At 39.9% G+C, this 144,179-nt stretch overlaps 4 protein-coding genes across 4 annotated transcripts; 1 reads left to right on the top strand and 3 right to left on the bottom strand.

Moving 5' to 3' along the window:
* Positions 1–58,225: 58,225 nt before the first annotated feature.
* crispld2 (cysteine-rich secretory protein LCCL domain containing 2) lies at positions 58,226–73,249 on the bottom strand. Its single transcript, XM_080501723.1, has 15 exons — positions 73,130–73,249; positions 70,276–70,632; positions 68,982–69,100; positions 67,300–67,432; positions 66,075–66,190; positions 65,543–65,643; positions 65,213–65,410; positions 65,062–65,122; positions 64,882–64,948; positions 64,656–64,786; positions 64,485–64,528; positions 64,316–64,388; positions 63,940–64,015; positions 62,910–63,040; positions 58,226–59,907 (listed from the first exon to the last, which is right to left on the bottom strand). Exons 2-15 carry the CDS (start codon positions 70,543–70,545, stop codon positions 59,856–59,858), a joined length of 1,572 nt encoding a protein of 523 aa, XP_080357849.1. The 5' UTR covers positions 70,546–70,632; positions 73,130–73,249; the 3' UTR covers positions 58,226–59,855.
* A 6,265-nt stretch (positions 73,250–79,514) lies between these two features.
* On the bottom strand, positions 79,515–98,563 carry usp10 (ubiquitin specific peptidase 10). The gene is made up of 15 exons (XM_080501712.1): positions 98,363–98,563; positions 92,663–92,731; positions 92,392–92,437; positions 91,935–91,994; positions 89,150–90,370; positions 87,141–87,232; positions 86,848–86,957; positions 86,705–86,763; positions 86,517–86,620; positions 86,108–86,207; positions 85,415–85,595; positions 84,043–84,208; positions 83,327–83,471; positions 82,251–82,316; positions 79,515–81,370 (listed from the first exon to the last, which is right to left on the bottom strand). Exons 1-15 carry the CDS (start codon positions 98,381–98,383, stop codon positions 81,183–81,185), a joined length of 2,628 nt encoding a protein of 875 aa, XP_080357838.1. The 5' UTR covers positions 98,384–98,563; the 3' UTR covers positions 79,515–81,182.
* Positions 98,564–100,075: 1,512 nt separating this feature from the next.
* marveld3 (MARVEL domain containing 3) lies at positions 100,076–103,198 on the top strand. The gene is made up of 4 exons (XM_080501735.1): positions 100,076–100,124; positions 100,361–100,623; positions 100,784–100,878; positions 101,594–103,198. Exons 2-4 carry the CDS (start codon positions 100,367–100,369, stop codon positions 102,205–102,207), a joined length of 966 nt encoding a protein of 321 aa, XP_080357861.1. The 5' UTR covers positions 100,076–100,124; positions 100,361–100,366; the 3' UTR covers positions 102,208–103,198.
* A 5,580-nt stretch (positions 103,199–108,778) lies between these two features.
* Positions 108,779–140,127, bottom strand: phlpp2 (PH domain and leucine rich repeat protein phosphatase 2; the record flags this gene model as incomplete). Its single annotated transcript, XM_080499676.1, has 19 exons — positions 108,779–110,065; positions 110,230–110,461; positions 110,598–110,792; positions 111,332–111,445; positions 111,596–111,726; positions 111,871–112,033; positions 112,897–113,097; positions 114,528–114,683; positions 115,314–115,409; positions 116,321–116,381; positions 116,539–116,741; positions 117,953–118,183; positions 118,495–118,641; positions 119,655–119,809; positions 122,112–122,237; positions 124,388–124,578; positions 132,593–132,726; positions 137,374–137,657; positions 139,927–140,127. The coding sequence occupies 19 exons, from the start codon at positions 140,125–140,127 to the stop codon at positions 108,779–108,781; spliced, it is 4,308 nt and encodes a 1,435-aa protein (XP_080355802.1).
* Positions 140,128–144,179: the final 4,052 nt, after the last annotated feature.

Raw genomic sequence — 144,179 nt, 5'->3', positions numbered from 1 at the left:
CAGGAAGGGGTGGAGGGACTGGGTAACTGGGAGTCAGTAGGGGGGGAAGGAGGGGGGGAGTGGTTCTTGACAATCTTTCTCCTCACCCCCCCCATCCCCCCCGCATCCACCCATCCCTACCTCTCCTGCTCATGTAATCTACAACCCCACAAACGTACACACATGCATGTTGGTTGGTGCGCTTCTTCCGTTTTGCAACGAATAACAAAGCACGTCAAGTTTATTTGTATAGCCCCAGTGTCACCATGCAATTCCCAATCGCCCTTGCCAAAAAGAAAAATGACACTACTTTGCTTCTATTATACAAGTTGGTATTTTGCATCTTTTCCTCTCCTCTACTCTCCTCTCCACCTTAATTAAGAAAACCCCTCACATGCATGACATTTAAATTAAAATTAAAGCTGATAATGTCATAACAAGAGCTGAATATCATTATGGGGCTCAAATAATTTCTTTCCTTTGAGATAATGTAAAATGGGATTGGAGGGTGATGATCCTGCACATGCACTAAGAGCAGTGAAGGGGGAAGGCACACAGGAAATCCACCAGCACACCATTTCCCGTTTTCCAGCGACTCCTCCAGATAACAGGCATTGTAGAGGGAGAGATAAAGGAACATGTGAGAGAAAGAGAAAGAAAAAGTCATTTCTCTGATTTATTTATGATGCAATGAAGGTATGCTGAACGCATCAGAACATGCAGCAGTGGTCATACTGTCAGGGAAGATGAAGTGTCTTCATAGTCGACTGAGCGAAGAGCAAGAAAAAGAAAGAGGGAGAGAGAGAAAATTAGAGAGAGAGAGAAAGGAGGGTGGCTATACTGCAGAAGGGTGTTAACCATCTCATCTCTACCGCACCACCGCACTCGCCACAAAATGGCTACTTTGTTCCTTCTGACGGCCGGCACCAGGAGGGGGGCCATCTGAACCACAGCTATCTCATCTCCCACCTCCGTAGCCTATTCTTCAACCTCAACTATTTCTCATATTTATGGACTGTTTTCGTACAACACTCTGCTGCGTGGCTTCTTACCTGCACAATTTTAAACTAAATGGAATTTTTTAAAACCATCTTTTTTTTTTCTTCTTTTTATTAAAGTCCCGTTTAATGGTCTGGTAAATTACAAAATTACGTTCCGTTTTAGATGCTCATTTGTGTGCGTGCGTGTGCACAGAGCAAAATGTCACGTAGAGCGTATGTAATACAGAGCACCAAGAGCAATAAAGTGAACATAATCAGAACCAGGAAATCATGGACTAAGGTGTGTTGTTAGATTTTTGCAGGTAAATAATGAGTAGTTTAGAGTAAAAACAGTAAGGAAACACAGAAATGTGCTGGTTATGTTGACATGCTCCACACTTGTATGCAAACCCAAGGACAGGCAGAGCAGGCAGTGCAGGTAGTGATTGTAGCGCTGCCTAAAACACAGCTCATGTCCAGGACAACATCCCCCTCTGCAGGCAAAAGGAACACAATCACACGACACAAAATCTGTTTTATGAACTAAGATGGAACCTTGGAGGCCATTTCAGTTATTACTTTACATGTATTTTGTGTTATTCTGTGCCCATCCGTGGATCCCTTTAGGCAGTCCACTATAAAACAAAAGAAAGCTTGTTTGGAACACACAAAAGAGAACCAATTATTAATTCAGTGAAGTGGTAGAGATCACTGTGTATTACAAGAAGACACACAGCAAGCCTCAGCCAGGTGAGATTAGAGGTATACCCATTTAAAATTGTATACAAATATTAAAAAGAAATAAAGTCGACGTATTTTCTTCATTTCCAGTATTAGTTGATCCTATGGAAACAAAGCTGCATTCATAAGGTATGACAGATTAAAATCTCAAAGGTACATATCCTGAAATTTAGATTTGAGGGCAAGGGCAATATTTTTAAAGAAAAATAAAAGTAAAAAGGGTTCATTATTTCTTTTTCTTTTTTTTTTTTTTAAAGCTAACCTTTCTGGTCGATGTGAAGATCCAGAAACTTCCCATAAATGCAATTCAGAATATTCCACTTTGGCTCCGACTCCTCACTTAGTAGATGATAAAAATTGAATGTCTTGAGCTTCAATTAAAACATGCTTGACAAATGTAGCACGTTCATCTAAAGAATTCAAAAAGGTTATAAAAGAAGACCTGAGTAAGAGTGGAGCTGGGTATCAAGATGATCGAAATCAGTCTCACACTGCAGCGTTTATGAAGGTCATGAGGTAAATATCCAACTGTAAGACAGCGGATGCTGGCCTATGCTTTCATACTGATGTATTTTGAAATAATTCTGTTCAAATGAGAGTTAAATGTCTTGGTTGACTTCACTTTTGTCAAAAGCTTGGTCTTTCAAGTCTGAAATGTGGAATGCCACATACAGCAATGTACTTCCAAAGCAATCTTTTTAAGCAGAAAATGTATATGATAAACAATTACATCATAATCATAATTTTATCAACTGCTTTTTCAAAGAACAAAAACATTTTGATCAACCAAATAATATTTATCATGAATTTGAATGCTTCACTTTTGTGGAGTTCAGTTTCTTCAACAAATGCATTTAAAATCTTGAAATAACGTTTTAAAACCAAATGAAATGATCAGTGCCTATTGGACCGTTATTCTAGTGAGACAATTAAAAAATAATTATAACTGATAAAAGAGAAAATATCTCCTGTGCTCATCCACTACCGTTTTTTTCTATAACTTATCCAGCGATTGACCTGGCACTTTTCCCTCTGTGTTATGGACGACTTTGCTGCTGAGCCTTTGAATCAACTGATGCCTTAGCACAAGCCTTCAACTCTGAGGTTATTTCTCCAGGATTTCCTTTAAGTTCTTTAAAGAAGAGCCAGCATTTGGAATACATATTATACATAAAAACTCAGTCAAATAAACTAACAAAAGTTAGGAGATCAGGAGCATCAAAGCATTCCTGTGCTGGCTCAAACCACATGATGAGCCTTGTGTCTTTGTGAGCAGAAGCTCGTAGATGTTCAGCATATTTCAGAGCCTGGCTTTAGGTTTTTTTTTTTTTTTTGCAAGATTATCTTCGGCCTTTGAAGCCCAGAACCCACCTGCTTCAATCCTAACAGCGTTACTCCTCTGGTTTCCAGACTGTGGCTCCATTGGTCAACATAAACAGCACCTATGAGCCTTACCCTCGGGGGAATTAGTATTTATTACTGACCAAAGTCTGTGCTGAAGCCCTGTAGAAATCTTCAAAAAAAAAAATCACTGGCAAATCCCCACCCCCACTATGAAATATGAATCATTGGGGAGAATTGCTGGAAATCTGAGAAAATTCTGCACTTACAGATAAGTCAACATGCATCCTCAAACTTTATTATAACTTAAAAAGAATCCAGCCTTGGCCATTATGATTTAAAGTCAAACAACAAGTATCAAGCAAGATGAAACTCTGAATACACTTCTTTTTTTTTTTTTTTTATTACTTAGATTTCTGGTAAATGCAGATCAGGATACTGAATGTTTAAATGGAATTAAGCCTACAGCTGGTGTCAGGTATTGAACAAATTAAAACCACATGCTTTACAGAGAGGACACAATAATAAATAAAATAATGTATAAAATGCTTCAATAATGTTTAGAAATGCATCACTATTTGCTTTTTACAACACAGAAATAAAGCTATTTTATTGGGCCCTGTGGGGCTCAGCTGACAAGCGTCGTGCAGAAACATAAAAGAGCTTGATCTACATATATTAAAATTGAAGAGAGAGACACTGTCAAAGGACCAGTATATAGAAGTCTTAAATCAAAAACAGAAGTAAATACAACTAAACCATTCTCTCACAACAACTGAACAGGAGCAAAATGTCAGCAGACCCACACTGAATCACAACTTAGGAGAACAGGAGTTAGCAGGCAGAGACCTGAATGAAAATGGGTCGTCTTGCATGCTACCTTCAATGTAGAATGAATAATAAATGGGCTCGCAATGGACACAGGGAGGTGCTATCAATATTTTAATACTTTCACCTCTAATTTCAGACTTGCACTTCCAGATTGCCACCACTGCCCCGACTCATATTCTTAACCTTTACTTAGCAATAAGCTGCTTGCACACGCGCAAAATTACAATCGTCATATTTAGGGAAAACGGGAGACACCGAATTTTCCTGTCTTGGGGGTTGAATGAAGAAATACAGTAGAGGTATTTTGAGATGAATCATTGCAATGAATTACAATGAGTCAATGTGGGAAGGGAACTTTCAACTATAAAATTACTTGGAAGTTTAAAATAAATAAATAAATATATAAATATGTGTAAACGTGGACTTTATAATGCTCACAGGTCAAAATAAAAGCTGTACCAACATTTACATCATATAGAATTAAAAAAAATATATATAATTAGGCTGGATTTTATAAACTCCAACTTAATTCCCTTTAAAGAGTTGCTTCAGATGAGTTATACCACTCCGTCAACCTTCGTGTGTAAAGCCTTTATTGCCCTCTCTCATAAAGTGTTGCTGTCCTGATTACCCTGCAGTGCAGTCGAGAAGCAAATGGATGAGCAGCAACGAGTGGGAGTGGGGTGGAGGTATGCGAATGAGATGCTCACTGACCCTGCCACCATCACAATCCACCAGTCTGATCTAATATCCTGACTGGCTGAATGAATAGGAAGTGGGGGGGCTTGGTACACATCAGGCCAGTTCTGCCCAGCTGCAGCTCTTGCTGAAGCATCAGCCACTCTTTATAAACCCCAATCGCTGGCCATCCACCACAAAATCACAATGACTACAGAAGCTGTAAAAGGTTGACAACCCAGCCCTGACCACATCTGAGAACAATAAAATAAGTTATTTCCAACTTTGTCCACTGTCTAAATATTCACCTGCATGTAAATTCATTCAGTTCTCCAATTTAAATTGGATGTCACCACTGTGATGGTTAATAAATCAATTTTGTAGATGCTTTTACTTTATTAACGTGAGAACCAGTTGGATAGTCTCTGTGCATGCAACCAGAGGCAGTTCTGAAGAAACAGGTCATTAAGTATTGTGGAGACCATAAAGCAGAGAAAGTATCTCTAATTATTTGTCAGTGCTGCAGTCACCGCAAATATCATAAAGCTCTTCTCCATATCAAGGCCTGTCGTACAGATTTGTGTCCATCGACCAGCGTCTAAACCAAGCTAAGGGCTGCGTTTCAATCCCCCCACAACTGAGATGAACTTAATTTTTTAATTCACCACACTTCTGGAAAGTTAGTTTCAAGCCCACTCCGTCCTCTCAACTCCACATGTCAAGACAGAGTTGTGTATGAACTGAGTAATGGATTTGTTCATTCGAGTCGCATAGATTCCTGCAGCAGAGCACACAGACAGCTCTATGCGCTGCCGCTTGCAAATCAGCAAAAGGGACAGTCGCACCAGGGACCGAGTGCATCCCACGTCTGTTCACATTAAATGAGAGGCTCACGATGTTAATTAGGCAGAGTAAATTTACATCAACAAATTATGTAAGTAGCTACAAGAGTAACAAACCGTGATACCAGTTAAGTCACAGTTTGGCAAGCACTGCGCTGCCACTTCATGCTGATGTGGCCATGGTCGATCAAGCAGAGAAGCCACAAATACCAATTAGACATGAGTGGGTAATTGTGTCGGGGGGGCTGGTGGCACAAGGGAGTTTGTTACAATGTCCTGAGGCACTCGGCGTTTCAATCCGTACCCGACATAGGAAGTGACACATCTGAGTTCAGTGATAGGGATGAGACGTACGCACACACGCACAAAGCTTGGAAAGGAGAACAATTAGTAGCAACATTTACCCAAAACAATTGTCTAAGCACTTATGAAGCTGCAGAGACAACCTTTAAAAAATAAACTATATAGTGTAATTGGGGGTACACCGTATTTCACTTGAAGCCATGTGTTCTCAAAGTGTGTAAGGTTGATTGCCACCTCACATGGGGTTTAAAACCCATTGGACTTTTTTTCCCCCCTCACTATGTATTTAGGATTCAGAACCAGATTTCCCAATATTTTCTCATAATAAGATTTAATGGTCAATACCCATTAATCCTTGTGACAAATATATGATAGCTCTTTATTTACAGACTTATTGTTTTAAAGTAATAGAAATGTGTGCTTTTCTCAACATGTTGCATGTTTTCATTCTTTGTGAGCACACAAGAAAACTTGCCCAGTTTGAGGCAGAAGGTGTCAAAGTCACTCTGGTTCAGGGGCACTCAAACACACTCCTATTTAATTTAAATTGGGCCAGACGAGTCAAATGAGCTTATAAAGACCAATAAAGGACAACCAATCCAAAAACTTCTGAGATAAACTATCAACGTGCAGATGGCAGCAGACAGCTACCAAAGAAGGAATTCAACATTTACAGTACGACAGGTTGCTCATGCTAATCACAAGCTCAGCGGGTACAGGCCAATGTTACTCGCACTACAATATAGCACCATCAGATGAATCAATTTATCAGTCAAGTATTGGATCAATTAATCAGTTGACAAAAGTCCATGACACATCCCAGGAAGGGCCCAAACCATACTTTGAGAATCACTGCTTAAGGTAATACTCCCATTCCTTTTTTTTTTGTCTCTTGTAGGGTTTAAAGGTGACTCAAAAGGAAGCTCCATTCCTCTTAGACCACGGCGGCTGTGGTCATCTTGAAGTAATAAGATGATGAATGTTTCATAGTGTTTTAACGGTCGAAACATCTGAGAACTTTCCAGCTGCAGAGCAAACTCTCCCCTTTTTATCCATAAGTGACGTTCCCAAGGCTCATTGCTTTGCCAGATTGTGCTTGAATGCACATCATCTGTGTCAGTCTTCACACACAATCCTGCTGCTACTCGCCAAATGAATTGGATTGTGTGCAATATGGTTTCAATCAGTGAAGAAGTGACTGATTGAGTGACATAAATAAGTCCTATTCAGCACAAAGCACAAGAAATTCAAGTCATTGTGCTACCTGTCAAATGAAAGGGCAAGTATGAGTAAAAATACACATGCAAGCAAATCCACTTCTATCGGATTGAAAGCTGTACATTATCCGCAAAGAACGGAGGGTCATTTACAAGAATAAGTGGTTGGTAGTTCAACTGCCTGCATTGTACGTCTTAACCACATATGCTCGGTCCTCAGACCAACACATCAGTGTTGTAATTGCAAGAGTGACACAAGGGGGAAATCAGTTTCTGTACAATTTGTCTACAAAATGCCTGTAATTAGATGGTCATTTAGCCATATTTCTTTTTGCCTGCTGTGAAATCTTGTGAATATCGGAAGCCATTGTTACTGCTGCGAAGTCATGCTGATCACAATCATTATTTCAGGGAAAAACAACATTTTACGGCTAACTCTGCAATATTGGATAGAGCTCACACGCACCAAGGAAAATAAATGAGGGGTAGAAGATCACATCGAGTGTTATGACGATTTTTTTCATTATGCATAAATTAAATGCCAACTTTAAAAATACTCAACTATAGTAAGGTAATGAAATACACCTCTGTTAATAGTTAGTTTGTGAAGTTGAATGAAGGTGAGCGAAACTGTATATCACCATTAAAACTAATTGTGATATGCAAATCTCTTAATTTGTACACCTCCTGAGCTTGGTTTAAAGGGCATCAATCTCCAAAATGTAATATATTATTTGCATCAATGACAAAAAAGATGCTTTATCGTAGTAAAGTTGGTAATTACTCATGGCTTTTTCCCCTCAGCTAAAAGCAAAAGTCAGTGTCTTCCCTCTCTTCACTGAGGCACTACTTTATTCATGGACTCCTGGCTGTGAAGTCCTCTCTTCCTCTCACTAGCCCTCGCAGCAGGACTTGGTAGCCCAGGACGCCCACCCACATCTCTGCTTTCTAGGCTGCTCTTGATTCTAATTGGCTCAGACTAGTCTTATGCCTCTGTAATGCCTGCATGTTAAAACTCCTGTAGTAACATTCTCACACCTAATGGCCACGCGGTGAGAGGCATTTTAAACCACATTACCTCTTATTGAGTTATGGAGTCCCATCGTTCCAAATAAGACAAATTTAATTGATCCAGTCTATAAAAATCTCAGTGCCACTGTGAAGGACCCGTTTCCTGGGTTTATTTATTTATTTATTCACTCTGTTTTCCCACCTTGAAGAGTGAAACCCTGCATGAGGTACAAGGAAATTAGTTTTATTCACCCCCCCTACAAAAAAAAGTTGGAGGGATGAAGGAGAGAAATTCAAAGGGTTCAAAATTAGATCAATGGCCTCAACAATCAATCAAAGGCAGGGCTCCTCAGGTGTCAGCCTTGGTTGCAAGTTCAAAATGAACCTTTTAAACAGCAGGCGGAGAGTCCACTCTTAAGTGAACCATGCAGGGGGGGACCCGAGCTGTGGAAGGAGCTAATGAAAAAAAAAATCTGAGTGCAGAATAACAGGTTCAGGAAAGATGCTCTATTACATTCATGTTTTTGTGTTTTCTCTGGTACATCACGTCCATTTTCAGTGAAATATTCACTGTATTTTAATGGAGGGGGGAAGACGTTCCATTTTCAAAGATGTATTTGGTATATGTCTGACAGAGTTGGTGAAATTGAAAGACTACAGCCATCAGTCAAGGGTGTTTTAAAGTAAAAACTTCCTTTGGAAACTTTTAATGCACTATATATAAAAAGTATGTTTATGCCCTGACTTTCACCCATCAAGCACATAATCCTGTTACTAACTACTAAAGTTCTGAGCTCAGCACGGTGCTCTAGTGATTAACCAAAATAAATATTATATCCAGTGTAAATGCGGGGATCGACGAGAGCTGAACATTAAAACACTGGCCTTAAACTTGCCTGTTGAGAAAAAAAAGTGATAATAAGGAGTAAAACGGTGGGTAAATTCTGAGGTAATCCTACCAACAGAGTGCTCCCCCGTGAAGGATTTGACTATTCCCAGCAACTAGATAAACCCGACATTATATTGCAGGGCAGAATATGTGTTGGTGTATGCGTGTATGCAGTTTTTAGTCAGGTAAGATGTGTGCTGGAACAGGCGGACCTTCTGACTGCTGTTGGAAATGCTGTGATGAACGTGAGGAGGTCTGTAATTCGCCGAGAAGGATTTGGGGCCTTACCATATTTTGAAAGCAGCTGAATTAACTGTCTGTTCATTAAATCCTGTTCCAGGACACATAATTCCTTTTTTTTCCCCCACTTCTCTTTCTCAAGCTTTGAGGAAAAACTTCTATCAATCTAATTTTCCGGATGATTATGGTTTTAATGAGTGATGGTCAGTGTTACCGCTGGGGTTAATCTCAGCTTTCTCTTCTTAAATGCTGGCTAACTGGGTTAAATACAGCAGATGAAGCCGCTGACTGAGAAAAGACCTCAAATGAAGTCATTCTGTTTCCATTAACACTTTTGCTAATATATCAAATGAATAGGGAAACTCAAACAGCAACAGTCTGATTTATATAAAGCTCATATCAAATCACCCTGATGGATTTAAAGACCAAACGAATTAACCTCAAAATACATTTCTTGGGTTGAATTCAACGTTTCATATATATATATATATATATATATATATATATATATATATATATATATATATATAACTTTTATCATTAGTGATATCATGATTATGGACATCTGTTGTGTTTGCCTGAAAAAGAAAGCCTCATTTAGTTGCGATGCTCCTCTTCTTCAGCACATCAGTTATTCTATGTGGATTTTTGCCCTTTACGACCAGATAAGTTATAACTGGCTTTAAGGTCTATTGAAACATTGTGGAGAGAATATTGCTCAGGAATGTGATCAGAAGTATTTAAGCTGAGCTTTTACAATGTGGAGACTTTGACATTTGTCTCATGGCTCTAGAAACCTCATCAGTTTATCTTTGAGGTCAAATGAACATGTGTGTCATATTTTATTATATTATGATAAGATTGGTAGGATTCATTGATATTCATTTTTTATTAGTCATTCAAAATCACAAAGTTTCGAGTGCACCAAGAAGCTTATTTTACAAATGTGTGATTTTTGTCCTTTTGGGGACAAATAGCAGATAGAAGTCCTGGAGAGACCTGAAGGTCTTTATGGCCAAATACTGGCCATAAAGACCAGTATTTGGGTTGATGTGCAGATTGTTTGCTTTCTGGAAGTTTTTTTGGTTTTTCCATTTCTAGATATCATAAACAGAGTTACAATTAATAGAAAAACTTTAAACTTTAAAATGTTAAAGTCATGTCAGTGGCAACAGGGAAGGGTCATAATGAATGAGGAAATTCCTGTTATAAGATGGTGTGTTGTTGTGTTGTCCCAGTGCTTGCAAAAAAGCAACATATAATTAACCATGTCTTTCAAACATGGCTAATTCTGCAGGTTTCAAAAGAAGTGGGTGAAAAAAAGCCTTCACAGCATTGTGCATCACACATTCTTACCACCAATCTTGTTTTGTCAGGTCAAGGCAGCCTGTCTCCTGAGATCATATTGTCTTTCTGTGTTTCTATGCGATATGTAACCTATGTGCTCTCTGGAATACAGTAGCAGCAAGACACTTTTTTACATACATGATTTGTGAATTAATTCACTCAACCTTTTACATATCTCAGCATGTACTGTAGCACGTTTTTAACTAACTTTTGTTAATAAACCAAGTTATTTGTGTTGGAGCTAACAAACAAACCAGTAAACATAAGTTAAAAGAAGAAATTCCAAGTAAAGTAAAGAATCATATCCTTGCAGTTAAGATTCAAATGTGCATGCATGATGAATACTAATGAACTTTTAAGAAGGGATTGCTGGAAGAAATTGAGAATAGGGCAATTAAATAATGCCTGAAGCAACTTAACAGAGGACAAAGCATCCAGTCTTTCTAATTAAATCCTGTGGCAGATACCTGGCCTTTCAACCCCTTTTTCATTTCTCAATGCTCCCAAGTGGCAGTCATGAAGAGGGGTGTCTCACAATCATACTGCTCTTTTTCATTGAGGCTGTGAGAAATGCCCACCTTATTCATGTGCAATCGCTCCCAACAGATCTAATCAGTGGTGTTGGACTGAGGTCATCATGTCCTAAGACATCGCACTTACTATTAACCACAGATCCTGGACTCCACAGATTATCTCAGCACTATATGCTTGACAGAAGAGTCAGCAGCTAGTCACAATTCAAAAAGGGACTTATTTATGTTACTAAAGAATTTCTCAGAGCCGGTGATGAAAAACCTACAGGGGTTGGATGTTGGATGGTCACTTGCATCAGTGTGAATGTCACGATGGTTCATGCGAGACCCCTCACATGAGCAATACACAGCGAGCACTCTTGGTATGGGGCTGGAGAGGGTTGAGGCAGAGTGCTTGGCGATTAAAGGGAACATAGAGTACAGGATAAGTGAGGTTTCACAACCTTGATCCTGCACGGATCTCTTAGAAGTACAAGACAGTGAGAAGGAACAACTGTCAAAGGGAAGCTCTGTGGTAATGGTACGGAAGTTAATAAAATGAAGGCAGGTAATGGAAATTGGTTTTAAACCACTGGCCACATTCCTCCTGAGATAGAGATGGCTTGGGCTAATGAAGCCTGACAGCCTATTCCACAGCAGTTCTTCACTTACAGCACATTCACCTCCAACACCGTCTCCTCCCACCACCAGGACAAACCAAGGTAGAGAGGATGAAGTTACAACTTCACTCCGATTAACAACTCCCAGTTATCTAGTTATTTAACACCCAATCAAACCAGGATGTGTGCAGCGGCAGCATGCTCCCTTTGGCATCAACTCCTTTGAAAATGGCTTCATTCTGCGCAATTAGGTACATTTTTGCTCAACCCCCAAAAAAAAGGATTTTCTTAGAATTAAATGCAGTACGATGAATCATACAAAGCTCAGAGTTAACTTTTTTGGGGCCTTATTGCGCAACACGGTTGTGACTCAGTTGGTGAAGAAGGAAGATCCAATAGTAAGGTCAGCAGCTTGATCCCATACATTATCCTGTGCCTAAGTGTCTTTGGTCAACACGATAAACCCAGAGTACCTGCCAATGATGTGCGAGTCGGTTACATACCAGCGAGACAGACATTTCAGGACGATATCAGAATTTCCTCACAATGCTCATTAGTGACTGGTTCAGACCTTAGGTGATCGATTTAACATGGAGATAACTATTTTTAGACAATTAACACTTGGGGCTTACCTAATTTTTTAATGAACATTCTTAGGGTTAATTGCGTTGGTGCTGTTGTGTGATAGAATAAGGGCAACCATGTCGAAAAGGAGGAAAAGTCCTGAAGTGAATGAGATTATTTTTTTTACATTACTTTACTAAGCCGTAGTAGTTGAACATGAATAGTAGTTCATCACCGTCCTCAACAATACTATAACATGTGGAATTGTGTGTTGGAATTGAAGGCATGTCATGGACAAAGGCCTACAGGTTGTTTCACAAAACATATGAAAATATGTCAGATTTTGGAGTTGTATTTTTTTTAAGTGGACACAGAGCTTGTAGGAATATGAAATGGTAAGCTCAAGAAAGCAGGGAGGGATAGATGAGGTGCAGTTAATCAACATCATATGGCAAAAGAGGGCCGAAAACTTTAGCAGACAGAGAAAAACTGAGGTGTGGAGGAGGGGGGGGGGGAACTTGAGCAGACTCTGAAATGTCACTGCCCACTAATGCTCCACAGCCTGCCTCCTGCAGTGGACTTCCTCTAACCTCTCCTCTTCTGTTTCTGTTCCAAGTCAATGTGGAACTAATATGTTGTTTATTTCCCCCCAAAGATAGGTGTTCTGCTCACGCAACCAGCCTATATTTGTCGACACCTGGGTCCAAGAGTGATATGAGAAATGGCTGTATGAGGCAGGTCCCATGACAACACTTCCAAGTCTTTACTTTTTTTCTTTTTAAAGCTGAACAACTTTTTTCTTACCGGGTGCTGTTATAACTTGTAATATGTATATCCAAAAGCATAATCACAGGTTTCTCAACCGTCTTAAAAATGACTGGGCCCCACAGTGTATCAGTTAGTAGTCTCACATCATAGCACAAGCAACTTCTGCTCAAGTCTGGTTCCTTCTCACAGTCCAAAACATGTTTTGAGGTGTAATTGTTGCCGTCAAACTGGCAAGTGTAAATTCAAGTGTGTGCAACTGTCTTTATCTCTGTGTTAACTCCTGTGCTGGAGTGGAAATATGTGCAGGATGGAGCCTCCAATCAACTATTTTCACTCAGAGCTTATCACAACAATATAGAAATCTGTTGAAAGCTGTTGTCAAACAAAAAAAGAGCATTGTGTTGGATAATTAAACATATATCAATACACATTTTAACAAAAAAAAAATCATCAACCTCATATTGTTTCTTGTGGCACCTTTGTCTTAGTTGGTGGTGAAGAAAAGATGAATGTTTTTCAAATAGGCTCAGCCAGTTGCTGTAAGTACAGACAGGTTTTGAGGAAAGGACATAATGCATGCTCTTTCATGATTCTCTTCTTTAGAAAACATAATCTAAGATTCCCCGCACTGATAAAGGTCCTCCTGCACACCCTAGTGGAAACACAGGGGCAATGTTTGAAGTGAAGACACACCAGTCCCCAGTTCCTCAGAGCATCAGAGACGGAGAGAAATATAATCTAGTCCCGACTACCCTGAACTTCATAAATATAATATCAAGTAAGTGAGACCCTGAGACAATCACCACCATGCCACAGTGGCAGGAGAAGCAGGCATGGCTGATCACGAGGACGGTAGCCAGGGGAAAGTTTAACTCCCAGCGGTGTCTGATGCTTGTATTTAATGAAATGGAATCAGGGGTAGATTTGCTGGGTCCCTGGGTCCCAGGTTGGCCCACACTCAACCAGACCCTGCCTTCAGAGAAAGGTGCTCTGTCTAATCTGGCTTCATTTTATGCCTCTTTAACCATGACCAATGTATTTAAATGGCTGTTTCTTTGACAGATGCTCAGTTCAAATTATTCCTAACTGGAAATTTGTAGGAGTGATATTAAATATCCTTCAGGCCAGGGTGCCTAAAGAGAACATAGGAACATCAAAAGGCCAAACACTTCAAAAACTAAAACTAATGATCCTAGCCCACCTTCAGGGGAAAGGAGGGCTTCAATTTTGTCCAACACCCCCCTGGCCCCAAAAAAACATCACTCCTTTAAATGGAGATTTGACCATTCGTCCAACCCAACCACTGCTGCATTTAAAAATTATTACACATGAAATACATTTTGTATGTCTGCTTATCCCCAAATCCTCAAGAAAGCCATTGAGGTGAATGAGATCAATCTTATCTCGCCCTCACTTTGCAAATAAAATCAACTAGTAACAGCGAGCAGGGGACACAACAGAATGGTTTCCCTTTTATCGATACTGTAAACTACTGCACTTTTTTTTTATGGTTTGCGGGGGTATACAAAACAGTGCGCACTCACCAAAGAGGGAGCTCCACCGCCACCACAAGGCCGCTGTATGCTGAGCGAGAGAAGGGATAGAAAAGGACGCGTGAGAAACAATGACAGCAGGAAAGCAGGTGGTAACACTCATTTTAAACCTAATAGGATCTGATGGCAGCGATTAAGTAATAATAAACTACCCAATCTGTGGTTGTGAGCACGGGGACTGAACACACACACACCTGGTCAGGCAGCGCAGAGGCATCGGGGATGAGAGGAGTCAAACGGTTGGGAAGCAGGGAGTGTGAAGCTGACACACGAACAAGGGTAAAACATGCACAAGTGTTTATTTAAGGTAAAACAGGTGACGCTTAAGTACCGTAAATACTTGATCACTTTAATTCTTGAAAATCATGTATCTTGCCAGCAGTGTAAGTGAAATCAGAAGAAGAAATCAGTGGAGTAGCTCAGCCAGATTGGCTGCTATTAGAAATGTGTTGCTTGTTTTTATCAAAGACATAACCATAACACTGTGTTTGCAACTCAACAGTTGTAATGCATTTGCAAAAAAGTATTGAAAAAATGTGCAGGGAAAAAAACCATCCTGCAAATAAAAAAAAGTATGTATTTTAATGCAGCAAAATATGAAACATCAATCTTAGCAAATATTCAGCTTAATATCAGCTAAATTGGGCCAGGCGCCCGAAAAACAAAACCTTTACTCTCTAGCCCTGAAACGCCCACTGCTTTACGAGTCACAACCAATACCTACACAAATTATAGCAAATAATTTATGACACAACTATTTTAAACACTACTGACATGTTTCCACTGCAAAAGCACCACCAGTCAGTGTCTGACAGTAAAATTTGAAGCAAACATTTTGAATAAACAGAGTACAGTTGTTTCATTGAAAGCTGTTGAAGGAAGAACCACACTCATGACGGCCAGCCAGTGTGCTAATATTTAGTTAAGGGATGTCAAATGGAGACAGACTTAACACAATGAATTCCACAGGGTAAATCCCAGCCCTTTATGCTTTCAAAGGCCTCAAAATATGTCCCATTTTAAGATGGTAAGGGCTATATTTATCTATAGAAAAAGATCTGTTGAATTGCTATTGAATTTATAATTTATTACACATTTCTGTCTGAAACATTGAGGTACATCTGTCAAAGACAGAGTGCTTCCATACAAGCTATTGTAGATTCTAAACACATTATTTTGTATCTAAGCCACAAAAAGGCAGTATGTATGCATTATGCAACAGCAGTTTTACACGCAATGTATCTGCCTCATAGGTTTACTCTAAAATGTTACTTTGAGTACTGCTATATGGGTTGTCTTGGCATTTTGTTGTCTGGGTTTTTGGTGTAGGACTGAAATAAACATACTTACTGCTGCAGTTATGCATCCCTGTAAACTTTGCAAGCACCAGCTGAGGACACACACACAAAGCCACAAGTGAGCATCAAGTTCTTTCTGCCAATCATCTATAATTCAGGTCTTTTCAGCAATTTAAAGCAGAACCAGTTGGCACTCATGGAGCAAAATCTTTCAGGGCTATGCCTGAAAGAATTTGAGTTCTCTGGAGCCATGAGACTTGAAGAGTTTAGTTTCATCCAACCATTTAAAGTCAATCAATTCAACAGCCAATTGTTGCAAACTCCTGAAGAAACTTGATATGTGCACTGCTGCAAACAACAGTAGCGGGGTATATATGCATGCACCAAGACTGAAGTCAGTTTCCCCTGAAGGAAATCCATTAAAAAAAAAAAAAAATCTTAGCAATGGTTGGCTGGATGTAAACCTGTAAGTATTAACCCGGAACAGCTGTCCTCTAGCCCTCAAGAACTCTGGGCTCCACCATCAGAAGAATAAGCCCACAGTCCTGTTAGCCACATGCCGCGTGTATTTAATTTTCAACATCTGCTGCCTTCATGCTTCTATGCTTTCCATTCCCACTGCACATTCTTCACAAATTCAGTAGCTTCCTTCTTCTGCATTTGTAAATGTTGTTGATTGTGGAACCCATCCATGTTTACTTTGAATCCCAGGCCATTTCTGGGCCAGCACTAATTAGCTGCAGCTGTTCACTTTGCTGCTTTCGGCAATGGCCAATGACTATATTCTTTAAGCACAAGGTTAGTACTTTCGTTGTAAATGATATATTCCTAAATAAGTCCATTTAATAGGTTTGGGGGAAAGAAACATGGTTTGATCACACGAGTTGTGTATTAATTTGTAGCAATTATCACATTTTAAAATATGGCAATTGATTAGCTCTGCCATTTGTTCGCACAGGTGCGTAGAAACTCAGTTGACTTAATGCGAAGTCAAAACTTTGTACATATAATACTTTCTATGTCTGAAACATACTCTGCACATGCAGAAAAGTGCTGTTTATACAAATCACTACCCTGGAGACATAAACTGCACGAAATTTTGTTTTTTGTTTTTTTTAGTTTATCGTCATTTATTTGAAGCGTCATTTATTTACCTTCTCATTCCTCTAATGTCTGAAAGTGAATAGGGAAGAATGAATAGCAGAGAAAGAAAGAGGGAAACATGAGAAAGGATGGGAGGAGGGTGAGACAGAATCTCTTCAGGAGCAGTCAGTCTTGCCTGGGGGACCTCGTCTGCTCTCACCTGCTCTGTTTGGCAGCAGTGTAACAACAAATTTTACACCGTCTGGGACACAAATTGGCATTCTGAACTCTGGCGATTCCTTCACTATAATCTAATTAAAAGACACTGCCAGTGGGTTAGAAATCAGTATTATATAGTTTGATAGACAGACAGACATAAAAGCGTTTGCAATTTCACAACATACTGGGCACAGACGTAAAACTTCAGAGCGCTGGCTACAAGAGGTATAGAGTCACTGAATTAGTCCAACGACATGCTCTGTGGCAACGATGAGGACAATATCCGGTGTTGAAATAAGATTTTACATATTTTCAGCTTTGAAGTCCATCCAAAGATTATGGGACTGACCATCAATGTCTTGCTGCGAGAGGATGAGTGGAGCGGTTGCACTATGTGGCCACCAAACGTGCTCTCAGATTCTGTAAAAGCATAACTAAGTGCCAGGGTTCTTGGTCACATTCCAGCTTTGAAATTTCAGAGCACAGGACAGCACTACATGGGGATTTTATGTCAAACATCCGCAGAAATATTCAGAATCAGCAGGAAAGATTTTCAAGATTTTCAAAATGTACTGCAAGTACTGCACTGTGATGCAAAGCTAACGGACCGCGCACGACACTTCAATCATCTGTTTCAAAAGTCCAAAAATTGTTATTATGCACAGCCAAGCTAGATATTATGATTTGATCTGTGACTCAAAACTATGATCTGATTAAAACTATGAATGTAATTATTTAGTACACTCCCTGTAAACCATCGTAGTCAGCTAAGTATTACATGTATTTGGCCATGTCAAAAAGTTCCTCATCATTTATGTTTGACCTGACAGCCATCCGCATTCGACAAACAAAGCCTTACCACTGAATGATTAAAAACTAGTGTAGCATAAATCATTTTAGAATTTGAAAGAACAGAATAAATAAACTATCAGATACCATAGCATCAGAACAAATCTGCAAACCCAAAAAAATAAATAAATCTGTGAAATATTTATGTGTCGACTTTAATTGCTGTCAGATCCTCAAACACAAAAACCTCAGTATTGTGCAAACATCTCCAGAAACAAAAAAAAGCTTCTGGCTCATAATCTCTCAGGAAAGCTCAGTTATAGACTGATCAGTGTTGAAGGAGACGCCTAATATTAACCACAAATCAAGCTGACAAACTTTCTGATTTTTGTCTCTTTAAACATGTAAAGCAAAAGCAAAATCGGTCCAAAAACAAGTACTAAAAAAAACCCAACGCTAAGCAATGATACATTTTACAATATACAAAACTCAGGACATAGTCTTTTAATATTCATTAATAAGACTATGAGAAATGTAGGTTTTATTTTATACAAACGTCTCACATATATGCATTTTCATTTAAAAGAGACATTAGCTTCCTCAAAACATGATTCACTTTTACATTTATTGATATTTTGCAGCACACGTAGGTTTGCACCGTTGTAGAAATGGTTGGGATTTTTTTGTTAAAAAGGCACACAATTTACTGAACCAAATAAGAAGAAAATGTCCATTTGCTTATCACATATTAGGACCACCAAGCCACAGGAAAGAGCACATTTAAAGACAGTCGTTTAATCTATAATATTATAATAAAGGCATTTTGCCTTGAAACTCATCTTGAAATGAAAGCATGAGATACAAACTCGCAGAGTAAAAACACAGACCTGCAAGTACGACAATATATTATAGCGATGACCCACAGCACAATGTGGATCCTCTTAAGAAACTATAAATAATCATAAGGTTCTCCAAAATGTCAAGGACGGCTGTGTGAAATGTTAAAGGCAGTCGTGAAACAAGGCAAGTAGGCCAAAGACATTTTCTTCAGTGAATAAAACACACAACTTCACAGGGCAGGATACAGTAAATCCTACTTATCAGGAAGCATGAGACAAACGCTGTCAATGTTAAGACAAAACAACCATCTTGCATTTTGAGGCAGGAGACAGATGTGTCTCCTGCACCAGTCCACCGGCACCATGTCATGACGACACACTGATGCTGTAATAACTGACTGGCACGCCATTTCCTTAATCCCTGGTTAAATGCCAAGTTCTACTTTATTAATGATATATGAAGCAGGACAAAACCATTGAAAAGACTAAAAAAATATCATGACTGTATCTTCACTTATTTCAGTATCTAAATTAGCGTAAGAGACATGGCAGCACAGGGAAGCCAAGCTAAACACCAAGAGAGTCACGCAGAAAGGGTTTGTCATAGATATATAAACACCAAAAGACATTTTCACGGGGCGACCATGAAACACGGGGCGACCGTGGCTCAGGTGGTAGAGTGGTCGTCTTTCGGAGTGAGAGGTCGGAGGTTCGATCCCAGTCTACACTTGTCTATGTGTCAAAGTGTCCTTGGGCAAGACACTGAACCCTAAATTGCTCCCAGTGGTCGACTAGCGCCTTGCATGGCAGCTCTGTCCCATTGGTGTGTGAATGTGAGCGTGAATGGGTGAATGACTGATATGTGAAGCGCTTTGGGACTGCACTCAGTGTGGTTAGAAGGCGCTATATAAATCTAGACCATTTACCAATTACCATTTACCAGCAGTGACATGGATCAACTTCCTGTGATTCACAATAAAAGAGGTAAATTAAAACTGGAGATGAAACTGAGTGCTCAAGGCAACTTCATAAGGGTTAGTCAGAGGAGGCTTGTCAGAAGTCAACTTAAGTTAGTAACCTTTTTTTTCATTTGAAATTAATCTGACATTATTGCATAATGCACCAACAGGTTGCATATCTCAAATGTTTAAGATTTAATTTTCACATCTTACTTTTATATTCAGGTACATTTCAGGGCCTGTGCTGAGATTTGAATCAGTATTTCTACTTTCACCAGACCACTTGCACTTTAACTTATGAAAACAGTGGTTTTCACAAGTAAATAACTGTAATGACACATTATCTTCAAAAGCTCATTCAAAAATGTGGTTTTAATTTTCAGTCATTCTTTTTGGTCATGCTTTACAATCCTAGATATTAAACAAAAAAAAGTTAAAGTAGGGATTCAAAGCAGCAACTGAGCTTGTTTACCTTGGTGGTCGGTCCACCACTACCTCAACTAAGCTGCACACACGCAACCTGCCCCTGCCCTGTGTACTGTGTCAAGAAGTAAAAAGGGTTCTTTTTTTCTCTGCAGCAACTCCGTACCTTTCAATTCTCTGTACACTATGCACGAAAAGTAAATTTGACCAAAAAAAAAAAAAAAATGAAAGTATTAGTGTCTCCATTTAATATCCATCAATATCTTGCAGACATTGTATTCCCCTTTCTTCTTTTCATAATTGTACATGGTAAATTTCCTGAGACCCTAATGAGAAAGAATGAAAGAAAAGCGAAGCATGAAATGGCTACTGGGTTTTGTCTCCTTCCCATTTTCCTCATTCTCTGCAAGCAAGGGGATTTTTTTTTTTTTTTTATTAATTTTATTTAATTATCTCACAAAGCCCTTTTTTCTTTTAACTGGTCCATTTCTGTCTGTGTCCTACTCCCACTGTGTGAGTTTGTAATTTAATAAAGCTTCATTTAAAAGAGAAGTTGATTAAAAAATTAAGCTCCAGTGATCACCACAGCCTCAGCCCTCCCCATTTTATGAAAAGATCTGATATTTCATATTATGAACATGTCGGCCAGAAATTATCACCGCAGGACAAGTTAATGCTTTCCATGCAATCATATGACAATGACGGCAAGCCACACTACAGAGAAACGTCCCACTAAAATGTAGAAAATGACAGGAGTTAAAACAATTTCACTCTTTTACTGTAGGTCAGGCATTTTTTTCCCACCATTTCCTTGTTCCTGCTGCCTGCCTATCATCTCAGTGTTAATTTTTTTATTCATAATTTATATTTCATACTTCTCCTGACAGCAGGTGACTGCCAAAACTTGTCTCTCACAGCGGTAAAGGAGATTTCTTATATTTCTACCTCTTAAGAGTGAATGATGACACTGCACTGCAATGCTGGATTGAGGAGAAATTTCAGCCCGCTGCCCACTGCTTGGTTTCTCTGTAGAAAATTGCACCAACAGCCTAATTGCTTCGACTCATATGGACTGAAATACAATCTCCTTACGTTGCCCCATCTGCGCAGCAAAGTGTACACGTGTATGTGCATAAACCTATTGATACAGAAAATGTGCAAGCTGTCAATTCATATTGTGGAAAAAAAAAAAAGAAAAAAAGAATGATAAATGCAATATCTACACTGCAGCTTAAAGCTAAATACCTTCTCGCTGCTGGAGAAACATAATCCACGCAATTAATGCCTGAAAATTACAGCCCGAATCTCGCAGCAGTTTTGAACCATAAGTTATTGATTTGGAAATGAAAACCTGTACTCTTCAAGGTTAAATCCAGTCCACCCTCATTACTGCTCCGTCCTTGAAAGGCCCGCGCCAGGGTTGCTGCGAGGAGCAGAGAGGACTGCTTTAATGAAGGTGAATTTAATGGGATTTAATGTAGCTGGGGGCAATGGAGCAGCAGAGATATGGTTTTAACAAAGAGCAGGGGACCAAGGGTACAGCCAAGAGAGCAGCCATTTTCCTTTCTTTTTATTTATTTCACATTTGGCTGAGCAGAGTAAAAAGCGCACCATATTTTCATCCGACTCAGCCCCAAGAGTCAGTGGTTACAATTCTGCAGTCAGGACAATAGAGGCCTCTAGCTTTCCATTGCAACAATCAAACATATTATACAGCATGATGCTGTATCATTTCAACAGATCAGAAAATATCGGACATAAGGTTGGAAGCTATTGTTTTCATCCACTAGTTTTTTATATTCTACTTGTGTATTAAAAAGTATGTTTCTGCCGCAGCCAGCAAATCACACATGAGATCCACAGAATTGTTTTCAGCAACACAACACTTGGGCTTCTGCGTTTCACCCTTCAGGAAAGAAGAAGTGTCCTGCTATTGACTACAGTGTGCTGAAGGTAATGTGAATCGAGATACTGTGATGACGCATGCAGTATTCCACATTCACAATCAGCCATAAAAATGTGTGTAGGAAGCCCAGCAGAGTTTAGAGAATATGTTTTAACATTGGCATCTGTGCATTTCTGAAGCTCCTTACGACAAAGCTGTATTACAAGTCGTGTCTTTACATCACTTTTATTTTTGTACTTTTCGAACCTGGTTCTTTCATTAATTGCGTGCCACTCTCACAAACACTGAATCCCATTTGCAGATTTGGCCCTTCACCTGCGAGGTCACCACCACATAGCTGCACCTTCAGCTTTTGTGAGCTTGATGTGAACAATGTGTGCTTTCTGCAAATAACATTAAATAGCCCGCTCCTACAGTAATACCCCATAAATATGCCAAAATCCTGAAAAGCAAAAAAAATTACTTTCATACCTGTTTTTGAAACCCTTGCACAGTCATTTCTCTTACTTTTTTCTCTCCCCTCCTCCTCCAGAAGTCTGCTGGAGAGCTGACAAGGTGCTAATTCACAAACAGAGAGAGAGAGGAAGGCAGAGATGTGATTGCAAATGCCAGCACTGTGATATAATTCATTGTGTGTGTGTGTGTGTGTGTGTGTGTGTGTGTGTGTGTGTGTGTGTGTGTGTGTGTGTGTGTGTGTGTGTGTGTGTGTGTGTGTGTGTGTGTGTGTGTGTGTGTGTGTGTGTGTGTGTGTGTGTGTGTGTGTGTGTGTGTGTGTGTGTGTGTGTGTGTGTGTGTGTGTGTGTGTGTGTGTGTGTGTGTGTGTGTGTAACAATTCTTAATAATCACAGCAGGCCAACGGCCAAACTCATTACTGATCACTGCTTTCCTTTCCTCCAGGTCTTGGATGCGGCATAGAAATGAAACCTCTCTCCCATCTTTCACTTTTTGTGCAGTCACTCATCTAGACGCCGGCAAAACAATTCTCTTTCATCTAGAATTATACTCTTCAGTGCATTTTGAGCGCTGAATCACACTGCTGATTCACCACTGCAGGTGTTGGATGGAATAGAAACTTCTCAGTCGGATCAAATACGGGGCGCATTCGCACATAAAGACACACCCACCGTCTAATTAAAACAGGCGTTTCAAAAGATACTAAACCCTCTGTCTGGTTCACCATGTATGGATGTGATATTTAAGCAAAGGGCACAAGAAATGAGAAAAGGGTAGAGGCCATTAGGTTTGCCATTTTTTGTCTTTATTCTGTGCTTCCTTTCGGGGGTCCCGAGATATTTGAGAAGATCTGCGGAAGAAGCTCTGTGAGCTTTGAGTGACAGGAAAACAAACCCGTATCAAAGGTCAGAATTCACAATGCATAAAGGTAAGGTAAAGAATATTAAACCTGACGACAGGGCTATCATTATTTCTGTTTGTAAGCCATATGAAAGTTATTAACTTGCCAGATGAGAAAATCAAAGTGCTGCTTAGTTGGCTGTGTGATCATAATGACTCTTTATATGAAGTGTCATCTAGTGTATATTTTGTTTTGAGCCGATGATCACAAAAGAAGATCGTGCCACCTTCCATTAAAATAACGCCGACACAAAATTACGTATGAAACGGATTAGCCCTGAGCCAGCTGCTTGAGGATTTATAGGGTAGCCCTGATAATGTGATCGAGAAGGAGATGATGTTTTCTGAGAAACCTTCCAAAAGTTCCCCTGCTGACCAACCAAATCAATCTCTTCCAGATTTTCTCAGAAGGCTTTAGGGTTTATTTGTCAGTGGACTTTGTGAACCTTGTCAATGCCACTTAATTTTTCAAAAGCACTCAGGAAAAAAAACTTTAAAAAAAACAACTGTGATGACTGTGTGACCGCACTTTTCACACATCTGCATTTTCCATTTAATCTTTGACTTTCATTGGTACAGTCTGTAATCCCTCGAATGTGACTAATGGGAAACATTAAGTACAGGTTTAGGGAACATGTGGCTTTAATTAAAAGGCTGGTTCACAGAGGACTTTTGGAAAAAAAGGGAGTTTTTAAATCATTGTTCCCTGTAATGACTAAGACTTTCTTTTATTTGGAGTTGTGGATACAGTAAACCCTAAAACAAACTGCAAGCGGAAAAAAAAAACAATGTATAAACTGTTTACTTACATTTCATCTCGTGAAATCTAGAAAGCATAAACCCGCTACGATTCAACCTCAAACGCTTTATAACCTTGACATACAAAGCCTTAGCACTTTCTTTTTAGGATGTTGGTTTTCCTTTTGTTTTTTTTACAAAACAGATGGGCGGCATATGAAACCACCTTTAAAAGGCCACACCAAAACCTACTTTATTAAATCTGACAAGAAAACAAGGCAGAGGGGGTTCTCCACTTAAGTCATTCTTGAAATGCAGTAGTCCGTTATGCCCACATCTTGGCTTACTTGATCAACAGCATTTCAAGACACTGGAAATCTCAAGGTCACTGTGACACGGCGACCTTTACAGAAGATCATGTAAGGGCGTAATCACCATCACAGCTCTGACTTTAAGAGGCAGCAGACCAAATCACAGCTTTGATGTCAGCAGCGCGTTTCAGAGGCAAGAGGAATCTTACGACACTTATATTCATTCTAAGGCTCATAGTCATTTACATAAAGTACAAATTTGAGGCTACAGGACAAGAAATATGCAATTTTAGAGATGTGCCAAAACTGTAAAATACATTTTTAGAAATTGTGTTAAATGGCTATTCTTTACTTTGTTGGCTCTCTTTCTAAATGTCAGGGAAGAAGATGGATGTTATTGTCATTCACGTAAGAAGTTCAAGTTGAGTCCTCTTTGCAGGTTGTTCTACGTGAGGTGTTTTTTTCGCGCTGTTGACTCTGTTAATGCACAAAGTGAGCAAAACAATCTGAAATGTCTTTCATGGCAGGATGCCAAGACAGTGACTTCATTAGGAAATTACAATTAATTATGAATTCAATTAATTATAATTGATTACAGCCTGCTTTTTCCATTATTAACATTTGCTCTTTCCCACTTTCCTAATTAAACATAAGTTGTTTGCATGACTGGATTTAATTTATTCTGAGTTGAACAAAAATAAAAATCATAAATCAGCTAAACTTTTAGGCGGCATCTCCAAGACGCCATGGTTGTGAAAAGGAGATATGAAAGAATTTTGTAATAGAAGCTGCATTAATTTCTCCACGCTAACAAACAATGCAGCCTTTAAGTCAGAAGAATTTAATGGGGTTTTGTTAACAAGTTATCAAGAAAACATCTGGTTATCAATCAAATTGCAAGATTAACAATTTCACTGTATTAGTGAACCGTTTATAAAACACCAAATGGATATCTCCTGGTTACCGAAGATAGTAGTATGTTTATTTGGTATGTGAATTAATGAATGTTTTATTTCAGTTACAGTTACAGTGCAAAAGTAGAATTTTGTGCATTCAGTTTATAGTGCCCTTTTTTCTTTTCTTTTTACAGTATCTGCAGCCAAAACGGGAACAGGCTGACAGCGAGGCTTGTTTTTGCCCATTCCTTAAGAACCCATAAAGTTAACCAGTACACCAGTGATACAAGAGAAGGAAAAACCAAACAAGCATGTATTGTATTTTACCAACTTTTCACAAAAACTATTTGTGGAAAATTTTCAGGAAATTTTCAGGGATGATTTGTCGTCATCCATTGACCAATCGAATAGATTTTGAAAGCAACTGGGTCGAAAGTCAAGGTCGAGGTGACAAAAAGTTCCAAAACGTTTTTGTTTTTTTTCCAATTCCCTATCTATCCTCTGACATGCCACATGATGCAGTGATGTCATTACCCTGGTTAGCATTTGGAAAAAATTATAAAATGCGTGTACATCAGTGTCAAACAGTGAGAACATGAAGCAATTCAAATGAGCATGACAAATGATGGGAGGAGTGGTGTGCTGGACCAAACAACCTTGTAATCCATAGGTATCCATTGGTTTCCATGGTGACAAACGTGGCGTTGGCATGTGCTCTACCAAGTGCCCGTTCTAATCATTGCCACTTTTAGCTACACGTTTGAAAAATGACTGAATTGTAAAACAGGTTTTCATTGTTTCAGTTGCTTTGGGGTGAGCATGAATTAAAAAGGTGATACACATGAATAGAGGGTAAAGCGGACATGATTGGACTCTAAAAAATGACTTAACAGACAAGAACTTACAAGAAGCTGAAGTTTACCAGCTGCCTTCTTTTATTCTCAAATGTTAAGTCTTTTAACATTTCTATCCGTGTGACTGCACTTTGGAGGTGATCTTTAAGATGTTGCTCTTATATATATATAGTATACATTTTTTTAATTTATATGATGTAAAGCTTTTAACTTTGCTGCTCGTTGCAAATCTCTAGTCATGCGCCCTCTTATATTTTACTCGCTTTTAATTTCAGCTTTTAAAATTCCTCTCAGATTCTTATTGGGCTTTTGACACTGCTGAACTGCACTTTGTATTATTATTATTGTCATCAAATCTTCCCTTAACAAATTGTCAGGATGATTTAATTTGATGAATGAAAGCCTACGCCTGCAGAGTGGTTTCACCAACTTTCATCAGGACGGACCTCAGACTGAGCTGCTTTCGCCACCTTTGTCATTGTAAGAGACTTCCAGTGCATTTGTGATGCTTTCATTGTTGGCTCAGTTTACTTATCGATTTCACAGCAGCTATTCAATGTTTGAGATGCTGCACTTGTAAACAGAATTAACCAACATAAAACAACTAATTCACACCAGTGAGTGGCTGATGATTTTATATATTTAACAGTTGCAGATTTAATTCATCAAATGTCTTCGGGCAGTGTAGTCATGTAAACACATGACCTGGTAGAGTCGGTGTTATCCTGCCTTGATAGCCAACAAATCAGCATTGTTGGTTAGCTTACACTTTGTATTTGCTCTTTGTGAGGCATACTAGTGATTTGAAAGCAAAAAATAAATAAATCCCTAGTTTACCTCACTGGAGACTAATTTTATTCTCAAATACAGTATCTTCCATGCCTTTGAATCATCTGAAGAGTAAAATGTCACACCACTATATATAATCTGTCCAGGACTAGAAAAAAAAGCCATCAAAACAGAGATGAACTTTCCATTTCTCCCAAGTATGTATGTTGGTGTTTTCTTTTAGTTTTTTTAATAATATTGGAATGTTATCTGTCTGCATCAGTCCTTTCAATGCATCCAGGAGTATTATAGTATGTATTGTTCAGGATGTCCCAGATAAACTTGGTTTCTGCACAAAATGTTCTACCTTGTACATAACAGAGTGCATCAGCTTACCAGGAGTACAGGAACCAAAAAGTGTAATGAATTTATAAAAAAAAGTTGAAGTAAAGAATAAGAAATAGTCAAAATGTACTGTGGCTCCCAGAGTAAGACGCCTCTGCATCATAAAAATAGGACTGGTCACTGTGGGGGAAAAAAAATATTTCCCCGAGGGGATTAATAAAGTATGATTAGTTAGTTTAGTTTGCAGTCGACAAGATCCATCCCTCAACATTGTTTTGACAACGGAGTTGCAGAGCGGCAAACACGAAGGACTCATTGTCTCTCTGAGGTCTGCAAGTGTCCATCTGGAAAAGACATTGGAAGAAACCGGTTTTAGGGCAACTGGAGGCTCTTTCTTCCTCTCAAAATGCCTCCCAGACCTGGTGGTGTCTGTGACAGGCTCGCTCTCCTGGTGAGCTGGGCTCCATGATAAATGGCTACCTTTCCACTCTTTATCGCCCCACTAAATCATGCGCTTACCATGCTTTTATGACCAATTTTTGCTGCTTTGTTTTACTTTCCCTCTAGTTTTTGAATGAAAGTCAGAAGGCTGTGCGTTTCATTTTTTTTGTACTTCACTCTGGATTATTCTTCAACAATTTATCAATGCATTAGTATTCAGATGGAGATTTCCAATCAAGCAATATTAATCAAATTCACCGAGACAAACGTGTCAGACCTTGTGTGGACTGTGGAAATGTTCCACAGACAATGTTCTGATATAAGAAGTCTAGTTTTTTTTCACAATGTTATATTCCGTTCATTTAGTGTTTTCCAACCTGTATCTGTTATGCAGCACTTCTGCATTTTATTTATTCTGTAATTCTGAGAAAATATAAATTATTGAGGGTTAAACCTGGAATTGGTCAGGGCTCAGAGTTTGACAGACAGACCGATGGTGTCGGGTGGGAGGAGGAGGGCCTGAGAAGAGATTGAACTCTTTTTAGTTGAGTTGTGTGATAAATTGCTTGACGATGGTGTTTGCTCTGTTTAGAGCTCTGCTTGTCTTCATGAGGATGCTTCAGTCTTTTAAAACTGCGAAGAATTCCCATGACAGTGAATGGTGCAACTCAGCTGTTTACACACAATGTAGGCTATAATATTTGAAAACATAAACAAAATGAAAATGTGATGTTATTTCAGCTGGTAGAGGTGCCGGTGTAAAACTACATCAAACCCAGAGATAGCTAGTGAGATATTCAGCATCTCTCTCTATGCATACATCTTATTTGGTATTCCTCTTTGATTCTTCGAACCCAAGCTGTTTCAGAGTTAGGTTTGTTAGTAAGGCAAGCAACACTTTATTACTTTTACCTTTGTCATATCCATATATAAACATGTTTTTTTCTGTAGCTGCTACATTTTAATAAACGTATTGAAGAAAGTAAGGGAGGTGTTGAGACTGCAACGGATACAAATTTGCACAATTCTTGGTGAGTTTGTTATATTAGAAAAGACTAATTGCACTTCACACTTTCAGTCCCATTCACACAACTGTTGTAGCTGCTATGGAAGGTAGTCAACCTCTGCTTGGAGCATCTTGGGGTTCAGTGTCATGCTCAAGGACATTTCAACATGTGGACTTGAGCAAAATCAGGGATCAAACAAACAACACTGCGGGTGGAGGAAATCCCAAAAGTACACAACACAAGAGCTGTAGTTTAGGAGGAAATATTGTTTCCTTTAGAAAGGAGAATGTCCTTCAATCAAAACATCACTATTACATTTGATCAGCCCAACAATGCAGAAACCAAAGGCCAAAACACCTCACTCACTACCATTAATAATCTAAACTACTGACACATTTTGATCTTGCTTTATCAAAATGATTTTGATATTTTGAAATGTATATTAGGAATAGACCGACAATATTTTGCAGGCATACATGTTTCTATACTTACTTATATTTTAGTAAGCTTTCATTCCTTAAGCTGAAGCGAATTTGACCACATGTTGTGGACTCTGTCTCCCCCTCGTGGACGAAGACCACTTTCATTTGTCAGCAGTCAAGACCGATCATGTCTGTTGAATTGCCATAATATTGTATTATAGTGTACATTTCAAACACATTGGCACCCACGACAATGTAATTTAACAGTTTTTGTTGGAATTCATATTTAGTCAAAACAGGTTTGAGAAATATATTTTAAAATAAATGCAGTTTCAACCTATACCTCAAACGTAATGTTCTTTTATGACTGGCAGGGGTCAAACCCATTTCAAATAATCCACTCTGATCTCGAGTGGGCTGGACAAGTAAAAAAAAAGGCTGCATAATAATTCCTAAATACAAAGTTTTAGGCAACTCCAAATGTTCCACTTGGATTGGTGCAAAGAGGCCAGTAGTACCTTGTGAAGAAATCAGCATTTTCACATCATCTTTTACAACATAGTCAATTTTTGTGACACTCCCTGATGCAAAATACAGCTAAATCTTCAAATGAACATGAGCCTCACATGGCATGAATGCTGAAACACTTCAGCATGGATGTTTTTACAAATTCCCCATAAAGGTTTGTCTTTTTGATGCTCCTGCTAATTCTCCAGCAATAAGGTCGCTTTCAACGGCTGCATCCTAGATATGTCAGCTCACCGTGTCATGTTCACAACAAATTACTACAACAGCTCAATTTCCACTGAATAAATCTGAAGCAGTTACTTTAGTTGAAAAACTAAAGGATTTATTTTGTAATTTTGCACACTCATACTCATGCAGAGCAGTACAGTGTCCCATACTTTATTTCAATGGTTTTGGTGATGTACAAACAAGACTATCAATATTCATGTGCCTGTTCCCAACCCTTAGATGATGGCATCTTACAGACCAGTGAAAGCCATTCTGCAGTCCTCGTACAACTTGGAGGTTTATGATCTATCAATCACCTAAACAAAGCTTGAAGCGTGTGAGCCACTGCCAGGGGAGGTCTGACCTGCGGCCTCGTATGACATTGAAGGAAGGAGTGCTACTCACCCAGGAAATCCCATTACACCAAAGTATGATGGATATCCATAGTGGGGAAGCTCATATGCAGGCTGACATATAATTTGTTATAATTTGTAAAAGATTGTGAGACCATGTTCACCTTTATCCCTGTCTTTCACTTATTCAGGACTTCATTCCTGCCCAGTCTGGCTTATGTGTCTTAAAAAAGATCATATTTACCCGTTTGTATAAGATATTTTGAACACAGTACCAATGCAGTGATATGAATGATAGAAGTGAGGTCATGCAAAGCATACTGGCTTGTTAGAAAGTGGAAAACCAGCATATAATATTTTCTGATTCATGCAATCTACTTAAAACTCTCAAATTCTAATCAATATTTCCACAATGGGCAGACATCCTGCTTTAGAAGAGACCTGTAATCAATAACAAGCAAAATGTTTATCTGAGTCCCAATGATGTTCCTGACATTTTAGAAGCCCAACAATTGCAAACTTGTTTTATGTGAATCAAAAGAGGCCAAATTAGCTTTAAATGCAACAGGACTCCAGTGCTGATCAATAACACCACGGATAAGATGGCATGATTATGTTCAAAGATGAACAAAAGCGGGAAGTCTGTCTCCATCATGCAACTAAAACACTTTTTTTTTTTTTTATCAACGCCAAGGAGACAAAAGCAGACACAGCGATCCACTTCAAACAAATGTCACCCGTGCCCCCCGCGATGAGGCGTGCTATTGTATCGCTTACTTCACAACTAAAACAAAAGGTTAATCAGACACCAGACACACTCTTCTCAACAGTCTCCCACTCTGTTTGTTTGTGCGACATCACTCCTCTGTGCCATATCGATTGTCAAGGATAAGAGAATACACGGAAAATTTTGCCACTAAAATTCAATAAAGAGCATCCCTGCATGAAACCTTTGGACTTTTTATTATGACTTTATTGACATTTTTGATCACGTTTATCTTCCTAATAGTATAAAATAAAAGAGTCATGTTGCAGCAGTTTACAGGTGAATCTTTGTCGCGGGTCTAATGTATTTATGAGGTTCTGTTTCTAAGCTCTTTTCCTTTCTGCGATTCATCGATAAGGAAAGAGTAAACAATGGGCCTTCATTTCTGTAGCATCACATAACATGTGTGAAAAACATGGAAAAATCGGAATTTAAGGAATTCACTTATATGGCACACTAAGGGGGGCACGAAGGCTCTTGCTCACGGACCCGGTGCAGGTTTTTAAAAATATGACAAGAAACCAGAGGAAACCCACGCACACACCGGGAGAACCTGCAAACTCCACAAACTGGAGCTGTCAAGAACTTTGGGAAGAAATTAATTGGATCCAAACATGATCGACTCGTGATGAAGAGGAGTTGATCTGAAAGTTGCGGTTGATGTTGACGGAGCTTCACTCATCCACCAGTCCGGAAACCCTTCTGTTGGTACAGCCAGAACAAGGCTCACTGGGACCGTCCTTAATCTGGATCATCGCAGAACAGACACTAAACATGTGAGCCATTTAATGCTCACATGTTTTCATTCACAAGTATGATGGAGATAAATTAGCTGAAATCACTTTGATTTCTGAAGATTATCACCTTTTGTGAAAATGAACTGAAACTATTGGGGATTTTTTCTTTTCTTTTCGGTATATCACAAAGAAAATCATGTTTCAACTCAATCTATTTCAGGAAGATATAATTATTATTTCTATTATCGAATAATCTTGTAGGCTTCAAGTAACCATTATTCTTTCTTTGTGGATTGATTGACTCCACTGATTTTTTTTTTTTTTTTTTAACGATTTAATTTACTGATTATTTTCCATTTTATCCTCGATAATGTCACCCGTCAATACCTGGGAGAAAAAAAGATATGACAATTGGGAATCTGAATGCAAGTAATTTCTGGCATTCCTAGCTTATAATCAAAACAAATGTACCTTTTCTGTAGCTAAGCTGATTTCAAGTCAACAACAGTTTACATTCTGACAATTACAGGATTTTTAGCTGAATGTCAAGTCCTTGTTCGTCCTGATGAGCTATCAAAGTTTTGACACCGGCTGCTCCTGAACATCATTAGAAATCCAGCTCCTTTACAACAAAGTCCAATAGTAATTCGGAGTAAGAGAGAAGACATTTTAATATTACAGTTGGAAAGCTGGAAACAAGCAATGACCGAAAACCCTGCATAAAAGTATAAAATACGGGTATCAATAATGACTATAAATCTCTCAAGGTAGGATAATTTAGGTCAACATCAGTTTACATCTTGGCAAAATCTCATCTTCATCTATCCTTGTGTAAGCAGTCTAATTAGGACTGTATTGAGCTGAACGTTAAGCCCTTTTTCACCAGTTGAAATGCAGAAGCTATACCACCAGGCTGCTTTTAATTCCAGATAACTGCAAGGCAAATGTATTCCAATCTCTTAATTCAATCTAACTGATCTTTGACCACAGAAAGTGATTTCCCTGTTAAATCGTAATCCCCAGCCGCTTCATTTGCCTACAATAAGTTTGCAATTTACAGATATTATAGCCTGAGGCCTGTACAGCATTCGCAAACCCTGCAGTGTGCGGGAACACCATTACGATTTTTAACAAGAGACAAACCTGCAGCCAAGAATTCATGCACTTCAAAACAATATGGAATGAGCCTGGTATCCAATGTGTTTTCTAGTGATCTCAAACTGCTTCAAGCAAATAGTGAGTGATAAATCTGTTCCTTGTGTGCAAATGTAAACATCCTCTTTTTTTTTCCCCCACAAGTGAAAACTAGAAGGGACCTTTCAATATCCATGAGATTCACATGGAGAACTCGTATCTCCCCTTCTTTTACCATCACAACTCCTGACCATTCTTTGACATCACCATACTGAAGATCGCAAATAATACATATTTCTGCTAGATTTTGTCCATCGCACAAATTATTTCCATTTTCAGAGGTGGAAGTTATGGCAAACTGGTCATTGGTGCCTGTTATATTCACTGAGCATGCTCTAAACAAATTTGTGGTTCTCTGTGTTTTGTATTTGACACGTATACGATTTAACCCAGATTTATTATTCACCAGTCAGACAAATAAAGAAGTCACAGAGCGTTACACACAATGCTGATATACATCTATTCACATTTGAATGCCTGCATATATAATGAATATCGCACTTCTTCGGACCTTCTGAATTATTTTCTAATTGGCACATTTACTGACAAAGCTTGGACTATCGGTTTCTGATGATGACTGATGTTTCTGAAACTGAAGGTCAAAGATGTAACGAGTTCGGGCATTAAAAGACAGAGCAGCACCGACTTTGGCCGCCTTAAATCAGAGTTGCATGGTGGTTGGTTGCATACTTCCTTTGTAAAACCAGACGAGGTTTCTCCTGACGAGGCTCTGCACAAAGCTTGATAACGAGCCACGAGTTGCTGTCAGCTGTGTTGACGTGAGGACACATGGAAACCGTGCAGAACTGCGGCCCTGCTTTACAGACACATGTCTGTCAAGAGAATATTTGCATTAAAAAGCATAACTAATACCTAATGGTATTGTTGCAATTACTAAACACATATTTTCCGTGTTAATGATAATATTAACAAAACAAAACGTTTTGAGCACCAGACTGTGCGTTCAGATCTTTAAAAAAAAAACTTTGGCGGCTCCAGAGGGAAATCAGAAAAGTCCAAATAAATTGTCTGACTGAGAAAGAAGCTTACCAGGCCTCAGTGGATTCACTGCTCCTTCTGCTCCTTCTGCTTCAGCCTGACCTCTTCCATGAACCGAACCACTGCGAACAGCGGTATAGTAGTGTGACCGAGTTGAATTCTGGGTAATGTAGGCACCAGATTGGCGAAAGAAAAAATGTCCAGAATACATTTATAAAATAAATGAATTTATGTAATGTAATGTGAACACAAGTTAAATCATGCATTCATGTACATGGGAACTTCAAAACTCCGGATGAGAAATTTTTCCTTCCCACCTGAAACCGATGAGACAACAAGTAAACCTCACAATTTCCCAAAAATATGGCTGGAATTGCAGTAGCAACCTCAATACTGACAGACATTGCTTCAAGAATAATGTCTAACTATTGTACAATTAAAAAAATATGGTTGCTTTTTATAATTTGCTATTTGGACCTATTTCTTTACCTGATATTTCACTGTGGAATCGTCTGAAATCACCAGGCTGGACTATGTCAGTGAGTCTTTCACCCTGCAGAAGAACCCTTCTGCTCTATCTGTCCCCCAGATTGATGAATGTGCTGCCAATTGGTCACTGAGAGGGAAACCCTGCTCATTGATTACTTCCACACTTGATCCTGTTGATTTTGCGGAGCCACATAGGACACAGACCCCTGTGTTGTGATCATTATTTAGATAGATCATCAAACTGTGACAACACCTCCTGAACTCTGCCTAACAGAAGCTGCCCCTCCAAGCATTCAAGAACTCTCATCTGCAATCTCATGCAAAAAAAACAGTAGATTGTCATCCAGCAAAAAGTAAAGCAAAACATTACTTTGTCTGACATTGTTTTAATGTGCATACGTTTTAGGGTGCATCAAATATATTGCATGAATTAAACAAAATGTGCTGAAATGTCTGCCCTTGTAAACAACACTACAAACCAGCAGTGTGTATATATATATATATATATATATATATATATATATATATACAAATGCACAAAAAATAAACGCAACACTTTTTCTTTCTGCTCCCATCTTTCAGGAGCTGAACTCATAAAAAATGGGCCCTCGGCCCTCAGTGAATAGTTTTGAAACCCCTGGACAGGAACATTTGTTGCAAAGGGACATCATCTTACTTTGTCTATTTATCACACATTTTATTTTCAACAGTCAAATATTGCATTTATTATGTAAAAAAATAATAGGAGTGAATGTTGCAGGGCTTTTGCAGCTGAAGCTTTTCCAACGAGGTCATCATGCAGTCTCCATACAGCATTGTTTACAACTGATCAAATAAAACATGTGAAAAACGAAAAAAACAAATGTCTAACCTGCTCCATCTTGCTTTAACTATCACAGCTCTCCCAGTGTGAAAGCACTCACACACCTAGTAGCATCGTCACCTTCCTCATACCCCATTTATCTCACTTGCCGCATACACCTTCACATAACTTATCTATGGTTCATTTCCACGTTGCCGTATCACCTCAGCTCACTGTGAACTCACATTATAGTTTGATACTTTCAGTTCCCAGAGCGGCTCTCACCCAGTCATGACATCAAAACCAAGAAAGACACTGTGGGGAGGCTTGTGGTTGCATGAAGCTGCAACTCCTCCTGCTGGTGGAAAGGGACAAACGCATGCTGGGGTTTACAATCTCCTGATACAAGTGACTGGTGTAGGAACAGAGAATGACTAACAGAAAAGCGCAACTCTTTAGTGCTCTTTGGTGGAATGAGTATGTTGCTGAAGGAGCTCCTGATACTGACCAGGACATCATGGCGGGTGAGGGTCATTGCTAAGGATGGACCTCAGTTGGAATCAGATCTTCACCACCTGCACAGAATCCAAGACACTCAAAGACACTTAACAGTCATCTCATGAAATGAGCAGGCATCAAAATATAGAAACATCATTATAATTCTTAGTGGCATAAGTGGGATCAAACATGACCCCAAGGGTTGTTATTCTTCAAGCTCATTGAAATAATAAGTTTCTGTATTTTTATTTTCCAGGTATTCCTCATGAAACACATTTGTAACATGAGGCCATTTGCATTTTTTTGTATTCCTCACATTTTAAGAAATTGCAGTTTTTGTATCACAAGAGGAGTCAAAAATGGCCCCAAGCATTTCCTATTGAATATTAAGGATTTGCTCTTGGAACTTTTGGTTATCATCAACAGTCAGTAAACATTTACTGTCCCTTTAACACATCTGATCCCAGCAGTCACACCACCCAGGAGGTCAATTTGACACACCAACATACATAGTCTTTATTTATGACAACCACCACTATAATCACCACAACCCAATAACATTAAATGGACTTCATATCTACAGTACAATTACATTTCATATCTACAGTACATTTACATTTTAGTACTTCCGCAGTCCCAAAAGTAAGAACGAACAAAAGAGTGATATGGAACCCTCCGAACGACAGAAAGACACTGTACAATTGTAATATTTTATCTTGTTTATTAACTTGGTTCAGAGGAGCTTATAACAAGAAATCAACAGCGGAGAGTCTGAATGTTTGGGCAGTGACATAATTGCCTGATCCAGATGTAGAACAGACACAATTTGTTATATTGTCTTTTTTATTTTAATATCCATAAAGGAGCGGAGGAATCTATTTCAAGTCCTGTCTGTGTTTACAACATTTAAGTTGAATCATCTTGCATTCTTATGACACATTTATTTTTACTGATCACAGGGGTACATTATATATGGAATGTGCAATGGTGAAGCTGTCCTGAGTCGCTTTCAGAGTTCAATAAGAGCTGGTCAAACTTGTAAGAGAGCTGAACATCACATAAAGAGTTTGTTTGTCTTCTTTGAGTGAGGTCAATGTAGCCCTATTCTAAGTTGCACTCGTCTAAAAACTATTATTTGGATGTTTAAGTTTTTCAGTGTGTATTAAACATGTATCCGCAGTAGTTTTGTCTTAGCCACTTTGCTTTAGTGTATTCGGGGGAGATTTTCTAATGATATCAGGATGAGATTGAATTGCCAGCAGTCAGGCAGAGGTGGCTGCCTGCTGAACTTAATGGCCCATTTACCTCAGATCATTGCACAGTGGTTGGAGTAGAGGACGGATTGACCTGAAGACTGAATGGGAAAATGATTGACCTCTGTTAAAGTAAGATAACAAGACCATCACAGAACTTTTATCCAGACATATTTTTGAACACATTTTCAACCAAAAGAAATACGAAGAAGATGAAGGAGTTGGCATGTCAATAAGTAATATAAGATATTGTTAGTGCTTCTTGTTTATAAATTCTTCATAATTTATGAAAACCTAAAATACATTCATTCACCTTGCTACTCTTACATGCGCGCTTCCTCAATTTTATGTTCTTTCCATTTGTCCTTTTTCTACCGACCCTTTGGTAGTGGAAAATTTTCAAGTGGTTCAACATTTGTGTTTTTGGTGTCATCTGCTGGAGAAAGGAAGCCGTGAGCACAAGGCAGATTTGATATGCTCCAGGTGATACTGCCTCCCTGCACAATGTGGCCTGGCCTATCATGGAGGCTCTCCACTTTTCACCAGGGCTAGATTAGACCTTCTCCTCGTCCGGGGGTAATGAACTGAACCAGAATATAGACTGGGTGCAGCCAGGTTATACTGTCACACTGGACAGTTTAAAAAAGAAAAATCAATTAAATTCATATATAGTGAGTAAAACCAGAACTGGATATTGTTAGACCACCTTCTGTGTCATAGTCAAGTTTGTGTGTCGTACTTGTTTTCATCTTTCCCTGTTTTATTGTGCATCTCACATGTCTTGTCTTTGTTTCGGGTCACTTGGGTCACTTTCCATCAATATGCTTGGATAACAGCACTCTGTGAACACCCAGTTTCTTTAGGAAAACACATTTGGGGCTTACCCTCCATGTGGAGGGTGTCAATAATGATCTTCTAGACAAGTGTTAAGCCAGTAGTCTTCCCCATGATTGAGTACCCTCTTGAATGAGACTGAGAGACTCTTTAAAGACTCAGGAAACAATACGGCTTTTCAGGTGTTTTGAGTGAATGCGCTGGTTAGAGTGTGACACCACAAGTCTACAACATTTGCCTTTTTCACAGTTTTCAACATTTCTGAGACACTGTCAGCAGTAATCATCAAGATTAAAAAAAAAATGTCTAAAACACATTACTGGAGTGGAATGAATCTATTCTATGTTTTCTCAAAGTTCCTTTTTTGAATGGACACACTGAAATGAATCAACTTTTCAAAGATTTTGAATTCATCGAGATGCGCCTGTATGTCTGAATCCATTGGCAGAGAACCAGCTGAAGATCACAACGCCATCAGACCTTGACTCACCAACTTCACCTCTTTCATGCCTACCACATGAGAACACTGACAAATCACAGCTGTTTTCCACATGGGCCTTGTTCTGATTTTGTGTAATAACAGCTTTGGATTTTTCTGAGGAGTAGACCCTTCACGTACTAAATACTAGTGTGTGCCTACTGTAGAAAAGAAAGAACAGAACAAAATCCCTATCCCGTAGATCTAAGAAACTCCCAAAAAATATAAATAGGGCACTGAACAATAATGTAGTGTATTCATCAAGAAACCGCGTATGTAATGCAGGATGTAAAGGATAACCCAAACTTACTGAATTGCAAAAGGTTACAAACCCAAGTAAGGCTGCTGCTCCAAATAAAACCCCTAACTATCTCTCCCATGGCAGGAACAGCCACAAGAATGATCTTTTGTTATTCAAATCAGTGTGTAGGACTCTTCTCAATGTCAAAGCAGTATGATCTATTCACAATGTCTCAGAGTGAGACCACATTAAAGTCAAAATATTCCATGTCACCACAGGTATCGCACATTTACCTATGCTTTGTAATTCCATCATTATATTGCTCATTTCTATAAGATGGGGTGTAAACAATTTTTAAAATGTGATTTTATCCAAGCACACATGATTAGTTGGATTCATAACATTCAGCACATTGCATGATAGCTCAAAGACTGGCCAGGCTTTTCTGTGTTGAGTCTGCATGTTTTCCCCGTGTGTGTGTGTGGGCTTCTTCCCTCAGTCCTAAAACATGCATGTTAGGTGTGATTGTGTGGTTGGTCATATCTCTGTATTTGCCCTCATATGGACTGGTGACTTGTCCTGAGTGTACCCTGCTCTTCCTTACTATTATTTGGGATTGGCTTCAGGGCCCCATGACCCTTAACAAGATATATGTGGTTTAGAAGATGGATGAATGGACGTTGTTTATTGTTTCATAGGTCAGAGAACTGTAAAATATCTATAAAGCCAAATCGAAAAACTTCACAATATGGAGATTTTTTTATCCCAAAGAAAATGTGGAGAGGGGTCCGACCATTATGACCCAGTGCAATTTCGCATTGCGGTTGTGCAGATGGTTCATTCTTCTCAACCATAGCTGATGTTACAATACCACGTCTTTGTCAGCAGAGGGCACAAGAAGCCTGTTTTGAAACATAATTTCATCTACTACAACTTCGAGATTCTTTGGGAAATTGTGGCATCCTTTACTCATTAAATATATTATTTGTCGTTTATAGCTGAAGAACTAAATTAAATAAATAAGTGGACTCTGAAATTCCAATTTGCTCTAATAAATGATGTAAACAGGAAAGAATGTAGAACTTTGATCTAAAGAAGACCCAATCAATGGCTTTCAAATGTAAATACTAATAATTTTCCAGGTAATTTGAGGGTTTTCTTGCGGTGGAAACTTGATGTATACTGTTCAGCTACAGTTATTATTGTGATGGTCTAATAAGAAGACGAATGAGGGGGCTCAATTGCACAAAAGCAGAGAGACACTGCAATGACTCACTATTACTAGACGGCATAAACAGGTTTCTGCTCTTTTCCAGCTGCACAGTTTGTTTTCATATCTTAATTACAGAATCCCAACCCTTACTATCTCAAGCCAAAGCTATCACATTCAAACAGTGGGACCTGAACAATGTATTGATCAAGTAAATTCATTCTTCAGTAAGAATAGAAATTTATTATTTTCAGAAAGTATTGACGTTTCACTGAAATCACATGAGCTAAATGGTGATGTGTTCTCTTTCTATTTGAGACGGCATCGAGTTTTCAAGGCTTAGTCAGTGCAGAGAAGAGGAAAGGAGAGCTGAAAGAAGCCCTACACAACATTGTATAATCCCATCTAGCCACTTGGTTCAGTGTAATGAGAGAAGAAGAAATGCCTCTTCTCCACATTGGACATCGTTGGAACATTTACATTTTTCTAGCGGCATATACGATATGTGCTTGGCTTGCACTCTTTTTCGCCACATACCAAATATTAGCCCACGTGCACCAGCCAAGGGCCCCACAAAAACACACTGATATAGGAAAAATCCTACTGGGATTGTGCAGGAGACCGATGAAATATAACTTTGGGAATAAAATATAGAACAATAAATCATCCTCCTATCTTGTCTTTACTCTTCATCCTGTGTTAAGTCAAGCAGCCTGAGGTATCTTCCAGCTGACATGAAGCAAGATGGAGGATAGACCCAACACTTGTCACTAGTCCTGCAAGGGGTTAAGACACAGCAACACAATCCCCTCTGCACACACTCACAATTACAAGGATTTCAGAATAACCAGTCACCAAAATAAAGTATCTACACAGATATTGACAGGGAAATCATACTTTTAAAAAGTCCCCAGTGTAAACACCTTGCTGTAAGGCATCAGTTTTTATCACAGTAGTTGCCTTCCACCAAAAAGGATGGACAGAGTCACAGGCCATAGGGTCGTATCCTAGTCACTGATCTATTCATCATGCTTGTACTTGGTCCTTCTTGCTGGTATTGGGCCAAAAATGGTATATTCTATTAAAGGGCAAACATTAAATTAACTCAATATAGAAACAACTTATAACACACTTAAAATAATAATAATTAAAAGAAATACATAAAAGTTCAACAGAAAGAATCAATGAATGATTTAAAAAAGGAAATTGCAAGTATCACATTCGTCATAATTGCAAATATTATTCCAAAAATGTGCAATTAGACTTTTTTTCATCAGAAGCTTAGATAAGATGATGACCATTTAGGGAAAACCACACTATTCATCGACAAAATGTAAGAGGGTGCGGAAGGCCAATCTGTTCCATAGCCATTTAATAATGATTGCTTAGGAGATGAAAGATCCCAGATTATTTTAAGTCATTTCAAAAGCCATGTGGTAATAGAAGAAATGTTTCACATTTCCTTCACATTGTTCACTATCTGTGATAACCTGGAAGCACTCATAACAGGGGCGGGAGGATTGAGGGGTAAACTATTTTAGCTTGTCGTAAGAAAACAGGAATGTGACAGAAATAGTGTGTAAATATCCCTTCGTCTTATAAATGCCCTTTAAAATCTATTTGTGCTCATCAAGCACTCTGTTAATCAGTCAAATATTTTTTAGGCTTTTCAACATGAGTTAAGCGTCATCTGTATTGATCTGTTTGCTCTTCGAAGAGCCCAAAATACAAACTTCATATCAGTTCCTCTTTCTGTGTCACAAACCATCTGTCTGCTGTGTTCTAACCAGACCTTCAAATATCCCGAAGCGTCTTGGATTTCTGCTGAAGCATAAATATTGTTCAAATTGTGGCTACCGACCAGCTTGGTCTTCTATGCTGAAGAGACCGAGAGGCTCTGCTCCACCACAGCATTATTTGATTATGCTGGTGCATCGAGGCAGTGAAAAGAAAAGTGAGGAAATACTGACATCATCAAATCATAAGTTGTTAAAATGAAATTTGTCTCCATCGACGTTTTCAAATGCTATTTCAAACCAAAGGATTAAACACTGACGACAGTTGGTCACATGTTGTGTGAGGGCGCACCCATATGGCTCACGCTACCCAGTGGAAAACATTTAATGGACAGAAGCTCAGCTCAAAGAACCAAAAGTTCATACAGAGAAGCCTTAAAATTTAATTTTGCTCTCGTGGTTTATATATAATGAAAATCTGACTGCCTGTGAAAAAAAAATCTATGTTATTGTGATTTTTTTTCTTTTTTTGCATTCGGTTTGAGATTGAATGTTATTCTATCGACAAAGTAGTTTTGATTTAAAACCATTTTACACAAAAAATATTTGATTCAATTTTACAATGTATCATTTCGATTGACAATTGATCGTGTTGATCAACAGTATCAAAATTTTGACTCCGAGGCCAAATATTGCAATGCTCCATGACATGCTCCCTGATCGATTGGTGACCTTTGAACTTTACGTTCACCCATAGCCAGCTCCAGGTCACTGCAAAACTGGATGGATAAAGCAATATCCAATATGAATTAATTTAACACAGGAAAACAGCAACTCTAAGAAGGGACTTGCACAGAAAATGAGCCCGTTTAAGAAAAAAAAGGTTTTGCGTGAGTTACAAAAGATGTGTTTGCGTCTTCACTTGTTCCGACAAAGGCAGAGAATATGGTAATACCCCAGTGAGCAAGATGAGACACTGCTAAAAACCTCACCATGAATTCACAGGGATTTTCCACAATCACCCCCTTTCCCTCCCCCTCAGGTTTACTATCTTAACTAATCTCTGGACACCGATAGCATCATCTCGATTAAAACATCCCCCTTCAGATCATGCTCTACTGCCTATTCATTTACACTATCTTATCTATTTGCCACAGCATAATACAAATATGTTTGATGCAATAAACCATAATAAATTTGATCAACGCAACAAAAAAACATTTCAATTTGTAAGTAAGACAGGGTAATGTGTGCATGTCTGTCTAGTTGGGCCAGTGGGGAAAAACATCATCCAGATGTTTTCACTGCCTTCGCAAGTCGTGGAAATAGACAGGAGTCTTCTTTGTCTTATGGACTTTTAACAAGAAACGACTCCAACTAAATATAGCTCAGCGTAGAGCTGCACTCACCATTTTACAAACTTCAGTCCTGTAAAAGCAGAGGTGGTACTAAAGTTTTAGCTTGAGTTACTCTAAAACAAATTTACTTTTTATAACCCCAACCAATATTTCCTGATCCATTCTCATTCTAAAAGTAAAAACAGCACATATCACAGGACAAACTCAGAGAGACTATCACTTTTACAAGAGCAAAGTCGAGTCACTAAGTGAAAGAAACTTCAGTACCTGGAGAAAACCTACACATGTGGAGAACATGCAAACTCCACACATTAAACAACCCCATTTACCCTGTAAGGTAATGATGCTCAAGATTACATAATCATGAGGCATGCAAGTGAATTCAGACTTGGAATCAATGTCTCAGCTAAACTTTACTGTACAGTAAACTTTGTACCACTTTGAATAGAGGATAGAGACACAAACCTGGATGCCACTACACATTCAGGTTTGAACCCTTAAGTGTCACTATAAACTGATTCCTACAGAAGTTATACAAGCTCTGGGGTCCAAAAGTAGTTTGGCAAAAAGCCTCAAACCTCCATGATCTTCACTGAAGTATCCAAGCAAATGTTTAAGTACACCCCATGACATAACAAGGCCCATGATTGAGTTACATAACTTTTACAGTGTTTTTATGTGACAGAACTGAAGGAAGATGCCATTTGTCATTCCGGTAACACCTCCCAATGTCTGTCTTGAAGCAAAGTGACATCAGATTGGTGCCGTTGCTATTATTGAAAGCACTGGCTGCCATTCACAGTATTTTTTTTTAATGCTTTATTTGCAGTTCTACATTATGTTGCTGAGAAAACCTAAAGTCCAGCCAGTCATTTAAAACAGCCACTAATCGTCTCTTGGCTCTGATGTAAGTTTGAATTACTTTTAATTCAATTGAAGTTTCAATTACTCTGAGGTTCCAAAATTGGAAAGTCAGTCACCTGTACTGTTTAAAAGTTTCCCATTGGCACAGTTATATTCATAATGATGAACACACGAGCCACAAAGAAATATGATGAAGTATAATAGTGACATACATTCCAATTTATCTGATTTTAAGAATTGTTACGGTGACTTTGTGCAGTTGTGCTGCATTGAACCTTCACCTTTTTCTAACCTTAAAATGTGTCTTCAACATTAAAAATCAGGAATCTTCTTCAAGGGGGCTTGATTGATGTTGCCAGGATGACAAATTGCCATAATTTCAGATTTAGGTGGAAACAAACCACCCACAGATAAAACTTGACTATGCCCTTGCCTGACATTTAACAATCACTCAAAGTCTGTCCACAAATGAAGTTTATACTTCCTGACCACCTCACCAGAGAAAGCACAGCAAATCAATGTATTTGAAACTTCAAATTATGAAAGCACCAGTGAAAACAAGAAATTCTGCCCTCCACACGTGAAATTACGAGAAAAAAAAAACGACATTACAAAGTATTTAAAGTGATTTATAAGGTGTTATGAGCTATCAAATATAGATTGTGAAGTCAGCAGCTATCTTCATAGCTTCAGTTAAAACCACCGTTCAGCATGAATAGGCTGCTGCTGCTGTGTTGACCAGCATGGTTTGTATGGTCAAAGGAATTCTGGTCAAGGAGGCTCAGACTGACAGGGGCGACCCGGGGACGCAGGAACAGCTGTGTTTGCAAAGACGAGATGGGAATGTGTGTGGGGTTTCACCTCTGTACAGCTTCCAAGAGAGACAACACACACACACACACACACACACACACACACACACACACACACACACACACACACACACACACACACACACACACACACACACACACACACACACACACACACACACACACACACACACACACACACACACACACACACACACACACACACACACCTTCAACGCTGACGCAGTAGAGTCCTGAGAGCACCTGCTTGCATCACATAAGATGTAAAGTAAATCAAATCTGGACCAGACTGGACAGTTTTTTGGGAGAGAAAAAATTTTATTTGACAATTTCTGAATCCAAGGAAGGTGCATTATGTTTTGCGATTACGCACATTAGTTTCAATTGACGATATCATGTATATCTATATTTTGGATATGACAGCTTTCCGTTGTAAGTCTGGAAGGATACTACTTGACTGTCATTTTAAAAGAATCCAATTGTTGTGGCCTGTACTTGTCAGGAAAACAGGTAACGCACAGAGTTAAACAACCAGTGCAGTAGTTGTGTTTCGGATCGCTCCACTGGTATGAACATGAAACGTGTATTTGCATGTGTATTGCTGTGCTTCAACATGCACACACAGCGTGGCTCAACCTCCGGCCTCCATTCATCACTTACCAATGCCAAACCTAGTTATCTGTGATTATTGGACACAAAAAAAATGCACACCTTTATAGACTATAGCACACGTTCCCTGAATGCTATCTGGCACTTTTTTTGACATGAATCTGAAATATAAAAATGTGTGCCTGACCTATGGAAAAACAATGAGCTTTCGAAAGATAACTATGACAGAACTAGTATGGATCCCACATGTATCTTTTCATGCAAATAACCATGCTGGTCAGACTACTGCTATAAAGGGTAAAAGCCAGCTTTAAGTGATAGGAAAATGCTTCCTCCTATAGAAATTAACTTGATACTTTGTTTTGCAGAACAAAATTTTCCAAAAAGCTGAATCTTTGTCAATAAGATGTTTTTCCATCTGGGCCTCAGGGTTTGGGACCATCCAGAAGCTTAAGCTGTCAGACTGAATAATCTTCCACGTTTAATCTTTAAACTGAATTTATAGTCACAGTTTAAAGACAGAGAAACAGTTTTTTGTTTAATGGCTACGGTACAGCCCCATTATGTTTTGAATTCACGTCAGGCTTTCTGTCGTTTCTTCAAACACTAAGTGGCTATACGGGGATGTTCTTCGAGAAGGTATCCGCTCTTGTTAGACCATCCATCCATCCAATGAATTTTGATGGAATAAAAGCACATGTCATCTGGCTCCAAATCACACAAATATTTGTACACCCTTCTCGACTGTGTTGTACTCCAGCAAGGGGGTGTGGGGTGGATGACAGAGCCATAATGGAGAACATCCAAGACATCGTGCAGTATAAGAGTTATGTTGTTTTTCCTGGGAAGGACGTACAGCTTTGGAGCAATGGAAATACAAATACAAGAAGACCATGACAGGCACAGAAAAAGGGCACAATTAGACAAAAGGAGTAGAAATTATACTCATTACCAGGAATGAAAACTATGAAGCTAGCTGCTTACCAGTTACTTGTATTTTGAGAAAGCAAAGGTTGAAAGGAAAAAAATCCCTAATTTCAAAACTTTTTCCTTCCTGGATCTGATCGTGACATACCTTTGAGTCACTTGTCAAAAATTTTAGGAGACAGAATTGTGCGATCCAATAATGAAAGATCTTATTACAGGAACACACTGAAATCACAGAGAAGCTGTAACATTATCCAACCTGAAAAAAACATTTAGATTTTACTTCAAGCACACATGCAATGAAATGATTGAAGGGATTTCAGATGAATGCAGATACATAAAACAGGCTTGGGATTTCTTGGCAATACAAACTTAAAGTATGTGTATGTATGTCACCAGCTTCCTTCTGTCATGGGGCTTCTTCACACAGTTTCTTTCCCTCTCCTGGTATATGTTAAAGTATCACGTTGCAGTAGAGAGGACTTAATGAGAGGACTGATTATCTTTATGTCTCAAGAGTTTTATATCCTGTGTAAAGGTCTGATATTTACACCTACAAGTTCCCCAATGCATGTTTGTAGCCGTACACCTGTTCTTGGGGAAAATGTGAGAGTTCAGGAGCAATGAGGCACTCCTCCTTGAGTAAGTTTAAAAAACATTGGGTGTAAAGGTAAAACCTGGCCCCCGAGCAATGAGAGACAGCAGATCAACACCTTGTTGTAAAGTAATGATTATCAAGTTCAGAGTAACTTCAATAATTCAAACAGAATTATCAATATTATAAAAATGATCTATTACTAGTGCAATACTGCCAAAGGTAGTTACTTTATACTGTGTTATTTCCAAAACTGCCAGTAACCACCTCAATCTTTCCAAAGATTTTTTTTTTCCTGTCCACTGTTTAACTTCTGTATTTTTCATTCAAAAAGCAACAAGCCAACATTACAAAAGCCTTATTTTCGTGAACTTCCATTCGCCAAAAGAAATCAGCGAAGCACATCATGTACGAAGGTTTACTGCCATGTTTGCAGTCTCCTTCGAATTGAAGGAGAAAGGTTGAGGTCGACACTCACCAAGATTTTGTTTATCTTTATGATTTTCAAAGACGTGGAACTACCCGGCCGAGCATGTATGGCAGGCATGCGATACGGTATGGTTCGGCGGTTTCCACAGTGTTGGCAGTATAATACAGGTGGGGATCAGTTGCTCATATCTGTCAGAAATTTCTCTTCCATTTCTGCTCTTCCGGACACCTCATCTCAGATTTCTCCTTCAAGACCCACTACAAACGGACTTTACCATTGTGCCTTCATCTCGTTCAGCATCAGCCTCAGTGAGCGGAAGTAGAAGATGGCCGTGAGGGAGACTGTGGGAATGAAAACACTGGCCAAGTGACCTAGACCTTGAACACAATTCCCTCGTTAAAAACTGTGTCATGATAATGTTTACTTCTGAATGAGTCAGTCACAAAGACAGACATGCTGTGGCCTTTGTTGGGGAACAACTAGAGTGCCTGGATTCTTTTGCCATGACAGAGTCAGTTGTCAGTCAGACTTGTGAGCTCCAGAAAAGCGTCTTGGCTGAACCGGCAACCACGGGTTCGCTTGATGCTGATGTGCGTCATCATGGCTGTCAGGACAGCTTCACGCTCTTGTCAGCGGTTTATCTCCTGTTAGTGCTCACCACTCCATCCAAAAGAGACAACGCCACAATGAGTGAGTAAGCTGGTTAGCCCAGACGTCAAAGTCCAACCACCCCTCCCAAAATATCCCTTATGGTTCGTGGAAAGACAGAAAGGGTTGTTTTTTTTTTTTTTTATCCCCCCCTCTGACTGGGGTGTCTGATCCTGATATCAAAAATAGCCCCACCAGCAAACACAGTCATCCACCCACTGTCTTAATTAGTGACTATAAATCACAGCGTAGAAAAAAAAGAAGTCTTTCTGGTTTGTGTTTTATGCCATGATAACATATTAGAGGACTCATGTAACACGAAACAGTGCGTGTCAGAAGAAGTCCAGATAGAGCAAGAGAAACATTCCTGTTGAGTGAAAACTGTGCTGATAAAATATTGTATAATTACATCCACAAACGCAAACACAGTGAGAATTCATCAGAGCTGTCTGGGCCTAATGTGGAAATGTGTTATGAATGTAAATGCAACATTAATACATTTTGAAATCAAAAACCTGGTTCTTCTAAGGATTTTAAAGTGACTCATATATTAGTTGTAGACAAACTTATAATTTGTGTATAAAGTGATCAAATCCAAGTAAAGTTAATAACATTATAACTTCTTTTTTTTTTCCTGCAGGGTCCACCGGTCAGCTTTTCAGATTTTTGGGTAAAAGGCCACCAAACACTAAACATTGCCTTTTCTCCCTGGGAACCAAAGCTTTCCCAGAGCCCCAGAAGGACCACTGAGCAAAAGGCAGCTTTGAAGAGATTTTCAGAGTCTAATATAATAAACTCACCACCACAGGCTGGGACCTGCGCAGTGAGGCCCAGGCTGACATTTGTCTTGGCATGAGCAGCCCATGCCAACGTTAGTGCAGATTGCTCACTGACATCAGTAACATGGGAAACGTTGCTTCGGGGCAATGGAGATGCTGCCAGTTGAATTTTTCCTCCATGGGAACCCATACAAATGACCCAGAGCTGTAATGAGTGTTATTTACAATCTAATGGTTTGCTAAAGATTATTGTAAAATGATGAAATTGTAGATTCTATTATTTGTGACTAACTACATCAATAATTCAACAAAATGCACATTATCATTGGTTATGACAGGTGAACAATTGACCTTCATATTTGGTCAACAATCATTGAGACAATTAAATTGTATATTGTGATGGCACTACAGATTAATGTAATTTGCAATAAATCATATCTTTGTGTTTTGGGATTTTTTTTCCCTTCAAAATAACAGTGCTCTTTCTCTTGACCCATTTTCACACCAGCTGTAACTGGGCCCAGTTTGTGCAGTTCCCACAGTTGCCTGTGGCCACCAGGTATAAAATAAATATGATCATTTTTGTGAATTAGTTGTATTTTCTTTCATAATTGACATTTTGTTGTATTAAGGCAGTGCATGGCAATATATTTGATCACAACTCAGTGACTTTGTTGTGATATAATATAATGTAATTTGTGATTTTCATGATGATATAACAATAATTAATTGACAATATATTATGCGCTCCTCGTCAGCATGCAAAAAGTCTGTTTGGCTTTCAACACCCAGTTCTATGTTGAGGCAAGTGCTGTTAGGGATTCTGTGTTATAATTTTTAAATTAAGCTACTAAGAACGCAGTCCAAGAGTGTCCAGGCTCAGTGCTAAATGAAGTACTACAGAGTGAGATTACAGCAGAGGGGGAGGTTCAAACAACCCATCACAGGCCATATTTGGAGTGGAAACATGAAACATAAATCTGGGGCCAGGTTGAACATCCCCGTGCCCACAGAAAGGAATAGACCGATGCACTGTACGTAAAGCTCATCCTTGTTTTGTCAGTTACACAAGTTACCCACACGCTGTCATCATAGTTTCTCCAGGGGTGATGGATGGATCACATCTGCACAATGGACTGTACGTATAATTAATTGCTACCGCATTATGTTGAGGTTTGTATTTACAGATAGAGACAATGTTTTCCCAGAAGAAAAGGTCAAACGATTCTTGGAGGAGTTTTCCATACCTGGAACGACAGAGAAAGGTTTTCGGCTCTTATTCTTATAGAGGCTGTCTGAGGCGCTGGGTGCTCGAGGGGCGATTTATTACTTTCTTCCAAGAGCCCAGTCACAGTAGTGAGCAGCATGCATAGAGGGAGGCCGAGCAGTTGGATAACATTAAGGAAAACAAAGCATATTCACCATCAACCTGCTGAAACAAGACGTGGAAAGTAGTTTTGAATGTGGAGGAATTGGTCCCAAAAAAATTGCTCACGACCGAAGATAGTACTTAAAAAACTATATCCAGGATATCAACAATTATTCTTAACTGTCTTTTTACATCATGAATAATCGCTTTATGGACTGATTTGGACTAAGCGTTGCTGCTGTTGCTCTCTCCATTCGTGACAGGGTAAAAGTTTACACATTCCTTTCATCATCGTCGTGCGGACGTAAGATTGATTGGATAAGCTGAGAGTGCTCAGACAACTATGGCTACTTTCATCCAAACTCTTAGAGCCTCTCATAAAACTTAAACAAGCCAAAGGCTTGCCAGAGTGCTTTTGCCCCTCTTCTTCTGCAGTTTACTGGTTGTGTGAGCGCACCACTTTGAGGAAAGAACTATTTACACAGACAATAACACTGCACAATCAACGCTTGTTTACTTGAGCTTAACTTCTCACATGCCTCGCTGCACCATCAAAGACAAAGTGCCTGCAAACTCCTCTGCTACTCATTGAATTCATACGTTGACCAAACGGGGCAACAACCCACAGAAGAGATACAAAAGAAGCAACCATCCATCACAAGCATGTGATTATATGACGGCTCCGTCGTCTGATGTTGTACTACAAACCCAGGCTATGAGTGAGCCCTTTGTTAAAGCATTCATAACAAAGTTTTCTATCTTTAGACGGCTTTACTGTAACCAGTTTATGTAATAGCTTTGCAACGTTTCCTGTGCCCGTCATTAAGAAAATATTGTGAATCCTTTGAAGAGGAAGAGACTGATGTATTTTACTAAACATCGACCAGAATCAGCAACCGTGTAATGTTTTGTCTTTCAATGTTTTTCTCAGTATAAATATAAAGAAAATATGAATCTTTCATCTCTGTCTGAAATACCAGCTTATCAATACTGCTGCTGTGTGTTATCATGCTGATAACTTTTTCACTATTTTGAAGCACTTGTTTCCATCCCTAAACACTAAAAGACACTGGTGTGTCTCAACAGTGCACAATGTGTGTGGCTACTCTACAATATGTATAAGTATTGAAATGTATATTAGAATTTCTATTCTTAAATAAATCATAAGAATAAAAAAAAAACAAAAAAAAAAAACAACAACAACAACAACAACAAAAACAAACATTCTTGTATTTGTATATGGACTCACATGTCAATAATCTAACTGAAAAAAGTTGTTGTAAACATCATGGTCTACTTAAACCTATACCCAAGAACTAATTTTCTGAAAGACAGTTTATTTGATAAGACATAATGCGAGAAAAAAAAAAGTCACCATGTCACTTTGAATCAAAAACAGATTTCTTTTTTTTGTTCTTTTTTTTTTTTCTTTAACGTTATTGATCACACTTGCAAGTATTCTTGGAGATTGACAAAAGTAGGTTTTCAAAACAACTGGGCTTATGGTTTGAATCACAAAGCTCTGGCCACTGACTGAGGTGTACTCAATGTGCAGACATTTGTGTTTGATGAATGGGTTTTGAGTCTTAAATACACTCTTCCAAGAAACAAAGTGCGTCACTGGGGAGAAAGAAAAACTGTCCCTGAAAATGTTAACACCGAGATCAACAAGGTCCTATCATTTCAGACTAACAGTGGAAACCTATAGATTTGCTGGGCAGTGAGGGTTTAACTGCTCCAATCCATGTTGGTTGACTACACATTTTCGTCACAGATTCCTCATCATCTCTCTGACAAACCGCTTTTGTTCTCCTGCTCATAGTTGCCTCCGTCTGGGCCCGAATTCAAACCCTTTCCCTGGGGAAACCAGCCAGGGATTCACTGTGGTGGATCTTATGCTAAGTACAGACAAAGATGATCCAACAAAATAAAACAGAGATGGCGCGTCATCACATGAATTTCCCTGAGTGCTTTGGCAACATCACTGCAAGAAGCTGTCACATAAAATGTTTTGAAATATTTCTCTTGAGGAGTATTTCTGACTGATGTGTGAAGTGGTTGTCTGATTGACCTCTGCAACGTAATCATATTGGAGGGAGATCAAAAAGCAACGCTTCCTCATTCATTGCAGCTTTGATAATGAAGAGTAAAAGTTACATTACTGACAGCTTGCAGCTTCTTACAGATGATGAAGCATTCAAGCATTTAAGTGATTTGCACTATTTGCCACAATCACATACCAGTTTCAATGCAAGATGCACATCCTCCAACAGAAATTAGGTTCAATAGTCCATGCAAAGGGGTTTTGTTGGTCCTGGAGACCTGGGGTTTGGTTTTTAGGGTGATCAGATTTAATGTCATTCATGCCTGTGGATCTGAAACTATATACGCCAATGGTCTTCAACCATCACATTGAAAACGACTTCCTTTCCTCGAAACAAAATGTATCTCCACCAGGAAAGTCAAGCTCATTTTATGAATGCATCAAAATATAGATCGCAATGACTCAAACTTTCTGTTATAGTGTAAAGAATCCACGATAAAAATAATTACATTTTAAATTCACTTTTTTTTTTAAATAAATACATGATATGAACAACCTAAAATGTCTTCTATAAGGGAGCTGAAACCATCTTCATGATGTGAGTGATATTTGCCGTCTTAAGCAAACATATATTCCCAAAGTCAGAGTTTGGCATTGATGTAAATGGAGTTTCACTTGCAAAAGGAAAGCGTGCCTTCCCTGCAGCAGCTTGCTACAATCAGCTGTAAATTTCTCAGCGTCACGCCTCCTAATTTTACCACAAACTACAACTACTACTACAAATTCAACTAACAGTGCGACAAATAGTAGACATGCATATTGTGTAAAGTAGCTACATTCCCAATTTTAATTCCCACAAACAATACGTGCTCAGAAAATGACTTAACCAACAAAATTACATCTACTTTCAGTAAATGTTAAAGGGAGCGATCGACATACAAGCTGAAAAGCTGCATGCAGCTTCACACACGTTGTAGACTGCTGACTTAAGCTATCATCTGGGTAGAAGAAAGAGATGCCAAATCAGGACTGTAAGATGTTGAAAGACTACCGAAAGTTGAAACATCTTAGAAACTTGAAGCAGTAAAATCACTTATGACTTTCAAGAAATTAACAGTGCATTCTGAGAATTCTATTTAAATAATAAACTGTACTAGTCAACAGATAAATCCATCACAGTCTGAAATAGAGCCATTTCTGAGCATAAATGAACAAATCAAAGACCCAGAAGCTCCCATCTCAAGAGAAGAATTGCTTGAAGCCGTCCAGCACATGCCTGATGGCAAAGCCCCAGGACCAGATGGATACCCTGCTGTATTCTACAAAGAATTGTGACCTTTACTAAACATTTTATAGGATGGTTGAGAAGATAAAGGAATCTTCTACTATCCCTCCATACATGAATTGTACAAAAATCAGTCTTCTTTTAAAACCAAAAAAAAGATCCCACACTCCCATTGAGCTATTGCCCAAAATAAGCAGTCAAGCATTAGCAAGCACAAGAAAAAGGAAATTCCTGACCAAACAGGGTTCATTAACGGTTGGCGCTCCACTAACAATGTTGATTGATAGATCTTAAAGTCCACTGACACTACAACAAACAAAAGGCCATTATTGCCTCTTTAAATGCAGAAAAAGCCTTTGATTAATCTGGATTCAGAGATAATTTGCTGTCCCGGTTCAAAATATTGTGCAACTCACCCAGTGTCTATGTCAAAACAAATGATCAGATTTCTCCAAGCTTCAAATCTTGAAAGAGGCCCAAGGCAGGGGTGTCCGCATGACCGTACTGATGCTTCCTGTCAATCATTATATAATACCCACAAACTTTGATTCAGGTAAAATTGACCAGTCAGTAGAAGAGGAGCTTCCTAAGTGGATAACAGGCCCATGAAGCACAGGTGTGCAAGCTTTACTCAAGCTCCTGACATCACTCCTATACTTCCTTTGTTAGCGAAGTAAACTCAATTTTATTCAAGATAATACAGTAGCTTGAAGAAGTAATATAATGGTGTAAACACACCCTGAGGTAATTATATTGTGGCTTCTCATTTACATGCACCATCATTTGTGTATTATGTAAATATAGACTCTGTACAAGAATTGTGAGTTAATTGGCAAGTTAGGAGCTTTTCTCTTTACTATCTTGAGTTGAAATTGTCTGCATGCGGGTAAATTGAAATTGAAATGTGATCTGTTCAATTTGCAGTCACAATACTGGTTCTGATCACAACTCATCTTAATCCTAATTTGCATTTGGTTTCTTCAATTTTAGTAGTTTAGGTGTATTATGAGTTTTCTATAGTGCTGCAGCTGGTTTACCTTGCTCAGCTTTTTTTGAGTTCTCTGGCACATTTATAGGACCCTGACTCATATAGCCTACTCTATGTCACGTTTCCTGACCAGGAAAGTTAGTGGAAATTTGCAAAAAAAACAAAAAAGCAAAATGCACTTACACATTGATATTTTTTGGGAAGATTAGAAGCAATGCTGCTCCCTGTGTTGTGAGGGACAAACAAGACAATACAGTGAAAATCAACTTAAACACATGCTAAATAGATCTTTCAAGAGCACAACTAGGCATTTAAATGACTCCATAAAAACTCCAGACGTGAAAAGTGAACATAGCAAAAAGAACATTTAGTGCTTGAACTAGATACTTCAACAATGTTGTAGCATAAATATTTTGAAAGTCATGATTACTATAGTAAACTGACTCTGTCAGCACAATACATCAGGCTATGAGATATGTGAGTCTTCCTTTTTTTGCTTGATTAATAAAGTGGTGGGAAGATGAGATGTATTACTCCTTGACTCCACTTACAAAGTTAAAACTATCGTGACAAAATTGGCAGATGTGCTTTTTATCATGCATACATGTTGAACATTTCTGTTCATGATTGCTTAATAGCACAGAACGCAGAATACTTGCTGGGTGTGATAGAAATGTCTTTTTTTCCCACAATATTTAGCCAAAAACCAAAGCACTGTGCACAGAACAGCGTTATTATAGGGTTCAATCAGATGCTGGTAGCAGCATGAAAAGGTGTTCCAGTATTTGAAAAGATTGAAAGTTTGGAAAAACCGTTTCTGCAACACAAACAAAAAAACATAATTGAGGAGATAAAACTTTGGCTGACGTGGGAAACCAAGAAAGGAAGCTGGAGTTTCCGTTTTTCCATCCAAATAAGCCTGAGGCTGTGCATGATAATCTGGCTGGACAATCCTAACTCGATGAAATGCTGCAGGGAAGGTTGAGTGTGAAGACACCCTTGAGAGGAAAGACACGAGCTATCCATGATTGAGGAAACAAAGCTTTCCCCAATGATGTTGGTTGCAGATGATTGCTACAGGACAGACCTGGAAGAAGTTCAAAGCATTCTGCATATCGGTGAAGAAAAATTGATTTCAAACCGTAAGAGATGGCGAAAGAAACCTGTCGAGGATAAGACTGATTACCTGCCAAAGGTCCAACATACAAGGTTGAGATTCAAAATGTTAAGGGGAAACGCTGCAAGTCGTCTACATCAGTCAACACCTGACCAAAGAACGTAGCCATGGAAGAAATAATATCTCACACATACTGCTTTACAACTGCAATGAAATTTATTCTTCTGGAACTAAACTTTGAAATCACAAGAAATACTTAATACGTTATGTAAGAGGGCATTGTGTCAGGTAGTTTCCAAATATTCTCCTGAGATCGATGGCTTTTATACAGCCTCTGTCCTCCCTTTGCATCTACAAATCTTACAGCATTCTTGTGATGAGCAAGCAGGCCAGACAAAATCCTGTCATAACATCAACCACAACTCTGCTTCATCTCTTCTGGAGCGTGGCGTTTTTAATTCCCCTCTGTCTAAATCTGAAATTCCTCCACAAAACCCTGGCTGTCCCAACTGGCTTTCTTAAAAAACATGTGCTGCAATATGTAAGATCTCGGATCAGAAAACCATCATACAAGTCGTATAATTTCTGCGATACAGACCATTTTTCTTCAACAATCAAGATACTGTCCGGTGAATATGAAATACATTGCTCTTAAAAACACTCCAGACGTTCACTTGTTGTGATAGGATTTGGCCACACACTGTGCTGAACCACTAAAACCACATACAACAAAAATAAAAATACAGGACAATTGTATTCGTTTAGTTTGAACTTTAACGGCTGAATGTTGCAATTATTTTATTTAGTATGTGAAATCACAGTAAACAATTTGATTTCATTAACAGTGTTTAAAGATTAGGTAAATGTGAAAATGTATGTAATTCAGTGTAATTACCCTTGAAAGCATGTTTTCTTTACACTGCAGGGGGGAAACAGAATATTCAGAACATGCACAGACACAGAGAACATGCAAACGCCACACAATCCCAGAGAGGAAGGCACAATTGTCTCAGCATGTGAAGAGAGTGCTAACCACTAGACCACTGGACGTCCCGACACAGACTAAAGACTTCTGGACATAGAATGTGATGAGCATCAGAAGAACCAACAGATCTAAATTAAAATGTGCATTAAACTGACTTGTGTTGCCGTTGGTACACATTTATAAGGTTTTCATTTGTTTTTCTGGCAAAAAATATGGCCACAATGATCTGATGTGTGTCGTATCATATTCAATTTAGCACAATATTGTGAAAGCAAGGTTCCAAAATAAAAGTCCCAGTCCAGTTTGAAGTTCATGTAGGATTTGATCGAATGTTCTGAATGCCACTTTACGAGCAATGTGAACCCAAACACAGTGCTAACATCTTTTTGTTTCTCAACGTTTAGCCAAACCAGGAAGCCACACATCAGGACCAGCATCAGATGATCAATTACAGGACTATAAATGTATACTTCAATATTTTAGCAGTCTTCTTTTCCGCAACATATCTTTCATTGAAGGCCAATATGTTACCCTGTATGGGGAGCTTCATGACCGCATCAATACAGACAATAGTTTCCAAGGCTTTTATGTTTCCAGTCAGGACTGTAGTCAGACAGTTTGATTTACCTTCTGATTATTTTAGTGATCATGAATTTCAGTTCATGACAATACAATAGTTCAAATCAGAATTTCGTGCAGCTGCATTTCCATTCAGATAGTTTCAATCACTCGCAGACAAAATGCTGGCGGATAATTCACAGTACTATCAGGATCCTGAACATCAAAAGAAAACAAAATTCATTGGGGAGTTTATCGGATTATAATTGGTTAGCCAAATATAAACAAGCAAATCAATCTTTCCTATTCAACTCTTGACTTGGAAAAACTATTTATTACTAAACTATTTTGTGGGACGCATTCAGGGACGAAAAAGTCTCACTTTGGATCGAGCCCCTGAACTTGCTCTCAAAACAAGTTGTGACATTTACAGGCTGAGTACAAATCTTGATCTCCACTGACAATGGGAGTAAAACAGCCATCAGACAGTCCAGTTGCAGTTGTTTATCAAGTAAGATGTTCAGGGCCCTATCCAACCAGGGCTTAACTGGAATGGAACATCTGCATTTAATGTAATTCCTGAGGTCAGAAGAATTACACGAGTACAAGTTCGTGATTAACTCCCTCTCCCATTCCCCCGCCTCTGTCCACTCGCTCCCACCACAGCTCCTTCGCAAGGTTAAAACAAATACAGTAACCTTATCATCTCGTTCAGGCTAATATGGGATGTGAGAATTTCACCCTGTAGTGTGAAATACAGCCAGAACCACAGATTTTTATCTTTCTTCCAGCCTCCATAAGCTGAAAGTCTCCTGGCAGGTGATGCATGTGGACCTCAAGAAGCGATTGCTACTAATTGTTGTTCCACTTCACTCAACATGCGTCTGCCCACAAGAAACAGAGCCAGGTTATCCTTCCAAAGATAACGGCAGAGCCTGGGTGGCCCGGGTCTGAATATCGTCCACATTGTATGTCACGTTTATTTTCACCTAATGATCCGGTCAAATGCGGCAATGAAATTCAGTTTCTTCTTCTTCTGGCCTTCGTATTTGGTCATCCTCTTGTAATCTTTTGTTGTAGGTTCAGTTCTCCATCTGTCCACATGTCAAAGCGTCCTTGAACAAGACATTGAACCTCAAATTGCTCCCAATGGATGGATTGTGTGCCATGAGTGGCAGTCGCCTCCACTGGTGTGTGAATGCGATTGATATAAAGCGTTTGGGGACTTTGCAATTGCTGGAAAAGCACTATATAAGTGAAATCCATTTACCATTTACTGCAACGAATTTATACTATTTGACATACTCACTACTAAGTACACTTAACATATTACATAGTAAACCACAATGATTATTCCACTTAACATTAAAAAGGCACAAAAATAAGTAAGTTTTATAAGTAACTAGATATCATCAAATAATCAGACACATCAACCAATCAATTACTTAGATTTAATGAACCAAAACATCCATGTTTGCATTTGTAGGACACACTTTATTTCCGAATTGTGCAAAAAAAATATAGAACTCAACCTACACCTGTATAAAAACAGCCAAGACAAAGACACAAATTCACACAAATATAATCTTAATGGATAATGAACTCAAAAACAAAAATCATAGTATTTACAGTTCCCGTTACTTTACAAAACCAAATTATTTTACCTTTAATGATGACCTAAATGCTTAGCATAGCGATAGGATTGAGGTAGAATACAGAGACAAAGAGAGAGGAAGTTGTTGAACAATTGTATTACAGTTGCTGTTCAAATTTCATGATAAAAAGAATTGTTAATGTATTCTTCACGCTGAAAAAATCAACAGCTTGAGCGACAAGGTTCCATATAATGAGTTTTAACAATCTTAGATCCTCAACTGGTCTTGCAACACAAACTCTGTTATCAAATGTTTTTTAAAGGTCTAAATTGAGACACTTGTATTGAAAGAAGATAACAGTAAAAAATCGGGGCTGTAACAACATCATGAAATATACTTCCTGGTGCCAAATTGTTTCAAAGTGCAGAAAATGCCATTTGATTAAAAAAAAAAATAATACAAATATTCACAATGCAATCTCATTTCTATACACAAAATAAAACCCTTCTCTGTACCTGAAATGTGCAACACATTCAACAGTCTGGGGAAGTGGGCAAACTCTGTGTTTTCATATTCAATTATGGGAAATTAGGAAATGAGAAAAAGCACAAAAGCCAGAATAAATATGAAATTGGATATTAATGTTGATCAATATTAACATGCTGGTTGTAATTGTTATGGGTTGACTCCACAATACTGCCTTCATCCCGGAGGCCCGTCTCCATCAGCTAGCCTCATTTTATCACTTCCACATGCCTGCAACTGAAGCAGCACCAGCCTTCCTGAGGGACTCATTATTTCCCCTCAGATGTGCCTGCTGCCTGTAAACATAATCACTTACCCCAATGTTTCCTTCCCATTTGTGTCTGTCTAATAAGCCCTGGTCTTTCCAACCAACAAAACTCCTGCACTCACAATGAACACAGCACTTAACTTACAATTTAGACTTGGCTTCACGGTCTAAATGTCCATGAACAGAAAAGCAAATATTATCCAGGTGAGTAAACTAAGGGGGAGGGATAAATCTCAATACAACATGAACAGGTTATTATATTATACTCATTTTTTTTAAACAAACAATATATCAAATATTCTGTACAGAATGATTAAATACAGTGGACCAGTATACATTCCTGTGTATTTGTAATAAGCGCATTGATGTAAACACAATACTTTCTGGGAAAAGAAAACAAAACATGTTGAATGCAAAACTTCCAGCACCAGCTGTTCAATGCATCACAATATATAAAAGAGCTCTGTGTTCACAGATTCAAAGAAAAAGAAAAGTCCATCAAAATATTGGGTGATACTGAATGACAGGTGTGTTGATTACTAAACAAGAGAAACATCAATGACGCGTTTGATTCCATTAAAGGCACGAAGACAGATGAATGGCTGTGATGGAACCTCGGGACACTGTCTGCTCCTGGTGGGCTGCTGAGGTGACTCTGGTGGTCTTCAATCGTCCAAACTTAAGCGTCACTCTCTAACAGGAAAGAGCCGGAAGGAACCTCCCTCTGTGTTGCTTTTGCTGCAGACAGACGGTACAGAAATGTTACATTTACTCCCAAAAAAATGCATCACTTGTCTACAAAAACCTTTTAAGAGCTTCGCCAGGAGCTTCTTTTAAAGAAATGGAGAGAAATGGATCACGCAAATACAGTCGAAGCTGGGACATTCTGTTATTTTGTCAACCTGATTTCTCAATTTTCCTGATACTTAGACAAACTTTCTGAATAGTTCCAGCAGCTGAATCCATCAAGAAAAATGTGAGCTCCGTGCTAACAATAACTTTGGAAAAGAAACATCCACCAAATGACACATTGGCAGGGTGACTCATCGTTGCCATATTTCTGACTTTGACTTTTCCAGCTACCACATGTCTTAAACTCAATGACTGTAATTGGTTAATCAGCGGAATACCTTGAAGCTCTGCCATAATCAATATCGACGATAGACCGTTGCAATTGGTATCCAGTCACAGATAATTGTCTGCACATGAACGTACTAAGTGGCTGACAACATTTCCATTCTCTAGGAATTGAATAGGTTGCAATTTCTTCCCCAGCAAGAGTCTGATCCGACGTTGATGACGTTGGCGCAGACTCTCTCTCTCTCTCTCTCAGGCATTTATTGACCTCCTATCTGAAAACTCTGCATGAGACCTTTGCAGCTTTGCATTGGATTTCATAGAATCTGGGTTGTATTGTTGCTGGCCATTCAGCAGTTTGCACACTCGATTGAAATGTATGAGTAAAATAAGCAAAGATCGCATGTGTGGCCCATCCACACACTAGACCACACTATTACTCTTACAACCCCATATGCCAGCAGAACTGCCCACAAAGGCTTCCTTGCTAAAGCTCAGTCCACTTGAACTGGCCACAGACATGAGAGTGATTTGAGAAACATGGTGTGCAAGCAGAGAACCCACTGCATGCAGGATTACACTGGACATAAATCAAGATAGGCTGGAACATATACTAGCCCATTTCTGAGGCTTTTTTTTTTTTTTTCAGATTCTCTTGTCACATTCACTTTGATTATAATTGTAATGTTTTCATTTTAGTTGTTTCTCAAGGTCTACTTTACAATACTTGCACTGGTCAGATGTGAAGGCCTGAGCTGAGCATAGTATTGAAGATAAATATTATTTCTGTATATACACTCCATGAAACTGAATTTTCATGCACTGCATGAAACTGGCTCAAAAAGGTTTCCATTTCCCATCAGAGTTACCAAATGTTCATGATTAGTGAACATAACACAAGTATGTGTTATGGTTTGGTTTGGTGTTCTGCCCTTTGACAAGGGTGTTTCCAGGAAATCCTTGGACAATCCAAAATTAATTTACAAGACTATGGGGGCGGGTCTTTTTTAGAATACTACAGCTTGGGATGAGATGGCTTTTTGGTGATATTTGAGTCCACATACTGAAAAAAAATAGCTTGCGTGTTATCATAAAAAGAAGTCCACAAGTCCAGCCACACAAATAGTCTGGATCAAGAATTATACATGGATGGATGGATGGATGGATGGATGGATGGATGGATGGATGGGTGGATGGATGGATGGGTGGATGGATGAATGTTGATTGAATACATGAAATAATATTAACTGGAAAGTCAGCTGATAGGAACACACAGTGAGGGTAAATGTCCACCTGAAAACATAGTGGCAGACCACAAGAGGCATTCATAATTAAAAAATAAAATAAAGAATAATAATATGTTTAGACATCTTTTCAACAAAATAATATGCCATTTATATATTAACATATGTACAACATGTAAAACTGACCTAATATATTATATCATTTTGAACTAAAATATATGATGGATTCCTCAATAGATTTTTGTAAAAGATTCCAGACACACTATTGAAGTCTTAGTATCATACAACATAGTGTAGTATTTACAGCACATGACCCTAAATTGAGCTTACTAGATGCACTGGGTGTCTGAAAACTGACATTCTGCCTCTTGCAAAAGACAACAATAAATGTGGAAGTTCCCAGATAGGGTCACTTGCTATACAAAGGGATAAAGCCCCTAAACCCCGATTCAGACCCTTTGTTTGATGATTGTGTGATTGTCAGCATTCAATGTCCCTGTCAGCTCCGCTTTGCAGTAACCTTCGAAGTTGGGCATGTTTCATCTTTATCAGGTGCTGTTAGTAGTGTAGTATTGCTGAACTCTTGTGAATCCCTGCATAACCTTAATCACTTCAAATTATGTCTTCTGCGTAGGGTCCTTGTCTGCTCTGTTTACTGCAAACATCATGAGGTGGATGTTTGGCGATAAACATGACCAGATAACACCAAATTATGTTTGAGAACTTCAGTAAAGTGATAGAAAATCTACTTCAAGGTTAAAAATAAGTAAATAAATACATTTTTAAACTGCTGGTCTTTTCAGACTGGATAAAAGAGACTCCCCCTGATTAGTAACTAAGGAGTCTTAGTACATTCACAGCTGATTAAAGAAAAGCTGCTCTACTTTTATAACCAATAACTTTATTATTTTACAGATATAGCCCCTCCTTTACTTATAAAATGATATCCTATTGTTCCCGCTGTTATTGTTTTTCATACTTATTATTGTACGTATTATTTTCCTTTGTTACTCTTTTATTTACTGTAGACTTGCTCCTGCAATAATGCAGATTCCAAACTGTGGGACAAATAAAGGATTATCGTATCTGAGCTTATCTTATTGCAAAACAAATACCCGGTGTGTAATTTTATATATCTCATTGTGTGCACAAGAAATGCCTTGAGTGCAGATAGGTGATACTGTTGAACTAAATTGAAAGCTTTTACTGACGATACAATGAAACGCCTAAGAGTTAAAAGGTAGCACTCAGTAGTTAAAGTGGTTAGGGTAGTCTAACTCGAAGAGCAGAACTTTCTAACGTTCTAAAGTTCAAATTCTTAATAATGCTTCCATCACTGCTCACATCCATTCAACACGGTGACTTCTCAATTTAGTGTTGCACTTCTTGGTTTGTTGAAACGAAGTACAAAAGTGGTACCTTTCAGACTGGATGCCATTTTTCAGGACTCCAACATAGCTCTTTCTCTTGTCCAGAGGCAACACGTCAACATATCCACCTTCGGGTTTGATTACTCCTGCATGGATCGCTGCTTTACAAATGCTGGAGTTCTGTTAAGAGAAAAAGGGACACCAAAATAATAGCCTTTAACAAGCTGAAGAGACTCCATGAGAAGAAAAATGGCATTCATAGATTCATAGATTAGTAAAAACGTCACAAAACAAATAACAGTGACAGACACATGTCAGCAAACATGCAGACTCAACACAAGGAGCAGAGCCTGAGCCAGACGTCTGGCTCCAGTATAGCAGAGCCTGAGCCCTTATCAACAGTCTGTAGTAGAATCATTCATTTCTAGTCTAAACACAGATCCCGCTGTCTATACTCCCCGCCAACGATTGTAACCAGACCATTTTCCTCTTGTGTTTAACCAACATCCAGCTTCTACATCACTGTAGAGGGTTTTTTTTTTTTTTTTTTTTGCAAACCAGACATTGCGAAACAATCTCTTAGCATATTTGTTTCACAATTATGGCTCTGTGATGTCACCAAGGGTCAGTGCCATCCACGAGAAAGCTTTATAAAACAAAAGATTGACTTTGCGTGAAGACGGAATGGAAGCTCTAAGATACAGGGTCCTCTACAGTGACTGATCCAGAGTGATGAGCTCCAGCAGTCTTTTAAAGTAGGCTCTTACTCAGGAACGATGCTGAGTGAGGAATTTCTGAATGGTCAGTCTCTGTATAGACATATCGCTGCTATTCTGTGGCTTGCTTCACCATTACTCGACTTCTCCATTAGAATTAACCATACTGTTATTATTCAGCTGCTTTCCATAACCGCCATGTAATGTAATAATGGAGCAGATATCTTTTCCCTGTGATTAAAACTGAAGACACATCAAGAAACAGCAAAGCACAACACTGGAAATCTCCGTGTGCGATCCATGATCATTTTTCTAGATCATTCAGTCGGTGCTCGTAAACAAAAAATAACTTGCATTACTCACATCTGTGTAGATGTTGTTTCCAATCACAGGTGACCAGTAAGAAGGCTGAGTCTTGCAATTGTCTGGACAAATGACTCTAAAGGATTGAATGGAAGTTAGAATATTTTTCACTCCTTGTATATATTAAAAAAATCATCAGACTTCGTATGGAAGTACACATAATGAGATAATATATGAATAAATGGCAAAATTACAGTGTGTTTCTCTTTAAATAAACATTTACAAATGGATTTGTAAAGCTAAATTTGATGGTTACAGCAACATATTATCATTTGGATTTCATATTAATAGGTCTGTAGCTGTGACAATAATCAATCCATTTTGATATCTATTTGATGCATTATTGAATAACAAAATGCAGGATGTCTCAACTCACCTTGGACAGCTTGAGTAGGGTTTCTTGAATGGGCAGATTTCAGCCACAGTGGTGTAGCAATCTGCAGTATATTCTGTCACAATGGGAAAACACAAAAACACTCAATGCACCTAATATGTGTGAGATAACTGTCAGTTCCCAAGCAATTTTGAAGAAAATGTGGACTTACCTTCCATTTTGGTCACCACAAAGGCATTGCCAGGCTTGTATTTACTGTAAGAGAAACATCAACGGGTTTACAAATCATTAAGTGAATCATAGTGGGAGGAAAACGTAAGTGCTGCACCAGCAGACCAGTTTTGGACCAATTTTGAAAGTAAGGTGAATCAGAAATATCTACCTGAGAGACTCAACACCATTTTTAGTGCCTCTGACAAAGAATGGAAACTTGTCCATCCTTGTGACGTCAACCAGCCCTCCGTTATTGTCAATTGCACCAGAATGGATCGCAGCTCGGCAGATACTTGAAAGCTGGAATAACGAAAATTGAACTCTTAAAAGATGCTTTCACTTTTAAAGATGCTGTATTGCGTGAGATGTTTGTTTTTCATGTTGTTGAGACTCACCACATCGTAAGAGAGCGTTCCCCAAACTTTTCCTTTCTTATGGAGACAATTAGCGGGACAATTGTATCTGCAAATTAAAATAATACTGTAGGTTGGCAACTAGAATGAGCTAAGGACAGAGTGCATTGTCAGGAGCATTAATAGGATACATCATATCAAACTTCATGATGATAATCTGACCTGTTGCAGGTTGCTCCTCTGCACTTGTCTCGCAGTCTGGTCTCACACTTAATGTTGTGAACTAGAACAAATATTTTTTTAAAAAGAGTTAAAAGGAAGAAGAAGACATGTTTTAAAATTTTAAAAGACAGTCAGGCATTCCTGCAGCTACCAAGGTAGGTGTTGCTGGGAGTTTGGGACGATGGTATCCTGGGTGTGGTTGGTTTCGGGCTGGAGGGCTTGGACACTGGTTTCTTGGGTGTAGAAGGTTTAGGTTTGGGTGCAGGTCTGGCGGTGGTGCGAGGTAGCAGAGGAATCTGAGGTTTCTCCACTTCATTCATGTCCTCTGTCTCTGAGCGCTGAGGGTCTGCTAATGGCCAAATGAAACACAGATGGAAAATATAATTTCATCCGTGTTTCCCTCACGTTTCAACCTGGTTAGATTAGTCACATAGGCCCGTATTGCTATGAAGTTGAATGAAAACTGTGTTATGTTGTTCACCTTTATAGCACTGGTTATTTTTGCATCCTCCTCCATAGCTAGGAGGACACTGAGAACAGGGACGGCCATGCTGGTAAGGCGCCTCTCCGATCCAGTTGCCCCTGTGAACAAAGTGCACAACGGACAACTTCACTGAGGTGGAAATTAATCATCAGTCAGCCGTCACTGGGCTCGTGGCCGTGAAATTACTTTTCCCACAGTCCCAATAGTCATTAGTCCCATAAACTAATAAAAACTCCCCTCGTTGTCTCTCAGGCAATTACATCCTGTGGGCTGTCTGGAAAACAAATGCTTACTCTGCTCTTGTTTTCTCTCCCCTTGCTTCATTATAATTTTTCGATGTCTGATTTTTGGAGGTATTTTAATGGCACCAATATGTCTTGAACAACTTGTGCTACATATCTTCTGTACAACTATATTAGGAGCACACGGTGTAGCATTGGTCAGGCCTGTATGAAAGCGGAATGTAAACAAGAGTCCAGAGAACATAGGTGTTGATGAACGGTGGAACATGGAGGGAAACTAATCTTACTTTGGGGAGTAGTTGCACACAAGGTAAATAGAGTTCTCCCATATTTCTCCCCAAACGTTCATCCTGGGACACGTATGCACAGCACAGCCCACTCGGTTCGTGGTCGCCCAGACCAGCTGTAAAGAGAGAAACACATACAAGAATAATGTACATGAAACTTTGGAAGGAGCAGACACAGAGCACAGTCGACTTTTCAACTCGTAGCCAGACACCACTTCACCAGTAATTACTGTGGAAGCACCAAACTGGCAGCTATAATTAATGGGTTCATTTGGACATCAAGGGGTTCCTGGTCTTTGTTCTTTCCCATAAACCCACTGTTCCTCTGTGACATGAATGCATTTTTTCTCATCCTGAAGAAAAGAAGTTTACAATTTTTGATATGCTAACAGACAGGAATCCATTGAGGGCACCGGATTGTCCAAGGTAAAATAAAACGACTTATTAAACAGAAAGCTGCTATAGTAGTGTTGCGGATGAATGGTGTGCCATTTGAAGGGGAGCACAAAACAACATAACACAACACAACACAACACAGCGTTTTCCAAAACTCCTCCACTTTCCTCTCTTCCTCCTCAGGAAATGTCATCTTTTTCTTCTGGAAGCAGTGAGTCAGCGCACCGGCTGATGTCTGCTGAGGCAGTACAGTGCACTCAAAGGGCATGACAGCCTGGGCTGCAGATACATCTGCACTCACAGCAAATGAAGGGCATGGAGAAGATGATGATGCTCAGAATTGGCACGAGCTCCCTCTGTGCACCATCTTTACAAGAATTCAGGTCAAGTAGTGACAGATGCCTGCTGTGTCTTGAAATGACTACCAGATGGCAGCGATCAGGTTTCAGGGTGAAGACACAGAGAAGAGTCTGGATGTTTCTGTAAACTCAACAGCTACTAAGTAAAGTCTAGAAATACTGGAAGCCAGCTCGCACATTTCTGTTTCCTTTTAACGGCTCCCCTCCAACCCCATGCAAACAGCTTTTCTTTCTATCTGTTTCATTTTCTTGTCAAACCTATCAGTATCTTGTATTCAAGGGTATTTGTATGAGTATTTCATCATTTGTATCTAAGTGATTGTCAGACTAACTATGTACAGTGCAGAAGAGTTAAATCTACACTTGAACATACCCACTGACAGCTCAGTCAGAAATATCGGTGTGTTTTATTAGTTGCAGCTGATGTGTACACAAGCAGGGACTAGAAACTCTTTTTTTCACCGTCTCACCTGGGTGTAATGGGTGCACATGGGCCCCGAGCAGCGGTCTGGACACCAGGGATTGCACTCATGAGGGTAGGGATAGGTGTAGTCTTTCACCTCATCATACCAGGCCTGGACATGGAAAGCAGGTGAGCGGTACCTGTTGGGCAAAGGCAAACAACCACAGACAGTAGATCTAGTCACAAGCCATCCAGGTACTTGGGGCACTGGGGAAACATCTGCAGGAGTTGCCAGGTGCCTTGGCTCGACATGAGAAACACTGCATGGAGTCTGCATGCTCTTCTTTCAGCCCTCAAATGATGAATCTGAATTTGACCTGGCACACAGAACAGTGGTCTGCCCCTCTAGAACAGGGGAAATTAAATCAGGCTGGAAAAAAAATAATAAAAAATCTGCGCAAACGTAAGCATGGCTTCAAAGCCGAACAAGTCAGTTGAAGTGATATCAATCAGTTATAGACATCTCTTTTTACGGTATTGAAAAGTGCTGACCTTTTAAATGGACAGCAGAGGGGGAGTGAAAAAAATACACTCCACATCAGGGTATGTTGGCACAGGAAGAAAAGAAAGGGGCAGACAGGGAGAGGGGGAGTGGGCCTGTGAGAATGAGAGCAGATTCCTGGAAGGGCACCTGCTGAGATAGCCATACACTGTTATACACAGAAGCCTACTGTGTCTGCTGTCCTCTCAGTCATATACACACACACACACACATTCATACAAAGATCATGCTTTGTGAGCTGGCATCAACTAACAGCACCCAGCCTGAGGATTCAAGCAGAAGAAACTTTCAAATTCAAACTAATTTCAATGTTCTCTCTCTCTCTCTCTCTCTATCTCAGGCATGTACGACAGCAACAAATAGCCACTCTTGTCTGTTCCTGGCCATTGTAAGTCTTCAGCTGCAATTAAACACTAATCACTTTTTCATGTATGAGGAACTTCATCTTACCTATTCATCCCCCAAACACATAAAAAAATGGATGAACTTTTATGAAAGCATAACACATACTTGTGTTATGGTTTGGTGTTCTGCCCTTTGACAAGGGTGTTTCCAGGGAATCCTTGGACAATCAAAAATTAATTTACAAGATTAGGGGGGGGGGGGGGTGGGGGGGTCTTTTTTAGAATACTACAGCTTGGGATGAGATGGATTTTTGGTGATATTTGAGTCCACATACTGAAAAAACTGGCTTGCGTGTTATCATAAGAACAAAGATTTACATGCTTCAGCTGGCACAAGTCCAGCCACACAAATAGAGTCTGGATCAAGAATTATACATGGATGGATGGATGGATGGATGGATGGGTGGATGGGTGGATGGGTGGATGGGTGGATGGGTGGATGGATGGATGGATTTGCTAAGACATGGAACATGTATGTTGGGAGGCTGGGAGAACATATGTTGTTATCATTTAGAAATTACATTATATCAAATAAGTGTTGCCAACAACGTTAAGAAAAATTGTGTAAAATATACTGATATACAACACATGAATTTGATATTATGACCAAACCTCAGATCTTGAATAATAAGCTTTAAAAACCATTATGTGGCTCATCCCTAGCCATGACAATGATTTTTAGAAAGTCAGATTCACAGTTTATACAATAAATAATGAAATTAGAAATAAACTCCTTGTCTATAAATCCATGCAAACTAAAGTAAGTATATTGTTGCCTCTCACCTGCCCCAGTGAACTGCCAGGTTTTGTCCGATAGACATGAGCAGGTCCTGAGGTCCGTGATCCCAGTGACACTGCTCGGCCCAGTGAGTTGCCGACCGCTCCAATTCGTCATCCCAGACCTGCGAAAAGCGAGACAAGTTCCTCATTGAATTCACTCTTTTTTGAGATGGGTAGGAGGATTTTACCACAGTCACCTGCTGCATCCTGTTGAACCTACATCATGTTCTGACTCAATAAATAGCTAACCACAACCTGTTCGTGGCTTCTGCTGCTGCACTTCCTTCCCAGGGAGGTGAAACTGAGCTGCATACAAGTACAACATTAACTGGAGATGGTGACATTTGAGTGGGGCTGCTGGTGCCTGGCCCTTGTCCACTACAAATCTCCAGCAATCACAGCTGAATTATCCACATTTCCTGAGCGGGATCCTTTACAGCGGTGAAGAGGAGGGTGGAAAGCAGAGAGGACACCTGACTCCCACTGTAGAAGGGGCGCTGTGAAGGGAGCACGGACTACATACAGTGGAGCCCCTCAAAGTACAAGCCCTCAGTAAATTTCCAGCCTTTTGGTGGTCGCTAAAACATGCACACACAGACACCACTGTAACCCCAAACACCCATGCACTGACACTAACACACACTGCTTGTTCATTGGAATTTTAGGAGGCAAAGTAAATCTACACACACACACACACACACACACACACACACACACACACACACACACACACACACACACACACACACACACACACACACACACACACACACACACACACACACACACACACACTTTCCTCCTCACTGTAACTACGCTTCAGAGTCACAGGCCACCACTGCTCCTTCCAACCATCAAGACCATGTGGTTTTCACTAACTGCTGTGTATGACTCCTATTTTACTCATCAATATGCCTCTATGTCCCACAGTTTTACCTTTCAAGCCTTATTCTCTTTGCTCCCCATCACCCTAACCCTGTGTCTCTCCTGAGTTCTCCGAGCTGTTTGCAGGTAGGACAGTGTCAGCATTATTATCCTCCAGTAAAAGAGTGGCACAGCAGGCTGGCAATAGCTCGCGCGATGACTGCATGTTTCCAACAGAGAGAAAAGATTGGTTTTATTGCAGGAACACCTCTTTTCTAGGAAGGAAAAAAAGCCATAAATTCAAATTACAGCCTAATTTCAAAGCTTATTGTTGCTGACATGTAAAAATGCTGTTACTTGTGATGGTAATCCGAAATCTACAGTTTGATAATCCTTGATGGTTAAGAAAAGAGTGACTGGGCCAATGTCTCACCATGTGCTCCATGTTTGAGGCGGTAGGATAAACGCCGCCCCTCAGCTTGTTGTGCAGTTGGAGGATCTCCTCGCGGTCCGACCAGAGGATTGCTCGTCGGGTCCTGTTGCCAGCTGTGTTGCTGGTGCCGTCCCGATTGGTTTCCTCCTCATAGCGGCTCAGAAGCTGCCTGAGCTCTTCGGAGTCCGGCAGAAAGAGAGAAGCGGAGTGCCTGACCGACAACAGCACGAGGGAGAGGACGGGGACCCAGGTCATAGCAGAGCAGGTCATGCTGACACGAGAGCAGTCTAGGTTTTACGCTTTCAGACCACACTCGACTTCCGAAGGATCGTTGCTCTACAGAGTCCTGAACACAACCTGCAGGGAAGAAATATATAGTGAGCCTTTCCCCACTGAGTGAGTCAACATAGTGCTTCTTACAAAATACTGGCACAAAAATTACTAAATTAATGTAGGCGACACTTCCTCCAATAAAAGTCATCATCATATATACATAGCAACAGTTTCCCCGCAAACCTTTCTTCTAATATGTCACCTCTCTCGTCTGGTTGGTTTCCTAATTCCCCAGCAATAAAACCTTCTCATGGACATAAGTACGTCATAATGTTTCACCCTGTTATTGTGCTATTTTATAAACAATACTTGGTGAGTCTTTGTCACATGTGAAGTATTGTGAAGTGCAAAGTGTCCAAATTGGGAACTTCTGCTCAGTTCGTCAGCTCTCTGTCGCGAATTTAAGTCTGTTCATTAGCTACACAAATACAAAATGATGCAATCCAATTCTACAACGCTGCAATTCCTCCCTTGGTAGTCCTTTTTTTTAAACATTAAGGTATTAACATTTACTTTGAATGGCCCCTTTTTGAAGTTGAAGAGGTGGCGGTATTGTGGAGCTGATTTGTTGTTGTTCTCTATCCTATTCTTTTCTCTATCATCATCCGCTGACAGCGCACTGCAAGAAGAAAGGTGGGTATGCAGATGCTGATGAAAAGGAGTTTCCCACTCTCCACTTCCTCTTGCTGGATTGTTGGATTTTTTTTTTTTTGTACTCCATTTTAGTGTAAAGTATCACAACGTGACTGTGTTGTAATTGGCACCACATATAAAAGCTGATTTGGATTCAAATGAATTATTATGAGTGGTGTTTGAGACATTATCTGAATTAAAATGTGGTGTTGAGTACATTTTAAGAAAACCTATCAATATAACGCAGCTCTGTACATGACTATTGAAGCTCTAATAATAACCAGGACTTAGGCCGACCCCTTGATGACAAAGGGTTGACAGTATCAAATTGTCATTAACGTCAATGAGATTGCACAGGTCCTCTAAAAAAAATATTACAGCTGACGTACTCACTCTTAATATCTACTCGTTGATGTTAGCTTCACAGTATATTCTGGGTCACATGACTGGAAACATCTCAACGCATTGTGCAATGGTTTGTGACATCAAACTGTAACATCATTCAATCTGTGGCCCTCAAAACAATATTTGATTCGACAGTTTCAGTTCTTACTTCTTAAACACAAACTGTGTCAAAATTACCCAACAAGTTAACTTCCACATCCCAAAGAATATAATTCAACTTGATGAAGACTGTGTCATTAATACAATCTTAAAGAAGCCTTCTCATGATACATTATTAATAATGAAGGGCTTATTCTTCAAGAAATGCAGCATTTGTTGCAACATCATAAAACACATCTCACCTCTTCATCCTCCTCATCTGATCGTGTCTGTCATTTTCTAACCAAACTAAGGAGAGAGGCCTGAGTTCAGTTTGACAAGCCCTCACCCAGCGGAGCTGTCTTTGGGCTAAACACCGCATTCCTGACACAACCTGGGGAAACACTGTGTATCTCACTCTTTATCTAACCTCTCTGTGAAAGGCAACGCGTAAGAGGGAAGACGTCCAAGATTAAAGCTGAACTAAATGTGCACAAAGAGGAGTAGTCAGTCAGTATGATCACAGAAGAAAGCAAAAAACAAATAAATAAATAAACCATGCTTGCACCGGTTGCTCTTATCCCCGAGTCTCTTCACCTCTTTCCCTCTGGCTGCAAAAGCATCTTGAGGTCTGGCAGCGGTGCTGTGTCAACATGCTGTGCCAGCTCTGGGCACTGTGAACCAGCGGGCAGCCCAAACACCACACCCTGCTCCTTTACTCTGTGCCCTGTCTTCACACTGAGCCTCTACCAGCTTCTCTGTCTGCGCCCTTCTCACAACTCTCATGAATTTTATACCAGAGTGACAGACAGAAGCCCTGGACACATGAATTTTGGTCCTCTCCGTAGCGCCGCTGCGATCCATGTGATCTGAGGAGACACTGACCTCTTCCCCACCTCACCATGTGGCTGAATGTAAACAACTGCCCATGCAGCACTGCAAATTGTTTCATTTACATCCATGTTAGCAATTCCTTATCAGCATTATCAGCTCATTCATAAGTTTTCTTTATTAGCTTTCCATCTGCAACTCATTAAATTGTTAAAGGTTACTTTCTATAATTTGTATAATTCTTAAGGCCCCAACATAAAACAATCATGAGGTTAAAATGACAATCATCAATAAATGAATAATATTAAATGTCAGCTTTTAAAAGATGAGCTTTTAATTGCATAAACAATGCTTTGCATTCGTTTTGTTTTTACTTTGGTATATTCATAGTGAAGGTGTAGCACATAACGTGTGTTTATTGGTAGCCTTCAACTAAAACATGGTTTTCAAAAAAGTGCCGATTAAATCTAAGCCTGGAAACCTACACAGATAGACAATTTGTAATTTCAGAGTGAACTTGAAAACTACAGGTAAAAGTTTTAGATACACATGTGTAATGTCCCATCTGGCTCACCTCTGTCCTCCTCAGTTAGTGTCCCGTTGTTGGTTTATTTCAGAGCAGAGTCCTGCAGAGTTGTTATTCCCTTATGAGAGGAGAGAGACTGCTGCTGCTGCCTGTTGGCTGCGTTCCTGAAGCACATAGAAAGTGAGCAGGCTCTGAGAGCCTTATATAGAGAAGGAGACCCCTCAGGACCAGAGGAAAAAATGAGTGTCTCTCCTCACTCCCCCACTCGCCAGCCTCCCTGAAAGTAGGAGGCTGTGTTCTTGGCAAATGCAGCACGCCTTTGCGCGCAGAATACTGTCAGGAGGAAAACTGCAAATCCTGTAAATCAGCGGGCTGTCAACAGAGTCAGCGGCATGCAGTCACATCTCCATCTCTGAATCACGTCTGGTCGACAGTTATTACCCAGATATGTGTCCTCAGAGCCACGCTGCAAGGTAAACAGTGGACCTGGAGACCCTCAGCAGAGAGGAGTCGACCGAGGGGAGATCAGATAGTTCACTGGACTTCAGTCACTTCACCAGAACACACACACGACCACACGCAATATATCCTGGGTCACATCGCCTCTCTGCGTCTGTTCATCTCCACCACTCTGTCATACAGTGCCAGAGATTAAGAAAACATTTTACAAGTTGAAAACAAATCAGCCTCTTGGCGTTATGCTTTACTTGGCTCTTTAAATCCTCTGAAGAAATATATTATGAAAATGAAAATGAAAATACTTCTAAAAGTATTTCTGTGATAAGATAAACTGTATTTCCTGTTCTGTTTTTTCTTTGATGTAACCCTATTTTAGATAAAGATTGTATTTTGGTGTAGTGGTTATATGGTGGTCAAGCTTCACAATGGGACTAATCATCCCAGGTTTGCGTTTGGTTGGCCTTTCTCTGTGCAACTTCTCCAGTCACTCTGGTTACAGCTCATTTGTCACTCGAAATTGGAGTGAGCATATAATTTGATATTTTTTGTTTTGTTTTGACATCTCCCTACTCCTTGAGGGACAGCAAAGTATACTTTATTAATATCGATGAAGGTGGACTGATAATATTATTTTTATGATTGTTGTTTTGATTATAATAATGTATTTTTCTCTCATTATTATTAGTATGTGCTTTGTTTTATTATTGTCTTTATTTAAAAAAAAAAAAAAAAAAAACCTTTTGCAGTCATACACCAACTTTCCTCTGTATAAGGTACATATTTGACAAGTTATCCCAGTTGGTGACTCGACGGCGACGTTCACACTGCAGGTAAATGCGACCCAATTCCGACTTTCTGCTCACGTGACCCATGTCCGATCTGTTCTGAGAGAGTGTGTGTGTAGCAATTCACATTTTCACACACCAGATCCAGACGTGTTGCGTTTAAGAATCAATCACATCACGACTAGGTTCCTCCAGATAACCGAACCAGTCCCTTAGTACTGTTATGTGCACTTTCATACTCTGTAGCAGGTAACTTTCCCAAGTAACTCATAACTGTAAGCAAGTACTAATTCTAAGTAACTTGCACAATGCTGCTCACTGGTATTACTCATACAAATGTTCGGAAATAACACTGTAATACTATTCTGCGCCTGAGCAGCTGTGCTTATCCTACAATATCTATATAGTCAGATTTTTTTTTCAAACTTGGGGAATCGCAGCCACATATAAAAGAATAACACAATACCAATTATGAACATATATGTTTAGATCATATCTCTGTTCAGAAGCAGTTGAAAAGCAGAATCATATTGCATAGGCTATTGTTTACTTAATTTATGAAAATCAGGTTTTCATTTCAAATTTAGAACAAATATGTCCACATTTAAAAAAAAAAAATGTACGAAGTGTCAGATACATTTGGATTTTTCCTACATTAAAGAGTTCATCAGTCAAATACACTTTTCACAGCTGTGGGCCCGTGGACAGGAGAGATAACCCAGTGGGAGAGCTCTAGACGCCCTCGACATGGTGAAACAAGAGGAAACGAGGTTCATTGGGTGTCAGTGTCACCCAGAACACCACACAGCTAACAGTGCTGCCACCCAAATAGTTCATGTGTTAGTCCATCATCTGCTTCATTTCAGTCTTACGAGAGCATGGCACCTCAGAGGGAGTGCCAGACTCTGGCTCATCGTGTATCAGCTTCCCTTCCCAGTATGACTATGATCTCCTGAAGAAGAAAAGTCGGACGATGCTCTCAGACTGACCTCATGGGTTTATCATCTACATTACCAGCTCAGCAAGTTCGAAATACCTTCAAGTTTTGTTGGTCCTCTAAAATCTGAAATGCTTGACACTTTATTGTAATGTTTTTGTCAAAGTTACCGTGTACTCAGACATGTAATGCATCTTTTTCCTGGAGTTATTCCTCGAGCTGATTATCAAATATATAAAACAGACCTCGCGTTTGGATCACCATCAACAACTTTAACAGATGCTAATGGATTTGGAGTGTGTTTGCTCTTATCTGGATCTACTCCTGGTTGTTATCATGTCCTGTAGAAATGTAGAAACTTTGAAAATTGTCTAGATTTCTAATCACTTTTGACTGGTCTTGCAGTTTCAATATGTTGGTCACTGCGCTGAGATTTCCTTGGTGAAGAGAGTAACTGAGGGCTGTTTCAGATATTTCTGCTCGAATTGGGTTCTCCATCTGATCACTGTTGATAGAAAAGCAGAGTGCCGACATAAAGTGTGCTTTGCATGACTTCGACCATTTAAATAGCACTCTGATGTTATGGATTTTACAAACCACTGGGTTACAGTCAAGCACGGAGAGAGGCAGTAAACAGGATGGTACCATTAGACAGGATTACAGGTCCAGTGTTTACAAGTGCCACGTATAATTAGGACACTCACAAAAACAATACTCACAATACAGTGAAAACAGCTTTGCAAATTAAAGGTTATTAAATTTGGTGGGAATGTGGAGAGCTTTCAGATGTTTCACAATGATGTCAACAACCACAGGCTCACCTTGATACACATACACTTCCAGGATGTTTGATTTAAATTCCCCCCTCTTCAGCACATTTTTTTGTCTCTGCAGTGAAATGAAGACTGTGGACACTCATTGCTTTCTGCTCTGGTGAAATCATTAAAGCATGCATTTTGTTAATTTCTTCTTTTGCAGATTCACAAAAAATGTCCAAAACAAATATTTGACCTCCAGTGTATTATTTGATAACACCGTCAAGTCTTTACTCGTGTGGCTGAGAAGCTCATTTTTAATCATTTTGAGGTAATCCTTTTTCTTTCTACCATGTCAGCGTTTGACATGTGTACTTCTTAAAAACCATGACCCAGAAACAGTTTGTGGCAAAATAAATAACACCTACCAGAATCCAGATAAATGGCTTTGTGCTTATGTGTAATCATTATGTGGCCCGAGGGCTTCCTGTGCACGAGTCCAATTGCAGCATGCAAAATAAAATGTTATTTCAATTTCTGATGATTTTACAGCTTTAAAATCAAAACGAATACAATCAGTTAAGTCGTAAAATGATTCAGCAACAGCCCATGAAGAGAAGAATGAAATCAAGATTTTTTTTTTTTTTATATGTGCCATAACAAGAATATCAATGTATTTCCCAGTCCTCTTCATGAGCAATGATTTATTCCCGCCTTAATGACTTGTTCCAGAAGGACGAGAAGAGTTACTCATTACTCTTCTGCAACAACTGATACATAATTCATCCCCAGGCAAATGGAAACTCCCAACTCAGCGTCAGTCTCAGCTAAAGACAACAGCAGGACTCAAACATCCTTCCCTTGTTTACGTTTCGACTTTATATAAACTAAAGCAAGTGGGACACGAGTTTGACTTTTGGTAAAGACCCAGTAGAAACAGCATTAACCAGGCCACCACACAGACCGCAGCTTTGTTCTGTGGAAGAGCAGGTTTTATTTGAATACGGGCTCATGGAGGTCTTTGAAACTCTGGTTGCCATTATGTTTACTTTCCTTAGAAACTGTGAGTGCCCGTGAACGTCTAAACAAGACACACAAACTGAGATGCTGCCGGAGGAGGAAAGAACTGTGGGAGGCTAGATGAAGACACCATATGGTGTTTGCAGCTGATAATAAAAACAAACCAACGAGAAGATCATAACTGAATAAGAAAATGCAAAAAATCACAAGTATGGAAGGCAAAATTAGCTCAATGTCAGTAAATAAGGCCAGAATGTTTTATAGGAAAACCTCATATACTGAAGCTACGGTGGTTTACGCCATCATTACTGAAGAGCAGGGAAGAACAGCATGTGGTCCATGCACTGCTTCAAAGCAGAAACCTCTTGTTCATGAACACCTGCTGTCATTAGCTTTAATCCATCCACCGTCTAGAACATCCTTATATCCTGCTCCAGGGGTGCAAGGCACTGGAACATTGGAGGGTAAATGTAAATGACTGAATAGAGATCAAATATGATCCATTAAATAAAATATTGGAATATAAATAAGTTTAACTAAAATCTTACAAAAGGTGCCCGAGTAATGGACTTTTTAAATGGTCTCAAACACGACCAATAATCAAATGGCTCAACATTTTTGCAGCACAAAACCCATTCCGTGGACAGCTGGTCTCATCATGAAAACTTCTTTCCATTTTAAAAAGAGTTGACTAGCATGTATACAACCACCACCATCCCAAGACACACTTGTGAATATAGGTGGTCCATCCGTAGGTGTCCCAACGTGTAATTTTCTTCTCAGGCTGCCGGCCCCCAAAATAAGATGTTGGAGCCACCTGACATCAAAAACGCAAAGTACTTAGGAGTTTTACTGTGAAGCCACACTTTGGTGGATGGTGGAGCTGCAGCACGTTGAGAATAAATAGTAAGAGAAGTAGAAAAACCCTGACTCGGCACATTTTTTTCAATAATGGGTCTGGTTCCCATTAAACCAAAGAAGCGAGCTTCGCCGTGGCCCTACAGAGCCACAGGCCGTCAGGGAGCGGTGCACATTTAACATAATGCACATGCTATAAATGGTTTTTGGTGATAAACATGACACAAAAGTCATTAAAATGTGTGGTGGTAGAACATTACAGAGGTCTGTAAATCATTTTATTTGGTTTATTGTGCACATTGTTGAGTAGGCCAGTCCACCGTGTCGAGGCTGCACAGGTTTTCACTGGATTATAACAAACTCAAGCAGTCGTTCATCAGACTTGATTAGCAAACTGCTTTTAGCACAATCCTTTATTTTGAACAATAAACAAAATAGAATGCGGGAGGCTGAAAATTAAAAGACAGTATAGATTTTTTTTTTTGTTTGTTTGTTTGTAGGTCAATGTCTCAACAATTCCCGGCAGACAATAGTGTTAGGAGCACATACTGAAAAGAATGACATTATCGAAGCATTTCACCAGCACATTTGTGGACCAGCTATCAGAGACTGCGGTTAAACTATACAACAGAAAGCTTAGGGTGTCCGTTTCAAAGTCCCAACTTCCAAACATTTGTTCAATGGGGGGGGATAAAAATCAACAATGTCACAATTTGTGCAGAAATGACGAGAAAGCCAGCAGCACAACTGAGCGAGGTTGAAAGCAGAGACGAGCATCGACCGAACGGCAAGCCGCTGTCCTGTGTGCGAAGAGTGGGAGACCAGACCATGATGAGACTTGGCAAAACCAACTTGAATGGTGAAGGACAAATGAAGAATAAACTGAATGAAAAGCATGAAGGCCTTTACAATGTTGTACTTTGGTTTACCTGTGAAGTATGTGACTCTGAACCCACTAGAAAAGTCAAACACTATGCACCTTAAGATGGTGCGAGGAATCTTTTAAATATGTGGAATTCTGGAAAAAGGGTGACTTTAATTTCATCTCGACAAACTGAACCTATCAGGCTTTGTCAACTTAAAATTATTTGCATGCAGACATTTCAACATCGACTGGGAAAACCACCGTCTCACTCCGTTTACCTTGTTTGACAGAAAAGAAAAAATTGTAAAAAAAATAATAATAAATTGTTTAAAAAAATAACTTAACCGAAATGACCTTATTTTGTTTGAAAATACTTGAGATTAGTAGTGAATACTGTGACTGACACTGGTGGTTGGAATGAAATAACTTCTGGATGAAAAACTATTAAAAGGCAACATAAAAGAAATAAAAATCAAGCAAAGAACTAGTTCAATTTTATTGGTTGTTGTGCTTTAGCCTTTGTAATTTCTTTTCAAAACACCAATTCAAATGCAAGCATACTTTTTCTGAAGGGAGCAAGAGCATAGGAACAGCCAATAAATGATCAATGACAAAAAGAAAAAGAAAAAAAAAACCTAACATTTTCATCAACTTAAACAAATCACAATCAATGAATGAAAAATCAATACCTTCAACAAAAGCAAACACTATTTCCTTTTGTGCTCATGTCCGGGGGTCTTTACACAGAGCTGAGCGCAGATGTAGTCCCACCCCCCCCTCCACTCTCAGCGTCCCTCGGCTGGGATGAAACGCAGAGCCACAAAAGTAGTACAATACGGAGGCATCAGGTACATTCTATCAACTCTTCATGGAGTTGAGGAAGTTTGCTGCCTCGCTTCGGGTTCGACTCGTACACTGACTGGAAAACGAAAAACATGACACACTGAACCTAAGGCAGCCCCCGCGTTCTGCTGAGTTGGGGGGGTAAGATGGGTGGTGTGGCTCAAAACTACATTGATAAGCCACCAATACACAGGTGGAACCTTCAGACAACAAAAAAAGACTAAAAAAAAAGAAAAAATGAATTTTGAGAGAGAAGGAAATGTACAAAGTAAACAAGGGCAGGTATTGCAGTGGAGTCTGTCTTCATGATTGGTTGCAACTTCTCCAATGAAAGAACTGAGGGTCCAAACACGCTCTATCGGCTAGATCGCTTCGTTCTGTTTTACCATTTAATCTAAATATTTGTAAAATATGCTTTTGCTTGTCATAATTACATCATCAGTTTATATTTTGTGCACAGAAGCTTATTTGTTAATAAATTCTAAAGCGCATTAAATTTTTTTATTTATTTTTTTAAAGATATTCTTTCTAAATCTAAACCCAAAAACCAGAACAAAGATCTCTCAAAACAAGGAAGGAGTTTAGTTCCTACTCAGTGTACCACAAGATCCCCCCCCCACACACACACTTTTAATGGCTCAAGTTGTACCTACATTTAAAAGCATCATAAAAGTGAGGAAATGGAAGAAGATGAGTTGGTGGCAGAGAAGAAAACAATGTGGCCTTGGGAGGAGAGCCTTATGATAATGCTGGTGCTGGGCCTTTTTCCAATGCACAATAGGCTTTTAAACTGCTGCAAATTCATTAGGCCGACATTTGTCCTTTCCTTAAAGGCAAACACTGATATTTCTAGGTCATTTCCTTAAAAAAGGTCATTTGATCAAGGGTCGCCCCTGCAGTCCACTTGCAGCCTGTGGTGGATAGTTCCTCCTGTAAGAGAGTCCACTGGTTCGCCGTCTGAGCCGAGCTGTGGCTCAGTCAGAGGGGAGTCTCGGGCCCAAACCGAGAACCCGGACCCCGCCTCCGTCTATTCAACAGTCCTTCCTTACTGCTCTGAAAGTAAAACACACACGAAAAAAAAAAAAAAAAAGAAGAACAAAAAACAGCAGTGGTGCCGAGAAGAGAGCAGTCACGGGGAAAACTTAGTGAATGCAGCTTGCTTCTCTTCTTCCGAAAAGAAAAAAAGGAGACGAGGGGGAGGGAAAAAAAAGAAATTTTATATATATACACATACATATGCATATATATATATACACATACATATGCATATATATATATATACACACACATATACATATATATGTATATATTTGTGTGTGTGTATATATATGTATATACACACATAAAATAAAGGTTGGAAAAGCTGGTTCTCAGGAAAAGCAGGGACAGGAGGGAAGAGGAGGAAATTTCTTGCAAGAGAACAAGTTGGGCAGTGTTCCTGTTCAATAGTTTGGTGTGTCTGTGTCATGTCTACATGTACTGTCAAAGAGTGCATGATGAGGATGTATGTTCTGTGTGCGTTGGTGAGTCGGTCTGTGTGTTCTGGTGTGCGTGTCGGGAGATGCGTGCGCGCGCGCGTCTACAGCAGGTCGACGCGGCGGTAGTACAGCAGGTAGGCAGTGCGCTCGGCGGTCTGCTTCACCACCTGGTACTGGCTGATGACCTTCACTGCCTGGTCATCGATGCGCAGCCAGCCGTTAAGACCAATGTGGAAGACATCCGTGGTGTAATGACCGCCTGTGGCGCTGTTTCCATGGTGATAGACAACTGGTGAAGTTGAGAGACACATGGGGGGGGGAGAAGAAATGAGCACAATGTAGGAATGTTTATTACAGACGTTTCTCATTTACAACTTTGTAAGTTCGGTGCTGCATCGTCAGCAGTTTTTCCTGTATTTTCAGAAAAGGCATTTCTGTGTGGTTCGGGTTACCCACAGCTATGTGCAGCTCCAATCACACTGACAAAAGGGACTTTTTTTTTTGCACACATTGTTGTCCAATATAAAATCACGTGTCAGTGCTATTTTTCATTGGACAAAGTTTATACAAAATATAAAAAAACATTTGGTTTGGTTGTGTATTTTTCAGCTAGATGATATCTAATTTAGAAAACTCAAACAACATTTTCTCGTTTTGTTTCACGATCACAATATGTCAAGGTACTTAGAACACAAATGCTGACAACTGTTACTTTTTTAAATCAAGCTTTACATTAATAGTTTTTAGCTTGTCCTCATTTACCTTTGCTTTATAGACTTAATATATTTTATTAAATGCAACTATGTTTTCTGACATTTGTCTGTTGTTCTAACCCAGTTTGAGTTCCACTTCATGTATTCTGCTTTATATTCACAAAGTTGACGTGTCCTTAGCCTCTATCCTTGTATTAGCATGAAATATGATACTACTTGTTTTAAAGTTTCTTATCTACTTTTTATGTTTTGATACTTTTCTGGACGACTGCAATGTTTCCTAAACACCAAGATAAAAGTTACCTCTGTCTGTGTGTATGTGTGCGTTTTATTAAAGTTTGACTGACTTGATTGAATGAAAGTACAAACAGTGACTAGAAAATGATAAACTAAAAACTGGAGCCTTTAAAGCAGGAGGATTATTCTAATAGAAATAACAAAAACATTTGAACACACCTGCAAAGAGCCTGTATGTTCTTTGGCCTTTCACGACTTTGCTTCGCACTCCAGAAGACAAAAGATCTGAAAGGAATAAAAATAATTAAAAACTACATTGATTAGAACAGATTCATGCAAAAACGACACATAATTGATTACAGGATATGTTGCACCATGATGAAGAGCGAAAATAATGTTCAACTTCAGTGACTTTTCCTTTAAAAGAAGCCCGAAACTAGCTGGAATATTATCTGGACTTTTGAAGCAGGTTTAAAGCTTTTGTGAGGATGCAGCAATGAGAGCAGCAGAATTACTGATCTGATTTTATTTTTTATCCACATCATTCTGAGCTTGAGCCTTTCCAGGAAACTGAAGGCTAACTGACATTAACTCTGTATGACAATGATGATCATCACTATGATTAGAGCACACTATTGCACCACTTCAACTCCCAGGCTCAGTTGACCAGGCCAGGAACCCCCCTGGCTCTTCATGAATTCCAAAATGATTCCAACACAAAAATAATATTCCCCTGGGAAGCCTCTTATATCAGGGGACTTGTAAAGACAAGCATGTCCAGTAGCCAGCTTATGCAAGTTGCTATCTACAGCTTATTATGAGAAGGTGAAAAGCATTCTGGTGTTAATGAAACTGTCCGCAATCAACACTTAAGTATAGTGTTGCTGGAAAGTTCATCTCTATATTTAGTTCACACACACACAAAAAAAAGCTAAGTCGCCCTGTCAAAACAACTTTAAGCGAAAACTGAACTTGTCTTGTGTTTTGGCTGCGATCGTTGGATTGTGGCTGTTATGCAGACATCGCTGTCCGCATGTGTCCCAAACAAATGTTGAAAAATGACAGTTCCCAGCAGGACTTTCTCATGTAAACAGGACATAGAACAAGGCCTACAGAGGATTATAGACCAAGCGTCACAAAGGTGAAAACTTTATATTAAAAGAAGAAAAAAAAAACAACAACAAACAAATCTGTGAGTTTGAGGATCCTCAAGGATAGAATAAGACAATAATGTTATGTGTGCACTGACAGTGCGTTGGTGAATTTAAAGGCTCAGAGTGAGGCGCTGTCCATACCTTTGCTGATTTCTAGGTCAACGGGGTATTCAATGTTCTTGGTCAGCTTCTGGCAGCCTCCAGTCTTTTCAAAAACAAATCTTTTGAGATGCAGCACCAGCACAGGAGGCAGCTCTTCCAGAGTTACCCTCCGACTTATTTCGATCTGAAAGTTAGGACATAAAGAAGTGCCACAGAAAGACTTCAGACAACATAGCAGGAACAAATACAGGTTTAACTGTGGGCTTCAGAAAATAAAAATCACTCAAGACGAGCAAGAAACCAGAGAAAAGAAACACAGAGGTGACCTTATGCTACCATTTGTGACTAAGCGCTGTATTTTCTGACATTTCAGGGTAAAAAAGGGTAACAATTAAGCCGTGGAACAACAAACTAAATGACAGTTCGTCTGTTATGGAACATTACTACTACTACAAAGACTACTACTTTGCAGTTGTAGTGCAGATGTTCCCAGCATCAGCTTAATGATAAAAGCCTGCAATGTTTTTATACAGTTTTCTGGTTTTGCCATTCAGTAGGGAAAAAGTAGAACATGGGCTGAGAAGATTCAACCAAGATTTACGTATTTCGAAATATCTTTACAATCTCAACCCATCTTGAGTGAAGACTGGTTGAATATATTAGACTTGTTTCAACATTTCTGGTCACGGTCTTTCTGAACGCACTGAAAAACACAAAACATCTAATGAGTCATGCAGAATTCACTGTGTGTGTACCTCTTGCTTGGTTTTTGAAGTGTAGCCCTGGACTGACTCTCGAGCCACGAGGGTTTCAAGAGCCTCCTGGACAGTGCGGATCTTCTCTGACTGGATGTCCAGCTGCAGGGTGAAGAAAGGCTGAAGTGTTGCCGACTCTTTAGAGTTTTGTTGATAGACCACCGACCTGAAACAATTTAACACACCAAGTTAAGATCGTCTGCGATATTGCAATATCGATGTTATGAAGTTGCTGTTTTCATAATGACTGTAATTGCAAATTCTGCATTAACAAAGCTCTTTGCCTTCTTTTTCTCAATTAAACAAAATTCATTACAAGATCATTTGACACTACAAGAACTTGGGAACAACAGAATCATGCAATTACATAACTGAATGAAGATGCTGTATGTAAGATTGAAGTAATACCAATCTTGAGCATGAGGTGGCAGCAGTGAGTCGATATTGAGCTCAGGTTGTCTTCAGATAAACGTCTGTGAACTTGGAATTTTTGAAGTCTGTTTTCTTGTTGATAATTTTTCATGGCTCCATGCTGTGTTTTGTTTGATAATAAAGCAGGTATTTTGTTTTTGGACCAATTAGACGTTTGACTTACAAGACGAGAGCGGCTGGGAGGAAGCAGGTTAGCTTGGCAACTTTAGTTACCAAACACAGATAATCACTGAAATATCACGCCTGTTCTCTTTTGTCAACTAAATGATTTACGTTCTTATTGCACATTTATAGTTTAATAAACGCAACTCAAAGACAAATATATTAAAAAATCTATGATTCTTTTGATTTGATTCAAATTATTTCATAATTATAACTGCAGCAGTAAAACGTCAAGAGAAACTGATCATTGTCAGGAAAGTCTGTGGGTCACATCCAAGCAGAGTGGGCGTGCACACCACTTTCTATAAACATACCATCCTATTTGATTTCACTGCCAGTGTAACCATTTCTGAGAAAATAATCCTTAAAGACGTTGAGCAACCCATGTACACCGGGACAGTGCCAGACCCAAACCTCATAGAACATATTATTTGTGCAGACTGCAGCCACACCGGTTCTAAATGGTCCAGTTTCACTGTAAGCTAAGACCTTTGTTTGTGGATGGGAGCCCCACATCTCGCTGTTGAGACTCCTGACCACAAGCGACTTTCAACTGGTTGTTATTATGAAGAACTCGTAGGCGTAAAATTTTGTGCAGACCAAACTGTGATCGTGCCCCAAACAGAGGTCACGAACAAAGATTACATGGTGGATCTATCAACTAAAACAAGGTCATGATAACCAAGATGGCAAAATTGTCCTAAAACTAAGACACTACTACATCCAGCAGAAAGGATTCAGGTTCAAATCATTTAACATCAACAAACTGTCAGCATACCTGATGTGTCCACCAAAGATATCGGTGATGGGTGTACGGACAAAGTCTGCCTGGCGAGTGATGGAAGTCTTGTTTCTTGGCCCCACTTGCTCCCACTCATCGTCACTTCCTTCTTCCTCCTTATCAACAAGGTCTTCCTCTACACCTGGAAGGGACTCTGGTCCGTTGGGTGTGGGAGGTTCTGTTAAAAATCAGAAAAGAGAAAAGACTTTAGAGTTAAAGATATCCGCAGCACCTACGTTGGGTATAAATTACGCTTTTTTTATAGCCATCTTGTCACTGGCGACAGGATTTACCACAGATACTGACCATGTGTGCTGATTATGGAATCATGAGCACAAAACAGACATGAAAGCTAAAATTCAGTCATTTAGTCATCAGAGGGTTAAATCTCTCAGAAGCCGTGAATATTTGTTTAGAAAACATTGGGTAACTTCTCAAATATGAACTTCTGTGTCTGGTGGAACCTTCCACTCTTATTAGGCCACATGAGTCATATTGCAAATGGGAAAATTCTTCATTACCTCCATACTTGACACGTTTGCTGATTTGGGGGGATTTAAGACAAAGAATTAACATAAAACCATTTGACTGCATACGTTACTTAAAACTAATACGTAAAGGCAGGTGCTATATTGTGTGGTAATATCCGCCGTACTTCATTATATGAAGCAAGTGAAAAAAGTTGCTTACTCTCTTCCTGAGGTGAGATAAGTTTTTTCAATGCCATCATCTCCTCGTGCAATCCATTGAGCGTGAACCCGAGATACTCCTCTGCATCCTCTTGTCGACCCTGATACGTGCAGAGTGGACAACACCAATTAACAAGAAACGATGACATGAAAATATGAGCAGGCACACTCAGAGGTTGGTAGACACAGTGAGGCAGGAATTAAGAACGAGAAGATAACCATCTCAAAGCACTGAAGAAGTGCAGAGTCAGCCAGAGGAACACTCTTAATGAGATGATGTATCTAAAAGAATCATAACAAGACTCCTCCAAGTACTTTTTGTTCTAGAGTATTTCAAGGCGAGATAATTAAAAACTACAACAAATTGATCATGTGATTTGGGTGTTATTTGCAATGACGCAACAGCTTACCTTCTCAGAAAGACTTGACTTGATGAGGGTAAGGAGTCTATAAATGTATGTTGGTTCAAACGGAACACCAGGCCGAATGTCTTTTATGGCCTTTTCACCAACAGCTGCAGACACAAATCATGAAACATTAGTGAGGCGGACAAAACATCATAGCGTCGAGTCTCTGATCCAGCTGTCCAATATCTTACCTTGCTGTTTGGGTTTAGATGGCACAGGCATGTTGTTGAACTCATTCACCAGCCTTACGCTGCCAGAGAAAAAGAAATCCACTGTAGTTTGTTTCTGAGAGCCACACATTTAAGTGATTTGGTACCTGTAGACTCAAACTTACAAGTTGTCGATCATGGGTGTGGAGGTACATGGTCTCGGCGTTTCATTAGGCAGAGGAATTGACTTCATAAGGTGATACATGGGAGGACACGCAATCAGGGCCTGTAGGGTCTGAATGCTCAGTTACGGAGAAAACGACTTGTAGGATTCACATTTAACATATTTGACCCTCTCCTGAAAAAAATTATAAAAGAAATAAATGCTTGTTCAGACAGAGTCATGTTATGGATATGTAATGGTGCAAACATAAGTGGCGAGCAGAAATCCATATGTGAAAAACCAGTGAAAGGATACAGCGTTGATATAGCACCAGTTTCCCTTGTTGATCAGTCCTCTCGGCTGCAAAGACACTGGTTTATGTATCAACTTCACATTCTCTATAAGTTCTGGGGATTCAAACAAACAAAGTTCTTATACAACTGCAACACGTGACGGCATACTTTTCACAGTGCATACATTCAGCAATGGTGATGTGTTTTAACGTTGCATCATTTTGGAAACACAGGTAGAGCATATCACTATCTCAAAGCAAATGTTCCTTCTTTTACTCTCGCCTCGAATGACAACAGCATTCGAGGCTGTCTGAATAAAAGCAAGGTCTTGCTGTGCCACGCCTAGGAAGGGAGGCTGCCACTCAAACACGCAGCACCCATGGTAACGTGGACTATAGTTGCACATTTGCAAAGAAAAAAATCAGTTGAGCAGAGACAACAGGATCAATAACAAATACATTTTCGGAATTCATCATAAACATGGTAAACGCTCTGCTGCCATCACGTTTCTAAACTGCCACAGTTAAGGAAATAACTTCAGCTTATGCTTTAATTCTTTTTGAACGTGATTATGAATACATTGCATTCAATAAGCATCAAGTGTTGAAGATGGAAAAACTGCCCAAAGTATCTTTGTGTCGCACCTTCCAGTTAGAGAAGCGCGAGTTTATAAACTACAAACTAACATATAAATCCAACGGGGTCGCCGTCACAGAGTGCTGTCTGCAGTTACTGGAGCATCTCGGTGACAGGAAAGTGTCTGACGTTCATATTCACCCAAAACTGGAGGACAGACGAGCAAAACTTCAGATAAATATGTTGCGAGACCCTCATTGCAAGTTTATAGACTTTTCTATTTGATCTCAATCAATCATGTGAAGTAACTAAACAAACAAGTCAGTCTGTGGCTAAACAACAGTGTCTGTAGGTTTCATGAGTTCAAGTAAAGCAAAAACAGACTAAACAACAAACACATTCAAATAAAAGTGATTATTCAGTAAAATACTCCGTGTTCAAGAGTGAGACACCTTCCCATTTCCCCATCTCTAAGCACTGGCCTCAGGCTATAGTCTTGCAATGTATTTTCCAAAAGCTAGTCTGTTAAGTCCATATCATGTGGTACTGTGCCTTTAAAGTGGTTGTAGTGTTATAAAGCTCCTGGATTGTATAGACTGGTGGGATTTGGGCTTCAGTTATGTGTAATATCAAATGCTGAAACAGGAAAAAAATCCATGACGACAAAATATATGCTTTTAAATCCAAACAAAATATGTGCATCTGATTAAAAAAAAAAAAAAACATGAAATATTTTAACTGGTTCTCACTGAGTCTCAGTGGACACAAACAACTGCCCGAGAATGGAAACGTGTGTCCTTGTATGCAGCAAAAAGCCCAACCTGCAGTGATTTTCCTTCCACTCCTGTCCAGTCCCTTATCTGAAAAAATTTACCACTCACAACTGAAATACCTTTACAGGGGTTTGCCAGATCCTCTGCAAAATCATATTTGTGTGATATTTAAGATTTACATTATTTGAGGTTATTTTATTTTAAATGTTATATTGTTTCCAAGTTTATATCCAAGTAAAAAATTGTTATATATATTTATCCAACAACCACTTCATCTCAACTATAAAGACCCGTTGCCATGGCACAGACCAAACTGGATTAATTGATTTTGTCACTGGGATCATGATTCTGCAACATAACAGAAGATGCTAAATGCTTTGTGGCAACAACTTTGCATCGCTCATAAGGTGCGAGTCCTATGAGGTATGTCTAACCTACGTTCAATACTGTAATGAGAAGAAGCAGGTTACACAAGCGTGGCCACTGCTTTAAAATCAGTAAGCCATCTTGGGTGTAGTACCACCATCTAGTGTTCATTTGTTGTACATGACTTTTCCTTTCAGCTGTGCCACCAAGCAGCATTTATAGCTCAATTCTAATATCCCCTTTCAACAAGGATGACATCAAATGAATAGGATGGACAGTCATTTTAAGGAAAGCTATAAACAGCTTCATATAATACCTGCAAGTTTGGGGGCCATGGGATCCTCTGACACGTGGACAGGGCCTTCTTTTACCTCCCCAACTTTCTCAGGCTGTTCTGGCATAGCAAGAGAGGGAGACACGACTTCCACAACATTCTTTACCTCTACAAAGGCCTGAGGGCCTCCGGGCAGAGGCTTGGAGTTGTGAAAGAGGCTAGCCCAGGATTTGGGAAGATTGGCAGTAGGTGCAACTGAAACGGCAGGCGAATTTGCCTGCTCTGTCACTACTGGCTGGACAGCAGAGTCTGTGCTAACTTGCTGTGCCTGCTCCCCATTATCACAGTCTTCTTTGTGTCCATCTGCACTGGTAGGAGTACTAGGCGCTGCGAGGCCATTGGCCACCCCGCTGTCTGCTACCTCCCCTCCCTCGAGTTCAGTAGTCGTAATGGAAGTGATGACAGAGGAGGTGGCCACAGCAGCAGGAGAAAGAGGTGATTTGGAACGAGGGCTGTGTGGAGTATCTGAAAGTTCCGGGCTCTTCAGAGCCAAACGATCTGGCTGCTGATCTGCAGTCCTTGGTCCCTCTGTCATCTCTCTGCTCTGAGAGGATGAAGAGGAGGAAGTTGCATTGTTGCCATCTGATAAAGAGGCAGCTCCACTTGTTAAGTCTAAAGAGGAGTCATCAGGGCTATCACAAGTCCTCTGATTGGCAGTGGATGTGGGGGCAAACTTGGCTGCTGCTACAGCGGCTGCTGCTGTTGCCGTGGAGACAGGTCCAGGAGTGGAAAGTTCAGCCCCTGACAATGCCTTACTGTCTACATCCTCAGCACTGTGGTGGGGGCCACCGAGTGCATGTCCATTCACCAGTGCCGTCACGGGCGGTCCATCGCCCGCACCAGTGCTGCTGCCAGTTGAGGGGTCCAGGTAGTTGTAATACCCTGGCGGTCGTTTTTTCTTTTTCTTTCTCTCTCGTTGTCCAAGGCTGCCTGGGAGACCGTCCATGTCTGGGCAGGCCTGGTGATTGTCCAGGGATAAAGCCTCCGAGTCTGGCCCATCCAGCGAGTTGAAGTGGGTTCCATCAGGGACGTCAGTGGCCGGAGGAGATGCTTGTTGAGCCTTCTGGGCCGACTGGCAGCCCAGAATGAACTCTGGAGCCTGAGGGTTGAGGGTACTCGACACCTTGAATAAAGGATCATTCACCCCAACAGGCTTGGAGTCCATCACCTCGTCAACACCAAACTCAATGCGCTGATAGTCTTCTGCTGCAGACAACATTACAATGAATTAGAAATACAAAAAGCACAAACTGTAATATGTCTGCTGATTCATTACAGATATCCCGTCTGATGGGCTCCCACCAGACCTAGTTTTTACTGCTGTATTCATCTAAAAAAAAAAAAGTGAATCTCAAAAGGTAAGAAACATCAACATTTACACTTAGAAAGCCCAGAATGAGAGGAATTCCCAGAGGATGAAAACTCTACAAGATTACTTGAATTTGCTACAAAACATCCAAGGATGTCATGACCAGATTTTGAAATTTGCAAGTGCAGAAGAATAATTTTCAAAATGCCTGATTTTCCTAGCATGGTGCTGAAATTATGATCCTCATAAGCAAAGTCAAATAAAAATACTTGCCTCAACTGTCCCAAGCAATTATACTGAATCTTAAGTAAATTTCAGATATGATTATTCAAAATGAAATATTTCAACTTGCACTCATGTATTTAGAAATACTTTCACCTGTCTGACCCAGTTTTTCAGCAAAATCACGATCCAAATTTTTTATTTTATTTTATCATTCTACAGTGTGGTTCATTTGTCTTAAAAAAAATTTAAGTTTAGTATGTATGTCAAACGTGGTTTTTTTTAATGTAGGAAGGCATAGCCAAGGAAAATGGGTTTATGATTAATTTTTACTATAAATCAAGCCAAAAACTTGGGCTCACAAAGCTTCCACTAACTTATATTACAAAACAGATAATTTCCAAAAAGGCATATAAATAGAACAAGACACAATATAGCTTTTTCAGAAAAGATAAACAATATGACATCTATCCATGCATTACAATTCCAAAACTCTGTCAAAGCCTCTTTAAATGTTCTTCACTCCTTCTGCAACATAAAACATCAATATAACACAAGAAACAGTGGTGAGTGTTGGAAAACAAAAGTACTTTGAATATTTAGTGAAGATGTGTTGAATGGAAGCTCAAATTGTAATTATGCAGCGAGAGGCACAAGGTGCAAAGGTGAAACAAAAACAGAAAACATTAGTAAAAGCAATTCAGAAAATTAAACCAAGTGACTTTCGTCATGACACAGCTCAACGGTCACCAGAACTGTAAACCCTGATGCTCTGCAGGAGTTAAGAAGACATTAAAAGTTATTTCCCCCGAGTAGGATTAGAGGATATTCTGTTAGTAATACTGAAGATGATTGCAATTGCAGTGAAGTGCATTTAGCAGAATAACTTGAGCCAAGTAAGAATAAATATAAACACAAGTATTAGCTACCACAGAAAACCGTCACTATGCCCTTCATAAATAAGCTGTGATGGTTAAATCATTCAAAAAAACAAAAAAAACTCATTCAGTTTAACTTGGAACTCTGCAGTAGTGAAAATGCATTAAATGCAAGAAAAGATAAGATACGTAACAGTATCTTGAGCATGCAAAGCTCTACAGATTTTACCAACAGGCAAGAGGAAGAATACAGCGCAAAGTTTAGAAAGCCACCAGTTTTTGAGACTTGGATTTTTCAGTATTACAGCAAACATACAACAGCTAGTCAAGCCACAAGGTGTCGGACTCCTTAACTCACCGCAAACCTGCAGTCCCACAGACTCCATAATATAAGGTACAGCGGGAGTGCAGTAACTTCCTAAATAATCAATACAAACCAAAGTAAGGCAAATGTCATGTGCAAACGGATCACCACTGGACACCATGATACAACATATTTCACTGGGTGGTCCCAAAATGTCAGGAATACAAGAGGTGTTTTTAAAATAGCTTGTCAGGATCTACTGGAATTTGTTATGACCCCCCTTTAGAACTAAAAAAATACTGAAATAACAAATACATGTAACAAAATTACAAGATAAAAAAAAAAAATAAATTCCACCTGACAGGGAAGGTCAGCTTAGTTTAAGACCAGCTTTGATAGCTATGTAATGACTTAAGAAAATAAATCAGCTCATGAAAATAGTGCACAGCATTTAGATGCAAATTTATGTTTAAAGATATTTAACCATCGAGTGTGGAAGAAAAATACCTACCAGAAGACTGGGTAACGCATGGGATTTTGTCATTGAACGGAGGAAGCTGCAGAAAGACAAAACAGAACCATTAGTTTTAAAATTCCATCACAATTCTGACATCAGGTAAACGTCCAAACTGAAGCATCGGTTCCTTCATAGTATATCAGGAGTAGCTTTTGAATTAGACTTAAAACAACATCATGATAAATAGTTGAGATCAACAGGTTGTATAATGATTTACGAATATAAAAACTACTACAAGCCCTTGTTTTCTAAAGCAGGTCCTTACCTCAACGTAACATCGTGGAGTCACAAAAAACTGATTGATCTCATCAGGGCTGAATTCCCCAAAGATGTACTGTGGAGAGAAATCAACACACGTTATACTATAATTACAAAAAGCTTTCAATACTATTTCAGGAGTTTCCATTTTCAAAAATAGGATCTCACAATAATAGCTTGATACACCATTTAAAATGACTTTAAAAATGAAATGACAATCTAGCAGCTAAAGTTCAAATCATGGTACGGGTAGGTTCTTCTTCAATGCACAGTTGGAAAAGACCCAGAACGTTTGTTCATTGGGTGTCCTGTCAGCATTGTAACGAGAGCTTGGGCAAAGGTAAAGTTTATACGTAAACCAAAACAAACTGCACTGATTTGACTCCAGAGCTGCTTTGCTTCCAGTAAAGCAGGTTGTGTAGCTTTTGAAACATTGTGATCCTCAAATAAAGCCAAAACATGGGGCATGTTTTGTTGTAACAACCTGAACCATTCAAACGGAAAGCTGTCAAGTCTGCAGTATGATTTGGGTAAGGTGGCAGCCATCAGTATTACGAGTTCCGAAAGTTCAGACGAGGTCACCACTAACTTGGATCTTCTTACTTCAACTAAAAATACAGAGGTAACAGAATGGATAGCTCATGATTTTCTACACTGAACATTGTTAGTTATCAAAACCACAAAAAAAAGGCATTACATTATCATACTAAACATATCTCCCTCCCAAACATTTTGTTTCATTATGTTTTATGTTAACTTTTAGCTGTGGTGGTAGTCTCAACCTTTACTCTGACTACACTTAATATCCTTGTTATCTATTAACTCAGCAGCAAAGCCGCAAGTAATGACAAATCAAAATAAAATCATCAGACGATTCAGCAGAGAAATACCTTGGTACTGGTTATGGCAGAGTCATGTAAACATTTTGTTTTCAACTCATCCAAATTATTATGTTTCAAAGTATGATCTGACTGGTGCAGATTTTGTTGTCACGTTTATGACCCAAGTGTTTGACTAAAACAACGGCGCAAGTATTGGTAAACTTGGAAATGTTTCTTTGGTGTTCCATTTTCAAAACAATTGCAAGAAGAAACAAGCTGGATTAGTTGAAACTAACAAGTCATATTTTCAATACTGATGATTTTCAGGGTAACACCAATGTGGTATCATCTGCATATATACTGCAAAGCATTGTGGAACTGATCCACTGACAATCATGTAAACAGGACAATCTGACCTCTCAATCTCAAGTAATTCAACCAAATTTCCAAAAAGTGAAGATTTAAACACATTTAGCTGTGCGCTTGAAATACAAACTTAATTCGCCATGTACTCATGCTCTTCTAATGACGATTCCAACGGCTTCAGAGTAAAGTGCTCGTATTCATCACATTAGCCAAAAAAAACCATCCTGCCACTGCGGGCAGCAACAATCAATTTGCACCCCGGGGAGTTTGTGTAAACAAATTGAGTTATTGGAGTGCCAAAAAAAAGTGCTATGTCACTGTGAGAAAAGGAGGAATACAAAGGAAGGGGTGTGCAAGTTCTCCTTGGACACATTTTAACTGCACCACTGGATGCTGTGTCACCCTGCCTCATCCGGAATTACGCCAGCATTTTTTTTTGGCCATCGTTATTCAATAACTACATTTTCTTGAATAATCAACACAAAGGTGTGTCACACCTCTGACAGATTATTCTGAGAGTTTCAGAGGAATCGCCACATTGTGCCCCATAAGTGTTCCTGTGTGTGGAAAGCACAAAGCAACAGAGGTGACATGAACTCATTCGCTGTGTCGTTAATCCTCTCGGTGCAATAAACAGCGGGATGTAAACGGTGGGCACAGAGAAAAGAAATTGCAGCTCAAGCACATGTAACTCTTTGCAAACGAGGCCCCCACAAGAGGGCCCACATTGCTGAAATGGCACTACGAGTGACAAACAGCCAGCCATAATCCAATGGCCTCAGGATGGCTAATGCAATCACAACAGAAAGAATGTCCCTTTGCTGCTTTCTGCAGGCGTGCCACACGCACCACACTAAGCTTTCCTGGCTGCTCGTTCGGACTGTGGATTACAACAAATTAGCCATCTGTATGATTTCAGTACAGTTTAATGACGACACCACACATGCGTATGAGTGCATTATGCACACACACATGGCCAGAGGCAGGGCCTCTGTAAGTAAGAGATGAAATAACATGATCAACGTTTCACCTGTAGATTATCACACAGGACACAGGTTGATATCTCCAGGTTACATTGTCCTCATCTTAGAATTGTTAAAAACTTTCATATTTCACTGTATTAGTAGCATTAATTCTCAGGATGGATCCAGCACAACTGTATGTATCCTTGACATGAGTTAACATCGGCAAACTTGACTTGGGTGTGAAAAGGCTGTCGCACCACAGCAGAAAATAAGCAGACAGGTTTTAAATTAATATCTGGAGCATGCCCAGTCATGCATGTCAATCTCCTAGAGTAATAGGGTGACACAACAATTCCAAAATGTGAAAATACTTAAAAATAATCCCTGTCTACCACCGCCATCCTCCTATTTATGCTTCACATTGACAGGTGCGGTCAGATAAAAACAATTCAGCAATTTAAGAGTGTGGCAACACTTCCACATATTGACAGATCATGAAACACAGACAGAATTGTTAACAATATAAACATCCCAAAACCATCTAAACATACAAATCAAGGAGGTAATTGGACATTTTCATTTGACACCCATGAATTTGAGCAACACATAGGAAAATTAGCCATGATTGGCTCAAGTCCTTTGGGTGGCTCACTAAAATGAAATGCTCCATGTTAAAAATTATCCAACCGTATCACAACATATTTGATGTATATACATATATTTGATGTACTGAAATATGAGTTCACTTAAAGTGTTGTAGGAAGGTGCTGCTTCAACCTTAACAGCATTATTTCTAAAACAGCAACACTATATCAAAGCCGGCTGTTACCTGCTTATTTCCTGGTCGAAAAAAAATGTATTTCAAACAGCTGTGAAATAGAGGCAAAACATTTCACAACTGCAATGAAAGCAATCATTACTTGCAGCTTTAATTTCATGTTGTGCATGTTGGTTTGGCGTACGGAGGGCAGTGTGTGAATTTCAACATACACCCCAGGCTGCCAGACATGATTTACTGATAATGCTGTGGGTGACAAAGTAGAATATTTAACGTGTGTGTGTGTGTGTTTGTCAAGTACAAACAGGATTCACACCGAACCTGTTGTGAATGTATAAAGCAAGTGTAACTCAATGGCATTAACCACAACTCAAGGCAGAGAGCTTGAGAGTAGGAAGAGCTGACTTGTTGTGCATGAAGTATATATTTTTCTCAAAAGGGTTTCCAAGGATTACCATCACACTTGCATAATTTCACAGGATCCAAGAAAGATATTGCACAAATGAGGGTATAGTAATAATAGCTTATGCTTGCGCAAGACGCATCATTCTGCAGAGTAGCTCTTTCTCTAACTACAACAACAAACTATGTCATTTATTTTAAAACTTCTTCATGACAATATTTTCGTCTCTGCAAAGTCGACATAAGTGTGGAATTGCAAGGAAGAAGCGCTGTGTTTTTCACAATGCAATACTGAACTGATAAGCTGAGATAAACCACATCAGATACATTCAAACACAAATAAGTTCCAGTGAGATTTAAAATACATTTACTTGAAGTATAATCCCTGAACACTCAATATCCCTCCATCAAACCCTGGAAGGTTAAGCTGGGACGTCAATCTTTTCATGATGTATTAACCACAATTGAAACTTCATAAAGCTCAGAATAAACTTATACTCACAACATTTGTGTTAATTTTCCACACAGAATGTGACTATTTCTACAATGAAGAAATAAAATGAATTCTTGATTATAGTTACTACTTCAGGACTTTCTTTCACATGATCAAAATTTTAATAAAAATGTACAAACTCACTGCAAGGTACTGATGTTATAGATAACAGAATGTTTGCATTTGGCTGCAGTTGCATAAATAGAGCAGTATTGATGAACATTTCCAGATTGACCTGTTTGCACAGTACTTGTTGCTCTGGCTCTGGTTGCCTGGCGGCACCACCAGTTTCTCAACTTTTTCAGTGTTTAGGATTTCAGTGAAATGTCATTTCTTCCATTTAAAGAAGACATGTGTCATTATGTAGCTCGTCAATCACTGAGCCATAACACTTTCACCTACTTTGGCTTTATTTTCCACATCCAGGGGAAAGTTGTTAACAACAAGGAAAATAAAACCAAATAACATAGTTGAAAATGATCCAGATTTAACAGAGGACAGATAGTGTGGAGCCATATATGTCACTCAATTCAAGATATTTACATTTGTCCTCAAGTTGAGCTACCCCCCCCCCCCCCCCCCCCCCCCCCCCACACACACACACACACACTTTTCTACAGACCACAGCAGGCCAGAATAGTGTCAAATGATTAGTGTGTGACCATTAGTCAGACAGACTACTTGCATTGCAGAGATTGAAAAACGTTTAGATTGTATACTTTCCCTTCAGGAAGCGGTGAGCTAGAAGAAATACCCACATGTGAAATCGAGAAAGGAGTGTGGAAGCGTGCAGATTTAAGTCCGCGGAGAGATTCTTACTTCAGCAATAAGGCACGACCCGATGATTGATCTGTGCAATCTAAACCCTCATTAAAGAGCACATATTTTTTGACGGTCGTAAAACTTTCATTCAATCGGACTCTTATCAACTTCAGCCCTTGAGCGTCTGTGCAGCCAGACCTCCGGTCGGGCCTTCCCACATGACAGCGAGCATCCGCACAAATAACACCAAGCTCGCAGAGTTGCCGAGCAATCTCCGAGAAGCCACAGCAGGCGAGCTCGTGCATTAGCAACCACGTACAACGGCGTGCGGAGCCCCAAAAATGTTTGTCGATCGGCCTCGGACTGAAATAAACGAGCAGCGGCCACGAAGGCCCCGCACTGTCGCATTTTTGTGTTTAGCTGTCCGGCTAGCGGAGTGACTGCAAAGTATCAGCACGCCACCTGTGCGGGGACGTTAGCTCACTTAAACCAGCGCGGGACAACCAAGTGCTGGCTTGCAAAAAGCTCGGATCGTTCGCCGAATTCCGAACAGGAGCGCGGTGAGGTTCAGTAGGTGCTCACGGGGAAACTAATCTGGTGTTATTAGCAGTTACCGCTGAAGGCCCGTCGCAGCACTGAGCAGGTGGGCCATGCGCGCACACAAACACACACGCGCGCGCGCAATAGTTTTGTCACTTTCTTCTGAGAAATGATTCATGACACTGTTAGGATCTCCACAGAAGTCCGTCGGGCAGTAGACGAAACACGCTCGAGGAGCATTTTGTCTAACGTCGGTTGACATTTGCAGAGGAGGCGCAGCGCCGCGTATTGCTGGCTCATTTGAATGGGGACGCGGGGCCTGTTAGCCACCGTTACCATGCTGCTGCTGCTCCGGTTTCAATGAGGCTTAGGGAGGCATTAGCCAGCACTTTTGACTACTTGGATTTTCAATGACACGACAGCCCAGATATCTTCCTTAACAACGCTAAACTGGACAGAATGCCACCATAACGTGGCGATACTTTAGCTCAAGACGCGGGGCGGCGGTGGAGTGTATAAACGCAGAGTAATGAGTGCGGGCAGCATGGGTTGTTTTGCAGGCTAACGTTAGCTTAGCTACCTGGTTGCTGTAGGAAGCCATGCTCCCGGTGAGATTCTCTCGCCTCCTCTGACAAGATGAAAAATCTCCCGGGAATGTCTTGGTTTGTAACAACAGCTACAAACGGTGTTCTACTTCGACGCCATTGTCATTTGGCCAACGGTGTCCTGGCAGTAGGAAGTTGTGATCCGTGTAATGCATCAGCACTTCATGCTGCTCGCCTCGCCGCCACCGCCATTTCCGTCTTGCTCTTCCTAGCTGGCTAGCCGAAAGCAGCGCGCGGATGGCTGTCGCCTCGTGAACTCGAGGAAGAACGGCGAGTACTTCCGCGAGGGCCAGCCACGCGACTTCAGAATAATAGAATAGAAACGAGTGAGACATTTTGAATTAAATAAGTCAGTATCAAATATTACAACAATAATAATAGTAGTCGTGCATTTTATTTGTAATGCACTTTACATTTAAACCACCTCAAAGTGTTACATAGAAAATTAAAACAAAATGTTGGTCAAGAAAAGAAAAGAAGTTTAAAAGGAGCACATAAAACACAATTCAGAGAATGCTTAAAAAAAGTAGGTTTTTAGTTTTTGTTTTAAAGCATCTGTAGTTTGCAGAGCCCTCAGGTGGGCAGGGAGGCCATTCCAGAGTCTCCTGGAGTTTTTGGATGAAGAGCAGAGGGTACAAGCAGAGTTCTGGGGGGTAAAAAGTTCTGTTTGTGGGTTATCTCTATTAGTACAGCATCCTCTCATATCCACAAACATGTTTGCCCTCTTAGAATGAAGCACTGGATCACTCTCAAATGATGCGTCCACACTCTGGACCTCACTCCACAAATCACTTTGACTGCAAGAACATCAGCCATGTCAAAACCACTAACTGAGTTCTGTGTTAAAGAACAGTTTCATTTATTCTTATTTTTCTCTTTGTTTATGTTTGTGATGTTTATTTATTTTCTTCTGTAACAGGTTTTCAGCTTATTATTGTTTTTGTAAGAGAAACATATTTGTTTTGGTTTAAGTAGTTTAAGGCTACATCTTAGTGAAGTGGTTGGTACTATTGCCACCTATAGAATTTTGCAGGTTATCCAGTTCAGCTCTCTGTGCGGAGTTTACATGTTCACTGTGTGCGTGTGCGTGTGCGCGTGCGTGTGCGTGTGCGTGTGTGTGTGTGTGTGTGTGTGTGTGTGTGTGTGTGTGTGTGTGTGTGTGTGTGTGTGTGTGTGTGTGTGTGTGTGTGTGTGTGTGTGTGTCCCAGTAACTATATCATCGCACGTTTGACTCTTTTATACTGAAAAGCGTTGAGGCCGTGGCGGAAGTTGTGAAGTTAAACGCCACCGCGAACAGATGAGGCGAGCATGACCGCGTGCGCCCTGGACGTTCCCGTCCGGGTTGAAGCATGAATCGCACTTTTGTGATTTTTTTTTTTAACACTTCATTTCACCGAAATCACAAATGTCTCATTTACTCGTTTTATATTAAACAAACCAACAACAACAAAAAGTCTTTGATGACAAATTTACAACAATCCTGCAAATGTGTAGGAATCATTTCAATTGTGCCATTTATGTTAGAAACACATCATAAACACATACGAATATAATAAACAATTGCATGTTATGACAGAAAAGTGCACAGACCCAATACACAGCAGGAAGTTGTCAGAGTCCAGTGAAGTGGGCGTGGCCTAACACAGGTGAGCCAGGAAGAAACGCTGAAACCAGAAGCGCTGTGAGGTGGGGTGTTGTTTTCTTTAGGCTAAACGAAAATCACAGCACACGCCTCAGGTAGGAAAATGTCTGTCGTTGGATGATTAGGGTAAACTACTCTTATTGGAGCCAGTTGTCAACGCCATTTCAACTTCGGACATTTCTTCTTACTTCACCTCGCCATTAATTTTGATAAAGTGAACCCTCACATTGCTTCACCCATTGTGGTTGTTCATACTGAGATGCAAGCCAACTGCGTATTTTGTTTATTATTAGAGTCATTAACAAGATTCATGTCCATAATCTTCTTTCAGAGGAAGATGCCAGAGAGGGGAAGACACGACCACAGGAGTGATGCGTATGCAGAGCATAAGAGCAGGGATCGCCACTATCCCGCCCATACAGACCACTCTGTGTATGAGGGCCAAGGCCAGAACGAAAGACCGAGAGACCTGGAGGAAAGAGGCTCTGCTGGTGACAGGAGGGCCAAAGAAAACAGACAGAGGGATAGAACAACTGCTTCCCACAGGCAGGCACCTGCTCACAGGCACCACGACCATGCAGCACAGTCTAGACTGTAAGACACGATCACAGTGAACTGTAAACAAAGCACTGACTGTTGTGTTTTCCACACCGAAGGAACACTGCCTTTGGCACCGTTATTGGTGTGCGTGTGTGCGGTTAACCGATTTATTCTGTAGAGAAGTAATTCATTTTATTCCATGTGTTTTCTGTAGGTCCGACAACACCTCATTGTATCACTCTGAAAGGGAGTATTATGACCAGCAGAGACCAGCGCTTTACAATCTCAGATACATCCTCACAGCGAGAGGCAAGTACACTTATTTTCAAGTTGTTTTCAAACTTTGCAGAAAATCCCCTTGTGTTCCAAATGTGGAAACGAGCGCCATTGATTGAACGTGTGATCTGTACTGAGACCAAAATGTAGGCAATATATCACACGACCTCTTTTTTAGAGCGAAATTAAAAGTCGGTTTGAGATGTTTTCTTATGCAGCTCATGAGGCTTTATCAAATAATCTCATACACACCTTTCTAAAATACATTTAACAAAATAATGTTTTAACTTCTCAAAGAATTGTGTCTCTTTCAAGTTGCCCAGAGTCATTGGGCGCAAAATACCATATCCACAGAAATTTACTTGGATATATAATAAAACTGTTGACATGAGGGGGTTTTCTGAGTGTACATGTTCTCCTTGAGTGTGCTTGGACCTTACCCTACATACTATTTTTTCAGAACAGTTCAAAAACCTGTTTGAGGAATCTTGGTGTCTTTAGTTATGAATAGTTGTGTTTGCCCTGCTATGTGCTGTTCACCTGTCCAGGTTGTACCCTGAGATCGACTCCAGCATTCTGCAAAGCTGAGTTGGAAAAGACATGGTATAAGATGGTGGTTGAGCTATAAATATAAAATATCTGCACGTGTGCTGGCTGTTTAATCTAATTTCTTTAGACCTATTGTTTCATTGTGTCTCACAGCTTCATATCGCATTACAAACAAATGTGTTTACGTCGTGTCGCCCAGGCCTTTGCCAGATTATGGAGCTGTTTGTGAACCTGCTACTTGTGATCTGTGCTGGAGTGCCACACAGCAACAACGGGGGATACCGTGACCTGGCCAGCCTCGGGGGAATCTACTATTATCACTTTGGCGGAGCGGGCGCCTTCACAGGACCTGATGCCGAGCGGGTGAAGAGGCTTGACCGAGAATTTCATCAGCTCAAACGGCCGCCGTACGTCTTCACCATGGCCTGTGGTGGAGTTTTAATGATCTACGCTTGTGTCATGCTTGGTTTGGGGATTTTCAGAGTGCCTTACCGTTCCCCCCCAGTGCTGCTGGTGGAGGCACTGCTCAATCTTCTGATTGCCCTCGGTTATATTCCAGCACTGGCCTTCTATTTGATTAAACTGCAGCAAACTTATGACAGTCCCATCTGTAAGGAACGAGAGCAGATGTACAAAAGCAAAGGGCACAAGGGCTTCGAGTGTCAGTACCACGGTGCAGATATTGCAGGAGCACTTTTCGGAGTCCTCGGGGTGTTTGTTTTCATCTTCGGTGCAGTTTTGGCAGTCAGAGCTTTCAGGTCAGTGCGAAAGCAAAAAAAGCAAAACGAACAAATAAGAACCATTTCTAAGTAGGTTTTACTCTTAACATACTGTTTTAATCCTAAAGTAGACAAAGAAAATCCCCCGTGACATGTTTTTTTAACCTCATTTTAAATGTTACCATTGTGAAGTTCCTATAATCCACTTTTTATGCTTTTAATATTTTATACATTTTATCTCTAAGTAGTTTACTGTTTGTTACATTAACTACGAATCTGAAGTTGCTGACATGGTACATTGTTTTAATGAGTTATTGTCATATTTAGGCAGGTAATCTGGACATTATGCCAGGTAGAGAGATATTTGGGGAGAACACAAAAGCACATTGACGGCATCTATTTACGCATTCACAAATGTATAAAACTAACTGAAATGTCAGTCGATGCCTGCCACTATGTGTCACTGCAGTGCAAATAAAGGCACATTGCAAAAACTTACATTAAAATTAAAAAGTAATTATTTTTCAGAACTCAATACAAAATGTTTCTATGTAGTTTACATTGTTTACAGATCAACTGTAAGAGCCATGAAAATCAAAAAATACAGTATCTCAAAATGCAGCTTTCCATGAAATGGTTTTTTTTTTTCTATTTTACCCAGTGCCATAATAATCACAATCAAACATCTTGCACAATTGTTTTTAGTTTATACTGTGATGTGAGTGTAGACATGGCTCACAAAGCAAATAATAATTTTTCATGTCGTTTTCATAACGTGGAATAACTTGTAATTCAATTGTTTATTTTCTGTATGTTCAACTGATCTCCTCTGCATGTGAGCGAAATACAGCATGATAATTATGCTGCAGCTTGATTAATGTGAGAGGCTTCATGTCATTAAATGTATGGAGTTCTAAATGTAAATGCACACTTAATACTGGATGTCTTTAACTCTGTGTTGAGGGAAGAGGTCCTGCTTAACATCTTCAGCTTTTGGCATCATATTTAGTGTTTTGTTATTTTGTACTTAAAATCTGGAAATATCTTGTGGGAACACAAATTTGATAACTGGACTTGGTTGTTTTTTGGGGTTTTTTTTAATCCTTTTTTCACTACAAAATAAAGTTTGGACTCTGTCAAAGCCAGATGATGTTTCACACTCTATTGCAATGTTTACATCAATTGCAAGAAAAAAAATGATAATAGCTGTCATATTACAGTTTGTGTACTTTCCTCGAAGAATTATGCCTCTGGAATGTCTTACTCAATTATAAATTGTCATTCTGAGCATTGCCAATAGATGGCATATGCATTGCTTAAGCTGCAAAGCAAATCTTTTTTAAACTAGGGAACATAAAAGAGTATGAAGTAATATGAAGGTATTGGATAATTACAACCATTCTTAACGACAATATTACTGAATAGGTTCAAAGGCTTTCTAAAATGTATTTGACATGATAGAAAACAAAATTATTTCTGTTCAACTAAATATATGTCGGCATTTGGAAGTGAGTTACCATATCTCAGATTATTCTGTAGATATCCTTATTGATAATTGAAGTTTTATGTGTAAAAAAACTCATTCAAACTGTTATCCCCCACACAAATGTTCACATTTTGATGATTTTCGAAATTTTATAATTCACATTAACAAATCATGTTTATACTCCCCACCATCTTTCGAGAGTAGGAAGCGATTGTTTTGATCATTGCTTGGAAATTTTGAAAAACTCTCACTCAATTTCATCTCACGATTATATGACTGAACAAATATAATCATCAATCATTAGATTAAACTGTCCAAAGTTTTAGTCTGATGTGAAATTGTGACAAAACATTTTGAGTAAAATGGACACTAGACAAAAACAAAATCACAGTAAAAAGTTTTATTGCTACTTGGCTTAATGTTATTAAAAAAAACTATTAATAGCAGCATTGAAAACAAAATAACAATCTTCCACTCTCAGAGCTCAAATGTGTGTAATTCTGTCTGGCAAATAGCAAAAGTGCTCGTTGTTAGTTTTGTTTCTAAATAATGTCCTCTTATCATTTTTAAACATAAAAGTAAATTCTAGCAGTAAACACCATGCTAGAAAAAAAAAATTGTGTGACATGGCCGAGTGCTTTCCAAACTCTTCTATTTTGTACAAATAAATCATAATTTTTAAGTACTTTGTTGTTTTTTTAAATATTGGCTTATGTTCAGGGCATGCTTTTAACACTAAATATAGTTATAGTTAGTACCTTTGATAGTACCATAATGAGTCTTCTGCAGAATACCAATCACTTTATATTCTGTAGCTGAGAGGGAAATATAAATTTGCATGAAACAATGAAGTACAAAAATAAACATTAACTTCTTGGCATTGAGAAGAAAAAAAGCGTATTCAAGCATTTCTTGAAAACAATACAGAAATAAATTGTATGATTAAACAATGGCTACTTTGGTCACATGATAGACAACTGGAGCATCTCCTATCAGTTTCATCCACAGTTCACACACAATTACAGTCAGTCACTATTCACACAGGCATGCATACACTTACTGCATGTGTGCACTAAAGCTTTGAACTACACACAAACACAGACATTTTGCAACAAGGTTGTACAGAGAGCTTGAGAAGTTGTGCAAACAGGAAATGATCCCTTACTAAATTAATCAGCGGTTTAAAAAAAACAAAAAAAAAACGACGAAGCAGAGTCAAATAGACAACCCTCTACTTTGGTGTATGAAGGGATTCTCAGGTATTGTAATACTCGACCCCTTCCACGAAGAAATTAAAGGGAATATATTTGCAATGTACCCTGCACTCACTTTTCTTGTATCTGTGCATACAGTCTGCATATGTACATGCACATCAATTACTCCACCAATGGATTGTTACTTCAAGTTGGACTTGTACATCAGACAGGACATTAAGTGAATACATGGCATCAACTGGAAAATTAAATGAAAGCACAGTGACGTTACAACCATGTATGAAAATGGACCATAAGTGTGACAAAGTCCCAGTGTGACTTAGCAGCCAGGATCAAATTAATAAAACTCCACTGCCAATGAGACATACTGAAGAAAAAAAAAAAAATAGCAATGTAATTTACAGAACAGAGCCCCGACTACAAATACCAAACACATACACACCAGTCAATATTAATTTTCAGACATACTTAAAAATAGGATTCTTGTCATTTTAGATGAAAAATGAAGCTCTGATATACAATTGTATATTTACAGTTAAAACTTTGCATATGTTACAAGGGAATTCCCAAGATCTTTAGTGAACATCACTGTCTCGGCTGAAGACTTGAGGAAAGTAAAACCTTGCCCAAAAAAAAAAAAAAAAAAAAAAATCTCAGATATTTACCATATTAATCCCAATCATGACTTACCCCCAACTCCCCCTGTGGCAACCTTCAATGTACATCAGTGTGTGTGTTTGTCTCGGTGAGATCTGCACACGGGCAGAATCAGCTCCTACACAGAATTTAAAATGAGCTAGATTAGCCTGAGCAATAAATGTGGTTTCTAATTCAAAAGTTTAGAGCACTGTTGTTTTGCGGTAGAACTATATGTTTAAACCATAACAACATGAGAGGGCAAAACTTTTTATATCATTAATATTATATGACCGTTACCGTTACATGCCATTAGTACAACATATATATAGATTTTTTTAATATATATTGGACATAATTTCTATAAAGTAATAAAACCAAATATCAGTTCGAAACACAAATAGTATAAACACTGTAATGACTGTTTCATTTTCAGCTCATTATTCACATCTGGAGGGCAGAGATCAGCAACTGGTGGTCCGTGGGCCACATGTGGCCCACTATATCATCTTATATACATCAATATATATATATATATATATATAAAATCACAAATGGTGATGCAAGGAAGACAGTCAAATAAGCATATGTAAATCAAAGTGCAACTATTAGTTAAACAATATGGCCGAGTGCTTTTTAAAATTTAAATGATCAAATGCGTGCATTTTGAGTCAATATTCTGAATTTACCGCCATTAACTTCACTCCTTACATTGAATAAGTAGCTCCAGTTCTCATATATTGTTAAATTATCTGCAACAATTTGGACCCTCTGCTGGACAGGATGACGGTTTTGTGGCCCCAACATAAACAAAGTTGCTATTCCCTGCCCTGGAGACAAAGAGTAATGTTGAAACATGTTGAGACATTTATGTAGAGTTTGCCACTGAATATGTAAATAAAAGTTATGCTACCAGAAAAAGAAACAGGTGTAATTGAGAGTAAACAAACCCATTTATTAAATAAGATGTGTTTGTCATTTTATAAAAAAAAAAGAAAAAAAAACATTTAAAAAAATTACTGTCGTAAATAAACTTGCACTGTGTCATGTTACATAACCCTAATTTCCACTGTTTGTTAGAAGGAGGTGATGGACTGTAGGAAGCCATAATATCCCAACAGATTATGAGGATCAGTTGTTTCTATGCTAAACTCAAATATACATGTGTGAATATCATTATTTCCAGGTACAAAGTGCATTTACCAGTGTTTAATCCCTTAAGGAGACCAAGCACAACAGAAAAGAAAAACAACATTCACGCGCTCACATCTTTTAAGGCTTCATCGCTGACATCTTACTCATTCATGTGGAGCACAGAAAACAACACCCTCGGGGCTAAAGACCTTCTTCACAAACAAGACGTGAATGTGGTGAACTGAACAGAGGGCTAAATGCTGAGCAGTGGTACTTTAAGGCTAAAAGGGAATACTGAAAGGTCCAGCTATGCATGGTTGTGAAACACAACCAACTTGAAGTGGAAGCCAAAAAAATAAAATAAAAGAGACATCTAAATGCAGTGATCACCAACATGAGCAACGAACCAGCTTCAGCCTTCACACAACTGCAGCAGCCTCACAGAGCTGCCTTCTTTTTTTGGCACAAGGTAGACCGGGTCAAGACTGCAGAAACCGAGGACCCCAGGGCTGCAGAAGAACTGCCTGACCAAATAATGATGCAATTCTTGCTTTCATGGGTATGACTTGTTCTCCATATAATACATCAACAAAGTGATGATAATAAAGTGACTGAACCAGTGCACTCGTTCAGAAATTCCTGATACTGCTGCTAACTTTCATTATTACCTGTGTCAGATTATACATAAACAAACACAACTTCTTAATGACAAAATAGCACATGTGCTAAAACATGGAGAGAAGATCTGCATCAAATTATAACAAGACTCAGTTTGTGTTTAGGACACGAACCTCTGTGTTTGTGACACAGGCCAAGTTAGATTTAATACAGGGTCAAACTATTGTAGTTTCATTTAATGAATAAATGCCCAAAGATCCCCTGATTGAAGGCAGTACACTCAACAGCGAAGCTTGAAAAAAGATACTCTGAGGTGTAAAAATGTCAATAGCCAAATGGATCTGCAGGGATGCAGATGAATTAAGAAAGGTAGCAACCTCCAAAGATTCAGTGGACTCAATTGCACAATCTCAGTATCTATGAGGATGTTTTCAAATAAACAGCCAATACAAATACTGCTCATATTTTTCTCTTGTTCAGATGTTTTGTGCCTTGACTGAAATTAGATAAGACCAAACATTGCAATGTTTCCCATCCTCTTTCTAATTGCCATAAAGGTGCTTTATTTGAAATGATTATTTTCTTTTCTTATAAGTATAGTTTTTGAGGTGCTTGTTTGATCATGCACTGCCACATATCATATTGTTATAAGGATTCATGAACTCCACAACATATCAGCTCTGTACAATTGAATGACTTTGAAACTGCTTTGTTCTAAATTGCAAAACTATTCAAAAACCACGTCAGCAGCTTAAGCACACCAAATCAGCTGGCTGTTAGTTCAGTGTGCACTAGATTATATAGAACTGATTTATCATTTTTAGAAGAATGTGTAATCATTGTGTGTGAATCTTAAAAATAAAGCCCAGCCAGAACAAAGCTGGCAAAGTAAATGCAGTAATATTATCTTCACATATTTTAGTTTTCTGTGTCTCAGAAGTCTTCTGTCTGGTTTCATTTCAAACCACAGGTAGAGGAGGAGAGCACGATCTGTGCCAAAGCTGGCCTCTCGGTGACACCATCCTCCTCTGAACTCAGCTAACAACCTTACAAATCCAAGCACTACTTGGATGCGGGGAGCTTTAGGTTGTGTCATCTGTAATAGGCACTTTTTTTTTTGAGTTTCAGTTACAGGGCTCCTCTCCAGGACCTGAGAGACCACAAAGCCCCCGGAGAGGAGATTTGACACGATCTCTCACAAACACTTCACACTGCTTGGCTTTCCAAGTAAAGGGAAATGCTGCTGACATGTTCAAACATTCGAGGTATCCCATTTTAGGTCAGGCTTGTTTTTGTCATGCGAGCCAGCTGTCCTGTCAAACTGGTATGAAGAGGCTTCTTTACTCACTGCTATACTGGTGGATACTTAGACCATGGACTGCTATACCACATACTATTGGCATGGCATTGCTTAGTGACTGAACGACTACCTAGGTCCAACAGGCTTGTGTCATCCTCGCACAACATTTGAGTACAACTTTAACTGCAAAATCCCAAATGTATGAGAAAAAATCTTCTTCCCTAGAATGGCAAAAACACAGAATAGTCGCCACATGGCACTGTGCAGTGCCCCTCCTCTAGAGGGCAGTATCATAGACTTCCCGCTGTAGGATGGGAGCTGGGCCTGGACCCGGGACAAGGTTGGAGGCAAAAGCAGGTGGGTGCGGATGATCCCACACAGAATCTTTTAAGGAGGTGGGTGTAGACGGTGCAGACGGGCCTGAGATAAGAGGACTCTGGCCTCTCAGCTGCTCTCTGACTTCCTGCTCCAGACTCGGAGGCACAATCAGCTGGTCCTCTGGATCCAGCTGCGCTGGGGCAGTGAAGTAGCCAGACTTCTTCTTGGGAGCCTCTAGAGCAACCTCTATAAGATTATGGCTGTCTTCAGGGGCAACAACTGACCCGTTAGACAGTTTCTTACCGAACAGGCTGGATGTGGACGGGGACTTTTTGAGGTCGGCTATCTCTCTACCACATACAGCCAGCAGGCAGCCGTTTGTAGCAGAAACCACAACGCTATTCTGTCTGCGCATTTTGCCATTGGGGTAGTCACAGCCTCGCTTTTCAAGGTCCAAGTCTTTGGGGGTCTGAGGTACCCCTGACCGAAGTTGGAAAGCACAGCAGTGAATGTCTACCTCCACTTCTAACTTGCTACCATTGGAGATAACACCCTCCAGTGGAGCTTCGTCATCACTGTCCAAGCCGTTGTCAGACTGGTTACTCGAGAACGTAGCGCTGGAGGGCTGCCGCTGGAACAGGCCTGGGTGGGTTCCTGTACTAACTGAGCCTGGTACCATGATCCCACAGAGTGTAGTGGCAGGGTGTAGGCTGCAGCGTCTTTCTGGACGGGACGCCGGTCCAGAAGACGGGTGTTCGTCTGAAGCGGTGGACCCGGCCTCACTACCAACCTCTGAAGCCGATGTCTCACTGCTGAACTCAGTGACAATACCGCTGCTGGATGAAAGTGTGACTGTGTCACTGGGGCCCGGAGTCACAGACACAGGCACTGGGGCAGGAGGGGGACCTCGTGGTTCAGTGGTGGAGACTGGTGGCTCACAAGTACAGCTGTCCTCCCCGATATGGAGGGACACTACCACAGCCCCGATGTTGTCCTTGCAACCGTAACTCTGGGCAAGTGAACACAGCTTCTTGGCAGCAGCACATGGATCTCGCACGGCCTGCACCGTGCAAACAGCCTCCTGGTAGGACACGCGCTCAAACAGCGCTCGATTCCCCAAGATCAAGAAATCATCCTGGGAACACAGTGGCTCCGTGTGCACCCAGGGCTTCGGAAGCACCCAGGGAGATAAATAAGAGCAGCCCAGCAGGCGAGAGCAGCATGTTACTCCACTCACTTTGTTATCCTACAAAACAGGGAAAAAATCCATTATAACTGCAGGTAATTATACAGCTGTACAATATTTACATCACTAATAAAAAAAGCATTATGAAAGGTACTCAAAATAGCCTTATAAATGCTTTAGCCCTTATATTGAAGATAACAGACTTACAGACGGTGTTTTCATACCTCTGTAATTATGGCTTTACTGAGTTTAACCCGCTCCATCTCATCAGCGCAGTTCTCAAGATTATAAACCTTTGAAAGAGGAACAGGTTGTCCATCTCTGCACAGCACAGCTTGACAAGTTCCCACGTTGGCCACAGTCAGACTGAAGTGGCCTCCAGGATCTGACGTCTCACGGTGGATAAAACAGAGCAAGGCAGAGGCACCCAGTTTCTGCCCAGCCATACCAAGTTTCCTATTGCGCAAAAAGAAAGCTGTGATTTATAATTGCTGGTTGCAGAAAGTAATAAGAGTTCTTTGTGTTTTATAAAGACAAACCAAAAACTTTTAAATGACTGGGAAAGATGAACATTTTTGAATGTTTGCCTTACCTGTGTGAGGTCAGAAAAGTGTTGCACATGTACACATCGTCAACACTGGAGTGCTGCAGCTCCTCACACAGCACGTCCCCCATGGTGCACTGCAACAGCCGGGGCACTTCCTCGTTACGGTCTCCATCAAAGATACCATAGCACGCTTCCACGCGGTCTCTGAACCGGTCTACTGCAAGCACTGACACACACAATCTGCCCAGCACGCACACACACACACACACACACACACACACACACACACACACACACACACACACACACACACACACACACACACACACACACACACACACACACACACACACACACACACACACACACACACACACACACACACACACCTTCCATCAGCGTGTTCACCCTCATGCATACTTCAGTATGTGACAGTGTGTGGAAACAGCAAGGGGTGACAGCTGATAACAGACACAATGCTGCCCTCTGGGGCGGCCATGACTTTGGATGATACCAGACCTACCTGGCTCTCAAACTGTGATGCACATTACACGGCTATAGGAATCAAGATCAAGCATTGGGCACCTTTAAAATATTTACTGAAAGATGCCTGTCAATAAGATATTTACTCATTTATTTATGTCTGATTTACAGCGTGTGAAATGTGTCAAATGTTAAATTGCCTTGACACAAATTAACCTCTAACATAGACCCTTTTTGAAAATGCCTGGGGCAAAAGTTTAACTCTTTACTGTCATAAACAAGTAAGACATACATACTTGTTCCTTTGGCCACTCATTTCAGAGTAACCATGATTCCATGGAGTTGAGAGATTAGGTGTGTCTGTAGCTGTTGTTGTGGATTTCTGGTCCAATTTCAGGGTGGTGATGTGACTGTAAAACAGGGCATACGGTACATACTTTCACTATATTCATACTGTGTTACAACAACCATTGGGTTTTAAATGAAGATGTTAGCGCTCAGATTTCACACCATGCTTTCCCCTGCGGTTTGTGGACCTGGATCTGGGTCCAGTGACTCACCTGAAGAGATTAAGAGTTTTGTGTTCCAGTATGAGGCTGCTGTTGCCTGTCAGGTCCAGCTCTTGTAGAGTAGCAGGCAGCGAATCAGGTAGCTGGATTTCAATCAGCTCATTGCCGCTCACGTCTACAAGCTAAGGACATACAAAGCACACAAGAGCTAAAACATACTTAACACACACGTACGCACACACACACACACACATACACACACACTCACACTCACACTCACACACAGAGGTCAGGTCACACAAATAGAAGCAAAACCAAAGTCTGACCTTGATCTCTGGCAGGCTGAGGATCTCTGGGAAGACAGTGATGTGATTCGAGTGTGCTATGAGGGTGTGCAGCCTCTTACAGCTTGACACGGTGGAGGGGATAGTCTTTAGCTTATTGCCACTTAAATTGAGCTCCTCCAGCAGTTCCAGCTTGCTCAGCTTACTAAAGACAGACAGACAGACATTGAAAATGAAAAATTTGCTGAATGAGAAGAAATGATAAATGAGAGGAAAATTGTTGTCAACAATCTGCCTACATGTATTTAAACAATGGTCACTTATATCAAAACATTGATTTTATACTACCGCTAAAAAATGTCAGGTTATTTACTTCACATTTCAGAAAATTATCATTTATCAGTGAAGACAGAATGAAAAAGCACCAGTAACCAAACATGAAAGTGTGTTTAAATAGCCGCAATAATAATTTGCAACACATTTACGACACATGAACTAATAAGAAAACATGGCTAAACTTAGGGCTATATACACATTTTAGATGTAGGTGATCTAGGTGTGTTTTTTACATTTTATAAATTAAACTTTGACAATTACTACACATCTTATTCATTCTAGTAAAGTATTTCAACCTTTATTTATTTGAACCCTTTCAGATCCAAGATTATATTCAGGGCACTTGGATTTATTTTACATTTATGGATATAGAATAGCTATGCAAGAAGAGAGCAGTCCTTCCCCTTTTAATGATTTTGGGTAATTTTATCTTTCAACACCTGGCTGTAATTCAGTATCACTCAGTTTTTGACTTTACTGAGACGCTTATGTTCCAAATATGTGACACATTGTTGAAACTTCTGCCGCAGTAATGACTGGTACATGGACTCAAAGCTTCATTTCCCTGCTGTCTTCTAGCTTTTTAATGTTGTAGCTGTCATTAGCGGTTTACAAGTTATGGCTATGACAAATAGGCATGCCGGATCCTGTCAGTGGTGACAGAACAAGAATATAAAAATATGTTATTAAGATAGTGTTTTTCTTTGAGAACGACATAGAAGGTAAACACACCTAGCTGGGAACGAGAGCAGTTGGTTATAAGCGATGTGAAGGACCCGCAGGTTTTGGTGTCCGACCAGCAGAGCTCCACAGTTCTCGTTCAGGTTGTTTCCTGTTAGGTAGAGCTCCTGGAGCGTGCTGAGGCTCTCCTCTGACTGGCTGCTGGGAGGAATACTTTCCAGGGCATTGGCTGACACATTTAAGTATTTCAGGCTGTGAGGAAGAACAATTAATTAGACAACAATACATCAGCTTTAATCTAATCAGGACTGCAAGACTGAAAGGGTTACGATAAATATTTATACAAATAATGGATGAAGTGTATCAATAGCATTGTATTTACAGTGTGACTTTCAAATGACAAATTTGTGCAGAGAACTTTCAATGACACCCATTCATTGAAACATCGCTAAATGTCCCTTTGTGAGCCAGCTGACATCATTTCAACATCAGTCCTTTAATGACGCATTTTGAAACCTATAAAAAAAAAAAACAAGTGTAACATGATCCACTCTTTACAGGGTCAAAGGGACAGTTTTTATTATGATTTATTACAGTACATTGATACCTTCAATATGGAAGGTACAACTGAGGAGATCTCAGAGTGCTTGTGTTGAGTAAATTTTAATCTATGCGGCAGAGTTGCACTGCATTATTACTTTGACATTTTCTTTGACATTAAATACACCAAAGGTTATTGAAGGTACTTCAATGAAAACCATGGTGCAGTTATAATTGTACATCACAGAGTCTCTCTCCTTTGTCAGCTGATTATAGGGAAATCTATGTTATTTTCACTTCTACTCTTGTTATCAATGCACTGAAGAAACAAAGTTAACAAAAAAAAAAAAAAAACTGATTTTGGTAGTGTTGAATCTGGACCAGGAGGAATCACAGCATATTTGACCTTTGATGATTCTTAATAAAATAGTGACATTAGGTCATCGACTGTGTGTATGACATGCAGTTATAAAAAGTAATAACACCTTTACATGACTAATTCAGAAGTGATTCTTGTCAAACTACTATTTTAAAACAGTCAGACAACATGAAAGTAACTTAGAGGTGTTCACTCCTGAGCACACCTGGATTTATAGAATATGTCACCATAAAACCTGAGAGTGAGCGATTCATTACAAACAATTATGTCAAAGTTGGGACACGATGTCATCTTGCAGGACTGCTGCCCTCCAGGACCAGGAGTGTTATCACTCATACATGGTTGTTGAAACCTTTCTGTGGCTTTTTGCACATATGAAAATCTAAGTATTAGTTCAGATCATCCTTGTTGCCATGCTTGCATCCATCAGCTTTGAGTGCAACCACTTTTGCCACAGTCTGCTCTGCAGCTTTTAGACATCATATCAGGAACATCATTTTGTCTCAGCATTAGAGACAGTAAAGTGCATCAGAGCATCTGAACTGCTAATGGGTGTTAAGTGATTTACCACACAGGAAATAGAAGAGCAAATGAAGCTCCAGTTACAGTCTGGACTGCTACATTGATCTTCACCACAATTCTTTCAAACAATCTACACTTAACTTCCCAAAAAATTGACCTATGGTACATGCTGCCCAAACAACAAAGACAGACAGAGAAAGAAAGTGAAAGTTCTGCAGTGGAAATTGGTGGAAGGACTCACTTTAAGGCCTTGTAAAAGAGACTCTCCGGAAGTTCGGCTAGCCTGTTGTGCTGGAGGTCCAGAGCTTCCAGAGGGACGTGGTCAAGTAGGTCAGGCACTCTCTGCAAACGATTGTTCCCCGTCAGCAGTTTCCTCAAGCTCAAGCTGTTGAGCAGTCTGTCAAAGGCCAACAGATATGTTAGAGTGAGATTAGGGCAAGAAAAGAGAGAACAGCCCAACAAAAATGCAACATAACATGTCTTTCCCTGTGTCAACTGACCACTCGTGAAGCTCTTTATTCGTGTACCAATCCATCAGTGACATAGTCAGTTTGGCTGCCAAATACAGACTCGCACAGCAGCTTATTGTTCACCCATGATAACATCACAGAAGTTATGAGTGGGTACAGCGGATGGAGGAATATCATGTAATTTTCAAAAGCTTTTTTTTTTTTTTTTTTTTTTATTCTTTCATTCAAATGCAAATGCCTGTGCTCAGGGCTGATGGAGAGGAAACTAAAAAGCACAGTTATAGCCTTTCACAAAGAAAGTGATATCAGCTATTGTTTGTGTCTGGTTCTCCCCATGGTTCCGCTACCATGACAAAGCAGGCGTTATGAAAAGCCGTTCAGCAAAAGAGGTATTAAAAAAAAAAAAAGAAAAGCGCATGACACCTGATCTTCTAATTCTGTCCAGGAGAGACAATTGTGGATTACATGAGTGTGAAAGGTTAACTACATTGGAAGAAAAAAAACGCAACAAAGGACATGCAATTTGAGTTTAGGATTGGTTCACAAAAACTCTTAACCTGGAAGGAAGCTGAGACAGGAGGTTGTTTGTGACGTCGAGCATCTCTATTTTTCTGCAGTCACACACCCAGTCTGGAAGGTATTCCAAGAGATTCCTGTCTCAACACACACATACATAGACAAACACACACAAAAGTTGTCATTACTGAACGGATGAATAAGCAGTTTGGAAATTACAGTGAACACAACTGGGCCAAAATTATATTATCCAGCATAACTTAGGTATGCCAGTGATCTGTGTTTAATGAACGACAGCTAACTTGAGCCATTTTTTTGGAGGTTAAGTTAAAAAAAAGCAACAGATGTTGTAGGTGTTTTTAAAAATTGCAGGTGGGAGGACAAAGGAAAGAACATTTCACCTTTAACATAATGTAGATTTACTGTGCAAAATTAGGCCCACATTTGCCACGATAAATGTTTACACTGAGCTGTGGATAAAATCTTGTTGTACATGTCAAAGAATTATAAGCTTTACATATGAAATAGTTCAAGTTTTACTGGTTTTATGGTCGAGCAAGCATTGACACACGCTAAGTCATTATAACATTAAAATATATAGTGGTCTTAGCCTTCATTTAGCATTTCTGCTATATACAGAATGCTACAAGGTACTGGAGACTGGTTTTGCATGGTCATCAATGCTTTGGCCATTAGAGACTGCGATAGTTCAAAGTCCAAACTGCTATTCACACAATCTGAACGAAAGGCTTTTTAAAAACTTTTTAAAAAAATTACATTTTGCATCAAGCAAAAAATAAAAAAAATACTTGCATAATAGATTCTGGCAACACACCATTTTTGATCTGGAGACACTCATCTGAATCAACTGTTTATTCTTTCACCAAGCACAGGTTATTCAATTCAATATGGAAAGTGATTCACTGATTCAGAAACACTGCACCACTGCACTAATGCACGCTCCCTAGAATACAACCAAAACCAGTTTTCACACACCATTAGCACTTTTTTTTTTTTTTTTTTTTTTTTTAAAGCAGCCAGAACTCACTGTGATAGGTCCATGTGTGTCAGCTGGTTCGGAACTGGATAGATGTTGACTGTTGTCAGGCCTGTGGGTAGATAAAAGCAGCCCCCATTTACTGCACATCTGGATCGTGACATGTGTGGTTGAAAATGAATGTGTCATTAGAAGGAAGGGTCTGCACAAATAAGACAAATAACCAGCGAGGCAAAAACGGCAGATAGTTGATGCTCTGTTTGACTCACGGTTGCTGCTGGCATGGAGCATGCGCAGTGTGAAGCCGCTGAGCGTGAGGCTCCCCAGCTGGTTACGCTGGCAGTGCAGAGTCTCCAGGTTGCAGATGGAGCTCAGGTCAAGCGAGTCCAAGCAATTGTCTCGTAAGTCCAGCTGCGTCACCTGGTTCACTGCCTCGAGACTCTCACTTTTTACCCATCGCATCCCATTCAAGCTACATTTAACATTGAGAACAAGGAGTTAAATAATAATAAATATTATTACATAGTTCTGCTTCTACTTGGGTAGAAAATAAAGCCTCAGTTCAACATAAATAGCAGGATATGTTTGCCTCCAAATCTTACAGAGGTGATATAGGTGGCCAGCATACATTGTTGGGGTAAAATATACAGAGTCAAAATATGCACATACTGTCCTTAATTAATTGAACAAACAGAAGACAAATTCTAATTCAAATCTCATGCCCATTTGATATGGCACAAGGCTGAGATTAAATGGTAAATGGAATCTATGTCTTCACTGATTTAGCCCCCAAGGTGCTTTATAATGTTAGTCACATTGATACAGACATTCATACACAGATTATGCAAGACACTCAATCCATCCATTGGGAAGAGTTTGGGGTTCAGTGTCTTGCTCGACATGTAGACAGATAAGGGATCAAACCTGCAATTCTGATTGAGAGAAACTGGCTCTACTAACTGAGCCCTCGCTGCTCCATCAATAAGGCTTTCTGTGATCTCATGCATCGTGTTATTCCACGACTCTACTTTTATGAGAAATTCCAACCTACTTATCCACTACAGCTGCACCTTGTGCCTTGAAAGCGTCCACCCTCGCGAAACCACAACTTAACTCCAAAGATCGAGTTATTACTGTAACTGGCTGTGGTGAGAACAGCGGTTACTGGTTTCATCTGTAGAGTGGTAGGAAAAACACGAGGTAGGGTTTTCTGTTCCCTCATTACTCAGCGTAGAGGTCCCCTTAACACTTAGCCTCCAACTGTTCCTATGGAGCTGCAAATATAGCGTGTGTGACTACAGATCCGGGCAGCACCCAGGTGTGAATGTAGGCGAGAGGCAGTGCAATGCAGGAAAAGGTATTTGTTCTCAGCAAATATGGCCTCTATAAATAAATGTGAAATAGAAAGGTAAGGCAAAGTGCTCGTGTCGGGACATTTGTCTTTGTGTCAACAAGGAAGAAAAGCGCAGAAAAGAGAGAATTTCAAGATTGATTACGGTGCTGAATTATTCTCCACCTGCCACCTGCGCGAGAATGAGTGACTGACTACCAGCGAATGGCAAATCCGCTTGACATTAAATATACTGACCTAACATTACACGCACAATAACAGATGGGCTGATTTATTGAGTCAGACGAGATGGACAAGGCTGAGAGCTGTTTGTTCGCTGATCGCCCTCTTACCGGAGATCAATGTTTTTCAGGTGGCTCATTCTGACCAAAGTACACAACTCCAGACTCTCCACTCCGTTCCCAGCCATGGCCAGCTTGTCCACTGCGCTCAATCTCTCCAGCACAGCAGGGATGTGAGAGAAGTTGTTGAACGAGAGCCCCAGGCTATTGAGCTGAAACAGGCCACCCAGCTCTTCAGGCAGCGAGCTGAGGTGGTTTCCGTCCAAAGACAGCGTCTGTAGGCTACAAAAAAGAAAAGACAAATATACATGTTTTGCTTATTTTTACTTTGGAGGAGCCAAATATCTGTTTGCATCATTTGTAATTATATCCATTGTTTAGAAATCTGCATTCTACAGTCTATTTGTGCGAGCAAACACTATTATATAAATATATAATGACATTCACAAAGCAACTTTCACTTTTGCATCATGCACATCACACTTCTAATGTAATTGAGGTGTGTTCTGCGAAGCATGCATGTACTGACGTATCTACTGTACATATTATAAGGATATACTGTAACTGCACACATTGTGTTTTGTGTGTCTCACTTTTGAAGATTTCCAATCTGCACTGGGATGCTGTGGAGACTGTTGCAAGAGAGGTTGAGCTCAGTTAGTGTGAGGATCTCACACACACATTCGGGAAAAACACCCAGGCGGTTGTGAGATAAGTTCAGACTCTTCAGTTGGGAAAACCTAAAGACAGAAGGAAGAGCATACACAACATTGAAAAGGTATTAAGAAAACACTTATTTAATGAGACACTTATCCAGACAAGTTGTAAACAGATCAAAAAAACGTGTTAGAACAGGTGATAAAAACAACGATAGTCTGTTTCCATTCAACATCACTATGTAGCACAATTACAATGCCTGAAATAAGTTTAAGGAGCAAATGAATTTTTTTAGAATTGTGGCTTCATTATTACTCACAAAAAGTGAATTGTGAAGTACACACACTCTGAATATTTCAGGTGAGAGATCAGATACTATAACTTCACTTCCTATCGTTGCCCTGCCAACATTGTAAACTTGATTTATGCTCCAGACTGGTTATGAAGTCATCCGTGACTTTTTATAAATATGCTAAATAAGACGGAGGAGACTGATGTGAAAGTCTTTTTGACACGTTGCACATTAGAGCCGATTTAAAATGTCAATAATAGGATAGAATAAGTACATTCAGTCAGTGAATTGAGGTTGAGCCATAAAACAAGAAGTAAAGGTTTTGTTGATGAAGAGAAAGAACAGTGATGCATTTAGTGGAAAATCAAGGAGCGTATTAATACATGCAATTAAATTCTGTTTTATGCCATAAAAGTCAAACACATGGAGGAAACGTTTTTGAATCTATTTAATTTGTTTATCAAAATTGCATCAAAAGCAGCTGGAAACTTATTGAGGCAACAATTGTAGCGTTCTCATGTTGTTGTTGCTTAACAGTATAACTTTTTCAACATTATTATTGTAAGATACGTCATCTAACTTGCTGCAGCTATTTAACAAGGTTTTTCTTTAACTAAATGAATAAAGAGCTAAATCTAAAATGTCCTGAGCATCTAAACAGCAACTCCACTGGGCGCTCAGAGGAATGAATTATATGCAAAAACGGCCCAAAAATAACTTAAGACCCCTCAAGATTTTGATCCATGTGCTCTAGATGAAGGACAACTGTATTTCTTTTAAACAACAAAATGATGGAGTGAATACCTGGGGAGGTTGAGCAGACCTTCAGGACCCTGCAGGCTCATGAAGTTGTGTCGCAGGTTGAGGTGGGTGATATCCTGACTGTAAAACAGATACTCGGGAACCGTTTCCAGACTGTAGCAGGAGAGGTCTACCAGGCTGATTGTCTGAGACACCACCTTCACACACACACAAAAAGAAGCATGATGTGTTGAGAGTTCTTGCCATGTAGCACCAATCAAGGAATAAATATACAGTTGGAATTTCATGAAGGTTTGGGAGAAAAAAACTAAATGTTTTGAAATAGTACACGCAAATTGTATTAAATTATTAATTATTAAATTATGACTAAACATTAGCTATTCTTTCGTGATACACATCTGGTCATTTTCCTGTGAAAATGGTGTCAAATAACTAATGATTATCAATAGCATTTCCTTGCGTCTCCTTCCTCGAAGTCACTCCCACTTTCCCACGCTGTCACAATCACCTGATGGTCAGTTTTGTTAATACCACCCCCTTCCAATGATCAGGAACAGAAAAACTGCTGCAATGGAGCTAAAAAATAAGGTCTATGTACATTTTAATCAAGCTTTCATAGTCCAATTCATCTGCACTGTATTAGATACAATCAACACAACATGTACTTTATATATTTGCCTGTGTATGGTCATTTTTGAAGGCTGTAGTTTGTCATGCCGATGACTGAACAGCATATGACTGAATGCAGAGGATCACTTTTTTCCTAACAAAAGTGTGAAGGAGTCAGTGTCTGAATCTACATTTGGGACATCATATTTGTTTTATCACATTTGTTCATACCATTGTTGACTGTCACTCAGAGGAATTTATTCCCCAAGTATTTTCTTGCAAAAGCTGCAGCTTTGCAGACCCTCCATCACCCAAGGAATGATTGTTTACAAGCGAGCTCTTCAGTGCACGATACCAAACTGTGCTGGCCCAATCCAGTCTGAGGATTGTCTCCTCCATTAACTACAGGGCTGCACACTGTGCAGCAACCCAGAAAATAGGACGGCTGCTCAGCAGAGCATGACATCACGTCACTGCTTTTAGAGACAGCAAAGACAAAACTGCTCATTTCCCACAAAGTCGACTCATCTGGCAGCCACTTTAAAAAAGCAGCTCATCTTTTAAAAAAAACAACAAAAAAACAGTAAATACACGACGTGACGGTGGAGAGAGGAAACGGAGAGAAAATAGGACAGATTTCATGCTTTTAGATAACTTGCTTAGTAATTATGAAACACTGTGACACAGTGTAAAGAGATTAGGTTCATACAATTCACTGTCGTACCCTCAATCAGTTCCTACAGATGTGAACCACGAAGCTTTTCACAAACTTGACTAAAACAGCTGAATGCAAGCAAATGTTTCATTCTCCATTTTAACTTCATGTAAAGAGAGCATTAGTAAAAAAAAAAAAAAAACTTACTGCAAAATCATAGTGCAATTATTTTTTTATAATAGTTGATTTTTCTTTTTAAATAACTACGGTACAGGAGACCATAATTCATACGTCTGCATAGCTGCCACAAACCACTTTTCTATCATTTTGGAGAAAAGCGTCTTTCCTGTCTGACTGTGGTCTGGCAAACTTTACTTTTTCTGGGTAGTTTATTAAAAAGTATTTTTATTTAATGGACTGTGTTGATTTGTACTGAGCTAAAAAACAAAAAACAAAAAAAACAATAAAAATAATAAGTGAGATGATTAATTTTGAAATTTTGGCTAATCTGGTGATTTAAAAAAAAAAGGATTTCAACTTCCCATTCAGCTCCGTCTTGTATCCCTGCTCTCCACTAATCAGGCCTTGCTCTTTTTGCAAGTACAAATGCAATTGCTGACTCCTCCTTTCTCATGCTCACATACACACATGCTTTTAATTTATGCAGTGTAGCATAAACACTGGCCCATATCCACAGAAAATCTTCATCGGTCATCATCTGCTGTATCCATAGAAACCTCCAGTCTAAGATACAGCACAAATACAGTGCGCTACCGGACAAGTCTAACTCAGTAATCCATACCACCATGGCAGAGAGAGAGATCCTGGATTTAGCAGGAATCTGTAACTAATGGGATTGTCTTTTTTTTTTTTTTTGTTCTTTTCTGCTGGCTTTCTGTCCATGGCTAATTGTGTGCTGGCTCTGCCTCAGTGGAGGCCCTCACGGAGGCTGTTTCAGCTCCAGGAAGGAGCTGTGGCACAACAGCCATTAATTAGGATATTACAGACAAAGCAAGTTGAGCAGGACAGGAACAATAGCACCTTTTTTTTCTTTTTTTTTAAACAACAGAGCAAATGAACTGGCAGATTTCTCTTATAAGAACTAGGATATGACACAAATTCAAAACAATGTGTGTATCAATTAGTATCCATACAATGTATATTAAGAATATTTTTCAGAAATCATTACATATGGCCTCCTAAATGAACCTAAAGAGTTGGACATGCTGGCTTACTTTTGATGCCTGCCGATGCCATCGCTGGTAGTCAGCGAGTGTGTCGAAGTTGACGAAGTATGTCTGGGCCTGTGATCCAGCTGAACTGAACATCAGACAGTGTTGCCTCCGCTTCACCTCCTCCACCTCAATAAAGAGATAATTCAAGGATATGATGAGAAAGACCACCATGAGAAAAAAAAACAACAAACAAACATCAAAACAAATATTTCATTGTGAACAGAATTACACTTTCTGTCATCCTCAATGTTTATTTCAAAGAGTTGAGTCTGTATTGTTGCCTGACATTTAATAAAAATCCTAGTTTATTGACATGCTGTGATAAAAAAAAAGACATTAGAGAAAAAGGAGAACTGTACAAACATTAAATATTATTATTGGATAATATTGCTAAACTCATGATATCAACATACTTTAGAAAAAGATCACAATGGATGCGGCAAAAGCAGATATATTTTTCAATATGTTTTTTAAAAGTGACAGCCTGTATTACTCACAATGCAACTCAAGAAACCAAAGCTTAATTTGATGTCACTTTCTATTTGACGAACGGATTGAGAAATATAACATTTCATCCATAAGAACAAAGTCACTTCATATGCATCAGCCGCACTGTAGAAGTTATTGAAAACCCTTACATGCTTTAGAAACAACACTCCATGCAGCCATCTTTAAAATGAAACAACAAGCTGGCTTCTTTTTACTGCCACACCTCCCGACTTCAAACTGTCCAATTCTCAGTCGAGTAACGGCACTGGAGGATAGTTCATGCTTCAGGGCCCATAACAACAACATTTTCTCTGCTTTTTAAAATTGTCTTCGATGAGGACAGAACACTAACCTTTTCCCTTTTCACAAAGTTGTTTCAAATAGTATTTCAAACAACCATTCATATGAGCTGAAACAGGACTTGAGCAATTGCCATTAATCATCATTAATGAAGTGGTTAACTGTGTTACCATAAGCCAGGTCAAAGTGTGATGGATTTTATTAAAAAATGCCTTCCATCATTTTCACCTTTAGAGCATGAAAAATTCGAATACCACTTTCAGTCTAAATGCACCATCAGTGTGAATATGCACGCAGCTGAAATACAAGACTGGTGGAGGGACGTTATCACTTTCTTTCACAGTTACAGTCAAACTGATTCGTCTCGCAAAAAATTACTACTACTAAGACTCAAATGCCATGTTCGTGGGAGCAAACCATGTCAGATGATGAATGTTGCTGCTGAGTGTTTTTATTTTATAACCCCCCCAACATGTTGTAAACTTTATTGCTCAACAGTCAACACCTTGTTAACTGCAGGTAGGTAAGTACGCGGCTATTACAGAAACATAATTCACAAGCTGTGTTTTTGTTTTCCACAACAAAAACACTCCATTCCAACACTCTGTACTTTCTCGCCGCAGCAGAATTCGACATGGATGTGAGTGGTCGTGTGCAGATTTGCTACGCATCAAGGTGTAAACCCATCAGTTATGACAGTATGACCACAGACCAGTGAACTGAAGAATACTGGATGGGAAATGTGAGGCAGCAAGTGAAAATGTTGTCATCGAAATTGAAGCATTTCATGGCAAAACAACATGGTCACAGCATCCCAAAGCTGTAACTGGTGGGTTGATACTGGTATGCAGTACTGAATAGCTATCAAAAGTGGTCCAAGAAAGGAAAACCTGGTTGTGACTTATTGATGCACATAGTCCAAATAGTGCAGCACCTCACAACCTGAAGGGTTCAAGCCGCTTTGGATCAAGAAGGTAGGTGGTCTTAATAATATGGGTGATCAGTGTATGTCACATCACTGGCTATTATCTTGTCTAATGAAAACAACTTGGATAGTGTCATCTTCGTCTTCAGTTTCGTGACAGACAAGGTTTGATAACGGCAAATTTCAGATGTTTCAGACAAATACCTTGGATTTCGTGTTGAGTTCAGGATCCTAACTGAACACAGACAGTTATTACAGGAATGAGCACATCATTTCAACTCATATGAAGCCAAGAGGGACACAAAACAAAGTTTGTGAAAGACCTTTGACAAGTTAATCTTGCTAAACATTATTATTTCGGACCCACGAGACTGAGACATTGAGTGCTTGATGACACAAGTGTCACTGCAGTGTGTCATCTTTTTACTTCATCCAGCCCTTCAACACAGCTGTGTTGTTGTAGCGTATCGACACACAGTCTGGCGCATGAGCTGCACACTGGGGACACAGAGAGGTTAGCGCCTTTTCTGTGTTGCCTGATGTCCAAACACTGAACTCTCACCTTTCCCCCCACCAGGGGCAGGATGTGCATCTTTCCGGTCAGGCTGTCCTTCACCGAAGCCACAATCAAACAGGTGCCACAGAGAATGACCTGCCGCTCAGCCCACTTGTGCAGTTGCGTCTTGCCTTTCCTGACGTTGAACACGCCTTTCAGCAAAGTCCGTTCCTGCTGGTCTGCGTTCACTGGACGCTCTGGCGGAAGACACAGGGAGGTTAGTTCAAATCTGCAAGCATTAATCGAATTCGGGAGACTCTCCAACCCTGCTGTGACGAACAACTTCTGCTAATTAACAGCAAATGCTCTGCAGGTTTCACACTGGATGAAGTTTCCAGAAAGTGAAGTCATGCAGACACTCACAGGTCATCATGATATCACCTATATATTAGTCGACTCCTTGTCGTAGCACTTCCAGGAACCGGTCTTACATCAGTACTTATCATGGACACTGCCCTCTTACCTCATATCCACTACATCTGGGTAAACCTAAGTGCAAAATGACACTTTGATTTCACAGTCACGAAAAACAAGTGCAAAATGCTGTTAAATCAAAGTCATATTAGAGTTCTGCTATTTAATTCGGTTCCCCGTTTGTTTGTTTTTTTCCTTGACTGCTGATGGAGAGGCATCAGTCATGTTGATGAATGACTCAGGATTTTGTCACATTTAACTTCACTCACTTAAATTCAATTATGCCAACTTGCACAGCAGGCAGGCGAAGCTGGGCTCTGCTGAAGGACACATCAGACAGCTGAGCCGCCATCGCTGCCAGGCTTCAAGTACACTCAGGTTAATGGTAGGTCAAAAAAGCATGGATGAGACATTGCCTCAGCCTCCTGTCCTCTGTTGTTAAATTTCTCTCAAACCAACTTATGCTGCCTCCCACTCAGAGCCTCTGGTTGGAAAGCTGGTCTCACTCGCTCCCTCTTTCCATCTGACTCGATCCTTCTTTCCACAGCCCTTTCCACTTCACAAGGGCATCCAAATGAACTGAAAGCCTCTTCATGTCTTTCGTCATCAGGGAAACTGTTAATGAACAAGTCAAATCAGATAATAAATTGGCTGCATGGCAGATCATTAGCTGCTCCTGGTCATTGGACTTCACCCTCTCTTCATGACACAAAACCTCTCTGGGTCAATGCTGGGAGGACTGGAGTGGTATAAAAGAAGAAAACATCTGGACAGCAGATTTTTTACACTTTTGCAGTTACAAAAAAACCCCCAAATCCATTGGTAATTATCAAGTATCTATTGTTCTTCACTTCATCTTGTTTCTAACTGCGTCAAATTATAATGAAGCAAAGCACTCACACACTGCAGAGCTCAACAAGGCTGAAAGCTGGCAAAGAAAAATAAAAAGCACAGCACCAGAAAACAGACACAGTCTTGCCCGTTTGCTTTACCAAATCCATCTAGTTACATTGCAAGCGTCATTAAATGAATGCCAACACATGACCCAATAGTATCAGCAATTTATGTGTTTGTGTGAAAAGTAGCCTTCACTTGGCACCCTTTGGTGCCACAGAGAATATAAAGGTATTTGACCTAATCGTGTCACCCGTTTTCTATAATAGTGAGAAATACATGTATCAAATGCATATATAACGTGCTCATGCACGGTGAATATACACATTTCAATACTATGGCTTGCATTTGTATTTCAGTGCAACCATCCATCTTAATGTCATTGTCTTATTTACACAACATCAAACGACTTTCAGCCACAAAAAGCCAACTTCTAAAACAAATACATAGGGTTTCCCCCAAGGTCTGTTGGACTAATCGTTACGAGGGAAACAGGTTGTTCAAAAAAAAAAAAAAAAAATCAAAGTCCAATCTGTGTTGGTAATTCTTCATATCATCTACAGCAACCTCTCCCAGTCCAAAATCAATCCAATACTATAAATAATAAATGGTGTTGACCAGTGGCAGCAGTTCCAGGGGGTTCTCGGAGACAAGCTGTGCAGCAAAGTTTTCGAGAGGTGCAGCGCTGCTGACGACACGCTGCATCTCCAATAAACTGTAATCAACTGGTGTCAAACATGGGAGAGGCTTCCAATCCCCAAGAGGAGTTTGACAAGTAACAGGTGTACTTTTCATCTCTTCATCTGTTCGGGGCAGTGGAGGCCTAGAGGCTCGAGAAGTGGACTCGGGATGCTGACATGTCACCTGAGCCCCAGGGGAATCACCTCTCTGGACCTCTGCATCCTAGAAATAGGATGGGTCTTTGTGAAAAAAAATGGAAGGAAATGGCAAAAAAAGAGGATGAGCTGTAAATGTGCAACAGGTCAAATTCTGTGCTCATATCACGACAGAGGACAAGCGAGGTGGCAGTGAGAAGGGAGAAGGATATCAAAGGTGAAGTATAAGACGTGAAGAGATGATGAATAAACTTCAGAGGAATTCAGGTATAATCACAATAATGTGAATGTTTAACCTGTGAAACCCTGAGGCAATTTCCCTTGTGCTTCTTTCTTCAGGGGACGAGGTGATGCAATGTCAGATGTTTTTGTGTGTCCCTCCATCCATCCATCTTCTCTACTACTTTATCTAACTCAGGGATGCAGGGTAACTGACAGATGAAGACAGGGGAGAGCCTGAGTAGGTCACTAGACTATCACAGGAAGATCAGTCACTTGCACTGAGCAGCAATTTAAATTCAACACTGAGCCTCAAATGCGTGTTTTTAGACAGAGGGAAGAAACCATAGTACAAAAGTGCTCACCACTGTATCTTTCTTGGAATATCAGTGGCATGCAATATTAAATAATGCTGCTTCTGTAAAGAAAATCTAAATAAAACAACAAAATACAAGCTCTTTTTTGGCGTATTTCATAAAAGCATGTAGTATTAACATGGAGTTGGAACAAAAATGCGTCCGAAACATACGCACGAACGGAGCCTCAGTGTTGTGGCATTTATGTGTTTGGAGAGAAATCCCAAAATAAAGAGAAGGAGCAGAATATGGAGTGGTTCAGAGATCGAGGACAACCTGGAGAGTAATGTTACAATGGGAACTTGAATTGAGTCTTGTGAGCATCTAGTAGCACTTACTAGCATTTTATGTTAGCATTTACTGTTGTGGTCTTTCATTTTCCAAGAAAACACAGTCAATGTAAACCAAACAGACAGGACACAGGGTGCAGCAGCAGCTACGTTTGCCCCAAATATCTGACACTGTCTAGTATTGATGGCAGGCTTACGAGCACAAACTGGTGAACCCTGCACACAACGCCATGTCTTTCGTCAGTAATTGAACCATGTTGGCACCCACACGTACATTGCAGCTTTGTACATGGTGCCTCCCAATTGTCTTGACCAGGATGCTACAGTAAATGAGGATTTTTTTTTTTTTCATCTTCATTACCTCTGGAGGACAGAACTTTTTGAGAATATGTCACACACAACAGCATTTGAGCATTTGAGCTGAACTGGTGATTGTAAAATCTAAATTGTCCCCGAGTGTGTGTCTGTGTGTCTCTCTGTGTTCACCGTGTGATGAAGAGGTGACATGTCCAGAATCATCCAGCATTATCCTGCCTTCTCTATTTGTGGGCCCAGTGTGACTCGGAGTTGTGTAGACGATGAATGGGTGATTAATTTAGAAAATAACCCGCTTAATTAATAATTCAAACAACTGGAAATAGTTGGAGTCCTATTAGAACAGCCGGAGCATATAAGTTATAACAGCTGAACAAGTAAACATCATACAGAATATACGTCAGCAAATGAATCACTTTTACCATGAGTCTAATAATCATACTTTATTAAGTATTGATGAACAGATGATGAAGAGATAGCAGAAAAGTGACGTCAAGCATAATATTGACTCACCTACAAACATCTTTAGACTAAGTGAACAACACAAAATGTGATATTTAAAGTGGGTCATCATTACATAAAATGTAAGAGCCTCAACCGGTCATTTCATGATCCAGGGACTTTGTCACAATTCTAACCTTTTTTTTGTGGTCATATTTTTTTCCCATCAGTTTCTATTCATGTGTTGGCTGATTTCAATGCAACTGCTGAGCACTCAGCTGAATACAATACTCCCTGTATCCCAGAGCTTTTTTTGTCTTGCTCAAGATTGCATAGATTGCATTAGCATGCAGTAGGGGGTCAGTGGAGGCGGAAACACAGTCTGATTTGACTCCGAACAGCAAGCTCTTTTTGGCAGCAAATTCAAATTCAACCCACCACCCAGATGCCTCCCCTCAGAGGTCTGTGTTTACCTCTATTCAAAATAACACTTTCATATCAAATGAAGCAATAGTGCGGTGTGCTGAACATGAATGAAGCACACAAAGCTGAATGTTCCTCTTCGATTGACTTGACACTATGAGAGAGCAATAAAATGGTAGATATGGTACAGCAGTAGTAATCCGACTGCCCTGAAAACTCGCCATGATTGTAGGATGAGAGGCGGTCTGAAGGGCTGAAGAGGGAGAGAGGAAATCCTCGGGTGAAGGCAGAACTCCATCACAGAAACGGCATATTATGAGGAAATCACTGAGCGGCTGCTCTCAGCAGACCGCTGCTCCTCGGGGCAATTCTGTGGGAACTCGGATCTAAATCTCAGACTTTTGCTCTTGTTTTTCTCCATGTAAACCATCTCTGTCCTCTTTCAAACAATTAAATGAAGACACAACCTTCTGCTTGTGTTTGGGCTTGCTCTTGTGTTTTTCCATTCCCCCAGGAGATGATTACTTTGACTTAATGAGAAACCACTGAGACAAAGAGCTTCAGCCGGTGTTTCACCGTCCACATCGTCACAGCTGAAGACATCTACAGTCTTCATTTCGGTTCAATTTCCTTTTGCAAATCAGCACCCGTCAAATCAATACCTCATTACGTGAGCCCACAATGCTCTGAGATGAGTCATTTTCCTCTGTTGTGACCCTCACAGTGGGCCTTATATGAGGTACACACAAGCAGCTTCAGGTCTCTGAGCTCAAAGATGTAAGAGATCACCCACTCAGAGGTGGAACGCAGCCCAAGGGATGATCTCCGGAGCGTCCAGCAGGCCTCATCTGGACTGCAGCTGCACGGACCAGCTCAAAGAGCCGCTCCCCCTCAGGTCTCCACAATTGTTTTCACTGGGAGCTTTTTTATTAAGTCAGTATTTTGAAATGTTTACTCCCTCGCCCATGTTTGTTTTAATTTCATCTGTGCAGCGAAGCACAGGGGTGTGTGTGTGTGTGTGTGTGTGTGTGTGTGTGTGTGTGTGTGTGTGTGTGTGTGTGTGTGTGTGTGTGCGCGCGTGTGTGTGTGTGTGCGTGTGAGAGATGGGGGTGAGGGTCGGGTGGGGGAGGGGAGATAGATAAGTTTCCTGAGTAAATTAAACTGTGGTGAAGTTTAATAAATTACTTGCTGCACTGAACTTTGAAACACTTCAGTGGACTGCGCTGTAAAGCAGTGTCGTAGGAAAATAAAACTCACATGATACGAGTGAGTTAAAAGCATGCATAGAACTGAGAAATCTGCAAGTCAACAGATGAAATATTTACTTACTTAATTTCAAATGTGTATTTGAAATTAAGTAAGTAAATACAGTAAACCCTCTTCTTTCATTGATTGCATGCCTGTGAGGCACAAAAAGGGGCAGATTTACTCCTCAGATGGATTCATGAGTAATTTGGAGAATCATGGAGATGTAACCAATATTCTGCAAGAATCAAGACAGGACCAAGTTAAAAAAAACAAAAAACTTTTACGAGTCGCTATCACCAGTTCTTGGGAGGAGCATTTATCTTACAAAAAGAAATCTCAGTGAAAACCTTGAACAATGTGGTCAGTGGATTAGTCCAAGTCACCCTAAATATTATGATGGAAAAGCCAGGCTACCCTTTGTCTGAATATTGAAATGTGAAAATAAACAAAACCAAAACATACAACCACAGTATGGCCCTTTAATGCACTGGAAGATTTAGATTACAAATACTTCCAGGTTAGGAACAGTACTGTCCACCGATGTTGAGGCTCACAGCCTATTTAATGCTGAGCCGGTGTAACGCATCTGGTGGTTCTGCAGCAGCTGTAGTTTTTACTGATGGACTACAGTTTCCCTCATCTGCTTGGTCAGATCATTCCCCCTGGCAACAGCTGTTAGGCCGGCTAACACCTGGGAGAAGGACCCGAGAACAAAGCTGCTGTTGTATGTTTCAACAATTCACACACAGCCCACCTACAGCAGTAGTGTGGGAGAGAATAAAAAAAAACCAAGGTTACCGAGAGCCAGTCAAATAAAAGAGGTCCACTGCTGAAGCTGCGTGACTGGAGAACTCTGGAAAGCCTGTTTAATAAAACTTGCAGCATGAGATTGGGCTCTCACGAATCAATTCTGAATCAAAATTGATTGACAAGTCATAGAGGAGCTTTGGAAGAGGATGGAGAATCGCTCCAAAACATGCAAGTATTATTTGCAGGTAAAACAAGTTGAACACACTGAGAAAAGTAAACAGCCTAAAAACCAGCAGTTACTTCTTTATCAATTCTGTGGGCATCAAATAAAGTTGCCCTGTTCGACGTAGCTTTGCACCAACTGCGCCTGAATACCAGTCATGCCTGGTCCCTGGTCCTGTTTTCCCATGAGCTGACAAAAGAAGGCAGGAAGTTTCTGAGGAGCCTGGCTAGACTCTGGTGGCCTGACTGCTGAAAGAAGCCAAGATCTGACAAGTTCTCATGTTGGCAAGAGAGAAACAACAGAGGGCCACTGGACACATGAGGACTAAGAATAAGACTGACGATACAGAGAGCTTGCAGTCTGCCAGCTAAATAAACAAGCACCACTTAAATAGACCAGCAAAATATAAAGTCTGTGTATAAGTCACATTTAGCTCTGAGAAGGTTGAGGTTTGTTGTCTATTAATTTAAGCACGCTCTCATTGCAGACACAATAATAAAGCAAAATGGGATGACATTTTAACATGGCAATACTGCATTTTGTATTTCCATGTATTTTGTACTGTGTTTTGAAATTATACAATTTCAATTCTCAGAATTATGAAAAAAATATATATATATTTCCATTTTGTCCAGCTCATTTTGTCACATGCATTTTCAGTGGAGAAAAACACAGAATTGCTTCTGGTGGTAATAGAAACATTGGTTAGAACGGTTTTGGACCGCTACATGTAAAATTACATGACACGTCCACTGTTATATATATGTTACATCTACTAGCATGCATTTAAAAAGAAATCTCCAAATGGCTGCCAGAGCTCCACCTCAGCGAGACCAGAAGCAGCTTAGCTGATGAGCTAAGTTGATGTCAAGCTTTAGATATTGGGTGTGATGTGTCACAGCATTATGAGGACAAGTGAAGTCGTTTTTTTGATGAAGCGAAACCATTTTTGTCTTTTATTACTTTAGTTTCATTATTTGTTATCCCTGACTTTAATTACATGGGCTAAGTCTCCATTGAAACGGTTTTTAAAGTCTCTGTGACTCCAGAATTTCAATACAAATGTTCTTTTAGTCAGTGTGACAGCACCACATCGGAGTATATGGAGTGCTGTCTATTTACGGTGGAAGGAAGTGCATGAGAAGCCTTTAGATGCAGTGGTTTATTCAATCCTCCTCATTCTCTGGCACGACTCTGCATGAGCTGCTCGAACCACAAACATGAGGAGTTCCACTGACTCAGCAGGAACATCAGCTGCTTTATGAAGTGGAAAGGCATTACAGGACATCATTCACCATTTTCCCTTAGAAAAAAAACAGAAACCTTTGATTGTTGCTACTGTATGAGTGTCGTTAGGCCGAAGAATGCACTCAGACGGAGAGACCCTGAGATGTCGTTGTGTATATGTAAGCAGCTCTAAATCAAGTACAAAAGTTTGTATTCTCTGGAGCCACATCCATTCTGGTGCCATGTTTATCACACTGACACTGGGACAGTCTCATCCCAAAGTCAATGAAGTACGCTTACAGCTTGGGTCAAGGGTATGGCCAGTCATCTATTGTGTGGCTGTGATATGTACTGTATGAGTTTATGGTTTACATTGAGTAATGGAGAGAACATTAGAAGCACTTCACATGCAGAGAACCGACTCGAATTACTTATTTTACTCCGTCAAGCGGGAAATCCTCTCCAAAGGATGTAAAACCCATGTTTACATTCAGATTTGGTTTTAAAGAGAGAGACGCTGATGACACGGAGCAGTGGCAGACAATGAAAACTGGCCCTTGTAGTTCAGTACTCACCACTATAGAAACGGATCAGACAGCTGAGGTCTGAATTGGCAGCTTCTTGCTGAACTCGCACAGGGTCTGCATAGCCCATCGATGCCAGGTAGTCATACACCATCTGGAGTGGACGCTCCGAGGGGTCAAGCCTCCTGTGGGACCAAAAGACAAGGAGAGGCCGCGTGAGAGTGCTGGACATAGAACCAACGTCTGCCAATTTTAAAATGAATTAAAAATTATCTGGCCAGCTGGATTCAAAAAGAAACAAAAAGGCCTTCCTTTATCAGAGTGTGATTGGTTGACCTCATCTATCGTTTGGTTCAAACTTTGGTTTTTGATGGTTGAACATCGCCCCTTTTTTTGACAGTGTTTGACTCATGGACTCCATGACTGAATTAAAGTTAAATCATCTTAAGTATAAGACCTCTATTGATCACTAAACAAAAAACATACTAATCTCTTTACGAACCAGGAAGATTGTTCTCAGACCAGTCAATGTCTAATATGAGCATGTTGGTTATTTCTTCTGCAGGCAGTATTTGCTAACAGAACACAAGGTGAATACAGGAATAATTGGGGTCTAAAAACAATAATAACTTTCATTAAGACACATTTTTTTCAAACTGAATGTGATGATATAATCAAAATGAACTACGGAGACAAACTTCAAGTTGAACACGTACATTCAGAGTGAAAGAACTTAACTGGCACGTCTCCAATGATGCTTTCATCGCTTATGGATCCCAACAGTTGAACACGAAGTCTGACATAGATATTCAATATTTAGTGTGAGATTATACATCCAACCAAGATTAAGGAAGACAGAACCAATTTTAAAATTGTCACGCCTTTGTTTACTTATTAGTAAAATTATCACCGACATTCGATGGAGAATCGAGCCACACGGAAGATTTGGTGCAACACTCAAGGGAATGTTTTCATTTCTGAACTCTGATTAAACAAAACACACAAAAACCGAAGCACATCATTGTGCAAAGTCCAAAGATGTTATTGCTACCTTAAAGGGTTTTTGGCAGCTGAAAGAGGAGTTAAATGGATTTTAATAGCATCCACTCCTAGTTTTATTCTCATGGTGAAGCTCCACTTTATCAGGCAAATGTACAAGTCCATATTTACACTCCCTCATTCCAAAAACTCTGATGAAATATATATAAATGAGTCTGGTTTTGTCTAATCATGGATTTGAGTTCATCTGGCAAAATCGTCTCAGTCCGCCACTGATCCCTTTAAAGACAGTGATTGCTGACATCTTACACAATGACTGTCTCCGCTGAAATCTGGTGCGTCTGACATTTACTGCTCGGTTGTATGAAGAAAGTCTTGAAAGCTCCATAGAAAAAAATAAATCACACTTTCTATCTGATCAGCTGGAAAACAGTCAAAAGTCATCTAATCTCTTCTGATACGTGCCTTGAGTGAGAGTCTGAGCTATCCATTTGGATGCATTTTGCAGCTCATTCACTCTGGGTCTCACCAGTAGTCAAGTTTATTTATTTTCCAATCAGCAGCTGGACAGATAAACATGCCCGTCCATACAGGCTTTTCACAAATATATAAGCATAAGTAAACAGTGAGCTTTAAAGGAAACTTAATTAATAGAGTAATATTTCCTGTAAATGAGGCAGACGACACACGTAGCGTGAAGACAAATGTCCCTACACATTTTCTATCCAAAGTCTGCCTTTCATTCCCTCAGCTGTTATGATTTGCAGGATGCTGTGAGCTGACTTTGGACAGCTGTGGCTTCTACATCTCAAAGCAGGATTTAGGCAACTTCCAGAAGGCAGCAATAGCATGACTGACAGTCCCTGTTGACCATTCACAAAGCTATGCCTCATTTATTCCCAAATCCTTCAACGTTGACAATGAAGTGCGAAGCTGAATCTCTGTCAAAGTGGCACTCAAGTGTTTTCATCCATCCTTAAGTAAGGAAATAAGTTGTGCAAACTACAGAAATGGGCTCATGATTTACTGCGGAAGCACTGACTAGTCCAGAGAGAAAAGTATGGGATATTGGTTGTCACTCCGAGATCTAAAACACACTCAAGATATTCCAACAATTGCTAATAATAATCGTACACATACGAGGTACTGTGAGTGAATCTTTACGCAAACAGCTTCTCCCTCTTAATGCTCTGATGATATTTTCCACTTGAAATAGTATTTTTGTATATTTTCTTAAATAATAATTTTTCTGTGGGCAGAATCTTTTTTCATTACTATGCTGGGGGGGTGTTGTTTTTTTAAAAAAAAAAAAATTTTTTTTAGCTTTTAATGTTCTATTCTGTTTGTTTTTCTTTTTAAATTATTAATATTTTCAGCTTCTTTTTTTTTTTTTTTTTTTTACAAATAGTGACTGTACAATGAAAAGCACAATCAAAGGTGACATTATATGTTCAGATTTAAAGTAAAGATAATTGATTCAATAACATTCCATGCATGCTCTGTTCATATAGCTTACTTTGTCCAATCAGTCATTCAATCATCCTTAACCTCATCAACGTTGTGCTCCCTGCTTCAGTTTTTTAAATTTTCTTTCAAGATGTATGTGACTCAGCTAATAAAGTGACCGGTATTTACATTTCTGAGAGAAGAGCGCAGAGATTTGCGAGGCCCCACAGAATGAAGCCGACAACTCTCCTGGGAGGAGCCGGTGGAGATGTCTGCGAGCCTCCCTGTGGAAGTGATCTGTGTATGACAAACTGGGTGGATACTCTGGGCATACCCAAAACATGTTCGAGGGATTACATATCCAGTCTGCCCTGGGAGAATTTATGAACCTACCCTCTGAGGAAGAGCCCGTTGCTTTGGAGAAAGGGAAAAAAAAAACAACAAAAAGCGGCAGACTGCCTTGCTCACCCTGCTGGCACTGAGTGAAATAAGTGATTCACAGAAGAATGAATGGAAGGATGGATGTCCTTCATCGACTGCTCTGCCTCAGTAAATTTATCTTAAAAGGCAGTTTGTCTGACGAGAGAACACAAGCAAGAAAGAGCCGAGACCTCATCTTCCTGTAAGCGGCACATTACTACCTGCTAAAAAAAGAAAATCACCAAAAAATAAGCCTCAATCCCTTCTATCATGTGCTTCCGAAATTGCCATCAGTGCACACAGCTCACTGTCTTCAACAGCTTTATATGCTCAAAAGCTCATTTACACAATACCTGTACCTTTTATCAATCGTAGTCATAGGCCTTTTATACACAGAAGAAAACGAGGAGCAGTTTACAAAATTAGTACAAAAGTTAAACTTGACGAGACTTTGATTTCGTGCATTCTTAGAAAGCAGAGTCATTTATTAACTGTGTGTGCTTTCTCATTGTTTAAACCAAAATCCTTCCTCAAATGCCACCAGCCCATTTTTGAGGGTTGAAGACATTTATTATTGAATCTAAATCCACCTGGCCTTCCTGGCAGACTTCATTTTAAAAGCTGTGCTGCTGGAATATCAACTGAACTTAACAGCAGAAGCATCGGATCACCAAAAGCCTTTCATTTATTGCCCGTCTGGATTACCCTGCAATGCCTACAGCTTCAGTGAAGAAGCAGTTTTGTTTCATACCGTTAAAGTTGCAGTATGTAAAATCTGTTCAGTGTCACTTTTGTGCATTAGGAGGCAGAAGTCATTCGGAGCAGTTCTAAATTACTGGGTTTCATCTATTTATTTGTTTTGTGTTCACAATTATAAACAGCTTTAAGTTCTGTTGTGTTTATTATCCAATCTGCTATTTTCATTATTGGACTGAGGACAGGAAAGACACTGGATTTACAAGATCGGACCGGCCAAAGTTACCTGGTTAGCGTTCTATCTTCAGTACTCATACCTACAGCACCACACACACCAATGGGATGACTAGTTTCCGTTTATTACCTTTTTTTTTTTGTTTTGAAAGGGAAAAATCACATTCTTTAACTTTAACCTCATATGATGTTCAAATTATATGATGTTTTTTTCTAATAACCTTTTCTGACAGCTCCGTGCTGGTTTCCCTCAGCAAGGAGAAAGACTATCTTGGTAACAGATATGTAGATTGCCTTCAGATTTTCTTATGGAAAATGAAATGGTGATTTGTTATTTCAGTGTGCCAATGAGTTTTAAAGGGATGAGGAAAGCCTCATTATACCACCGGTATACTAGGCGAGAGTATAAAACGATGGGGGGGAGAAGATTACCTTCTCAGCTTTGTCTTTTGCAAAAACTCTGGCACATTTAATTTAAATTGTATATTTAGATGTGCAGATTTTTTTTTTCCATTGTAAAACTGATAAATAAATTGGGTTATTTTCTTGGAACTATGATGCAGCTGCTTTGCTTCTATCAGATGCTATAGTAAACCATTATATTCATTCCTGCTTCAGTTTTCTTTGTCTGACAGAAGTGATGTGCCTCTTTTTTTTTTAATGCAGCCCAAAAAAGCTGCATCATATCTCATATTTCACTCGTGTCATATTCAAGCAGCGACGATACAAAGCATCTTTGTATGTTCCAATTCATTCTGACTTTTTGTTTTTAAAACGAGATTATACAATTTGCTGAGAGCTTTCAAAAGATTAAAATTGCACAGCAATGACTTATTGAATAGATCTATTGAAGACACTGCTGCAAAATTGCAGCTGTTGGATCCTTGACGTACGTGCACTTCCCCCAACGCCACTCTTTAACATTGAGTGAGGCCCAGGTACCACTCACTGAGGACATATCTGCCGTTGGTCAGAGGTAGATGTCCTGTTACAAGGTACAATTTTACTCTTGAGAATTCACAATAGGGTGCACTCACCTGACGAGGTCTCCATGCAGCTGGACGTAGAGCCCCTGTCCATCCCTCTGAGCACACAGCTCCTCCACTGTGGTACTGGTGGAGCAGAGCACGAGCTGCAGGTCAGTCTGAGGGGTGGAGGAGGCCTGTGGGCCAGAGGCAGGTGGCTGGGGGTCAGCCGTTCCCCCATACAGACACACGCAGCCTCGTTGGGTATCCCCCTTCAGCCAGTCCCGTTCTCGTGATCCAAATCTGGTCTTTCTTGCCACACAGCCTCGGCTGCCGTTGCGCTTTATGTTGCGCTGCTGACACAGAAAGGGGTCTTGTTAACACACAGATTGCACTCAGATAAACATCAGCAGAACAGCCGAGAGGCATCTCCAGAGCTTTGGGCAAAATGTACAGTAAACAATCCCAGACATGCTGTGGGTTTATTTCAGTACAACATCTGTGAGGTGAGAAAACTATTAGATAATGTCAGTAATTAACTCTCTCTCAATAAGTGGTATTAGAACTAGTTTTCAAATTGCCAATGCCACATATTAAACCTAGTGAACAGTGTAATTATCACCAAGGTCTAGTATTTCCATTACACATGTTTTGTTACAAAAGCAACATAAGGTGACATGGCTGGAAATCAGTCCAGTGGCAGTTGTAGTAATGGAGTATGTTGTTGCAATAAAATCAATGTTTAGTTATTAGCACATATGTAGTTGTTCATTATGTGGCAGACGCAATTGCTTTTATCTGTAAACACATCTGTGTGCCCTGTCAGGCGACCTCTGAACCAACAGCACTGCCTTTAAATCAGCAACATTTCTTCGCCTCACTTGATGGTAACTCACTTGGACACCATTTCCAACAAGAACCACACCGTAATGATGTCATGTCTGTTTGAAAATTCTACAATGCGTGAGAGTTAGAAAAGCAACGAGTAAAGGTTTCTGCACATGATTCTGCTTTACTGGTTTTATGGCACTGCAATTGTCTGGAGAAGGTCCAGTTTTTGGTGACATTGTGGTTATATTGGTAATGTTTGTCATCTTATCTCTTTGTGTCTGTGACATCCAAAAACCACTTGCTGGTAGTGTTGTAACAAATTTACTCAAGAGTACTAATAGCCAATAAGTATGTAAAAAAAGAAAAGACAAGTAATAAGAAACTATTAAATCTTCAATTGCTTGTGACAGTAAGGCTACTGGATTGATGAGTTAAATGGTTAATTATTAATGCATTGTATCCCATACTGTGCTTGAAATAATTAAAGCATATTAAATTCTATTCATCACAGTTGTTCATATACATCCATGTGTAATTTTACTTGAATTCCCTTGTTTCTTAGATGTCTGCCCCCACACATAAAGAGACGCGTTCACTTAAACCACTTCAACAGGTCACATTGCCATCAAAGTTAAAAGGATGCGGGTGATAGAGTGATCCGATAAAACCCCCGCACCTGTTGAAAAGTACCCTGTATGGCTCTAGCAGAAGACACTGCCTGTGTTCCCCCCCCCCCCCCCCCCCATAGCTCAAGTCGAGGTGTGTCTCAATGAAGCACTAAACTGCTGCTGGCTGCTGTGGAGTCACTCAGTGGTCACCCCAGCTGACTACAGATGCAATGAGCAGGTAAATGTGTCAATGTGTGAACACAAAGCATGGCTTCACAGAAAGAAGAATACAGAGCTGCCAAGCTCCAATTAAAAAAAACCACAACATCCATTTATTTGTAATTGAAGCAAGTGTGAAATTAATCCATGCATGCATCCAAGTACATATTCTTCCTTATGATTTTCATATATGCATCATCAAGCTGTAACAAGCCACAAATAAACTCCTGTTAACTATCTAGCAGGACTCAAGTATGTTTTTCAACCATGAAACCTGAGAGCAGAAATATCAGTGTAATAAACACAAGCAATGTTTTACCTACACAGCTAAAAAGATGGCCTATTTACGTGTGTATTTTGTAGGTATTCTCCTGAAAGGAAATGAGTTAAAAACATGCACAGAGAAAGTATGTGGTTATCTGCGTAAGTGTGAGGTGGCTGGGGATTTGTACTTGTCATTATAAGCCATTGCCAATCATGTGTCTGCCAGTGAAATGTCAGAGAAGACTGGGAAAAAAGCAGTGGGCCCTCAAATAATAAAAGCTCTAAGTATTTTGTGCGTGTGTGTGTGTGTGTGTGTGTGTGTGTGTGTGTGTGTGTGTGTGTGTGTGTGTGTGTGTGTGTGTGTGTGTGTGTGTGTGTGTGTGTGTGTGTGTGTGTGTGTGTGTGTGTGTGTGTGTGTGTTAAACTGGCTCTGGCACATTCCTCTCTGGATGACAATCATCTACAGATTAGGCATCAATTAAGAGAGCGTCTCCGGACGTCTCCGCTGTTACGCAACATCGCCTTGATGCGTTTCAATCCCTGCACTTTGCCCTGTTTCAATCGGCCACTGCAACGCAGGAGAAAACCTTGACATTTAGCGAGTTGGTTGTCATGTGCAGCCCTCGGATCGCCCACCCCGCGATGATGAATCCCGGGGCCGGATCCCCCCGGATCCCCCCCCCCCCCCCTCGGTATGACCTGCCTTTAGCACTCGGATCCCGGTTGCAGCGTGAGCTCCCGGACCACTGCGGCTGCCGCGACCTGCAGTCGGATTCAGCCCCGCCTGGTGGACCACCGTGTCCGGCTGCCTGTCTATGCAAGCCCCGTTATCTCCGACATCCCCTCGCTTCCCGACGCCCGCTTCAACGTTAGCCGTGTTGTTCTCCTCGACCTCCATCGCCATGTATGATCCGTCTCAGCAGCGGCAGAAACACAGCTCCGTCCCGGTGCGCCGCTCGCGGATTCCCGCGGAGAGGAGAAAATTCATCCCGTGCCGGAGCAGCGACGCCATATCCCGACTGATTCTGACTGCTGTCAGAGGGGCCTGCCGGGGAGCTGATCAATAAACATCAACTGGGCGGGCCGGGCTCGCTCTTTATTATTCAACAGCCGGTGGTCCTTCCCGATTGGAGAGGCTTCGCTTTAACGTGGATTCGAAGGCAGTTCGTGCACTTGATACAGCTCGACACTGAGGGGCGTGTCATCCGTGTTAGTTAGTTAGTTAGTTAGTTAGTTAGTTAGTTAGTTCAACTTAAACCAGTGGCTCCAGCAGCCTGCCCTGAGGGACACCGCACAGCAACGGGGGACATCTGAGGACCGATTAGGACTTTTCCAAGCACCATTCTTTCTTTTACATTTTTGAGAAGAAAAGATGTCGGGGACTGCAACTGTTTTATTAAAACATGCATTTTATTACTGAATAAGAGTAAGTTTAATGGAGAGTCACTGAAATGACAAATTATGTGTATGGGTATATCAACAGACTAAAGACTCATTAGAACTCAATTCAAAGGTCTCTTTGCAGCATGAGAACAGTTATTTTTTCCTATTGCTTATGGATCACAACAGCCTTTAACAATGACAGTAATCCATAAATCCTTAATAACATTCATCATGATCATCATCATCATCATCATCATGATCATCATCATCATCATCAGGCAGCACTGTGGAAAATATTACCTGAGGAGCCTTTGTGAGGTTGAAGATGCATTAATCCATCCATCTTGGATGGATGGTTGGATGGATGGGTGGGTGGATGGATGGATGGATGGATGGATGGATGGATGGATGGATGGATGGATGGATGGAATAATCCTAATACAAAATGCATGGAGGAACAGTAGTCAGCCCTCTTACTTCACAGCAAGAAATTCACGTGACAAAATGCCACATTGCGGCACTCCGGGGCACTGATGGGGGTCGAGTGTCTGTTGCTCAGAAACCCACATTGGTGACCTGTCAGCTGTGGGATTTAAACTTCTGTTCATATGTCTGTTTCTCTAACCTCTCGGCCACCGCTACCCCAAACACGATATTTCTGTTGACGATTTATTTGCCCACAGTCAGAATTGAGTCAGCTGCATATTTGGTCATTTGATTTGTCTAAATTGTATTTGTACATACTGCTCAAAGTCATATAAACATGTATATGTTCAAACAAAACAAAAAGTCTGTAAGGTCAATGAAAAGCGGATAAAATTTTGGGGAACGGCAAATCAAATCAAGAAAGCAGCCGTTACTGAACCATGTGTATTAACCTTGTTATCTAATGATTGTCCAGACTGCAAAATTTACAGTAAACTTCTTGACACTAAAACCCCTTTTCTGTAGACCTGATTAATCATTTTCTAGCAGAAATTAGTCAAGGTTATTTTCAAACTAAATGTTCTTATACTACATTGAACAAACATAGACATGCAACACTCCTATATTTGGTGTCATGTTCCACGAGTGGAACTCAAAGGTTTGACTTATATAAATAAATAAGTAAATAAAAGGCCGGTTCCTCTCAATCGTTGTTCACAAATGGTGCCTCAACCTGTGTTGTGTTACAGTGAGCACTTCTCCTTTGCCCAGATGATCCATCCACCACACAAGTGGCATATCAAGATGCTGATATGTCTATATGATTAGACAGCAGGAGAATTGCACAAGTGTGTCTGAGGCTGGCCACAAAATGTGCAGTTTTACAACAGAACTATGCCACAGATGTCACAAGTTTTGAGGGAGCATGCAATTACCGTGCTGACTGCAGGAATGTCCACTGGAGTTGTTGTCCGTCAACCCGACGTGCCTTTCTCTACCAAAGGCGTTTCAGAGAGTTTGGTAGTACTGGACATCTACCTGGTCTCAAAACCGCAGACCACATGTAACCTCAGCAGCCCAGGACCGTCTGAGACCAGCCGTCCAGACAGTTGCTGCAACAATCACTTTGCACGGATGGATCCCGGATTTCACCGTACAACACAGCGTGTCGTGGAGTTGAGCAATTTGCTGATGTCAACAATGTGAATCAAGCCGCCAGTGGTGGAGGTGGCGTTGTGGTACGGGCAGGCGTAATGTTACGGGCGACAAACACAGGTGCATTTTATTGATGTTGAATGCAGAGATACTGTTAACGAGCTCTTAAGGCCCATTGTTGTTCCGTTCACCCACGAATGCGCGGCCCCATGTTACAAGGATCTGCCCACAAGTTCCGGAAGCTGAGTTCGTGCATGGCATCAATGCGAGGGTGAAGCACTGTGTGAGGCAAATGGTGGTCACACCAGATACTGACTGTCTCACCCCCCCCCCCGCCCCCCATACAGTAAAACTGCACATCTTACAGTGTCCTTTTTATTGTTCTCAACATAAGTCACACCTGTGCAATAACCCTGCTATCTAATCAGCATCTTGATATTGGCACCTGTGAGGTGGATGGATTATCTCAAAGAAGTAACACATTAACACAGATTTAGACACATTTATGTTTCAATTCTTCTTTGGTATCGAAACACATTAACTTAAGATAAGCTGTCTTAGTTGGAAGCCATTCAACCATTCAATTAGATAGTGTTAGTCATTTTTGGGGGTACTTTCAATTTTGAGGCATCAATAATTTTTTACATCATGTACACTTTACATCTTTTAATTCACTCTGTCATTCTTAAAATCACTCTGGTTCACAACTTGGTTAGGCCAAAGGGGGGGGGGGGGGGGGGGGGTTATATTCTCTTCGTGTTAATTTTGTCCTGCATCTCACTGGGGGTCCCAGTCTTTTATATATAGTGCATGTCTCCACATGAAGATCGATAACGCAAGTTGAGCAACGGACACATTTGTGTTATTAAATTTAACACTTCCATTTCCCCATTTGCTGTATTTTAAAAACAATGTATTAGTATATTCAATCATTGAGATGGATACACTCCAAAGCAATCAGTCGAATAAAGGATGGGTATCAAGTGAATATAAATGTGGAAATAAAGGGATTTCTAATAGTAATGTCAACAAAATCAATCCTGGGACCAGTGTTTCCATCGGTTTGGTGAGGAGGGCAGTTGATTTCCCTTTTCAGAACTTGAAGCCAGAGAAATGGTTTTAATATCAGTGATTTCATTTCATTCTGCACTTATAGATTTTCCCAAGGAAGCTTGAAAAGCCTTTATTAGTTATTAGCAGGTCACCACTATATTAAAGCCAAGAAAGAAAAACTTCCGTAGTTCAGCTAGATTTTTGTTTGACTTTTTATTCGCTTGATCCATTTTCTCCAACCCAAAGACAAGAATACACAGCATAAATTGAAAATATCCCATTTAATAGTTTACAACTTCTCATCTTTAATCATCACTTCATATTTTCAGTCTGACATTCACACTCACCTTGAAGCCAAGGAACTGGGATACAGTTCACCGTGTCAATAATGACTGGAAAACCTCATGCCTTCTCCCGCCCACAACCAATCAGACACCATTTAGTTTTCACCCAGGGCAGGTTTTGGGAGGGTTACAGGTTTCGTCTTCAAATTACAGTGGATGCATCGTTTATTCTGATTCAACAGGGAACGTGAACATGACAGTAATTCAGATGCTCTTCCAAGCCCTTTATACACTGAATCCCCCCCCCCCCCCCAAACAAAACAAAACAAAAAAACAGAACAAAAAACAAAACAACAAATCAATTATCCAATTAAATTCAATGACCGATGTGCACCTTCATCACCCTCTTGAACAGTACTGTGGGCACTATCTAAACAGCTTCTAAATGTACATATTAGTACTGACCCATGAAGGCGATGTGACAGATTTTCATTTGAACTGTTCTTGCATTTCAAAAAGAGTCTCAGGTCAAGAGTAGAAATGGTATTATTTACACTGGTTGTCACATGCAGCTCAGAAGCTGATTTGAAATTGCAGCCAAAAGTCATGTCATATATAGATAAAAGACATGTTGCACACCATCACGCCCTCTCAA

The sequence above is a fragment of the Blennius ocellaris genome (assembly GCF_963422515.1).
Source record: "Blennius ocellaris genome assembly, chromosome: 1".
Lineage (NCBI taxonomy): Eukaryota > Metazoa > Chordata > Actinopteri > Blenniiformes > Blenniidae > Blennius > Blennius ocellaris.
Note: the sequence above shows the minus strand (reverse complement) of the source record. Positions and strands in the feature narration are given on the sequence as shown.

Bases quoted from the DNA above. Each gene is read 5' to 3' on its own strand.
- crispld2 (XM_080501723.1), bottom strand. From the start codon at position 70,545: ATGACCTGCTCTGCTATGACCTGGGTCCCCGTCCTCTCCCTCGTGCTG. The intron at 69,101-70,275 runs GTGAGACATTGG...CGCTTTTCGCAG, and splicing joins CCTCAAACATGGAGCACATG to GTCTGGGATGACGAATTGGA. The intron at 65,123-65,212 runs GTAGCTGCAGGA...TATTTGTTCTAG, and splicing joins TCCCAGCAACACCTACCTTG to TTCACAACATTAAGTGTGAG.
- usp10 (XM_080501712.1), bottom strand. From the start codon at position 98,383: ATGGCTTCCTACAGCAACCAG. The intron at 86,208-86,516 runs GTAAGCTGTTGC...TGCACGTATCAG, and splicing joins AGTCAAGTCTTTCTGAGAAG to GGTCGACAAGAGGATGCAGA. The intron at 81,371-82,250 runs GTGTGTTCAAAT...CAACTTCACCAG, and splicing joins AACATACAGGCTCTTTGCAG to TTGTCTATCACCATGGAAAC.
- marveld3 (XM_080501735.1), top strand. From the start codon at position 100,367: ATGCCAGAGAGGGGAAGACACGACCACAGGAGTGATGCGTATGCAGAG. The intron at 100,624-100,783 runs GTAAGACACGAT...TGTTTTCTGTAG, and splicing joins CATGCAGCACAGTCTAGACT to GTCCGACAACACCTCATTGT. The intron at 100,879-101,593 runs GCAAGTACACTT...CGTGTCGCCCAG, and splicing joins ATACATCCTCACAGCGAGAG to GCCTTTGCCAGATTATGGAG.